The 143,184-nt window shown below is 44.2% G+C and overlaps 4 protein-coding genes across 5 annotated transcripts; 2 read left to right on the top strand and 2 right to left on the bottom strand.

Annotated features, from left to right (window-relative positions):
• The first annotated feature begins 1,932 nt into the window (after positions 1-1,932).
• Positions 1,933-15,162, top strand: TUBGCP4 (tubulin gamma complex component 4). The gene is made up of 18 exons (XM_062501300.1): positions 1,933-2,010; positions 2,108-2,236; positions 2,818-2,940; positions 3,317-3,370; positions 3,819-3,875; positions 4,423-4,502; positions 5,153-5,354; positions 7,313-7,478; positions 8,619-8,743; positions 9,415-9,465; positions 9,849-9,954; positions 10,282-10,389; positions 10,628-10,766; positions 11,253-11,430; positions 12,216-12,350; positions 13,324-13,440; positions 13,859-13,998; positions 14,302-15,162. The coding sequence occupies exons 1-18, from the start codon at positions 1,933-1,935 to the stop codon at positions 14,312-14,314; spliced, it is 2,001 nt and encodes a 666-aa protein (XP_062357284.1). The 3' UTR covers positions 14,315-15,162.
• A 1,371-nt stretch (positions 15,163-16,533) lies between these two features.
• Positions 16,534-42,869, bottom strand: TP53BP1 (tumor protein p53 binding protein 1). 2 transcript variants are annotated; one of them, XM_062501102.1, is made up of 27 exons: positions 42,705-42,869; positions 42,564-42,615; positions 42,407-42,494; positions 42,058-42,128; positions 41,271-41,428; positions 40,713-40,795; positions 39,680-39,831; positions 38,753-38,882; positions 38,328-38,419; positions 37,120-37,322; positions 34,975-36,166; positions 30,769-30,888; positions 29,940-30,176; positions 28,864-28,921; positions 27,617-27,709; positions 26,019-26,520; positions 25,169-25,321; positions 23,170-23,465; positions 22,700-22,876; positions 22,028-22,449; positions 21,705-21,896; positions 21,019-21,222; positions 20,272-20,484; positions 19,579-19,673; positions 18,400-18,599; positions 17,450-17,595; positions 16,534-16,721 (listed from the first exon to the last, which is right to left on the bottom strand). In XM_062501102.1, exons 1-27 carry the CDS (start codon positions 42,867-42,869, stop codon positions 16,534-16,536), a joined length of 5,682 nt encoding a protein of 1,893 aa, XP_062357086.1. The 2 variants fall into 2 exon arrangements, with proteins under 2 accessions (XP_062357086.1, XP_062357085.1); XM_062501101.1 differs by having other exon boundaries at positions 39,686-39,831; positions 42,407-42,615.
• Positions 42,870-49,703: 6,834 nt separating this feature from the next.
• MAP1A (microtubule associated protein 1A) lies at positions 49,704-96,806 on the top strand. The gene is made up of 7 exons (XM_062501359.1): positions 49,704-49,839; positions 54,339-54,440; positions 83,774-83,856; positions 84,244-84,384; positions 86,099-94,871; positions 95,512-95,744; positions 96,651-96,806. The coding sequence occupies exons 1-7, from the start codon at positions 49,704-49,706 to the stop codon at positions 96,804-96,806; spliced, it is 9,624 nt and encodes a 3,207-aa protein (XP_062357343.1).
• A 5,212-nt stretch (positions 96,807-102,018) lies between these two features.
• On the bottom strand, positions 102,019-140,555 carry PPIP5K1 (diphosphoinositol pentakisphosphate kinase 1). Its single transcript, XM_062501129.1, has 30 exons — positions 140,381-140,555; positions 139,680-139,875; positions 139,497-139,587; positions 138,449-138,534; positions 138,059-138,213; positions 136,979-137,080; positions 136,533-136,694; positions 135,397-135,518; positions 134,842-134,943; positions 133,999-134,085; positions 133,485-133,560; positions 132,868-132,977; positions 131,840-131,925; positions 131,324-131,452; positions 129,806-129,927; positions 128,859-129,041; positions 127,844-127,985; positions 126,993-127,216; positions 125,937-126,064; positions 125,320-125,434; positions 123,835-123,942; positions 122,604-122,720; positions 122,162-122,326; positions 120,965-121,055; positions 115,965-116,087; positions 112,323-112,385; positions 109,731-109,910; positions 104,880-105,017; positions 104,358-104,471; positions 102,019-103,746 (listed from the first exon to the last, which is right to left on the bottom strand). The coding sequence occupies exons 1-30, from the start codon at positions 140,525-140,527 to the stop codon at positions 103,055-103,057; spliced, it is 4,356 nt and encodes a 1,451-aa protein (XP_062357113.1). The 5' UTR covers positions 140,528-140,555; the 3' UTR covers positions 102,019-103,054.
• Between the last annotated feature and the right edge of the window lie 2,629 nt (positions 140,556-143,184).

Raw genomic sequence — 143,184 nt, 5'->3', positions numbered from 1 at the left:
TTCCATAAGCCCATCAAAAATTATATTTACTTATCATATATACATAGGCAACATGTATAGGACAAGAAGATACAGTCTTATGCTGTGCCAGGACAGGTTTAAGTTGGACATAAGGAAGAATTTTCTTCACAGGAAGGGTGATTAGATACTGGAATGGGCTGGGAACGTGGCGGAGACATCATCCCTGGAAGTGTTTAAGGAAAGACTGGACATAGCACTTAGTGCTTCAAGTGACAAGTGACTTAGTACACTTAGTGACAAGGTGGTGGTCAGTCATTGGTTGGACTCAACAATCTTAGAGAACATAATTGGTTAAAGGAAGACCATAATTCAATAATTTCAGAAATAACTACATTGGGGAATGGTAGACATAAATTACAAATCAAAATGTTTTAGAATGCAGTTAAGGTTCTAATTATTAACATTTGCATTCACATGTGACCACTTGGAAGTTACAAGATAAGACATTTAAAATAACATTTACATGTAAACTATGTCAGAGTGCAGAATTTATTTTGTTGCCCCTTTTTTTTTTTGCAGTGCTGCAACGTTTTTTGTAGTGCCACAATCCTCCCTCAAAAACATCTCATTCTGATAAGAAAAATAAAACATTAGTATTGCTTATCATCAAAGAACCTATCTGAACTTCTTCAAGGTTGTATTCAATGGTACATATAACAGCTCCCCTGATTTAAGAATTCTGTTGTTTGTTATTTACTCTGCAAAATGTTTTTATTAGGAGTTGTGTATTTATGTGTCTAATGTATTGCCTTTCCCGATTCTTGACTTTTTTTTCTCTTAATGTTGAATAAGCACTAGTCAGATGACCTTGCAAATATTACAGAGATACCTATTTTTCTCTCTTTTAAAAATTTGAGCAATCAATTCTGTAAAAAATTTTTTAAGTTTTTTGCCTTAATGAATAATCATGTATAATCAGAAAATGAGCACCAAAATCCTTTAAATAAACTACTGTTATCTGTTCTTTTGGAGGGGTTTCCAGACCAATTGCATACTGTGATATTCATGTCAAGATTGCATAACAAATGCCTAGACCAACTCAGTCATTATTATGACACTAGAAGTTTTGTCAACAGAAAGACAAAATACAATAGTTTTATTATACTCATACTTGATTAACACTGTTAGGACTTCCAAGTTACACATAAAGCTGTATAGCTATATAGCTACATGCCCATATTCTTCCTATATTTCAGACCTTATTGTGGCAAGGTGAACCAAAAACATATTAGATGACCCTTAACACTAAACACTAATTTCTTCTAAATTAAGAGTAAAAATGCACATAGAGAAAAACACTCTCACAAATGGGGGGCTGGAGGGAGAGAGGGGCAATGAAAGAGGCTACTGAAAACCACTTTATTAAATAAATTCATAGTTTTCAAACTAGACAGTTTTCATTAAAAGACTAGCCGGATTACGACAGGAAGTGAAGGAAAGCAATACATAATAAATGGAGAAAGATAAAACTGGCACTGATAAAACACTGACACATAACGTGAGAAACCTAGTGAGGCATACCGAAACAACCTACCTAGAAGGCTACGCATTTGCTCTTGTCCTGGATGGTACCTCCCGAACCGGCACTCGCCATCACAGCCACCACGTTACTGCATCGTCCTCTTCCTGCCAAGGCCAAAGCGCCTCTGGAGCGGTCGGGACGTGAGCGGGGGCACACGGCGCCCCTCACGCCGCGCTCCGCTAGGCCGCTCCGCTGCCTCTTCCGGCGTGCCCTCCCTCGCGCGGCCCCCGCCGCCGGCCGTTCCCCCGCCCGTGGCCATTCCCGCCGGCCGTTCCCGCTGCTGTGCTCCTGCTCCTTAGCCGTTTCCCCCGTCTCCTCCGCGCCCCTCGCTCGCCGTTTCCGGCGGTCCCCGCGTTGTCCCGGCAGCCCGTGCGGCCCCGCGCGGCAAGATGATCCACGAGCTGCTGCTGGCGCTGAGCGGGTACCCGGGGGCGGCCTTCACCTGGAGCAAGCGCGGCGGCCTCCAGGTGTGGCACGGCCCCGACCAAAGCCGCCGCCCTGCACGGCCCATCCGTCCGTCCGTCCGTCCGTCCCTCCGTCCGTTACCGCTGCTTCCTCTTCTAGGTGTCTCAGGAGCTGCCGTTTCTGCACCCCAGCGAGACCAACGTCCTGAACCGGCTGTGCCGCCTCGGCACCGACTACATCCGCTTTGCTGAATTCGTGGAGCAGTACACGGGACACGTACAGCAGCAGGTGGGGCCGCCGGGCCGTAGTATTTCCCGGGAATAGTGCGGCAGGTACCAGTAAGGCCTAGCTGCCCAGGACGCAGGAGCGGCCCGTGCCCGGTGGCCCATACCCGCGCTCGTGCTAGCACCGAGCAGAGCTCCAGAAAGCTCTCTGCGATGCATATAAGGGAGGGTAGAGAGCAGTGAAGGATGAATCAAATGTAAAATCCTGTTCTTTGGGATGTCTTGTAATAATTCCTGACCACACCAGACTGGCCAGGGTTTGTGAATTGAGTGGGATGTTCATGACTGTCTCCTCATGATTTGTGAAGAGCCTTGAGATCCAAGAGGCGTGCTTAAGTGAAAAGCAGCACTGGTACCAGTGGCTCCCAGCACTTGCACAGGTCCCCAAAAGAGCAAAATATAAATCTGCTCAAGTAACTCTCATTGTGACAAGGATGTATTTGTTCTTCTGATCATTTTATGGTGAGCTAAGGTGCATTTCAACATGTTCAGAACACTGACTACTACTGTGACACTGCACAGATACTACGTTACTCTTCAGACTTGCACTAGGATGCTGATGAAAATTTTATTGTTTGGTTTCAGGATCACCATCCATCTCAGCAAAACCAGAGTGGATTGCATGGCATTTATTTGAGAGCCTTCTGCACAGGTCTTGATTCAGTGCTGCAGCCTTATCGACAGGCACTACTTGACCTAGAACAAGAGGTAAAGGAGAGAAATACAGAACAAGAGGCTGCAGTGCTGCTGACAGATTGTGAAAAATAGTAATTTCTGCAATAAACATACTAGTAGTAGCTTTTAAGATGAAACAAGGTATTTTCCTTTCCACATTAGAGATGCCTTCCAAATTATTCCTGTGAGATGCCATTGTAAATTACTTTTCATCGTAATAAGTGTTGTCCCCTCTTCCTTCAGTTCATCTTTGTCAGAGCCCAGTGCTGTCTCAGACCATTATGGCTTCTGTTTTCAGTTTTAGAGGTTTTGATTAATCTCTGTTAGACTAGTAGCTGTCTTATCTTGGGTAGTGTCACTATCCAGTGGTTGTGGTAATTAATCTTCATTATTTGCTTTATCTTTATAGTTTCTGGCTGACCCACATCTTTCCATCTCACATGTTAATTACTCCTTGGACCAGGTATGTCATGTTATTAAAGAGATAGTGTCATTTGCTTGCACTTATCCCTCATTGAGTCTAATAACAAAGTGGTGGGATAAACAAGGCTTACTCTATCATGTCATGCCATTTCTATTTAATGGCTCTACATCTATAGTCCCTTAATCATGCTCGGAGAATCACCTGCACTTTAACACAAAGCTAAGGTCCTCCACCTTGACCCTCACACATTCCTCACTGACAGTTCTAGCCTGAGCTAGAACATAGTAACTTTGTGCATCTTGGTCCAGTGGAGGGAAGACATACTTCTAGAGATTTGCATGTCATGTTTCTAATTTGTGGGGAAAGACATAATAGTTTTATTAAATTATTGTGTTCAGCTGCTGTCCACAGTTACTCAAGTATAGGGTTTTTTTTTTCTCTTCCTTACATAACAACCTAAATCAATATTTCACTTCCTGTTCTGCAGTTTCAGTTACTCTTCCCCTCTGTGATGGTCATGGTGGAACAGATCAAAACTCAGAAGGTACAGTAAAATTGCATCTAGTTTCTCTTAACAGGTTTTCTCTTTAGCTGATAAAGTAATTTCTGCCCCCATCTCAGACTTTCTAATACTAGAAGATAATGTCTTTTCAGTAATGGATGTCCTATTACTAGTTCTATTGTAAGTATTGAGGCTATTTGACAAATTTATTTACACTGAATTTGACTTTTTCCCTTATCCCATAATCTTTGATGTCTTGAATTTTATAGGACAGGATGCTGGTGGTTGGAATTTTTCTTTTCTGAGTCTGTTTTCTTTACTGTTGCCTGAAAAAAGGCAGGGGCTAATGTTTTAGACTCCAAAGATGCTTACATTTTTTTAAGGGAAAGTATTGAGAGAAGCTTGAGTGTAGAGCTACACATAGAAGGCCTTTTTCATCACTACACAGAGCATGTTACACCTTTCTTTCTGTAAGACTTGCTTGGTTTGTGAAGACTTTTTTTTATAGCTGAAAGTGTAATGTTTAAATGTATGAAAAGGTCAGTACAGATCCAAATAACAGACCTAGTCTAACCTTTTCTTTCTGCAGATTCATGGATGCCAGATATTGGAGACAGTCCACAAACACAGCTGTGGGGGGTTGCCTCCTGTTCGCAGTGCTCTTGAAAAGTATGTAGAGACAGTAAAACTTCATTGTTCTGGAGTTAGTGTCGAAGTGTTTCTTACTTGTTGAAACAGTACATGCAAAACAGCCTTGCATGATATAAAAGTAGGAGTGCCATGCAGGGGAAAACTGTCACCATCCCCATTATTTATCTAAAGCAGGCGAGTGGTGGAAATTAAGACTTTCTCCATACTTTGGGTTAAAGGCTCAGGAATCTTCAGACCCAGGTATTTTTTCTTCTTTTGAAGTCTACTTGTATTGTTTTGCAAATGGTAGACTTGTTACTGATCTTTGATCGTTCAAAATTATAAATGTGATGGTGTGGGTGTTGTGATGTTTGTATGTCCTTGCGGAGAATGTCAAACTACTTAAATGTCATTTTAGTAGAAACATCAGCCCATTGCAGACTTATAGCTCTGGTATATTAGCAGATTTCCATGGAGAAGTCACACGTTCAGAGGATATATGAGCGTAGTTTTGGATCTTCTACTTTTGTCCACCTTTCTCTGTTAAAAAAAAAGCTATTAAATACTACATTAGCAATTTTATACCCGCCATACTGCCTGGATGGCCAACTGGACCGTCTGGAATGACGTACAATGAGGTTTTGATTCTTGTGTGCAAAGGCCTGACTGACTGTTTCTCTTGACCTCAGGATTCTGGCTGTGTGTCATGGAGTCATGTATAAGCAGCTCTCTGCCTGGATGCTGCATGGATTGCTACTAGACCAACATGAAGAGTTCTTTATCAAACAGGGCCCCTCTTCTGGAAATATCCCTACCCAGCCTGAAGAAGATGATGATGACTTAGGAATTGGGGGACTTACAGGAAAACAGCTACGGGAACTGCAGGACCTGGTAAGATCTACAAGTCATAACTTGGCGTCTTTGCTCCTTAGGGATCTAAAGAATAAGTGTATGTATTCTGCTTCAGCGCGAGCTATGCTAGACAAGACATACACTGAAACCTGCTAGGATGCTAAATCGAAATAATACTGTAATAGGTTGCTGGTAGGCATGAGGGACAGAAACCTATTGTTTGGATAACCCCCTGGAAGAAAGCCCTATGGATGGAATCTGTGTAGACACTGATGTCAAGTAATGGGAACTTCTGCATGCCCACTTGTCCTAGAGTAACTTTATGATGCTTGTGTCCGAAGTTGTCTGTTCTGTTTATGTTCTGTCAGTCTCTTCACTGACTGGTTTCTCATTCCTTATGGTCAACACTGATCTGTTTAACATAGACATTGGTGGTAGTGTGAACAATTGCAAGAACAGGGTGTGGGAAACTTGGTTGTTGACTTGATTTGCATGCTTTCTATGGGCAGATGGGCCAGGTGCCTTTCTTGCATAACCATTAGTTGTGCAAATGTTACCTAACAGGTTAATGCTACTGACATTACTGGTAGAAAATGTGTTATGTGAGAGTCAAGGGACTGCTAAGCAAGGGAGCAACCTGCCAGCACATTGGTGAAATGTGGTAACTCTTCCTGTAGATGCTATATCATTAGAGTGCCCTTTCACAAAGCAGCTTTCTCAATGGAGTTGTCTCCCACACTGGGCATGTGAATAGTGTCTGAATAGAGAACAGCGTGGAGCAAGTTCAACTCTACATTCACCCTCTAGTTTATGGTGAGAAAACATTTCATGGGCACTTATGGAGTTAGTGTGGTGCATGCAGCTTGGCTGTGACCACACAGAAACTGTGTTGCATACTAATTAAGTGCCCTGTGCAAACAGTCTGCTGAAAACAGACTACACCCAAAGAAAAACAGAGGAAAACTTTAAAAAGACAGTTAGTGGAGAAATCTGTTATTTCATTATATTGGATAAAGAAAGTGAAAATTTCTGAATCTTCTAAGTCCATGGTGGAAATTGTAGACTAAGTAACTTATTTCTTCAGTATTATCAACTAACAGTGTTGGCAACTCTTCAAAGAGTACAGTAAGAACTCTTGAGTCTTAGTGGGATAGACCAATAAAATACTTGGGTATTGCCTCATCTAAAAGTGTCACTAGAATCTTAAGAAGTGCCAACCTGTTAACGTCAATATACAAATCTGTACTAAACTCTTCCATTGAAATGAAGAATTTTGTAGATGGAAAACATTCTCAAAACTTTGTTCGAGTGATTTTTTCTTTTTCTGGATTATGGACCACTGAAACTAATTCTCCAGTAACAAGAAAGCCAGGTGAAATTACAAATACTGTGTTCCTGAAGGAAGATCTTGCCTCCATACTTGATTAGCATTTAGAAAAAAAAATAATTTACTGTATTGTTCTAAAAGAACTTTCACAGGAACCAAGAAAACTGCCTTATCTTTGCTAGCAAGCCTTTGGATCTTTATCCTGTTTGGTCACTAGTAGAGGTACTTATATTTGGCCTGTATCACAAGTATTCTGACAGTGTTAAAACATTGGAATGGGTCTAGGGGAGGATTATTTTTGGTAATGCTAGTTAATATTGTTACGGCAGCAAGACTGATGTAATGCATTTGCACTATAACTTTTGCTTATGTAACATAATTCTTTAATACAGCAAATCTATTGCTGTTCCACAAAGGTTTAGCTTCTTTTTCCCCTTCTCCTCCACTCTTTTTGAATGCAATATCTCTAGGGAGATCTGGTAGCTTACCAGAAGCATAAGGAAGTTTACTGCATTACTTAAATGATACAAATCAGTTCTGCTACCTTTCTGCTTACTTCCAATGCTCTTAAACACTCTCTCTCACACACATGCCCCCTTTATACACCTTCTCTATCTGGTTTTCTGACACTGTTTTGCACTTGATTTCCTTTCCCTGGTGTCTCTGGCAGCGCTTGATTGAGGAGGAGAACATGTTAGCTCCATCTCTGAAGCAGTTTTCCTTGAGAGTAGAAATGCTGCCTTCATACATTCCTGTACGGGTTGCTGAGAAAATCCTCTTTGTGGGAGAATCTGTTCAGATGTTTGAGAATCAGAATGTTAACCTGACCAGAAAAGGTAAGGAAAATCTTTCTTGCAACCTTTTCTCAGTTATGAGTGACTGACACGTAGTTTCCAAAATGCCACATTAACAACTTCCTCAACAGTCACTGATGATTGGCTGTTTTTCTTCAGACTGTATGGATAGTTGTGCCAGAACAGAGCAGTAGTCCCAGTGTTCTGCTGCTGATTGATTCCAAGGGAGAGGTGTAAGAACAGGATGAGTAAATAACACTTTCCAAATATAGTCTCCCAAGTTTCCAGCAGCAAGTCACCATGTGATTTGCTCTGGATAAAGCAATTGCAAAGGCCTTGTTTTCTTTTCAGTTTGCATCCCTCTCCCTAAAGGCTGCATATAGACACAAAGGCACATTTGCTCTGAGCCTATATATTACAGAATGGTGTCATGGGATTAATTTGCATCCACAAATATGAGATTCACTTGCAAGGTGGTCCCAAAGTTGCTATGAAAGACAAATTACATGGAGCCTTAAAGACAGCAAGGGAGAGAAAATTCTAGGTGATGGTTTACTTTGAGAGCTTAAAAAGTTTACATTAGGGGTCGTGTGGGAGATATATTCCTGGACCAATGGAGGAAGACTGCTGTGGTGGCTCTACCTTGAGTATATCTATGCAAAAGTACTTAAATTACTTGAGTGACATTACGGAGAACAAAGGACAAATTCATTTGGACTGTTTTCTTGCAGTAGCAGAAGCAAGGGGAAAAGAAATCTAGCTCAGTTGGTTAAAGAAAAACAAAGTCCCCAAGTTCAAGCAGTAGGATAGATTTGAAAGGGGCAGGGGTATGGGGAGACCTAAACCAAGTGGTTAATGTAGCAGGAAAGTTTGTGGGTTCAAAGATCTAGCTCAGTCCTAGAAAAAGGGCTTTTAGCAGCAACCATTTATGTAGAAAATATTTGGGGGTTTTACTGATAGTATAGCACTGCCATGGCAAGTGTCCACACTGCATCTGTACATGCAATAGTAATCTTATACCTTGGTACTTGTACTTTGAAGCCTTCTTTTCATGTTCCTTGCCAGACCTGAGACAGTGCAGTCTTCCTGTTCTACTATGCTGGAAGGGGTCCTTCATTGTGCTGCATGTCTCCAAATAGCATCCCCTTTTACTCTCTGGAATTCTCTCTCATTGCTGCACAGGCTCCATCCTAAAAAACCAGGAGGACACTTTTGCAGCAGAGCTACATCGACTCAAGCAGCAACCACTTTTTAGTTTGGTGGACTTTGAATCAGTGGTTGACTGGATACGGAGCACTGTTGCTGAGGTGAGCATCCTAGGAAGGGTGTCTACTGTGCAGGCTGAGGAGCTAAGTTTTGTGAATTATGTGGAAGAAGGGGGCTCGTCAGTGCCAGTGATTGAACAAACATGTCACAGTGTAGTTGTTCTAACTGGTCTCAGAGCTTCACATAAACGCAACTTCTAATGACAAAAGGACATTAACAAATACTATGCTCTTTCTTGAGGGAAAGAAGGGAATTTTTGTTGGTTTTTTTTCACATGAAATTACTTCAGAACTTTTCATTTGCTTTCAGCATAATAGATGGCATCTGGCTGAGCACATGCTTTGGCAGTTTTCAATCTTTTTTTCACTTGGGGCAGGGAGGAGAACCTAAGAATATCGGGAGGTTAGAGAAGCAAGAACAAAGCTGGGGAAGAACTGATTTCATAGGAATTTGCACTTTTTTTGTCACACGTCTTCAGGTTTCTTAGGCAGAGCTTTTTGCTCGTATATATCAAGAATTTTAACTGGTAGCATGGGCTGCTACACAGGACTCTCACTGTCTTCTGTTGTACTTCAGATAGCCTTTTGTATAGGTGCTCTTTTTGTATGCATCACAAGTGTCTTAAGACAGCAGCTACTCTTCTCTCTGAATGGGTGAGATAATTCTGAGGGGAGGTTTCTGTTGTTTTGTTTGATTTTTGTTTCTTTACTAGCATCTTTGGAAACTGATGGTGGAGGAATCGGATCTACTCGGACAACTGAAGGTAATGCAGCTGCTAGTTTGTTTTTGTTGAAGCAGGTCTCTTTTTTCTTCCCTTCTTTCTTCCCATTAAATACTTTACTGCCTTACACTCTGGGCTTTCTTCATTTAGTAAAGATGTTTCCATTTTTCATTCTCAAGAGTGAGCATACACTGATAGAACTTGCTCAGAGACTGAGTTAGAGGGGTATGTGTATGTGGTTTTGTAGTTTGCATCTTGAAGCAAAGGCATTGTAGACTTTTTGGTCAGTGAATGAAATTCAGAGCTCTCCAACTGTGTTTAGAAACAGCAGTTGTCCAAGTAATAAAAATGGTTGCTATCAGCTAGGATGCTTAAAATTTCTGCTCAGTTTTTGCTACGTTAGGTACAAAAATATATCTCCACAGATTATAAAAGACTTTTACCTTCTGGGAAGAGGTGAGCTGTTTCAGGCCTTCATTGATACTGCACAACACATGTTAAAGACTCCACCTACGGCTGTAACTGAACATGGTGAGTGTTGTTTATTTGCTTACCAAACTGTCCTCATTGTGGTATAGCAGGAAAGTGGTAAGCCACGTCCAGTACATGGACATTTAACTCTCTACATGATGTCATTAGTTTTGAAACTACAGCACTAGTGAATTGGAATGCATCAGAGAGTGAGTGAAAACAATCCCTCAGAAACCTTCTGATGACAGGTATTTGAAACTAGAATTAAAAGAAAGGAGTGTCAGTTGTACATCACTGTTGTCTTTTAGGACCCAGTAAATAATTAAAGGGTGCAAAATTAGCACTAGCTGCATCACCTTGTGCTGATATGTATTCTCTTGTTGTCAGATGTCAACATTGCATTTCAGCAGTCTGCTCATAAGGTGCTGTTAGATGATGACAACCTTCTTCCTCTTCTTCACTTAACTATTGAGTATCATGGAAAGGAACATAAAGGTATCTACGTGCATTTTTAGAAGTTAATTAAAAGGGGAGATGATGACCTTGTTTTCAAATCAATTAATTACCCTTCTCTCAAGTAAAAGAAATACTCATTTTGTTTTCTTTACTGCCTTATGTAATGGCCTAGACTACTTTGGCTCTTCTTAATTCTGTTCTTTCCTTTTTCCCTTTTCTTTCTTGCCATGGTTGCACAGACCAAGATAACATAATTCAGCACCTTGCTTGTTTTCAGATACTTGTCAGAGTCGTGAAGGGCCTTCCCGGGAATTATCACCACGTGAAGCCCCCACATCAGGATGGGCAGCTCTGGGCCTTTCTTACAAAGTTCAGTGGCCACTGCACATTCTTTTTACTCCTGCCGTTCTTGAGAAGTAAGCACTAAGTATGGTCTTTCTATATTCATCCCTATGTTCCCTGATGTGAGGCATTCACTAGTGTTGGGGGTATTTTTCCTCTCTATGGAGAGAAAAGGTAGAGCTATTACTCCCTGAACCTTAAAATGACTCATTTCACTTACTCATATTGAAAGTATTTGTAATGGGAGTAAGACCTGCAAGATGCTTACAGATCTGCACTGATTTACAAACAGCACTACTTTAACAGTGTTTTCATTGACAGCTTCCCTCCTTACACTGAAACTAACTTTGTAATTTTTAGGTCAGTAATAAATACAAGCAGTAATCTTACTCTGCAAGATGCGCAATGGGGCACGCGGGCCGTGACTTGATTTGCCCTAACTATTGGCCCTAACTAAGGTTACCTCCTGTTCCTTTTTCCAGTCTTGCATTGTTACATTCTCCATAACTGCAGCAGAGGAAGAGTTTAGTCTTAAACAATTTTGTATTTTTTGACTGTAGGTACAATGTTGTGTTCAAATACCTGCTGAGTGTGCGACGAGTCCAGGCTGAGCTACAGCACTGCTGGGCTCTCCAGATGCAACGCAAACACCTGAAATCTAACAGAACAGATGCCATTAAGTGGCGTCTGAGGGATCACATGGCTTTCCTTGTGGACAATCTTCAATATTATCTGCAGGTGAGTATTACAGAGAAAGATAAATTGTATCAGTTAATCAGAAAGTGGCAGAAATGCATGGAGGGAACACTGAAGACCTATCTCAGGTTTTTGAATCCTTGTACCTTAATGGAATCAGGATTTCCTTCACAAGTCTAGAGCTTCCTCCAAGTTCCCAGACTACAGCTACAATTACAGGGTTTTTGGACTTGTGAATCAGTGAAATGGAGGAGTTCTTTAGCAGCTATCTTATGCTACTAAATGTTTGTGAGAAACTACTCATCTCTGAAGGACCATCATTAAGATACCATCCTGGTTCCTTCTCTGGCCTCTTTAAGTGAACTCTATTTTGAGTTAAGTTTTGGGCTTTTTTGTTTGTTTGGTTTGGTTTTTAAAGAATTGAGAGGGGGCCTGGATTTTTAAATTCTCCACGGTAATCTGCCTGAGCTTTTGTACTGCTGCCTTCTCCCTAAGATTCCAAATAGTATCTCCCAGTATAAAATTCAGAAATTACTACAATCAAATACCTTTGTTTACATGCTAGCTATATACCTTTTCATAGTTAAATAAAATGACCATTTCCCTTTCTACTTAGATACTTAGGCATCAAAAATTGTTGTGTACCCCACATTGTGTACTGCTCTTGTATATAATTCCCCATTCATCAGCCAGAGAGAAGGGAATCCTCAGCCTCTAACATAGGAGTAGCAATAAGGAAAGCAAGTTTCTTACTCAAAACTTCTGGCTGGTCTGAAGCACTCTCAGTTCCTCCAATCACTAATGAGGTATCTTCACATATTCATCAGGTAGATGTACTGGAGTCTCAGTTCTCACAGCTTCTGCAGCAGATAAATGCCACAAGAGATTTTGAGAGTATACGACTGGCTCATGATCACTTCCTAAGCAATTTGTTGGCTCAGTCTTTCATCCTCCTAAAACCTGTAAGTAGGTCTTGTTTTCACCTTATTCTACCCATTCTCCAAGTGCCCTAAGAAACACACCTTTTTTAAAACAGATCAGTGATAAACCGCAGACTACAAGGTATAAACTATAACTGATAATTCAATTAAGATAATCTAATTTACAGTTCGTGAATGTGAATGCTGTATTCCTGTCAATTCTAAGTGAAGCTTATTTCAGTGTTCAGTTAATCTTAGTAACTTGTGTTTTATCACTGTTTTTATTACAGCTATTTTATTAAAGAACTAATGAGCATAGTGTTGGCAACTGTATTCCTGTGGGACTCATACTGATATGCATTAGACTAGGAAAAATTCCCTCTTCTACTTAAAAGAAAAAAAATAGTTGAGATGTTCCCAAGTGGACTTAGGGTCTTTTTAATTTCATTAATTAAAAAAAAAAATTAGAAGCATTTTTATAAACAACCTCACACAAACATTTGCAGAGTAGGTTAGTTTCAATGAAACACAATATCTCTGGGCTCCTCTACAAGGTTACTGTAGAATAAAGGTGTGAGAATAGTAATTACCCAGTCAGATCAACTGATACAAAATAAATTCCAAGTTTAGTGAGCAGTGAAACCAAAGCCTTCAACCACACCTCTTGTTGGTCTTCATCCTGCCTTCTTAATCCCAAAGCTGCAGTGATGACCTGCTGGTTGGATAGAGAAGCCAGTGTGCAAGTCCTGTGCCTATCTGGATGGTTCATGCCAATTGCTGTTTTCTCAGAATGTCTGCAGAGGTCGTGGGAGAGACAGAGGAGAGATGCAGCATAACATTTAAATCCTTTTTCTATAGAAAACCTTTTAATAAAAAGCTACATCAATATCTTCCTGACTAAAAAAATATATCAGCAACATCTTTGTTATGAATACTACAACTTTTCAGGTACCTGTTTTCTCTCTGTGTTCGAACTCTGTTTCAACTACTAATTTATACTTTTTATCCCATGTAGGTTTTCCACTGCTTAAATGAAATCCTGGATCTTTGTCATAGCTTTTGTTCTCTGGTCAGTCAGAATCTGGGCCCACTAGATGAACGGGGAGCAGCACAACTCAGTATTTTGGTGAAGGTGAATCTCTGTTTCTGTGGCTCTGTTCTCCCATGCAAACATTTGCCTAAGCAGTTATCTTGGCTTTAACAGCTGTAGAACAAGAGTGAGTGTAAGCCAAGACCTTCCATGTAAGTGCTTGTAATTATTTTAACTAATCAACTCGAGTTGGAAACTCTATGTGCACAGAAAGGCAGATTGGGGGCAGATACTGGAATAGAAAGGAGTCGGAGGTTGGTACCTCTGTCCCTCATTTTGGATAACTAACATCTAGGAGTTCGTGTGGCTCACACCGTACCTTATCCTAGACTAATCACATCTTTTGCAGTGATTCTTTTCTTCAGGCTGTTCAAGGACTGGGTAGGCAGAAACAAGAGATGATATGCTTGCTTTCCTTCTCTTCTGAGAAGGCCCAGAACTGACATCTTCAAATTTGCAGGGATTCAGTCGTCAGTCATCACTTCTCTTCAAGATTCTCTCTAGTGTTCGCAATCACCAAATAAACTCTGACTTAGCTCAACTGCTGCTACGCTTGGATTATAACAAATACTACACCCAGGCTGGAGGAACTCTGGGCAGGTAGGAATATCTTGAGGGTTGCTCGTAGCATTATCCTGAGGTACTTGAAGTACAAAACCATTTTTTTGATTTCTTCTAATTATTTTGGTTTACACTAAGTATTGATAAATACTGTGACAGAAAAATAACAAGTCAGCACACGGTAATTTTTGGGTTTCATATGCTTTCTCCTCACTGAGTTTCTTTTGGCAAAAAGTTGAACAAGCTGCAAGCTGCAGCATTTATTGGCCAAAAAATGCTGGTGTGGGTTGGTAAAGGGAGTTACTTTCAACAGGTGGTTAATACTGTACCTTTCTCTTGCAGTTTTGGCGTTTAAGTACTAAAGGCCTTTTCTTCAGGCTGTGACTAGTGATGCATCAAGCACTGGAGACTGGTGCTCTTGGACAACTGGAGAGTTTGCACTCAAATGCATTTTTCTTTGTGGCTGGCTTTTGCGTGATGAACTACTGTTTCAGAGCAAATTGGCAGGAATTGCCACTTACGTGAGGCTGCCCAGCAATTGCAGAAAGCTATTCTATATCTTCTGAACTCATAAAAATATGCTTTCTGCAGCTCTGCATATACTTATAAGTGCTTCCAGGGAGGCAACCTGAACCTCTTCAGAAGGTGAAAAAACAGAATTATGATGTCTGGACTCTTCAGCTGGACTGCAGTGTCTTTTCTCTTCAGCTGGACTATGTTTCACTTCAAGTTTGAGTATGGAGGAAGTAATCTTTTCTTGACTATGAATGAAGTTTTGGCTGTATTCTGAAGTTCCACTTGTGTAATAAGCTGATTTATAGTACACAGTGTCTGCTAATCAAATACCACTAGGTAAATGAAGCAGCAGTAGCAATTTTCAATTAAGGTGAAGGGGGAGGGAAGAAGAAATAGATTTTTTTAAATCTCTTCTCACACAGTGTACTAATCTAGTATACTTGTATAAGCCATGGAGACACTATTGTTATCACATGCTTTGTCTATACAATTTAATACAGTTTATGTGCTAAAATTACACTTGCCAAGACAGGAGCTTTGCCTATTCGAGTAGAAAGTGCCCTCTACCAGCAGAAAAATGGTAAGGAGATGATTACCTGGGATGTTCATGTTCACCTGTGCTGTTCTCATTCCAGACTATGTAGAATGCTACTAGTGATTACCCTACTGAACCCAAATAAAAAAATATCTTGTCATGCAATTATATGGAGTATTGTCACGTCTGCACCCCGGTGCAAAGGGAATAGCATGGCACAGCCTTGTCTATCATTAAAAAGCAGTATCTGGCAGGAACTTCTTGCCTGTTTCTAAGATTTCCTACCCTTGCTAAAACAAACAGACCATCTTGATGCAAGTCCATTTTGAATGACTGCCAAAGAGAACCAGTCCATTTTGAATGACTGCCAAAGAGAACCCTCCAGTCCACCACTGGGGTGTTCAGGATTCCCAGTTTGAACACAAATGCTGCCAGGAAAGCAGCCTTCCCTTCAAAGGGTTGGTATTTGCACACACCTGCAGCTCTCACTAAAGTTACAAGTCCTTGGGGGAAAAAATCCTCTCTGCTCACTCAGACATAGTAACAACAACCAACAAGTATAAGACCTGGCACCTTCCACAGATTACAAGGTTTTATGGTAGGACTGCACCTGACGAAAAGTTTAAAATTAGCCCTTGACCTTGGAAAAAGCTAGAAAGCATTGAAGTTTGAATATGAGATTTACAGACCAATACAGTCAAATGTCTGAGCCATTAAATGACAGAGGAAAAAAAAACACACTGAGAAAAACTTTACACTTTTGAAGCAAGGAACTAAAGACTGCATGAGAATGGAGGGAAGTCTTCAACCTATAGCACAATTTGAGTGAAGAGCTTTTGCCTTTATGCCGGCTGACCACTAAGATGTGAATGCAGAAGCTCAAAAGCAGATGATTCATCCCATTACCATTTAAAGATACACAGCACTTACATAATCTTTGTACCTCAGTCTCCCAGCAATTTACTTGTCCAAGGTTCTTGTGTCTGTCTCTAGTTAGGTAAAGCCCATCTCCACTAAGACAGGTTAATACCTATGCAATCATGATGCAGAAGAAAAAAGGGAGCCAAAACAAAGTTATACTTGTCCAAGAAATTCTTAGCACTCGCTTCAGCAGCATCTTAATGAAATTAATGGAAAATAACAACAGCAAACTGGAGGAATACACAACATGGTATTCTTCCAACAAACAGAAATGCCACTGCCCTGAACTTCTGCCAATGGAAAACATGTCTTCCTCTCTAATTGACTTTGTGTTGAGCTCATGCTTTACTCAAAGCAGAATATTAGTGATGTAAGCATTTCTTTTTTCTCTGCACTCCTTTCCTGAAGGCATTGCCCTGGTATAAGTTTAGATAAATGAGGAGTACCAGCAGATACCACAAGAGATCAAACATTTATTTAATCAAAAAGTCCAGCAGATAAAACTATATACAATAATCCATGCATACTGGCCCAATTCACAAACATTTAAAACCTGTTTAAAACACAGTCTGCACAACAGTTGGACAGCAGGGCAGTTTAATTCAGTGAGGGACATAGTCATGTTTATATTTTGGATGCTGCTTGTAGCCTACTCTCTCCCCAGCAATAAGGCTCTGGATCACCCACTCTTGCGAGACAACAGGCAGCCGTAAAGCTTCTGCACACTTCAAGACACCAGCTGGGCAGGAAAAATCAGTCACCACCACATCATAAACACCCAAAGCAATATCTGTACAGGAGGAAAGACGGGTATCTGTCAGGTGAAGAAACAGGATTCTGCTCTGCAGCAGAACATCACAGAAGCATGCAATGCTAAATTACTTGGTTTGCAAAGGACCTTAAAGCTCATCTCATTCCACCCTCTGCTTCCTTCCACAGGAGCACGTTGCTTCAAGCCCCATCCAACCTGGCAGATCAGTGTGTTTCACCACTATGAATCACTCTTACATCTTCTCATTCCTAGGCAGTGAATTCTCATTTTAAAAGTCAAGACACACCTAGAGCAACCCTGCACCTCGCAAGAAAATATTCCTTTTAGTCCAGATAAAAATAAGGAGAAAATGAGTAGCCAACAGTATAGGCATGACCCTGAGTCTTGAACTCAGGCTGTGAGTACTAGGGCCTACATCACATATGGAGAGGGAGCTACAGCCAAGTTCAGAAGGACAAGGGAAGCACAATTTGAGAGAACACTAGAAGGGCCAGGAGCAACTCTTGCCTATTTCCCCCTTTCAACATAGGCTGGAAGCTGATGGCTTGTGTTCTGAACTGCTACAGCATCTCCTCTGCAAGACAAGTCTCCTAGGCATAATCTATATACAGATTACATTCAAGCAGCAAGCATCCGCCCTTTGCCTTCCTTTCTGCTTACAGACAACCTTGCAAACCATCCCACATGATTTTAAGCCATACTAAAGACCACAGTGGCATTTCCTTGAGAAACTGGCCAATGAGTACCTTTGTTGTGAGCATTTGAGTAATGCTGTTTAACTGATGCTGCTCCCCCTGTCATGAGAATTTCAGACCACAGATCCAGGAAGTTCTCTTGCTGGTCTGATACCAGGAGAACCTTCAGGTTATGGAATGGGTTTTCTCGTGGGTGCCTGTCAAGAGAAATGCAAACTGGTAAAAATATCCATTAGTCTAGTTACCTGATTTGCTCCCACAGATGTTTTTTAATTTCTTGCATATAATGACCCACTCTCTTAGCATCCTTCCTAAGTACTTGGAGTGCCTATCCTTTGTTTATAGAGAGTAACACAGAGCTAGACAGTGTTGGTGGGGGTGTGTGTGCAGCAGCCTATATCCAAAATTAAGCTGAACTCTTCCCTAATCTTGAACCACCTTTATTTTGTGCATATCCAAATTGCTCCCACTTTGACAGGGCTGAGCAGGAAGACATCACTCTCCTGCCCAAAAGCCTACAGCTATCTACAAATTTGTGTCTGCCCCTCAGCTTGCCTAAGGAGTCTGACCTCCTCTGTCACCTCAGAACACATCTTCTGGATTAGACTCCACAGAAAATGCAGAAGCTAGCTTCAAAATGTATCAAGGGTAAAGGAAATTAACATAGGAAACATCTTCTTTATGCATTTCTGAGCAATTAGAGAAATTAGCCAAGGGTGTGGGAAGCCTTGTCTGAATTCTGTCTTCCTCATGAGAAGACTGATGCCTTCCTTACTTCCAAGGAAACTGGTTTTTGTGTATATGGCACCCAAATGTACTTTGGCATTAGAGGTCATTGAATATCCAAGGAAAGAGATGGAAATGCTGTTCCTATATGGAACGGAAGTATAAGGAACAGTACTCGGGTCACTTTCAGTATTTGTAGCTATTCAAGAGCCTCCCAAGTGTAACAGGTCTCTCCAAGATTCTGTAGACTCAGGTCATGGTTATTTGGCACTCACCATTCTAGCAATTTTTGCTCCTGGAGGCTATATCCAGCTGGCAAAAGGTAATTCCGATAATTTTGAAGCTGGTTTGCATGACAGCTATCATGGACCCAGATATGAGACACACAAGGGATCCCTCTGGCAAGGCACAGCAAGTATTTCCGAGTTCGACAGTGCTGGTCCGCAATTAAAAGACACTTGTATGCTGCATTACACTTCAGGGGAGAAAAGAAGGCATGTAAACAGGAGACAGTGCTTGCAAAAAAAACCCCTAAAATTATCCTGCCGCTAAACAGTTTAAAGAAGAAAACAACTGGAACCCTGATTTTCACAGCCATATTATGTGAGAGGTGAATTAGATAAAGGTAGTACTAATCTGTTTAATAATATCCTATCCCAAGCTCTGCAGTTCACAGGCAAAAACTCTGCCTAGTAGTTTTTGTATCATAGCTCTCTTCCAGTTCAGACAAAAAGAGATGATGTACCTCTTAGTCTGAGACTCAGTAGGTCACTAGACAAGATTGCTTCCTCAAGCAAGATGTTCCAAAAAACAATTTGCCATCTTAAAAAAAAAAAAAAAAAAGTGAAAGCTACACTAAATTACTGTAGTTGTCCAAGTAGATCTGGTAAGTGAAGAGCTCTACCTCTAGTTGCTCCAAGGCACACACCTGTGGTGGGACCACATCTGGAGTACTTCATCCACTCTCAGGTTCTGCAGTATACCAAAAACACCAGATATACTGGAGCAGGTCCAGCCAAGGACCACTATGGGGCATGGGCATTGAAACACCTGACATACCAGAAGAGGCTGAGAGAGCTGAACTTGTTAAAAATCAAAAAGGGAGGGCTTGGGTGGACTTCTTAATGCATGTTCATGCCTGATAGGAGGTGTACAAAAGATGCAGCCAGACCCCTGTCAGTGTTATTCACTCCAAGGACAGAAGCAACAGTTACAAACTGAAATACAAGAAATTCCTTTTTTTTTTTTTTTTTTTCCTAACTGGTTCAAGCTGCCCAGACAGGCTCTGGTGTTTCCATCCCTGACGGTACTCAAAACACAACTGGACAAGGACCTAATCAGTCTGCTCTATTTGAACCCACTTTCAGCAGAGCAGTTGGACAAGATGAGCTATAGAAATTCCTTCTAAACTCAACCATTCTGTTGTTGTTCTAGATTAGTAAGTGAACCCTTACCTGGGTTTCATTGAAGTCTTCCAGGATATAGCCAGCGCCTGCTCGCAGCTGTTGTGCTATGTAATGTTTATCATATGGAGTCATCTCTAAAAAATCTACAGCAGAAAGTTCAATTTTTAACTATCATCTATCTGCTTATGTTCCTACACCTCAGTCTACAAAGCTCTCATCCATTCCAGTAAGAGATCCCAGCCATTCTCTCAAGAATATAAAGAGAAAATCATTGAAAGAGTAAAAAAAAAATAAGGGGGGGGGGGGGGGGCGGCAGCAGAAAAGGCAGCACACCACTAGCCAGGTGAGCACCCTGTTACTTCTTTGACTGCATGAAACATGACACCAGCAAAGGCTAACTGAAACAATCCATACATGCTTTCAAGTTCTATGCTTGCCAGCACTATCCCTTATGTATCAAGAACTTCCTTCCTATATTGTACTATTCTCACACTGCTGATTTCACCAATTTTCACACCTTTCTTGGCTTGCTGAACAGGCCTATGATCATCACTGATGTTGTCACATCTTAGGCCACAAGTTGGCTAAGTCAGAGACTGAGTCTTAGGTCCTTTCAGCAATGGATTAAAGAGCAAAATGGTAAATTAGTACTCACACAAATGTCTGATCAGCCAGTATCCAGCATTTTTCCTAAAGACAAAGCATTTCACTTGAAAATGCAACGAGTAAGATTTGCCTCACCTTCTTCCTCCTCACTGCTTCCAGTGGGACCATCTGATGGCTTCTGATGATTGAGCAATTTGTCACTTTGTGTTGACATGGTGAGAAGAAAGGCATAGCCCAAAAAGAGGGTCTTATTGTGGGGCAAGGGTCCATGGTCGCCCTCCAGTACTGGGGGATCTGCAGCATCTACACCTTCACAGGTGCTTGCCAACTCTCCACCTCTCATGGCCCCTGTAGAGAGACAGAAGCACAGTAAGTGCTTCATCTTCAAAGATATGTCTTACCTGGAGAATCTGTTCAACTCAGATACTGCAGAAGACAGAAAGGCAGGCTTGGGCTATGACTGCATTAGCCTAGGTAGGGATCTTTTACTCTTCTGGCTGCAAAGAATCTTCAAATCAAAACATGAAGGCCTAATGGGACAAGTTTTCAAGTCTTATCAATATCCTGAAACAACACTGACTGCTGCGAGGGGTCCCTTTAACAGCTTTCAAGGACTGACTAAAGAGAGAAGAGAGGGAGAAATCACAATATTAAAGTCAAAACATTTCTAAAAGGCAGAACTGAAAAGATGGCAAGCAAATACTCAGACTACGCTAAAAATATCTCTGGATGCTGAATGCATCCAGGGAGAATCCATCTTAAACTGTGCAGAGCAAAAAAAAAAAAAAAAAAAGGCAATTTAATCTACTTTTTAGTTATGGAAAGTGAAAAGATCAATTACAGAAAAAGCAGTGAGGAAAAAACTAGAATCCAAGTTCTCACCAGGCTTTGTCATTGCTGACTTGCGGCCACGTTTAGCTGGGGATCGTTCATCTTCAGAAGCCATAAGTTTTCTTTTCCCAGACAGTGAGACCGGTGGGGCACGTGGACTCTCCTGCCCTTTACGAGTGGGAGTTGTGCTGCTGCTGGAAGTGCTGGGAGAACCAAGGTTACTACGTCGCTTCCTCTTCCCCTCCACCAGATTATCTGCAATACAGTATGCAGGAATTAGTTGTGGGCTGTCACCAAACTCCACAAGCTCTCACTCTACCTATCTGTACAGAAGTGGCTGAACTCAATAATACCTAATATATACATCCCACCACCCTCTGACAGAAGAAAGCAAGAAAAAAAAAATACACCTTTCTTCTCAAGCCCTGTATCGTGCTTGTCTATTTTCCTCCCAGCACTGCTGGGACTTCGTATCAAAATAGCCATCCACCAAGTGTATATAAGTATGGCAAGCAACACTGTCCTTGAAGCAACCACATTCCACAATCTAGTCAATACCACTAAGTCTCTGATGCTGAACAATAAAAGGATCTAAAAGATATCATTATAAAGTACCAAAAGTATCACTGAATACCCAGAAACATTTAAACATTAGCAATTCAGATCAGGTACTAGAGTTACCTCAAAGGCACAAGACACAGAACAGCAGTCAGCAGCTCAACAGCACCTTTCCTTACCAAGACTGATGTCAGCTGCTTTGGTTAGGGGGGTGACAGGTTCATAAGGACCTAGCCCAAACTGCTCCCGGAGCTTATTTCCTTGTTCCAGAGAAAGGATAACAGCCATTCGTTTGTACCACTTCCTCTGGCCTTCCTTTTCAATGCAGTAGTACAGCTCTCCAGACTCCTTCCGGTGTCCCTTTACCACACCTGACAAGACAGCAAGTAACAGCTGTTAGCCAACCATATCCACACTTCTCATCCTCCTGGAACAAGCACCCATTTCTCACTACATTCAGCAACTCAGAAAATCAATGATGAAACTCAAGCACTGCTCTTACCTGCACTGAAGTACTCATCCTCAGAGAGTGCGGTCACCTCTGTCTCTAGTGGGATAGGATCACAGAGCAAAATATCTTTTCCTAGCACATCACACTCATATCCATCATCAAAGAGCAGCTTGTATTTTCCAGCTCCAACATCTCGGGTAATCGTCCCAGAATAAAAGTACCCATTTGAGGACCACTTTGCTACAACCCTGAGGCCCACAAAGCTGCTCCCAGTGGATGAGTCTGCACAGTCCAAAGGACCAGTGACCACTTGTAATGGGATTTCTGGAGAGTCACTTCGACGTAAGACACAGAAGCCAGAAGTGTCAGATTTCTCTCCTCCATCTGACAGGCGAACTGAACGAGTAAATGATTTCTCCTCAGGTGATGCTGTAGTTGAGAGATCCTCCATACCTGGAAGTCCAGCTAAATCTCTGTAGAAAAAAGTCCCAGATAGGGGAGGAAAAAAAAAAAAAACAAAAAGACAAAAGCATTCCCAGAAGGATCTGAAAAAACAATAACTAAGTATAAAATACTTGGCTGAGGTGCTTGCAGCTGCTACATGATATAAAAACTAACTTCTGAAATACTCAGTACTCCTTTTCCTCTAGGATGTTAAGACAGAAGTTCCCCATTCTCTTTCTTGCAATAAATTAAAGTTACAGTCTCCTTTTTCCAGGATACCTTGTTCCTGTTGTTCGAGATGGTGGCCGTCCTCTTCTTCCTCGTCCACGAAGTACCACAGGCGCTCTGCCAGCCGGACGAGTGCCAGGCATAGAGTCCTCATCTTCCTCACAAGGCAGTGCTCCTGTCTGGCTAACTCTGAGTGGTGATGCAGGCTGCCCAGCTCCTTTCCTAGGGCTAGAGAATTTATGAGTTAACTGTTTTGAGAATAGAAGCCAGCTCACTAGGATCCTCCCATTTTCTTGATCATCCCACAACATATCCAGAAGTTTGCCTCTTTGCTGCTAACGTGCAAAGCAATGCCTCACAAGGAAACAAACAACTCCTTCAGGAAGAATAGATACAAAAGCATCTATTTCTGTTCATCAAGCCAGATCCTTTGATTTAGGTCTACCCTGTTTCATACTCACAAGCCAGATGTTCGTTTCTGCAAAATATCTCTTCCTCTTTTCCCAAGACTCTGCACTTACCTCAGTTTTCCTAAGATGCCTCTGCCAATGGGTAAAGCAAACTCTCTGGTTTCTGTTCCACACACTTTCCCTTTGACAGCTCCAGTTCCTTGCCCAGAGCTGCTGCTGCTGCTACTGTGCATGGCAGAATGACCACTGCTTCCTCCACTGGATGTACGGTGGAGACTTGAGGCCTTAGATGAGAAGGAGCTGACATCACCAAGGTCCCCTGAGGTCAGTGACGAGCCCCCTGCAGTTCTAGAGGAGGACATGTCAGTCTCACATTCCTGGCACTCCACTACGGGGTCCTCAGTTTCCTTAAAAGAAACAAAAAGAGGTTTGTCAAAGATGATGCAAGTGCTAGATGCTTTACAATCACCAGTCCAAAGTGCAGATAAGCTGTGACCACATTCATGAAGCTGATGACAGCCACACAGACTTCAGTCTGAGCTAATCCACAGTAGACAGTGCATCTCTCACTACAGGCCTGCAGCTGCTCTGTATCAAGAAGTCACATTAAGAACACAGTCAGCAGTGCAGTGGAATACATTCAGTGCAGGTAGTGCAGGGCTGCAAGTGCGAGCTGCATGTTGAGCTCTGGGGGGCGAGAGCACCAGGTAAAGGGCCATGGGATCTGGACACTCGGAGGCACAGCAGGAACAGAGGACCCCCAGAGCTTCCCACATTTTTCCAGCTTAGACTGTAAGGGTTTTTGTAAAAGCCCAGGGTGCCCTTTGCTCAAGGTCTCTCCTTGGAGGTACCAGCTCAAGCTGGGATTTTGTTATTTAGTTATTGCAACAAGATTAAATTGAGGAAATCTGATCGGACTGTGTGAGTGTGGGGTGTGTAGGGACTCAAGCAGGCCACCCATCAGCTCACTGGAGATGTCCACTGTGCAGGGGCCCCAGTCCCAGCTCAGGTGGTGTAGGTGTGACTGCTGGAGTGGCTCCTGATTGACTGGACAAGGAAGTTTCCTTAGCAACAGGGCAGAGCTTGGCTTGGAATCCAATTGGTCTGGTTTTGAGTAATTCCCACCCTTTGAGAGTGTGAGACTGCAACAAATACATGAGACAACAGGAGCCTTTGGTTGCATATAATCCAAAATCAGTTTTAGACAGCTTGTCATCTGGAGTTATTAAAGTTTTATGGATATAAAAACATGCATCTATAAAACAGTGATATCCACTGTTGGTAGATAAAGCAGAAATGGTTATATGATTGTGATTACACAAACTCTGTAAGCATATTTCAGGACACTTAATTCTCCATTTTTATGTTACAATAAGGAATTTAGTGTGTAGTATCAGTTTTAAAAGTACTGAACTACTTTATCCTTTTGTGTCATTACTCACTGTGACTACACAACACAAGACTCTCAGGTTATTTACCTATATAGAATAGGGTAACATTTTATTGCCAGCAGGCTAATGTGATTACTATGCCCATCAAATCAGCATTTCTCGCTATTTTTCATGATTCTTCAAAGACTTTATGATCAATGAATATACATACTACAACACAACTGTACTATTAAAAGGCTGGTTTGTTCCTCAGTTTTAAGTTGATTTTTGAAGACGTCTTACAGAATCTGGTACACAGGACTCAAAAGACTGTGGTTACAAATGAAACAAGCTAAACTATCTTACATAGTTCAATTTTACAGGAAGAAGTGATTTTTGCTTACTAATGTAATTTCTGCTCATTCTGAAATATCTCTATTCTGCCAAAACTCCAAGACTTTTAAAAAAATTGGATGCACATAGTTAAGTCTCTTGTTGAGTCCTTTGAGACCTGAATGAGTCTTCAGAACATATGGCATGAAATATACCAGCACCAAAATCACAGCTTTTGCCATTCACTAAAAGGCCTGCAAGTTTGCTCATGAAGAAAACCTTGTCATCATAGCACAGGGATTTGCTCATTTAACTTGTTTTCTGCAGCCACAACACATTCTCACTTTAACTACTTCTATTTTTCAGCCAATATCTCATTCAATTTAACCATGAAAACAGGAACTTGCCTCAACTACCTTTCGTTCCACCTCTGCACCATTGACGTAGTAAACATCTGTTATAACACGCGTAACAACAGTGCGCACTTCTCGAATGGTTCGCATGTGACGACGCTGAACTCGGCCTTTGGGTGGATGAAGAAGGTTAAATTCTTCCTCTCGCTGTAATAAAGAGGATAGAGTAAAAAAAAAAAACAGACCACAACAAAAACTAAACTATTTCTGAGTAGGGCTACCTCTGCAGTAAGCATAAACCTACATACCCATACCATGTTAAAAATACAGGAATAGGGAACCTTTAAGCATCTTTTTACAAATTAATGCAACAACACAAGAGACCCTACACAAAGGAGAACTGAACTCATTTTGCAGACAAGTAGAGGAAGGGAAATAACAACAGTCCAAGAAGAAAACAGCAAACTTGTTTAGCATGGCTTCTGATACTCTTTGATTGAGTAGACTCCCAGACATATGACATCAATCTTGCACTGTCTTTTTATGGCCACGTTAATCTCCTATTTCCCACAAGACATATAAGTCTTCAAACAGGTTTAGTAAAAAGCAATTTTGCTAGTCTTACTGTTGATAAAAAACCCAACCCCAAACAAATACAATCAACCAAACAATCAAAACTTGTCACATTTTTCCAGAAAATATATATGGACATATTTACTTCCCAAATTCATGCCACCCAGTGAGTATTGCTACCTTAGCAGTTGATTCAGGACAGCTTGTGACATTAACATTTTAAAGGTCCTTGGCCTTTTTTTCAATAGAGAGCCAACTGTTAATGAATTTACTACCTGAAGGGATACTTTTCTGTCCTAAAGTAGTAAAATACAGGCAGCCCTCATCCCACCTGACTGCGCAAAGAGTCCGTGTCATCTCCAGAGGTGTTGACAAGCTTTTCCCCACTCTCGTCAGTTTGAATGTTCACATCTTGCTGCCCAGGTCTTTGCCCAGACATACTGGTTCCCACTTCCACCTGTCTACAGATTTCTTCTGATGTTTGTGTTGCTGTTGTAACAGTTGTTGGGATAAAAAGACAGTCTGCTGTAGTTTGGATCCCTTTATTCTTGATGTTCTCCCACCTCTCTTGACTTTCATCAGTTTTAACAGCCTGTCTTTGTTTTCTCTGCATTCTTCTCCCATCTTCTGCCTGAGTTCTTACAACATCAGTTTCCATAGACTCTCCAGTCCCTGCATCAGAAGACTGTTGATGACTGTCCTGCTGAATCCTCAGAGGAATTGGGATCTGTCCAGCACTGCCATCTGCCTTCTGTTGATGGTACTGCAAACCACCGGGATTTGTATGTAATTCAGCATCTTCTTGCGTGCCAGGAAAAATGGACAGATCCCCCCTGCAAACCAGTTACACACAGATCAAAACAATTGATTAAAATAAAAACAAGACAACCAATATGATACCACTCAAGTCAAAGCAGCATTTAAAAAACCCCACCTTGGCAGTCACTCAATTGCTTCTTACAACTGTACAGAATTCAGAGAATCAAAATAATAAAAAAAAAGTTTCAATACTTCTCAAGTGATACACAGGGTAGTAAAATATGTGGCTGACAATGTACAGGACAAAGTGCTTTTCAAAACATAAAAGTTCTTGCTACACTCCACACATTAGGCACCAACTCTGCAACTTTCTGGAAACATGTCATCTTGCAGTTACTTCAGGCTGCTCCAGTGCTTGATTGGCTTGAAACTGATAATCTTACGTAGCAAGAAGACCCAGCAGCATAAACACAAATGCTTTCTAATGTTTTCATTAGAATTTGTCTGCTCCGCCAAAAGTAATGCCTCTGCCAGGTACTATAGGGGACACTCTACTGAGCCCAGCTACAAGTATGTATTTGGCTTCCTTCGGGTACTTGAGGATTTTGAGGAGTGACTGTCTTCCCTTCTGGCTGTACCTCACACAGTGCTGGAACTCCCTATTCATTATGGTCTTCAATGTAAGTGTTGAAATTCATGTTACTCTTTCTACACAGACCAAGACCTCACTGTTCCATCAAAAGACAGAATGGAAAACACTGAAGAAGCAGATTTCTAGTTCTCCAGGCAGCACCCTCGTCACCATAACATATGCAGCCATACAGTCCTTTGGAAGGGTCAACAGCAGCAGCAACAACAAACAAACAAAGCTGGTCAGAAGATCTTAGGAGACAGAAAAGGTATTTAAACAGCCTTAAATATGATCTCAATTTTCTCAAACCAAAGACTTCAGAGAAGCATATCAGTCTTCTGGAATAACATGGATGCTCAATCAAAAAGTAAGCCTGATAACCATGTGAGACATAAACACACAGATTTAGTATACTTACCTCATTGTCCCCAACCTTCTAAGTCATCCAAAGAAAATGGCTTAATGCAATTTCTTTGATGTAGAAAATGCATGGATATAAATCCAACCAGAACTGGCAGGCAAAGACTGTGAGGAGTTACCTAAATGTAGAAGTGGAAAGACCATGACCTCTGGCCTCATCCTCCCGACGAACTTCACAGACACGATTAAACACAGATGATGCTTTCTGAGAGCTAGCAGTACAGATTTCAAACAAACAAACAAAAAAAATGCATCAGGAAATGAGAAAAACCCTCATACAGCAAAACAAGAATTCTCTAGCTCCTTGTGAGAACAACAAAGAGCATTGAGTTTGCTGACCTAGACAGCCTCAGAATGAGTGAGATGATCTGTCTCAAAGATCAAGAAAGAAGCTGCAATTGCACAAGCATTTCTGTCATTTCTGCATACACCCTAACAGCCAAGAGCAATGGAACAATTCTGGGAAACATTGTGTGGAAAACTGCAGCATCATCAGGAGTTTCAGCATCTATTGCTTCTGGCACCCACAAGGAGACACAATTAGACCCTTTATGGCTTACTTCTCCGGAATTTCGTAACATTTCAAAAGTACTGGGAATGACAGTCATAAAGTAGACCCTGGGAGTTCATGTTCATTCCATACCTACAAAGATAACCCATCCTAAACCAGCAAGAAATGACTATCACTGGTTCTCAGCATTGAGGTATGATAACTATCTAGCCACCAATCCTATAACAAGAGATACTGAGTTTACTCCTAAGTTTTCTCGCTACTTCAAACCACTGTTCTTCACTTGGATGACTACAGGTCACTGTCCTCCTACTGGGATTCCTGTTACATACAAACTTTACTTCCTGTAAGCTAAACCAAGCAACACGTGAGGTAAGATAGATATATACAAAACAAAAGACCAGAAGGGAATAACTCAATGTTTTGGTCAACATGTTTTAACCTGTGATTATACCAAAAAGGCAATTCTCTTTCAGAACTTCTCAGAGACTATTTGCAGAAAAGTGCACCATAAAAGAAAGCAGAAACCCACATACTTGAAATTTAAGAGATAAGTAAGGCAGACATGCATTCTGGACTGCACAAGACATGAATTTCTGGCTTTGACTACAATCAGACAGAGGCAAAATGTTGACATTAGTAGGAACCACAGAGCCCATAATGAACAAATGGGGTTCCTACTCTGCCTATGGAACTAAAACCTGCTGCAAGAGCCAAAAAGTCAACATCATGTCTACTGCTAGAATGCTCCTTGCTTCTCTGCCTAATTTTTTTTTTCCCTGAGGCTGACAGTGTGTGGAAAAATAATCTGCCCAGACCTTTGTATAAACTCTGCCCAGCAAGAAGCCCAGTTACCTGGCAGCAGCCTCAGCAGCAGCAGCAGATCCATCTTTCCTGTCACTGGCTGCAGGCTCTGAAACAAGAAGGAAGGGAAGGATGATCTGGGTATCATCCAGAAAGATTCTCCTGACCTTTCCCAGCTCCATACACTCAGTGAAGAGAGGCCGAGTAATACTGGACAAAGGGTACCCAGGCTTCCCCATCCAACTTCTCAGAACAGACCTACATTTCTGCAAGTTTCAGACTATTAGACTGAATGCCACTGTTCTGATTAAAACCCTGTTGATCTTTTTTTTGGTCCAGATTATGGATAAGTCCAGAGAAAGAAACAAAGATGGTAAGAGGATTGAACAATCCCTCCTACAGAGACAGGCTAAGAAAGCTGGGCTTCTTCAGCCTGGAGAAGGCTCCAGAGACACCTCACTGAAGCCTTTTTGTACTTAAAAGGGGGCTTATTAAAAAAAAAAAAAAGGGAGAGAGACTTTTTCTATGGGCAGATAGTAATAGGACAAAGCAAAACAGTTTCAAATTAAAAGACAAGATAATTGTATTAGATGTTAGGAAGAAATTCTTCCATGTGAGGGTGGTGATGCATTTTGACATGCTGCCTGGAGAAGCTGTGGCTGCCCCAAGTCTGGAAGTGTCCAAAGCCAGGTTGGATAGGGCTTGGAGCAACCTCATCCAGTGGAAGGTGTCCCTGCCAATGGCAGGGGGTATTGGGACTAGATGATCTCTAAGGTCCCTTCCAACCCAAACAATTCTATGATCATACTTTCTTTTATATATATATATATGTTTTCCCTCCCAGCACAATCAAACTTCACTTCTTGTACTGTGTACCACTGCCACTATATATCACAATTTGTAGTCTGCTGGAAATACCTTTCCTCACAACAGAGACCTCTCCTCTCACTTCATTCTTGCTTAGAGCATTGCAGAAACAGAGAAACAAATTTAAGTGACACTGCCCAAAAAGAAAAATGAGAAAAATTACAGGGACTCAGAGACTGTCTTGGGGAATGCCACAGAGAGGTTTTGAGTTAGGGCTGAGATCCAGTAGGACCCATACACTTCAGGTTTCATCCTCTTACTTTCCAAGCTGAATGGCAAGGACTCCTCGCTCCCATCATTCACAGGCGTAGCAGGGTTCATTCGCAGAGAAAGTTTTGCATCCAACTCAGGAACCACACCAGACTCTCCTTTCTCACACATTTCTGACACATCTGCTGATACCACTGCACTTTCCACAGTGACATTGCTGGTCCCCATTGTGCCCTCTGCTGTAACATCACTGGTTGCTATAGTGCTGTCTGGGCAAGTATCATCCACTGAAAACAGAAAAACAAAAACAAGAAACAAGAAGTAGCTACTATCATTCACATTGCTGAGGTTGAAGTCCTATTTTGAGTTTGAAGACACTTCAGTACATGCATTATTAGCAATGCTGCAGTAGTAGAAATTCTGTAGCACAGGTATTATCCTTTGCTTGTGATAGAATAATTTACTACTAACCAAGCAGATCAGACTTCTTTTCATCCAGCATTTGCAGGGTGCTGTTTTGTGAACCTAGCAAAGTCCTGATAAAAGATGATGAATACTGGAAACAATCTTCTTGTAGTGCTCTCTTTTGCAACTCAAAAGGCTCTTTTACATTCTTTAATGGAGTTGTATGCAGGACCACATAGTAAGTGCAAGGAAGACATGCTCCATACTACCCTGTACTCAGGAAGCAAACAGTTCCACCAGAGACTGAGAAAACAAGACAAGGAAACTGTGGGGAAGGCATAAGCCCTCCCCATAGGATGGGAGTGCAGCAGTGTTTTTTGACAAGGTAGGTTTGAGTTATCCTATTAGATCCTGTACCAAGAATCAAAAGCTTCCAGGCTTTCATTGCAGAACAGTCATTTGGGTCAAACTCACCAATTGGTGTGCTGTGTCTCCTGGGTCCCATTTTGAGATGGCCAGTAAGAGGTGGTGTTATGCTAGTTAAGGACTGAATGACATCACCCTCCTTTGGCAAAGTAAAATGAAACAGGGTTCCTAAAAGACACAGAGCACGACAATTAGTAATTTCAAGGGTCTACTTCAGTTCAAATATCAAAAGCACAGGTTCGCCGTGCTGTGGAAATAGGGAAAAGCATAACGCTGGTACTGTACAAAACATCCCTGAATAGCTGCTCTAACTGATATTCCTCACATTTTATGTGGAAAATCTCTCAGTGAAAATCTGGACGGTGGTCAACTTGATGCAGCTGTTCCCAGGTGCCAGATAAAAGGCAGACTAAATCTCCTGACAGAAATTGCTCTACAGAACGCAGCTTCAGCATTCAGAGATGTTCAGGATTTTCTAGAGAAAAGGGAAATGAGGTCAAAAACAGAAATGAAGGTTAGGACAGAAATTAACTGGCAGAGCTACATGTTGCCTGAATTGATAACCTCACACAGAATGATGGCTGAGGTGGCCTATCCCATCAGGGAAACCATACCTTGATGGATTTACTATGTATGGATGTTGCAGAATTTAACAAATAAAATACATAAAAAACCTAGTAAAATGCTCTTTCCTTTCGCCTCATCCCATGCATTTATTTGCAAACTTTCAACATCATAGAGAAGTAATTCACGTAATCTTCTTGTAGAAAAATGCCCAATCAGCAAACAGCTATGTATCATCTGTTTGAAAACTCAGAAAACCACCATCTCTCCAGCTATCACAAGCTTTAAAGACATGGCTGAGCAATTGCAACATCCTGAAGACCAACACAAGAATTTCAGTGTATTTTTGTAGTGGGTAGGTAACTTCTAGCACTATATTCACATACTGGAAGGCAAACCACCCCTTCCTCATGAACTGCTCATGAACGCCTGTGGTATCATGGTCTAGAGTATGCCTCCATTTAAGAAGTGTTTTATTTAAAACTGAAGCAACTCCATTGAATACTGATTGATTTAGCTACCATAATCCCCTCTAACCTGTAAGTCCACATTTGGCAGGCTAGTAAAAAATGATCAAAAGAATTTATTAAATGATCACCAGTACAGGTGATGACCAACAACATAAACTAATTACTACACCAAGGGATACCATGAGAGAGAATAAAAACTTTCACAAGAACTGAAAAAAATATGAATGGCTCACCTCAAAGTTTAAACGCTTTCATTCACATTACAGTCTCAACTGTTCTATCAATGAAAACAGCTAATCAAAAGTAATAAACTTTCCTTATGTTCTTATGACCATCAACCTGTAATAGATTTAGATCCACCTGGAATTGAATATGGCAAGGGATGTCAAAGACAGCAAGAAGGGCTTCTTCCAAGAACAGCAGTAGCAAAAGGAAGCCTAAGGAAAAGGTGGATTCACGGCTGAATGTGGCGGGTGCCATGCTCATGAAGAATACAGAGAAGGCAGAGTTACTGAATACCTGTTTTGCTTCAGTCTTTACCAATAAGGCCAGTGCCCCAGAAACACAGATCCTGAAAACAAGAGAGAATGTATAGAGAAAGGAAGGCTCCCCCTCAATCAAGGAGGTAATTTCATCCTGAAATGACAAATCTGACACCCACAATATATATGAGCCCTGACAGGATGCACCCAGGAGTGCTATGGGAGCTGGCAGATGTTACTGCTAAGCCACGCTCCCTCATCTTTGAAATGTCAGGGAGTACAGGAGAGATGCCTCAGGATAGAAAGATAGCCAGTGTCGCTCCAGTCTTCAAAAAGAGCAGGAAGGAGGACTCGATGAACTACAGGCCACCGTTACATCTCTGTCCATAGAAATATGATGGAATAACTCATCCTGGTTGTCATCATTAAGCAAATGGAGGAGAAGGTTATCAGGAGTAGTCAGCATGTACTGACCAAGGGGCAGGCAATAAAGCTTGACCAATCAGATTGCCTTCAGTAATGGAATGACTAGCTGGGCAGATGAGAAGAGAACAGTGCATCATGTCTACACCACCTTCAGAAGACTTTTGACATTGTCTCCTGAAACATCCACACAGGTAAGCCCAGGAAGTGTGGTTTGGATGAATGGACAGCAAAGTTAATTGAGATCCGGCTGAATGGCAAGCCAGGGGGCTGAGACTTCATAGCCTGGGGCTGTGGTTGAATAACTGAACCCAATACGTAGATGAACCAAAACTTATAGAAGTGTAAAAACTCATAACCGGGATCCATCTTGGATTTGATTCAGTGTAGCCCCAGCCGGGCTCTTGCACTGCCAAAACTGTATCTTTTCAATAAATAACTATTTTATTCCTTTTGCTCTGTCTAGTCGCTGTTCCAAGTCAGCCTTTCCAGGCAACACAGAGGGCTGTGATCAGTGGTGCAGAATCTAGCTAGGGGTCTGTAGCTAGTGGTGACCCCAGGGGTCACTGCAGGGTTCAACCTCAGCTTATTTGTCAGTGACCTGGATGAAGGGACAGTGTACCCCTGACAAGCCCTCACCCAGTTTGCGCTTACTGATTTATGCTTCATAATTTGTTGACAAGGGATCACACTCCTAAAATATTTATTATGAAAATAATTATTATGGTAACAAACCTGGTTTAAGAGTAGAGGGATGCTCTACAACTCTTCATACCTTAAGGACTGAGAGCAAATACCACTCTACATACTTTTCTGCCACACTTCACGAATCTGAAGGCAATTATGTAGAAAATCTCAAAAGCCTGAACTCACTCCTAACACCAATCAGCCTTTTAGTGTAATACAAATGCATAAAACACAAACAAGCATTCATTTCCAAATTCATTTTCTTTAAACAATGGCTTATAGTTCTCCTTCAAAAGTAAACCCAGCCAACTGTGATGCATGCAAATTGCACTTGGATTTGTGCAAGAAAAAAAATTAAAATATTTTGAGAACAGTATGAGAGGCGTAATATTATCTGAAGTCAAACACAATTTCACAATTTTGTTTACACTCTCTTAAAAACAAGTTTTGGATTGTGAATATTGTAAAAGACCATACAGAAGTGGAACCTGATATTTAACCTTGTTACATAACTGCAGCTATTTATCTTAATCATAATTTCAGCAGTGTACTGCCAAATTTATTGTTGTATTTAATACAACCCATACTGTCCTTAAGTTCAAAGACAGTACTCTTCTCCTGACTATGCCAAACTGTCCCAAAAAAGATGCAGTCCCAAATGCCGTGGACTTGTTCACAGAAAAGTTCATCTTGGATCTCAGAATGCAATGGAGTTAAAACACCTTTGAACTTCCTCACCAGTATTTTGACTCGGTCCCCTCAAAGCATTATTGTCTGTACAGTAAAGCTATTTTCCCTTCTTTCAGTTAAAGGAAATTAAGAATATTGTAGCAAAAACTTCATAATTCAAGTTAACATTAAATAACATTTGAGGTCCTACAGTCTTTCCCTTTCCCTAACAGGGTTCATAGAAGGGAAATACATATTCTGACACTAAAATCATTCTTTGTTGATTCTCATTTAAGGACTAGAGAAGCATGTTTAAAAATGAAGCCAGCTAAGAGGCACAAGCTCCATGAAACAGGTGTAGTATCCCACAGCTTGTGTAATAACACACAGCATGTTAGATTATTTCAATGGGTCATGACAATATCTGATGAGCCTCAGCTTGTGTGCAAGTGAAAACACATTTTACTTCAAAAAAATCACAAGAAAAACTTGCTATATTGGTTTCTACCTCGAAGTTGCTCTGTACACCCCCAGAAAGAAAATCTTCCTCTGAGAATGAAGAAAACAAAAAAGAAAATACGGAGACCTACAAGAGGGAAAAGTGCTGACTACCACACACCTTATTCCTTTCAAGGACCCTGCTGTTGTTGCTTCTTGAGTGGGGGAGAAATCACTAAAATCCCTGAACATTGCCAAGGTCATAACGTTTTAAGTTCTTCAAGCTGTCCTGCATTTCTACCATAAAGTAGTGAGTCAGGAACAAGAATTACACCACATGGGAAAATAGCAAAATCATGTTCTGCATATAAGACAGTAAAGTGTAGTGCTGCTCTCAAGAGAGAAACTGCTCAACTTGTATCAAACAGCAATGCTCCTTGAAAACATTGAGGATTGTATACAGCTGTCCTTGACATTATTCAAGATATACACCTGTGAACTACTAACCTAAATTCACTTACCACTGGACGGACTGGGGAATTCAGAAGTTGCCTTCTGTGGCTGCATTTGCTCTTGTTGCTCCAGATTCCTTGTCATAACGGTATCCTCCACATTCTTTGGGACCTGATTCTCCTGCTGAACTGCTTGTGTTTCAAGCCCTCTCTCTTGAAGCGATGGCTGATTGCTTATTATCATTACCTGTCCCAATTCTGAACAATCAGGATGGCTTTTGGCACACAATGCCCCTTCTGACTGGACATTACTCTTTAACCTTGGAAGCAAATTGTGCTGCTCCAGTAACTCCCCTACTGAAGGTTTAGCTAAAACTTCATTGAGCTTTGCCATGTTTTCTGCAACAGCCTTAAAAGACAGTTTATCCGTGTTCTTTGCCTCCCCAGCAACAGAAGTACCCTTCAAAGCTCCTTTTCCCTGACATTCTGGTGCAATCTTTTCTAATTCCTGGGCTACATTATTGCTATTTTTACAAGAATCATCCACTTCTGTATCTTCGTGACACTGTCCTTCCCTTTCAAGAATAAACCCACGAGAAAATGTTATATTAACAAGAGACCTATCTTCCTTTATATGCTTCTCCTTTTCTTGCAGTTTTTCTTCTCGTTCTTCACACTGAGTCTCAGGAACTGCCATAGGTTTGGAAGTCTCTTGAGCATATGACAAAATTTCAGGCAGACAAGACTGATCTGCAGCAGCCTGACTTCCAGAAATACACTCAATCTCTTGATGAACTGTAGGGGCAAATGGCTCAACTCCTGCAACACCTGCACTAACAAACTGTCCTACAGGCATCCCTGTAGTCTTTAAATCCTCATTTTTTGCTTTTTCACAGTTTTCAGAGGGTGCTTGATCACCTGCATTCACTTTCAGTTTTATTTTATCATTCTCCACAGAACAGAGTCTTGAGTCTGAGGCCTTGCATTCAGAAATCCTCTCTACCTGTGTGGTCTCACTGTCTTGGCCTATATTCAGACAGCCCGAATTGACATCTGTATTCGTGGGCTGGCTACATGCACTTGCAGAAAGCATCAGTTTACAGGACTCAGGAGGCTGTGACACAGAGTCATCTGTAGACATTTTTGACAAAGCATTTGTGGATCCAGAGAGATCTCCTGGTAAGCATAAAGGGGTTAAAGCAACAGATTTTTCTTCTCCTTCATGCTTCCTCTCCGGACTCTGAGTCGGAACAAAGATATCCTAAAACAAAAAAAGTGGGACATGAAGTATTAGGGCATCCCAAGTAGGACTGCATGTTCATTATTCCTAAAAAATTACACTGGATTATGGATCAGAGCAGGTTTAGCACAAAACTAAAAACAAACATCCAGAACCTTTTCCCACACATTTATATGAGCCATGATTGACCTGTTTTTGCTGAGAAAAATTATCACCACACATTACTATTTAGTACATCCGTAGCAAAGTGAGACACAATCCTTGGTATCTTCCACTACCAAATCACAAAATACAGGGCAAATAATGGCAAATTAGTAGCTATTTTTACTCAAACAAACAAGGTTTCTGGGAAGATTCTCTATGATAACTGTTATATTAACACGACTGCTGCTTTCAGCTAAGGAGAAACACTGCTTCAACTAGTGATGTTTCTAGCAAGTTCATGAGATTCATAATATTTAGGTATAAACGCAAAACCTGTCTGTTAAATCCTTTTGAACAGTTATAATTTCCAGAATCAAAATGCATAAAGGAAACAATGGATAGCAAGAATAAGCAGCTTGGAAAATGCAGTAAACAAATTCTGGCCTTGTAGGAGAATAAAAATGCTTTATTGTGGAACAGCTTCCCTTTCTCCACGAAAAATGATGCTAAGGTCCGGCCCAATAAAGAACTAATTTATGATGCAGTTTGAGATGCAGGATGCCCAGTTCAGCATAAGAAGGCAGAAGAGTCTAAGACAACAGCCTCTCTGTTCCGTAACTCCCTATGCCCTCTTAAGCTGTTCTGCATTTTCTCTGCAGTAAAATTTGCCACACAATATGACTAATATATAACTGCAACTGGTAGGAATAGGGAGGTTCACGAGAACCAGCTTAGTAGGCAAGCTCAACACATAAGAACAGAGGTTGCTCAAACATCTTCTGCATCAGCTGTATAAAAATCTCAGAAAAGCTATATACATGAATCCTTACATGAGAGAATTCTGGTTGTGATGGTATAGGTAAAGATCCAGGAAAGAAGGTGGGGGCACTCTGGGACACTGGAGTTGAAGCCTGTGGCTGAACGAGAGGTCTTGGAGGGATACAAGTGAGGGCCATCTCCACCAGCATATCTCCTCTCTGCTTTTGCATCAGTTCTCTTTCTTCTGCAGGGATAGATATATCCATCTGTTCATCTGGTTTGAAAGAGCAGAAAAAATACTAGCACTAAATTCTTGTGTTCTACTTAAGTTTCCAGCATTCTACTAAAACATTTGTCTTCAGTGGTGCATCCAACTTTGTAAAATCTTGTCTCCAGGGACATTATTTTTGTAGGGGGAAAAAAGAGAACAATAAAAGCATCTGTATTCCTGCTTTTAAAGGGGGAAGTAAGTGTTTTGTTACAAATTCATATGACTATTTTGCTATAGGTCTAGAACTGCTACAATTAGAAAAAAGTGTCAGAAATTTATAAAAAAAATATTTTTCTGAGGTATTTATTTTCCTTCTGCTATTTTTATTAAAATGCAACTAAATTCAGACCCCAAAATAACAAAATATCTGTTCTAACAGTATTTCACATTCTGTGACAGGAATCTCTCAGAAAGGAATATTTGATTTTGTATCATACTAAAAGCCGGCACAGATGGATATCTTGTACCTGATGGTAAATGCATGCTTAGAGAAAATATTTAACAACCAACATATCATATCGAGTAATTTCTTTTTAGGCATCACAATTCAGGATACACACTTACAGCATATGAAAGGTTTTACAAATATTGTGGAAGTTGTCTGTAGTAAGGTAAAACAAATTATATGATGTAATTCTTATCTGTCCTTCCTACTGCCCTAACAGTACGGTCTTAATACAGGTTTCTGCCTGTAGCAAAGAAGGAAGATAATTGCCAGCAGAAATCTGTAAGCCATACAAAGCATTTGCCATCTTTCAAGTGAAGGGGCACTATCAACAGTACTTATTTTATTATGACAGCTATGCAGGAAGTATCAATAGCAGATAGAGAATACAGAGAATCATAAACAGAGCCACAAATATAGATCTCCCTTCATCTACCCCATTACTGTTCTCATTCCTGTTTTACTCTTTAAATATAATGTTAACAGATTTTGCAAAGGCTGCAAGCTCTAACTAAACCAGTGCATAGAAACATGACCACAGACAGTATGCAGTAAAATGTTACCTTCTACTTGCTTCTGTTCAGTAGGACTGCTGGGGACAAGGGCACTCGGTCCAAAGGAAACAGAAGGAGGAATAACTAGGCCTGAAGAGACACTGCAGACCAAAAGGAAACATGGAAATGAAAACCACACCTCACTAAAAAATGCATTAAGTTCTCCTCCTATCAAGATCCAGCTTGTCACAATACAACTCTTCTCACGACAGGCAAGTGTCAGGTGTTCATCAGTAAGAGACTAGTGACAGTCAGGGATCACAAGGCCACCATTATCTCATTTCATTGCAAAATAATGCCATGCCCCTCTCATAGTGCAAAATTAAAACACTGATTACTTAAAATCAAGCACAAGTTCTTGAATAATGAAGAGGCTAGGGGGAATGCACTACTGCAATGAAATTCTTGAAAGAGTTTGGCAAATTTTTGCTTACGTGGAATGACCCTCCTGTACAAGGAATGCCTGTCCAGAGAGCTGCAGGACCTGCAGACTGCGGGCAGGGGTGCACGCCAGAGAACTTCCCTCTTCAGTCCTGGTTATCAGACAGCCGCTCCCTGCAGTGGCTTTGAACAAAAGGAAATAAAGATAGAAAGATAGTCAAAAACCACAGTGATCAGAAAATTCTGAGGAATTAAACTCGTGCTATTGCACAGCTCCTTCTCAGATAGGCAATGATGAGCTGATTTTCAGACCTGGTGAAGGACTGCACATAACAGTTTAGTATGTGAAATATGAGCACAAAATAGTTCAGATGAAAAAGAAAAATCTGGATGAATTTTAGACTGTACAAGTCTTCCTACCTGGGAATTAAAAAAAATCCCCAATGGCTCCAATATCAGCACACCTGATCCAGCGCTAGAATGCAAATATAGGCAAAGTTCTTGTAAGAAAAGATACCTTGCACTGACAACTGACACAGTGTGAGAAGAGGGTTGTTACTGAATGTTCTGGATACAGAAGGTTCATTCACATGAACAGACCAGAATAGACAACACTGGACAGAAGTTTGTCTACACTAGTTATCCACATTGGTGCGCCATTAAAAAGACACAGCATTATTAGTTTCAGAAGAGGATAAAAGTTGGGTTTTCATTTTGCTCAAGGGGCACAGAAAGGAAGGAAATTAAATGTATTTAACAAGCCAATAACCATTCTAACAGGAAGTGACACTTAGACATTGTTCCATACTTTAGTGAATGAGGCTGTGGCCTTTCATTTCCAAAGTGTTCTCAATTTTAGCAGAAATCATATGAAGAATACTCACGATGCTATACACCCCAAAACACTACATGTCTATAAAGATCAAGTAGGTATGCTTATAACCATCTCTGGGATGGACATTTTGGTTCTGCTTGTTTACTGTTACCTGTTGCATGATTTTCAGGAAACATCTCTTCCTGAGTTGACAAGATATCTGACTCCTCATGACCAGAACCAAGGGATTCCTCAGGTTTACTAGCATCACTGACAGCTGTTCTCTTTCTGGTATGCTCTTCTGCTTCCTGCAGAGTTCTGGAAATGCAAGACACAGTCTTTGACATGAGAAATTCAAAATATGAAGTAAGGCCACAACATTGTAAAGAAAATCAATCAGTAACAGATAGAAGGCATTCACTCATGTATAACACAGGAAAAAAAAAGGAGAGAAGAAGGAAGACCAACTTCTCCTTACAAAGTAACATTTTCATCCTTGGTAAGTTATACTTTCAGAATTGTTTTTTATGGCTTCTACCAGTCTAAGCGATGGTTAAATGGAATGCAGATTTTTCTACTGACTTTTATTCAATGCAGATTCTAGGAACTCAGTTTCAGCTCTTTAATGTGATTTTGCAGCAGAATACAACAATACAAGATGAGCTTAGTATTATATAAATTGTATAGATAAATACTATTCAACAAACCGAAGTTTCACACTCAAAAACAGTTAAAACCACAAAGCTTACAATAGCAAATACTGAAAAGCATCCTGGAATACCCACCACTTAGCCTCCAGACTTCTCCTGTGAAGCCAAAGCCCATGCTACAGTGATTAAGTTATTTCAAGATAACTTCTGTGACTTAAAATGAATTATCACTTCTAGTATATTCCAGCCATGCCGCTTTAGGAAAATTACTGGCATATTTTATTACGCAATGAACTTCCCCTTAGAAACAAACCTATTGATATCTTTGTGTTTAGGAGTTTGACATCACATCTTTTCTCACCAAAGAATGCTGAGAGCACTCCTTAGTCAGCACTGCTGTAAAACATCTCAGTAGTACATCATCTTTCCCTTTACCTTTCTCTTTTGCCTTAAACCCTCTCCCACATCTAAAAATCTAGTAAAAAAAGATACACAAATCAGCTTCTAGAATGTCCACAGAAGACCTACAGAGAAAACAGATTGTTTTACCTTTCAGACCTCTCTGCCTGGCTTTCCAAAGTAGCATGTGCTTCTGTGCTGGAGTCAGTTTCTGTGTTGTCCCCACAAAGTTCCAGGAAGAGAGATATAAAAGAAAAATATTTGTTACTCACATCACCTGGATTAATATACAAATAAGAAAATGTAGGTCTGTAATTTACACAAACACCAAGGCAAGTCTTATAAGAAAAAAAAAAAAAATTAACTATCTACGATAAGGAAAAAAAAAAAAAATACATGAAAAAAAAAAAAGGATGAGGTTTCTACCTGGGAGGGAATTCAGTATTGCCTAAATATTCTGGAAACACATTACGAAAGAAAAGTGAAAGAATCAACAATAGCCCTTGGACAGGTATAAGAAAACAAATTAATTATCCCAGAGGAAAGAGGTGGCAAAATTCTTTGCAACTACCAGTGAGCTGTGAACTCATTTTTGAAAACTACTAATACTGTATTTCCTGTCAAAAAAAATATAACATTTTTAATTTAAAGAAAACAGATTGTATGTACACAGCAGCAAGAAGACATCTATGATCATTTTCACTTACCATATTTAGACTCATTCGTCACAAGTCTGGAAGAAAGGACAGCAGGTCCAGAGTGAAGTTGATGCCTAGCATCTCCCTCATTGGGCACGAAGTCACCCTCAAAGTCCTGGCTCTGCGACAGCTCTAGAACTCCAAACTGCACCTGTGACATGCCTGTATCTAACACCAGACATCCATTACAAACGTGTATTTAAAAAAAAAAAATATTCAAGAGCCATCTATCACTTTTACAAGGGCAAAAGACATACCCTCTAACATTCAAAGTATTTAGGCTATTGCTGAAACTCTGAATAAACTAATCGATCCGATCCCAGTTGTACTAATTAAAATATGGTAATGGAATATGGACAGTGGCCATTAACTCAGGAATCTGTATTAATCAGCAAGGGCTTATGTAATGCCATTAGGAACTGCAGTAGACTTTCATTCCATGAAAAGAAAATAATCTTGGTAATACACAGCCTGGGTTTGAAAATCCTCTGATGACAACGACCATTACACCAGCTGATAATAAAGCTCCCTTTCCTAACGATCACAATGCATCCCTGCCTCTTCTAAACCACCTTCACACTCAAAGATCCCTTCTAACCATAATAAATCAACCATTTTCTTTTTTTTTTTTTCAAGCAGCAAGGCATACAAATCAACTTCCAGAAAAGGATGCCCATTTCTGACCTATTACTACCGGAGCAATTACCAGGTGAGACAAGTGAGTCGGCTCAATAAAACTGCACAGACGGTTGATCTGATTCAAAATCCAAAAAACCGACCTGAAATGAGTAAGTTACCTTCTACACACGGCGAAGAAACACAGTCCTCAACATCACCTTCACTTCGTTCCACGGCCTTTCCAAGGGCACTGCAACACAGAGACTCGCTAATGTCGCGCAGGGGTTCCTGCAGGGCGCCTTCCCGCGGCTCGTGCTCCACAAAGAGGGGTCACTTCACACCAACCAGGCGCTCCAAGCCCTCCCTCCGCACTGCACGTCCCGGCCGGGGCTGAGCACGGCCGCTACAGCACCGAGTCCGCCTTCGGCCTGCCCTCCTCACGAGAGAGATTTCAGCAGGCCAGAGAGGAGGCGGCCGAGAGCCTCCCGATGGCGGCTCCCGCGGCCCAGCCCGGCCCACCGCACGTACCTGCTCTCCCCGTCGGGCGGCGGAGACTCCTCCACTGCGCAGCCCCGCGGTCCAGAGGCGCTCGGGCGGGGCGCGCTCTCCATGGGCTCTGCAAGCAGAGCGCCGTCAGCGCGCCCGCGGCACCCGGACCCGCCGTGACCCCGCGCCCCACCCTTACCTGCAAGTCGCTCACGGGGCGCCCGGCTGTCGGCAGGACCGCAGATGATGTCCTGCAAGACAGAGGCGGGGGAGACGTCAGAGCCGGGCCGAGCCGAGCCGGGAAAGGCCGGGTGGTGCTGCCACCACGCCGAGCGCTCACCAGCACGGGGCTCGGGCTCCGCCGGGCCGGCAGCCGGCGGGCCGGCACCCCGAGCCAAGCTCGCTCCGCCTCCGCGCCCTGGGGCTGCGAGTCCTCCACGATGAGAAGGGGAGTGTTCTGCTGCGAGAAGCCAGGGTCCAGCTGGCTGCTCCCGCCGCGCTCCATGCAGGGCGCCACAGGCTGCGGAGCCCGGCCGGGTCCTACGCCAAGCGCCCGTCGCCCAGCCCAGCCGCACTTCCCGCCGCCGCCATCTTGCCGCGCGCCTATTGGCGCGCGCGACCCGTCCGCCCCGCGCTGTTACCGGGGGGAGGGGGGGGGGGTGGGCACCGGCACCGGGACCCAGGAGGGTGGGGACCGGGACCGCCCCGGAGCGACAACGGCGGCGGGCTGGGAGCTGCGCCGCCCGCTCGGCCTCTCCGTCAGAGACCAGGAGAGACAAAGAGCCTCGCGTCTTCGTCCGCGGAGCTCGCTCGAGGGCGAATGCAGCGACCTGGCGCACATGGCGGGCCAGGGGGTGGCGGAGGTCCGGACCGGGCGCCGGGTTCGGCCCGGGAAGTGTCCGCGCGGTGCCCTCCCGGTCTTTTTTTCATCAGAGGTACACAACAGCCCCGTGCTCGGGCACCGAGCACGGACCGAGCACTGCGTACCCCGGATAGCCACCATCGGGTGCGTCTTTTCTTGAATATCACAGGAGAGTGAAATCTGATTAATTTCCCTGTGTTTACATGATTAAACGGTTATCGAAGAAGCCTTGCGCGTAATTCTACAGTATTGTTGTCTTTCCAGCATTCACCTTCTTGCCTGAAAATAGTTAGTTTGAATAGCCTAATTTAAATCTACTTTTGCAAGTTCCCTTTTTTTAATTTCTGCACTTCTCTGTATTTTATAGATGAGAATTCTGTATATTTTGTTTTAAAATCTGTTGTAGAAGCAAAATCACTGAACCTGAAAAAAATGGTACCTGGCCTGGAAGAAACTCTTATTATGCAACGTTATATATAAAAGGTTGCACATAGTGGAACGCTGTAAATATGTTACAAGTTTTGTGTGTAATGTGAAATCCAAGTTTGCGCATGCATGTTGAAAGCATTAAACAGGCTACAGATATTTGCAGTTGGTACACAGGAGGGATGCTTTAGCAGCTAGTTGTTCAAATCCTAGAAGATGCTCCTTGGCATGTATATTAAGCTGTATTATTGAAACGTTATTTTAGAAGCGTTAACAGTTACCTTACAAAATTCGCAGTGGATAATGAAGACTAAAAATGGCAATGTTGCAGTCACTTTCTCAAAATTCCTTTCAAATTCTTGAAAACTTTGATAACAAAGTTGAAATGAATTCAACTCAGATGAATTAGGTTTGTATCCGGAAGCCAAGGAGAGGAATAACAGCTGACATAGATCTCTAAAGACAAGGTGCCTAACATCAGTCAATACCTTATATCAAAGCAACAACTTTACTATAGTAAGACTTAGCAGTATCTATATGGGATTCTCAAAAGCAAACTAGAGAAGTATAGCACTGACGAAGTTTCAATAAGGTAAGTAAAAAACTTGTTTGGTATTCATCCTCAGAAAGTAATAATTCTCAGTTCAAAACAAGTACATTTGAGTGAGGGGTTCAAACGTCAGCGTGCTGTTCCTAGTCCACTGTTGTGTTTAATCACTTTTTTCACAAAATAAGTACAGTTATTAATACACAAGCAATCTGAAATTGAGAGGGACTAGAAGTAGTAGAAGAAAGTGTTTTCTTTTAAATGTTCTGAAAAATTGACAAATGAAGTACAATGCAGGTAAGAATAATATTATATAAAATCAAAGAACTGATTAAATAACTGCACAAATTCTGGAGGGGACTGTTGGGCTGTATGTTACTTCGGCAAAATAAATCAATGGGCGCCATAGTGCCTCACAAACTGAGTCAGTGTCATTCTGCTGCCACAGGAAAAGGAGCAAACAGTGTCTATCTTAAATGCATTAAGTAATTCTAGCACTCTACTCTGGCACGGCCTAAGATAAGCCCTGCATCTCGTGAGAAGATGGCAAAGGATTTGGCTATTATAATATTCTCCAGATAGAAAAAAAGTTGATGGCAAATAATTTGTTTCTCAATAATATTCACAGTTTAGAGGACAACTGAATTTGTTTGCAAGAACTGCAAGTAATTAAACAGAAATAAGCAAAAATATTTGAAAAGTAAGCCTAAAGAAGTTCTAAAAAATAAGCCATTTCTAACATCTAAGGGTTTGTTGTTTGTTTTTTGGGTTTTGGTTGGTTGGTTGGTTTTTTGGGTTTTTTTAATAGTAACAAATGGGTATGGTCGATCTTGGTCTGAAATAGGAAGTTAGACTAGATTATCTCCAGAATCTCCTCCAGTCTTTTTTTTTTTTTTTCAAAATTCAGTAGTTTTGCATGAACCAGAATAGGACAAAACTGAAAGCTCAATCCAGGTGGTCAAATTTGCAAGTGCCAAATCTGTGTGTGTTTTAAAGCTGGCTGCCCTCTTTTTGTGTTAAATTTGTAATCTTACTTTTACCAGCTTTTTTATTACGCTAAGAAAAGAAACTACCTGCTTTCTTTGTAATATACATGTCTTCATTTAAGCATTTCTCCTCAGCTGGCAGACTGCCATTTTTTTAGTCTAATTATAAACTACAAACAGGACTTGGCTACCTTTGTCTAAGAAAGAAAAATAAAAGAGCAACATTAATGTTTGCTTCCTTTTTCTTCAAACAAAACATGTCCAACACCAGACTTCCAATGAATGTATGGTGACGGATTTTTCATATTTGGAGGATTTTTCCAAATTTCTTGTATCTTACAGAATTTGCAATAGTGAGCTGATGCTATCATTTTATTTTCGTCCAAATACTCCTTTCCAATGCAGACCACTAACTACAGGAACCAAGAAGCAGGACTGCAATCCCTCATTCTCATTTCTTGCATTCTGAATCTGGTTCTCCATGTCTCAATGCAGCCCCAAGCACCATCTTCAAAACTGCACTGTATTCTTAGAAAAAGGACCGAATTCTAGATCCTGATTTCAAATGGGAATTAGTTAAAACAAATGAAGATACCCAACAAGACAGTTAAGCTTACTCAAAGAGTAACTGACCCGCACCGCCCCGGCACAGTCCCAGAACAGTCCCGGTACAGTCCGGGCACTGCTGTTGGCATGCCTCTGCTCCCTCAGGCAACGGCTCTTAGTAGTTTGTCTGCACCTTTTTCTGGAGAAATTTTGAAATCACTGCTTGACCTTATGGAGCAGGAGAAATTGTGAAGGACATATGCACAATTATGGTGGGAAGTGTGGCATTATCATTCCTTTACACTGCTCAGTAAGGCTGCCGGCAATCTTAGTCTGAAAAAAATCTCAGTAATGTTCGACTTTTTAGTCTTGTACTTTGCCCAACTACTTCAGCTGTATTATTTTGACTGATTTTAGTTATTTGGAAAGATGAAACAAAGAGGTATAGATTCTGGCCCTTTCATATTTAATATTTAATTGATTAAAAATACCTCAGCTTCAAAGAAGGACTGCCATAAAGGTACAAATTAGTACCTTTCAAAGTCTCATAAAAATGTCTTTCGTTCCAACACTCTGTGTCACTTGACACAGTAAATATACCTGATAATATCATGGACCCTTATATCCTGGCCTTGATCAGAGCTTTGTTTCACAGGCAATAGTATCTTGCCACATTTTCTGTAAGACAAAAATGGGAGGAATAGGAGTACTGATAAATCTGATAAATCCATGTACTCTGATAAATCCAGGTACTCTGATAAATCCATGGGATTAAATAGAAGCAAAAATGTGGTTTGGTCAAACTGAAAGGCTTAGCCCTCTGTTTCTGTATCTTACAATACACTCTGGAAGTGTCAGTACAAACAACCATAAGACTCCATCTGTACATAAAAGCATTATGAATGGTGGGTCCTTCTGCTCCACATAGGGATGGCTGTGTTCACCGCAAGAGAGATCAAGGCCTGAATAAAGTCCCTTTAGGCAGTCACCTATTTTTCTCTGCTTCTTAGAAATGTCACACCCAAAATGATACCGTATTTCACCACTGTTAAAAGTCATTATTTTCACTTGGGTATTATCACAGGTCTCTGATGCCATGAAATACTTGGAAATTTTTAGCTGGGAAGGACAGGAAGTAATTGCTTCATGCTAAAAGACTGAGGACTTGTAGTTTGTTATTCTCACAATATTATGAAAATCCTTTTTACACTATTTCGATCCTACTTTCTAAATCTCTTTTTATAAATGTCATTTACTTGTGACTCGTCCTTCAGTATGATGTAATCCTTTAGTCTGCTTTTACTACTCTCCTTCTCTGTTGTTTGTCAGGACCTCTAATATCTGCATTCAGCCCAGTCAGCTTTTGATTTTCATGAGGGTGCCAGCTACTGCTGCAGTGCATGAAAGCAGAAGCTTAGATCATAATCGCTATACGGGTCTATTATATGGTTCTGGAGTGTGAATTTACAGAGAAAAGGAGGAACTCAGGAAGCTGGAAATACCTAATTTCACTGTCTCAAGCAGTGCACACATGCTTAGGACTCAAGCCTTTTCTACTACAATTCTACCATGACCACAGACATCTCTGATTTATATTAGAAAGCAACAGAAATACCATCATTCTATGAAATGATAGTACAGTAGAAGAATGCAAATTAATCACATCACCAGAATTAGTGTTTTAATTATAAAGTCTTCCCCGGAGCTTATAGTCTCTGTGTTTGGATGTTCCTTTTAAGCTTTCACTGCAGTTTGCATGTCTCCTGTTTCATTTCTCCTTGGCAGAAAGCCAGCTGGAAGAGCATCTCTGCACTGCAGTGAAAAGCTGCAGCTCTGGAAAGCTACCATGTCAAAAACAAGCAGCAAGTACTAAGATTGAAACACCTGAAAATAGAAGGTACTTCTATCAGCTGGTATGAAAATACCTGAATATTTTTCACCTTCATGTATTGTTGTCATGTTTTCCCTCCATGATGTACAATCCTACTTTCATGATAGAATTTAATGTGCACTGGCATTTTTTTTCAGGTGTACTGCTTTATTCACTTATTTACCTGTTCAGTGCAATCTTCCAAAACTAAATTATTACTGCTATGCAGGTTACAACACACAGGAATGAATTTAACCCTTTTGATACACTAATTCTCCCTGCTTATAAGATTTTGTTCATATGCATAGGCAGTTGTGCCACCATAATTTAATGTGAAAAAGACCTATTGCATCATCTCTTAATTTATCTGTGGAGAGCTAGACCCTTTGATTTAAGACCTTAGTTTGAGAAAACTCCACAAGCTAGTAACATTATCTGTAGCCTTCAGAGATAATTATTTTGTATTTTTCTCCCTTTCTGTGGTTGTTTTTTTTTTCCTATCTTTTGTCAGAGTCCTGTGATACTATAGATTCACATATGCTTGCCAAAATGCCAACTTTCTGAACTTTCTGAGGTTTCAACTGCAGTCTTGGTGGGTACAAAAGAATGAAAGAGGGGAGGATGCTGACTTATCTGCCCATCAAATTTCTAAACTATAGCTCGCCTGTGGAAGTCCTGTGCACTGCAGGGACAGAGCTTGACACTGTTTTAGCACACACTGCGCATTATTGCTGACTTGTGTCATTTAATAATAGCTGGGTTGCTTTTCCACCCAACTGCATCAGCACAGGGAGGTCCTTCCTTTTCTGTCAGAAAAGACACAGATGTTTCCACCTGAAACTACTTCTTGGTGGCTCTCCCTTGTTCAGCCTGTAGAAGTCTCATACTTTGGGGTTGCTCAGCTTTTGCACATAGAATCACAGGATCACCAAGTCCAGCAGAGATCTTCAAGATCATCCAGTCCAACCATTCACTCAGCATTAACACTGTAACCCCCAAAACACTAAACCATTCCCCAGAAACAGATCTTAAACAGATCCACACATCTCTTAAACACCACCAGAGGTGGTGACTCCGCCACTTCCCTGGGCAACCTGTTCCAATGCTTGGCCACTCTGACAGTGGAAACAATTTTTCTAATATCTAATCCAGATCTCTTCTGTCTCAGTTTAAGGCCATCTGCATGGAACTGCTTTCAGAACCGTGAGCAACAACGACTTGTGCCCAAAGTTAGGGCCTCTCTGGTCACCCCAGATAGTAAGAACTCCTGCATACACCCCAGCCTGCCAGTACAGCCATGGACAGCTCACATCAGCTTTGTACTGGCAGCTAGTGTAACTCAGATTGTTCTTGTAGCTCATGGGTCTTGAAATCCAGGAAATCCCATGATTTACCCCTGGAGACCACTACGCTTGCTTTTAATTGAACAGAAGGAAGAGCCACCAGGAAAGCACCTGCTTATTGCCAAGCAATGGAGAAGAGATAAGGAAGGCGAATGGCAGTACCAAGTCCTGAAGTCTTTAGAACTGCTGTCTTCTGGCTTTATTGTGGGTATTGCAACAACTCAACACCAAGCATTTAAAAATCTCCGGGGATTCCGGTATTTAAGTAACTAAATTCTAAACTAAACTATAAACCAACATTCCTTCGCCCTTGAATTGTTCTTTCCACTGACGGTTTTGAGCATCCGAGCTGGTCGCTGTACCTCTCTGCCCATCTTGACCAAAGGAACTAACATCCCGCGCCACAGAGCCGGCGGGAGCTCTCCGGCAGCCGCCGTGCCGGCACGACCGGCCTCGGACGAGTAGCCTGGGTACGGACCGGGCAGGGCCGGACCGAGGCAGCGGCAGGCTGCCCGCGGCCCCTGCGGGGTGGGCCGGGGCTAGGGGCGGGAGAACCTGAGGGCGGGCCGGGGCGGGGCTCGGGGCGGGACGGGAGGACCTAGGGGCGGGGCTGGAGGGGCGGGGCGCGGGGGTCAGGCCACGCCCTCCCCGCAGTAGCGCGGGCCCACGTGCCAGCTGGGCCAATCAGGCGGGGACTCAGGGCGCTTTAAGAGCCGCGCGCCAGTGACCGCGCGCTGCTGCAGCGGCCGCGGTGTTGCCATGGAGACGGCGGTTGGGCCTGTCGCCATGGACACGGCGGCGCCGCCGGGCGGTCGGCGGCACGCGCTGCTCGCCGTGATCGGGGAGATCGGGACGGAGCCGGAGCGGGGCGCGCTGCGCGGAGCCCTGGAGCGCGGTGAGGAGTAGGGTGTCGCGGAGGAGGGGTCGGGGCGAAACGGACGCGATCCTTGCCCCTGAAAGCCGCGGGGCTGCGCGGCCGTCGTCTCGTCCCTGATGCCTCCTGGGGCGAGGCGGAGCTGCCGATGCCCTCCCCGCCCTGCGGCGCCGCCGTAGGGCTTTATCCCGCTCGTCCCGGAGAGATGGCGGCGGGGGTCGGGGCCGGGGCCGCGGGGCGGAGGCCGAGGCTGAAGCCGTAGGCCCCAGTAGGGGACCGGGAGGAGGGCGAGTCCGGGCGGGGCTCGAATCCCCGGCGCAGTGCGGGGCCGGTCTCTGCGGCGTCAGACGGCATCTATTGTTTTTTTTTTTTTTCTTCCCTGATCATTGCTTTATATGCATTAGTGACATGTAGCAACGCAGTTTTTGAATGTCTTAAAGATTAAAGACGTTCAATGGTTCCCTTTGCCCTCAGTCTTTATTTTATTAGTGGTCTGGTAAATTACGTCTTATTTCTATTTTGCCCCAAAATTCTGTCTCGTTGGAGGAATTGTCTTGCTGGACTGTTAACCGTAGTTCTAGCGACGGCTGTGAACAGGGGTATGTCTTCTCCCTATCTGTAGAGCAACTGCGTGGAGCAGAGTGAGGGAGGACAAGCCACACAGTGAAGTGCTTCAGGAATGACCCAGTGCAAGATAGACCTGCCATAAGATTTTCCTCTCTCTTATCCATGTTTTAGTAACACCCAGAGGCCTTGGCAATGAATTAGTCTTTGTACATTCGATGCAGTGTTGTTTAGAAGTAAGGGGGAAGGAGATAGTGAGATGATAGTTCTTCCCTTGTTTCAGTTTCTGATAGTTTCTGACAAAAATACAAATGAGAGCTGATCAATTACATCAGGATCTGAAGGGAATCCTTGTTCTAATAAGCAGTTAGTAAATCTTTGAGAAATAAAGTAACAACCTTTTGACTCACCTTCACTCCTCCCTCTCAGCTCCCCATTTCCAAAGCGTATTGGTTTGAAATATGCTAGGGCTAACTGTCATAACTATTGGCCAAACTGTTATTCAGAGAGAATTCCATGGCTGTTTTCTTCCCAAGCATCAGCAGTACTGAAGTACAGATGGACAGTGTGATTTAGGAAAAAGCTGGGTGCAAAAATGTCAAATATTGTCCCATTTCTTCACTTCAGCATCTTTTCCAGCTATCTCTGTTGGCAGGCCACTTTGTTCATGAGTTATGTTTCGTTCTCTTTTTCAAGGGATAGCTTTAGTCAGGAGTAGCAGATCTGATTATGACCATCTGGCCTCTAAAAGACCTTCTTTGAAGGGGCCACTCCTACTTCCTGCACAGCAGGGTGGTCATCTTCACGTGGCACTTCACTGAACTGGTGTGCCAACATCCTTATCCACTCTCTGAATCTTTGAAATGGTGACAGATCAGATTGTGAACTGAAGGATTTCACTCTGATTCTGCAGTCATAAGCCAGTAACCTGAGAATTCTCACTGCAGAGGAAAAACGTGCTGTTTGCAACATAAATTTTAACTGCCACAGTAGAAATTGAAATAAGTTCTGCAGCTGGCCTTCTCTGACTAGAAACCTGCTGAAATTCTGCCAGTTGTAAACACTCCTTTCATCTGCCTGAGAGGGAGCTGTTTCAGCCATATTAATAAGTTACTGGCAGTAGAAGTGAATTACTCAGGGAGCTACAAACCTGGATTTCAATCTTTCCTCTGTCACTTACTTGGAGTAGGACCCCCCAGCAAGTTAGAGTTGTCCCCATTACAAAATGGGAGCAATATCCCCATTTAAAATGGACCAATATTTGCAAACTGAAAGGTATGAAAAAGGAAAATAGTTACAATGACAGAGATCTTGACACATGTCAATAATCAGCATATTATGATGCAGACAGCTGCATTCTTGATTTAGGGAGTTCAAGAAATGTGGAAATTATTATTCCCACTTAAGTGTTAGCTGCTGTAGAGAGCTCATGTGAAGGTAGAACAGGCTGCTGAGCAGTGAATATACAAAGGATGAAAAAGCTAGGGTTTGTTTTGTCTGTTCTGTTGGCTGTGGCACCCTCTCTGCACAAAAAAACCCAAACCCAAGCAAAGAACAAAATCAACAAAAAACCCCAAAACACACACAAAAAAGCCCCTAACAAAACAAAAAACAACCAATGATATTTTTTTTTTTCAGTTGATAAATATTTTGCCCTGACTGATATAAAAAGTATATTTTTCTAGACTTCTTTCTATACCTTGGTTCAGGAGAATGCAATAGTGGCTTCAAGGCATTATAGGAACCTGCTCATTTCCAGATGTAGAGCTTTGTAGGCTGTGACATTGTGAATCTGTAGGATATCAGAACAACATTTTTTCCAAAATGTTGTCTAATAAATGCTAGTCTTATTTTTCTTTTATTTTCATTTTATTGTTCAATTTTGAAACAATATCCAGAAGATTAGGTCTGGTACTGGTGAGAAATGCCAAATCTTTTAAGCCAATTACCTCAGCAGGAAATAAAGCATTCACAAGGGCATAAAGAATAAGATGGAAAACTGATGAGTCACATGGTCCCTTACCCAGTCTTTGAATTTGCAAAGTGCTTGAATATTTACCCTTATTGTGGTGCAGTCTGCACTCTCTTGGTAGAGGATTCTAATCAGGAAGGACAATGTTCTGGCTCATGTGCCATGGAGTGATAAATTGGAATTGAGGCAAATGGGGAGAGATTACAAATAAACTCAGACTACCTGTAGGAAAGAAAATCTCGAATAAATTCTTACACGTATGAGAAACAGTGAGATAATTCCACTCTTCCCTTTCTTGCTCTGAAAGAGCATCTATTATTTCTGCATCCTAGAGGATGTAGCCGTGCCTCAAATAGCACTCATTGCTGCAGAAGGACACGATGACCATGACACAGCAGCTAGTCAGCAGGATTTGCCCTGCAGAGTGCCACCTTGTTCCTGTCCAGGTTAGAATGCTCGTAAGTACTGCATTATGATTCTCTTATACTGGACATTTGGTTAAACAATTATGCTCTCTTGGAGTGTAGCATAGGAAAAGAGATGGATTTTGTCTATCTTCTTGCTCCATGTCTTTTTAGTGTGTGTTTTGTTTGTTCATATCCCCTGTCCAAATTGAAAGGCACTGTGCTGGTAAGTTGTTTAGTTTTCTGGTTTTTTGGGTTTTTTTTTTCCTTTTTTCCCCTGTAGCTCAGATGATTTACTGAGGGGTTTTTGTGCAGTCTGAAGTGCAGACTGTCAGCACATAAATAAGCTTTGTTACTCCACTGTGTCAGCTGTCACCAGAAGAATAAACTAAGCACAAAGGTTTTTTTTAGCTGCTGTAGATTCTACAGGCCTTGAGACTACTGACCTGTGTGATGCAATGATTACTGTGTCTTGATATGTGTAGAGAGCTGGATTGTGTATCCTTGAGGATCCTCTCCCACCAGTAGCCAGCAAAAGCTGTTGCACAACATGGAGAGCTAAAACTACAGTAAGTGGGAATAATATCTCCATGAAAAAATTAACATGGTTCCCTTGAATGAAAGTAGATAATAGAGGCAATAAAACTTTGTATTTTATGCAAGAGATAGTGAAAGAGCTCTCAGTGAGGATTCCATCAATAAATATGGGAGCTGAAATTCTTGTACCAGTTAAACTTAGAAGTCTGTGGCATTGGCCTTCAATATCTGAACACTGGCAGGCATCAGCACCAGATGCTGGAATAGAGATTCATAGTGATATCCTGTTTTTTTTTTTTTTTTTTCATTGTGGCACAGTGTAGAGTCATACCATCTAGGAAAGGCTACTCCCTACTGCGATGTGAAAATCTGTGGTCTGTAGTGTTTGATTTCCTTCAGAATGTATACCTGCTCACACTGAGGTCTGAAGGTGACTTCCCCAGTATGGCTTGGTGCCACTTGCTCTGTGAGCAGAAGCACCTTCCTATTGTGATATGAAGGCAATTATCTGACAATGATTATAAAGATTAAAGAATAGACTCAAATGGTCTCAGTGGGATCAGTGTCTTTGAAGGAGTGATTAGGCAGAGTGAGTTGGATGGGTGGGGGGGCTTTTGTTACTTGGAGGATGCATAGGCTGTAAGAGTGAAAAAGCTGGTATCTGAGCTTTTTAGTAGCCATTAACCACACAGTAGCCCATCCCTACTGGTGACTAGTGCTGGAGAGTGCAGACGTAAAACTAACATAATGTATTTGTTTGGTTAAGTGGTAGTGTAATTCATTTGGCCTCATCTCTTGTTGGTTTCCCTTGCATGAAGTTCAAGTTGAATGGAGACTTGCTCACTGCATGTCCTTCAGGAAGAAATGTTTTATGGAAGGTAAGTGTCTTGTGGTCCTCTGCTTCTGAAGACTTCCTCCATCCTAAGTACACTCATCTAGAAGAGCATCCCTGGTCCTTGTGTATCTTGCTCACTTTTCTTTCTCCACTTCTGTTTCAGGAGTAGATGTAATGACAATGACAATCACTTTTTTTTTTTTGACAGGAATTCGTTCCTGGAACATTAATACTCTTTACTGTGATCTGAATCATCAACTGCGGCTCTTTGTAACCCGACATCTGGCTCAGTTTTCTTCTGAAGTCCAAGGTCAGCTTTTTGATTTACATGCATTAACTTTTACCTCTTGTTTTGGGTCTGGAAAAAACCCCCAAACCAGCAACAAAGAATAAAACTGATTGTGATTCAATCAGTGACTTGTTTGCCCAGGATTCTGCAGAGCTGGATATGAAAGAAAAACAATCTTAACAGTGTGTTGGATGCAATGAATTTACCTTAAAGTTATAGATCTTGCTACTGACAATAGAGTTGAATAGAAATATGTCCTGCTTTAAAGCCTATTAAACCACTGAGAAGTTAGTATCTATCTATCTTCAGTATCTTATTCAGGTGGCACAAAATAATTTACTTTGTAAGCTATTTATTATGGATCTCTCCCTGTTAGGTTTTAGAATATATGTCCATATGCACAAAAGATGTTGCAAGTAGTGTGTAAGAGTAGCGAAATGACTTTTTGGATTCTTCTTTTTGAAGCTCCTTTACCTGAGAACAATGAATAAGAACATTAAGAAATGGCACTAACGATTAGAAATTCTGCTTGCTTAGCTTGTGAAAACCTTGAACTCTGTTTATAATACTTTTATGTAACACATGTCATCTGTGCTTATTATAGTATCTTAACATTTGCAAAACCTGGTTTATATAAGAGCATCTTATAGCTCACTGTATGTTTTACACTCTTGTCAAAGCTTCTGATTTTTTTCCCATTGGGGAAGCTGTTCTCCTAATGGACAGGTGTGAAAGAAAGTACCTGGGCTCTTCTCAAATGTCCCTCCAACTGAGAGGTCTTACCGTCTCTGTGACTTTTTAACATGGGGATGCACGTTCTCCCTCCTTGTAAGATGGTGTGTGTGTGTATACACTTGTGGGATTAAAATAATGTGTATGAAACATATAATTTGGAACAGTCAGCAGATCTGTCTCAATTTGAAGTAGCTGTAACAGGGCCTATAGTACAAATAGACTAGAGCACTAATAAGTTCCCATGAGTATAACGATTGCCCAAGAGTTCTTCTAAGTCAGAGTTGAAATATCTGGATTAATGTCAGCAAAATGTATCCCACTCACTTCCCTAGCATTATCCCTTAGGAGCAAGGGGTGATTAATGTGCCCTAGCTTTGTTCCTAAGGAGCAAAGGGTGATGAATGTGCTGTCAGTCTATGAAGAGGTTTCTGTGATAGATCTGAGGAACTGTAAGTCTGTTAACCAACTGTCAGGCCTATTGAGCAAAACAGCAGCAACTACAATATAAGGCAGGATTAGTGTCTGTCTGGGAAGAGTCACCATTGGTTCTGCAAAGGGAAGTTCTGCTTCTCAAACATCTTGTAGCTCTTCAAAGAGATCAGCAAACATGTAGATGAGTGATTTAGTCTACTAAGCAAAAATATTTGGGGCCTCTAAGTCTATGAAGTCTGTTAAAGAAAGCCTATTGGCTACAGAATTAGGGGCCAGGCTTTGGTATGCAGAAGTTACTGAGAGAAGGTTGGGTAAACAGAAGTTCTGATATAAACTGTGGAGACTTGGTTCTGAACTTGCAGAGGAGGCTTGCAGCTTAACCTGCTGTTATCTTAACCTGGTTTTAGTCATGCTGCCACTCTTCTTTAGAGCCATCATTACACACCTGCAGTTTCCTGTGGGACTGTACATTCCAGCTAGCTCTGCAGAGTATCTTTTTGCTCTAGTACATTTTTTGAGAAAGGAAAACCGTAGCTGCCTTTCAGCAGCTTCTGCTTCTGATGTGCTTAGCAGTAGAGATGTGAGAGATTCTGGTCTGGGGATTTAACAGATGTGGATTGGCCTTTGGACCAGAGGTATTACTATAGGGGCTCCTTGGTTTGTGGCAAGTGTGTACAGCTGGCACACACAATTTCTCTAATAAATCTCCCTGGCAGCACTTAAGGCCAGAACAGCCAGACAGAGAAAGCCTTGGAATTATGGGGGTCTAGAGAGCAGCTTTGCCTAAAGTTAGATGCTTGCACATTTCCTGTCTGGACCCGTGCTTATTCAGTAAGCATGGATCTTGAAATGCAACAAGATGATCTGTCAGAGGCAAAAGGAGTGTGTGTGAGAATGACTAGTGTTAAGCAGCTCTGTGGGACTGCAGAAAATGACAGTCTGTACAGAAAGATTGTGCAAGAGATATACTATCTTGAACATTGAAAGTCTTAAATTGAGCAGTTATGCTATCCCAGGATTTACTTGATAGTGGTAGATCTTGCATGCAGACTCGTTTCTCTCAGTGACAGCAGTAAGCTATGGTTATGGCAGGGTTTGTGGGGAGGAAGTGGGGAAGACTGCTGCAAGAGAAATTTCAGGTCACAACTTATAATACAATCTAGAACTGTGAACAATCTCGTCTGCATTCCATATATGCTATCAGATAATACCCTTTGGAATATAGCTGCAGTTTTAAACACTCTTTTAGCTTTGCAGTTTCTGCTTGAGCAGCTATGTCTTACAGACTATTTTGATGGTGAAGAATCTTTATATTTTTTTTTAAGCTTTTACTGCAACTTGCTGCAAATTCAGTGCTGTGTATCCCATTATAGACCTGTGAAGATGTTGTTCATCACTATTTTCCAGATGAACGTACATAAAACTAGAGCTTTTTTATTGTGTTCAGCTCTGCACTTTACTTACCCTCTTGCTCCTACTGTGGGCAAAGGGAAGAGTGCCTGCAACTGATTTTCCTCTCAACATTCATAGCTTGGTGCTAGCTTCTCTGAGCAGAAGGCTGTACTAGAGCTCTTCTGGAATCTCTTCCAGCTAATGTTTTGATTCCATGCTACTTGAAAGATCCTAGTCTGGCTTGTGGGGGGGGACATGTACCTCCACTCTGGTATGCTGAGTGGGGTATCTGAAGGATAAAACTATTATTTTCAGAGGTGCATTAATTGGAGATTATCATTCCCTTGGAGGCTGATGTTTGCATTCTGATAGGGAGAAGTCAGCTGGAGCACATCAGTTACTGTAAAGCCAGAGTAGCTCATTGACCTTCTGTTTAATGCAGAATTTTTCTCACTTGACAGACTTGTAACAATGTTTGTTACTTGTAAAAATGTTCGTTCACTGGCAAGAAACAAAAGATGGAGACGGGTAATTCAATATGACTAAGTAAAGCAGTCTACCAGAGTATTCTGACTTTCCTGTTTGCAATTTCTCACTCAGTTAAAATGGTTATTTCCAGCTTGTATTTGTAGGATGTTAATGCATAGTGTTTGCAGCTGAAGTTACAATGTAACTGCAGTGTTCTGTGGAAATGGAGATGGCACAGTTATCCCTCAGACAAGCTTTTAGTCTGCTTAAAGAGGATGAGGAATAAGTGAGTCTCAAATGCAGAACAATCAAGAAGATAAAAGCTCAGGGCGGAGCTTGTAATAGTAAAGCAAGACTGAATGCGTCTTATGGAAGTAAATTTGTTGTTGTAGTTTTGAGTTTTTCTTCCCACACTGGCTTACTGGCTGTCCTCTGAGTACCACAGATACCATAGCCCTTTCTGTAGGAGTTATCTCACAGCATAGTTCACAGGTTATGCATGGGAGGCACAGCAAGAAATCAAGCGTGGGTGTATTTGGAGATTCTTGAAGCTAGTAAATTGTCTGAAGGAAGAGTGTGATGTGAGGAGAAAAAATGAACGCAAGTGTGCCTTCCTGTATGCTAAGGGCAGCCCCAGTTGTACTTCTGCACAACTCTCAGTTGCCATTGTCTACCAAAGTAGTTTAAGATCATGGGGAGTGTCTCCTTGCACTGGATGTTGAGAGTTCTTTAAAACCAGGAGGGAATGTCACTTTCAAATATAAAGTGATGTGGTTTGAGGTGAGGTGCTCAAAAGAATTCTTTCTCAGCACAAGGGGAGTATGTTTTCTGATATTTGCTGGTTTTGATGTTCAGATGAAAACCACTTCTGAAAACAGTTAACTCCATGAATATTAGCAGATGTTTTCAATCTGACTAGGGGGTTTTAAATACCTCAACAACCATCCCAGTGGTCTTTTCTCTTTTCTCTCAAGCTGTACTTTGTGTTTGCCTTCAAAAAACTTTTTAAAAATAACTAATGACAATTGAAAATGAAGCTGTTAAAAACACCATGCAGATTGAATTTGAGGGAACAAATTTTTTAAATAATCAAACATGGATGGTATACTTTTCTTTCCTCTGTAAAACAAATATGAGAAATACTAAAAACTTTCAATTATTAACTTCCATTTGCCTTTGCAAACAATGTTTTACACTGAAAGCCATCTGTAACAGTTGAATAACTATCTGCCTTGTCAGCAGATGGCCTTCAGGCTCTGAAGCCTTTAATATTCAGCTTAACTCTCATTCTTCGCATCCTACTGATACCTTTGTTTTACACTTTGTGCCAATTGAGGATACAGATGTATCTGCCGCAGCTCCCTGAGAATGTGGCAAAGTTGTGTTACAGTTCCTGAAGGCAATTGTCCTTTGGATGAGCACTCCAGAAGGCTTTTAACTCAGACTAGGAGAAGAATTTGGTTTTACTGCCTCTCCGGAACATACAGGCAGCTACAAAGAGGATGGAGACCTTCCCTTCACAAGGGGCAGTGAGTACAAGTTGCATTGGGAGAATATTGAAATCAGGTAAGAATTTTATATTTTTTTAGTGTGAGAAAAATCAGTTACAAGGAAAAACCTCCCAGGGACATGATAGAGTCCCATCATTGAAGGTTTTCAAGTTGTAATTGGACAGGGTGCTAGATGTATAATCTCTGTTTAATTTCCCATGAAGTTGAATCATATGATCTTTTGAGGCCCCTTCAAACTTTGGCTGTTCTGTGCTTTGATGTATTCAGCTTTGCAACAGTGAAAGGACAGGGACTTTTAGTCCCGGCGCAAACCAGGCTGTTAAGTTACACAAAATCTAGTAAGAAGAAAAGGCAAATGCACAAGCCTACCAAGCATGTCTTTCTCTCAAAGTCTAGATTTGATCTTCCTTTTGCATTAATATTTCATAGGTCAATGTTTTTACTTGTGCAAGTGATTAGATTTCTATGCTGGACTTGGAAAGACTTGGAGTGTCAGCTTGTGCCATATGCTTTTTCCTACTGCACTGCTTAGTTGGTCTTCAGTGGTGAGTGAAAGAAGCTGCCTTGTTTATTCAAATTATAGCTTCTAGATAATACAGATAAGTTTCTGTATTCAAGCTAAAGCTGTTCTAGACAGGAAGGGGGCAAAATACCAATTGCTTGTGAAAATTAGATTACAGTGAAAATGTATGTTCTCCACAGCTGTAGCCTCTTGCTGGAGAGATTTCTGTAACATACATCGAGTGATGGATTTTGTTCAGCTCTTGGCTGTTTTAATAACAGTACTGCTATACCCTAAATTTGCATGTTCAGGTAGAAAAAAAGGCAGTGGCTAACACTACTTTTTTTTTCCTACAGATGCAACAATGATTCTTTGGACTTTTGATGCAATTTCTAGTCCTTGAGCAATTAATTGTCCTGTACCATTTGTCTGCCAACTATACTTTTGAACAGAGAAATACAAAAGCAAGCACTTGTCATTTTGTGCTTCTTCCTTGTGTGCTTGAAAGCTGTATTTACTTCCATAGTAACCACACTGAGCATGACCTCAAAGATCCCATGAATTGCAGCCTACTAAAATAGCTTCCCAGGCTGTAAGTGTAGCCCATGCTTCTTGCTGGTACCTGTGGCTGCAATAGTCCTAAGCATTGCTCTTTCCACCTGTTTCCTGTCACAAACATCCTTATCATTTCTCCCAGATAACTGGTGAAGCATATCTATGTGGGACTTGCAAGCACCACCAGGATCTGCCAATTAGACATGCTTTAATCAGTTAGTCATGTTTTCTGTAGGAGTACATCTTCTCTAAGGCTGCTGTATGTTAGGGTGGGTAGTGGTTCAAACCAAAGGTACATGCAGCACAGCGACAAAAAAAATGGATGCATGGGCAGGAGTGTAAGATGAGTGCATAAAATAACTCTTCCTTGTACTATCCTGGCTCATATCTCCTTCCAGCTCATGGAGGTATATGTTTTCTGTATGTTTAGTAACAGCACTTTTCAACTTCTGCAAAGCTTTTCAGTTTTTCCCCTGCAAGTAGAGGAAGCAAGGAGTAGAACAGTTCATTGACCTATAACAGGAAGAAACCTGCAACTGTATCTTATTTGCTTGGATTCTTATTCTTCCCTTGTCTCATTTTGATATACCTTCCTATATTGGACAATCCTGTCCAATCTGATTGCGTTGTAGGTCTCTTTGCCTGCTCATGATTTCTCCAGATTGCAGAGGCCAGACTTATTTAATCGTTTCTTATAGGGAAACTATCCCAGACCTTTTATTTTATATTTTGTATTAATGCCTTCCAGTTCTATGTCTTTGGGATGCTGGGAATAGAAGTGTGTAGTGTTCAAAGTGGGGTAGAGCTATGCATTTACACAGTGGCACAGGTTTGGTTTTTTTTTTCTTCCTTTCCTGGTTTCTGACATATCTATTGCTTTCTGACTGCTGCTGAGCAGTGAGCTGACTCATGAATGGAACTGAGGTTATCATAACCTCAAGATACCCCCGTGGTAAAAGTTAGCTCTGGTTAGCAATAGTTAGTGTAATTGTCTTTGTGATTTATACTGATAAAGGGGAAAACAAAACTCAGCACTGTGAAGTTTCCCTGGCAGTTCACCTGCAGCCATGCTTGGTACTATCCATAAGCTTTGGCACTAGTCTGCTTTCCTCCTTTTCAGGTTGTCTATGAATACAGTGAGGAGCACGAGTTACGGTGTAGGCATAGATGACATGACTTACAAAATAATGACTGCACTATATCAATACAGCCTTTGAGATTTTGACAAGCTTATTTGTTTTTTATTAAGAAGGAAGGTCATATTTTCTGTAAAGCCATGCTGATTGACATTAATTCAGTATTCTGTTTGAATCTTCACTGCTGATGGCTTTCCCAGTCTCCTAGGACTTAATGCCAGAGTAGTGGAGCTTGCTCATATTGGAAGCTGAGAGCTTCTTAGTCAATCTTAGATCTTGTACAAGATATTATCTTTTGCATAGGCTTGGTCTGAGTGCTGCAATCTCCCACCACTCTTACTGTTAAGGTTTCATTGTCTCTAAAATATATTTTAATTTCTTTCAACTACAGAGCAGAAATATTTACTGAATGTTTCTGGCTCTATTTGACCTGCGGAGCTTAAAAAAAGTTTTAAAATGAGATAGCATTGAAACATCTGCTAAAGTTGGTAAAAGCAGCATTTTTTTATATGGTCTTACATGGGTTCGTTTTTGTGCTAAGAGACCTCCTCTGGACATTACACATCCTCAGAGTTCTCTTTTCTTTTAAGAACCTGAACAGAATTTTCCCCTCAATATTCAGCAGAGGATCTTAACAGAACCAGAGTAGCTGTGAAAAATTCTTTCATAGGAATGATGCTTCCCATGAGTAGATGGGAAGATGGGCTGTATTTCATGCATTTGATGCCAGTACACTGTAGTACTTATATATATATTAAAAAAATATCTCTGAACAACACAATAGGACAAGGACATATTTCTGTCTGATGACCTGGTGTCAGTGTTTCATTCATATTTTTGTAAACTGAGGCCTGTTCTGGATTTTGTCTGCCTTCACTTTGACAGTAGCTAATGTGGAACTTGACAATGACCATTTACAATATTATGTGCCTTGAGGTAAGTGAATGCTTTGACTTAATCCTACTTCTTTGCCTCTGAAATTTTAGTGAGTACTAATGAGAGTAGAAAAACCTGCAGTAGACAGATGTCTATAAAGAAAATTCTCCTGGGATCACTGTTCTAAAATGGCATTTGCTTGCATTTTTATTCCTATTTCATGGGTATGAATAATTCAAAGTGATTATTGATTTCCCTTCTTCCCCTCACCATACCCCCACCTCATATTTATTTTCCCTCTCTGGTTTCATCTGAGCTAGATCTTTGCAGGAAAGCATGTGCTGCAGTGCTGATCTCATCATACAGGAGAGTATAAGCCCAGGAGGGAATAGTGCCTGAAATAGATGTCCTGTTTGATCCATATCTGAAGAGTATTTATGCATTTCTCATTTTTCCTTTTTCTTGACTAAGCAGATTACAAACAGAAAATGTCTAGAAACGATAACAGCCTAAACATGCACACAATTTACTAGCACTAGTTTGGAGGGACTAATGTTTTATCTCTTTAAATTTAAAATATGCCCGGAAGAGCAATTTCTGTTCTGTAATCATACCATATGGTTATTTCTGTTGTATCTCTGCATGTAGTAGCAACTAGATCCTGTCACTGTTAGTTTTTCCTAGAATTTTTGGCTTATCTTCAAACCTGGATTCATTGTGAGAGAAGCCTCCAAACAATGCCTGTTAAATCTGCCCAAACCTGACAGGTAATGGGTTCTGCAGCCTCACAAAATGTATCAGAGTTGTTTTATATTGCTTACATTAAAATATCTGCATATCAACATCTTGGTTTCCAATTCTAAATGCTACACACAAAAAATGAAGCATCTCTGGTGGTTCTATGGACCCCTGGTATGGGTTAATAAAAAGTGTACCTCTTTTTTAAGCAAGTCATCTCCAGTCAATGTCATAGCCTTGTAAACATGGAATTGTACAACAGAGTGTTGTCAACCTTCCCAGCTGTGTGTTGTCTTGGCAATTTTATTTGTGCCACTGCCAATTCCAAATTCTACTCTACGCTCTCCACAGCCTTCCTTGTGGTTTCTCTGCCAGACTTAGCTCCTGCCTGCCATCTGCAACATCTTCATTGTTGCCACTGATGCCTGTTGCCTCTCTCTTAAGATCCTGCTGTGATTTTTGTCAGAGCTGTCCTACCAGCTCCTTGTCTATAGAGCATCTTGGCATTTGCTGCCTGAATAACAGGCAGGGCACCTGCTATTATTGGTGCCTCTGGACTGACGAGTCCATAAGGGTGTTAGAAGCCTTTGCACCCCTGTTCAGGCCTTGAAGACAGAGTTAAAAGAGCACGTTCCCAGGAATCCATTTTTGGGGCAGCTGGTACCTTTTCCAAGAGGTTGCTGTCTGGTTCAGAGCAAGAATGTGATCTGAGGCAGTTAAACATGTCTGGAAGGAAAATACCCTCTGCATGAAGAGGAATCTTGCAGAAGGATTTGGCTCATGTAGCTTCTCTCATACTGCCTTGGCTGCATTTCTTTCTTACTTTCAGTGATAGACCTGGCTTTTGCTCTGTGTTTGAGGGCAAGTGTGGGAAGCTTTGCTGTATCTAGAGGTGGCTTCATGTTGGCTGAGAAGTACAGCCAGCTCCAGCACTGGCAAAAGGCATGATAGGTGCATGCTTTTTCTGGGAAATGCTCTTGGACAAGTCTATCCTTGAACTCAGTGTAATTAGGCAAACACAAGGGTTTTATCCCAGTGTCACTAAGAAATCTCTGGGATTTGATCCTGGTCCCTCTCTGCCACCCTTCTGGGTGCTCAGGAGCCATGTGGCACTCATTCAGGAGCACACTGCTGTTCTCACTGTGCTCTGGTATTTGCCTCAGTCCCTCTTCTCATGTTCCTTCTGGCCTTTTAGTACTGCTTGTGTTTGCTCCAGTTTTACAGCCTTGATTTATAAACCTCTTTATCCTTTCCACTGAGAGTTCTAGACAGGTCATCTTGCATTGTTTTCCCTAAAGGTTTGCAGTTGCTGAGTTAAATTAAGATCACCATTTTTAAAACCATATTTTCTGGGGCAAGAAGGACCAGAATGTTGCCACTAAAAACTCACAGGGTTCATGAATTTGTTTAAAGTGGCAACTGGAAAAGGAGCTGGTGGCAGCTGCTGGCAGTCTCTCTGGGCCTGCAGGGGGATGCTATTACCACAAAAGTAAAACCTTTCTAGAAGAAGAAAATGATACAAATCTAAATTGAATTAATGACTTGGGGTCTCTACCTTTTAAACTTGTAAAATTCCACATTGCTAACTCTCAATAGCTCAGATAATGATCACTCCTTGGGCCCTGAAGCATCACAAAGATGAAAACCTCATTCTCAAATTAAGGAAGAGAAACCTAAATATGTAACTTTATTTTTATCTATAACAATAATAATAATAGTATTGTACCTGCAAAGCCTACCTGAAAGAATAAAATACTTTAGGGATCAAAGGTTACTTTAAATAGAACTATACCAACAACCAAAGGGTTGTCACTATATTTCAGAAATAGTTATTTAAAAATAAGGAAACTTGACAAACATGGCAAATGCCTCTTTATTATTCAGAATTTAAGCTAACATGCAGATTTAAAAGATACAAATACCTGTAAATAAGAAAGGCAGTAGGAAGACTCCTTAAAAATTGCAGAGAAAGATGCAGTACTCAGCAAAAATGAGTGTCCTTTAAATACATCCTAATAAAGCCTGTAGAAGAGTAAAAATTGCTGTACCTAGACAGAAATTAAGATAGCCAAGAGGATTTTAAAGTGATTTGCCAAAGACTTGAGCAAATTGTTTCATTTTTTGGATTGAAAGAGAGAGCCTGTGGAAGTCAGTGGATAGTCAAAGCAAAGAAATCTTCCAAGAAGACAAATGCAAATAAATCCTTGTGTTTCTTGGCAGTTTTTTTTCTGTCCAGTGTGCTATGGTGAGAGCTTAATGTCTCTGCTCTTTTATGTGCTCTGATAGCCTTGTGCAGTAAGAGCTTGAAAGCTGGGATGCAGACTAATGGAGGGATAAGAGTTCTGTGCACCCAGAACTCTGCATTTCACACAAAGGTGTAAGGAAATAAATATATTTTACTCAATTAATATCTGGGTTATGTCTGGATCAGACCATGGTTATTCTTTGTCCCAACATTTTCAGAGTATAGTATATTCTTGATCCGAATATCTTTTCTTCTAAAAGCTTTGGCCTAGAGTCTTTAAGAAAATCAAATGTTTTTGAGCTTAAGATGGTATACAGCTTGGAGCTTTTGTTCAGAGAAGCATGACCTTTAGACTCATTGTAAGACTTATTATTTAGCTGTAGTTTCTGGAATCTCATATTCATAAAAACATACTGCCTTCATTTATATAAAACTGTTTTAAACCTCATTGTAGAGAAAGACATGGACATGTGACCCTGGCTACACCCCACAATTTGAAAATAGCAGAAAAACTTCTTAAGAACTGTCTTTTAATATTTATGCTGGCCTATGAGAAGACTCTCTATAGCTTCTTATTATCTATGATCCAGGACATTCCTGTCAGTGTGATACTGGCTCAGGTGTGTAGTGATGAAATAAACATTCACATTTTTAACAGTTTAATTGAATTCCATATCCTAGTCAGAAAGGAACTGCACTTAACATCCCAGGAAGCTTTGTAGCCTTTTCCAAGCCATGAGGACAGGGAACAGCCCAAAGATAGGATCTGTGTTTCAAACCATAGTTGTCAGCTTGACTAAATGGAAAAAAGTGGTTTGAGTTTTTTAGTATAAATCTCTTTTCTAATTCAATACCTGAAATAAATTTATCCTTGCATCAGGGAATAATAGTGTCTTTAAACTTTAATGTTTGAGTGGTTGCTGGAATTGAACCTCAATGAGCCTCATCTCAGTACTGGTCCTGGTGCCTGGTCTGTGAGGTTGCCTAACCTTCAGATGGATCTCCCGAAGGACTGAAGAAATGGAAATTACCTTGATCACAGCTCTAGGTCTTCCTGGTAGAAGCTCAGTTCCCTTTTTTTTAGGAACTGGAAAAGCCTTAAAGATTGGTGAGTGCTTTCCTTACTAGTTCCCTTTTGGTTTTGATGACTATTTTTTTAGGCATATTGCTAAAAGTTGTTTTCTTTAGAAGCTAAAATGAAGAGATTAATTGTTACCTGATCATATGAAGGCAGGAGGGCTGCCTCAAAGACTATGTGTGCAGGAGGCTTCCTAGGCCATTTAAATAACAGGTGCATGGTAGAAGTAGCAGCTGCTTTAAGAACCTCTTCAGTTTTTTTAAGAACACTTCAGAGAAGTGTTTTGCCAGTCAAACAGTACTCATGTGCTGACAACTTTGCTTTGTGAAAACCACTATACCTTGTAAATTTTGCTTTGTAAAAAAACACTAGCAAATTATAAAAATATGTATTCCAGCTTGCTGGGGCGTGAACATATAACTAAGAGTGGAAAGCAAGAGGGAAACTAGAGACAGCAGATGCACCAACTTTCAGGTGTTAATTTCATAGAGATAGCTGTTTCTGGTGTAAATTCTCAATAGCAACTGAAGGATACAAAATTTTTGTGACTTATAAAGAAGTATTTTGAGGCAAAAGAGAAAAGAGCATGACACATTGTTAAAACAATATTGTTTCCTTTTAAAATAAGATCATGGGTGGAAGAAAACAAATTGGTCTGTTTATATATTAGAAATGTTTTAATGCACTTAAGGATATCCAGGTAGTTCATGCTTTAAAGTGTATTTGCATGAGTGTTAATAGGAAGGAATTTTGAAACAATTACTAATATAAGGAAATGTCCTGATTAGACAGTAAAATCTAATTTTACTGCTTGAAATAGAATACATCAATATTTAAAAAAAAATCAATACAGAAGGTGATTGTGCTGCTCTAAATATCCTGCTGGGGCTAAATGTGATCACTCTTATAGTAGGTGTAGAAAAGGCTTGCAGAGTTGTGTCACTGTATGAAATAGCCCAGGGTGTATGCCCTTCCTGGGTGGGCAGTGGGAGCTGCCATTCTGGAGTGCTCTGAAAAATCTGCTGATGGCAGTGCAATTTCCAGCATGGATCAGTTCTAGACCCAGACTATGTAGCCCACTCCCTTCCCTCCTGCACCATTGGCACTGCTCTCTGAAGAGACAGACAAGTCTCAGTCATGTGGGTTTATTAGGAAAGACCCAAAGACCTGCCCAAGGGATGAAATTGTCCCTGGGGTACCCACCTGGGCAGTTCTTGCACTAAAGTGGATGATGTTAACTCAAATATTAAGAAGCCTAGTTTATATGAAGCAGTAATAGCAGATACATCCTCCTGCTTTGTCTTCAGCGCTGCTGCATAGCAGCACCTTTAAGGTAATATCCTTTGCTCACCTTGTGCATCTTTAAGCTGAAAAGGGGACTGCCCATTTGATTTGCAGGGGGGCTGGCAGGACATCTCCAGCTATCACAGTTAATTCTGGAATTTAGAAGTAAGCCAGCATCATGTGTAAGACAAGGAGGGAAGTGAGAATGGTTTCAGTTTTTGAGAGTAAACAAAACAAAAACGGTCACTATTGCCAACTAGCACACCATGGCATATATTCCAGTGCTGGACTGGGATGCCTGAGCCCAGCAAAGTAGAAACAAGGAGTACAATTACTTGCAAGTGCCTTGGAGCTGATGCTGGTTATGAAACAAGTTGCAAGGTTCTCAGAAAACAGTGTAAACATCTCTCTGAAAACATGCTGGAAATAGGTCTCTAGAGGTCGAATATCTGCTATTCTTGCCTCACTCATTTGCGTTTATTGTCTGTCCAATGTGGTCCAAGCTCACCGCTGACTCGTGTCTGTGCATGAGCAGCCGGGTGCTGGTGTGTGGTTGTGTGCATGTTTGTCCCCGACTAGGTGGCTGGGGCTGCATGGGGTGGTTCGTGTCTCTTTTCTTTAACTGAAGGAGCAGCTCTGCAGTGGAGTCCGATGTAAGGTTTCAGTTTGAGACACTTAAGCCGAAGGCGCCCAAGGTGGGATGGGGAGCACCCCTCCGGGAACCCGTGAAGAGCAGCCCGAGAGTGATGGGAAAAGTGTTCAGATGGCAGCGGAACCCGTGTTGGCTGGGGTTTGACCCGTGTCGAGTGTTTCGGAGCGCGGGACAGGGTCTCGGTCCTTGCCGTTGCCCGGAGATCGGGAGCGGCAGCCGCTGCGGGCACCGGAGCAGGCAAGGCCGCCCGTGGGGACGGCCGGGGCCGCCGCTGCGGGCTCTCGGCGGTGCGCAGAGGGTTAAAGCGGCCGTGGGGGCGCGGCCGCTCCTCCCCGCTCCGTGCCACGGCAGCCGCTCGCCGCAGCCCCGGCCGTGCCGCCGCATCCTCCGCGCTCAGGGCAGCCGAGCGGCGTCGCTTTCCGGTCAGGATGGTAGGTGCATCTTCCTTCCCCACCGGCCTGGGGCGAGCAGCGGAAGGTGCCGGGGCGGTCGGGAGTGAGGAGTCCCGGTATCGTGCAGGTTGCGGGATGGAGGCGGCGGCGCTTTGTTCGCGCTCGGATGCTGCTCATTGCTTTGGAAGACCTTGGTCGGCCGGGGAGGACGGGCCCTTCTGGGGAGGTAACGGGGGATATCGGTGACGGCAAGCGGACCTGTCCGGGCTCTGCGCTCCTGTGCGCGGTCCCGGGGAGCTGCTGGGGCTACGCAGCCCTGGCAGAGGCGCAGGTGAGGAAACGCACCTGCGCGGAGCAGTCATAGCCGGTGCGGATTTATTTCCTTGGAATTTGGGGGGTTGAGGGGGATTAGTACCAAGCGGGGAAGGTGGCTGATGATGGAGCTTGGGGTTTCTATAATCTGTGGACCTTGCCTCTCTTCAGCTGTTTGTGCTCGAGTATAGGAACAAAACCCAAATTCCGCAGCTGCTCAGCTGTTTGCTGCACTTGTGGCCTTAGCTCAAATGCAGAGAAGGGTGTATGAAGATGGGTTTAGAGAAGAATGTGGAGAAAGTATTCTGCCTGTCAGGAACGTAAGGAGTCCTGCAGCATTATGTTTTATCCTAGCGTAGTTCTTCCCTGAAGATGGTGTGCTGCTGGAGAAGGGAGGAGGTGGTACAAGGCATCTCACAGATGCTGCCTTTGGGCAAGGCTTGTCGAAAGACAGTATTAGTGCCCGTATCATCGTTCAGCTCCGTGCTGATGCTGGAATGAGGCTAATGCCGGGCAGGAGGGGGGAGGGTTGTTAAGGTGGATTGTCACGCTATTGATTTGGTAGAAGAGAGATACGAGGCCAGTTTTCTTTTGCAATTTGTCTGTCCATTAGTGCTGCACACCCATATATGAGTAGCCTTGAAGTAGGTGAAGTCTGACTTCAAGCTTCATAACGCGATATTCTTGCAGTACAGGAAATCAAATAGCTTCCAAATGCATCCAGTGAGTGGGGGAGGAAAAAGAGAAGGTTCCCGTAAAATGTGAGTGATGCAGCCTTTCTGTGACAGCAGAGAGAGATGATGTGGCTGATCTTGGAGCTGATTTTCATCCTAGTAGGATATAAGCAGGGATTTTGTGCTCAAGAAATGAGAGTAACAAAATTATTTATTTTTCCCTAGTAGTAGTCCTTTGTCATTCCTCACCTTGCTGTACTTCCCTTGTAACACAGAGGGATAAGGGGCCAGCTGTCTCTTTATCATTAACTCTCCTGCATTGCCAGTGGTACTGTGTGATGATGACACCCCTGCAGTCATAGATATATGGGGTTCTATTTTAAATAGGGTATCTCTGGCATTTGTTATTGTTGCCCCCAGCAAGCTTCTTGTTAAGTGTTAAATTATCTTTATGTGAGAGCTGAAATATGTTGAAGTATTTCAAAAAATTGCCTTTTATCTCCAGGGTTCAGAACTGAAGGAACAAGAGCATGGTTTGGCACTTTGCACAGACTGGGTATGTGACCATGAATATCTGTCAGACGCTGTTGTCTTGGCTAAGAGGGAAAAATAGAAGAAGCAAAACCTCATTGACCAGGGAGGGAGCAATGACAATCAGTAGTGATGTCCATAAAAGCTTTCTTAATATAGAAAAGAGAGGGCTGAGAGTGATCAGACTGGGACTGTCAGTGATGTAGGGAGGGGGGAAAAGGACGAAGCTGTAATGAGTGTGTCATTGATCACACAGTGAGCTTGGAGGGGAGGAGCATGGCTGCTGCACACTCACACACGCAGAAACACACGCACACACACTGCGGCAAATTCTGCAGCTGGTTCCTGCTGGCTTGTGACTGCAGAAAAAACAAGCTCTGGTTTAAACTCTCTGATCTCAGAGACTAGGCTGTTTCTATTCCAAGTTGCTCTGGTTCTGCTGTGAAAAGCCCTGCAGGCTGGGCACTGTTCCAGAATGACAGGGATTTCTCTTTCTTCTGGTGAGGTAGGGGCCCTTTTGCTGTGTAAGGTCATTACCCTCTGTCTCCTTGATGGCTCCATACTGATTGACTGTATTCAGCCTCCATGTCTGTCCTTATAATCTCTCCAGCAAATAGTTACTGAATTGGGACACATTTTTTCCTCCCCTCCTTTTGTTTCATGTGATCTGGCAAGGCCAGGCTGTGAGATCTTCTGCCCTACTCCCATCCTGCAGATAGTGGGATGTGTAGCTTTGCAGTAGTTTCTTTCCCGACAAAACAATCCACCTGTCATGTCTTTTTGCCACTCTTCCTCATGTCTACCTATCGTGCTGGCATACCTGAGTCACATCCTCAGCAGATGTGGTGGTAAATGGATGGTAGACTAGATCACAGGAGCATGGTGAGCAATTGCCAGCTCTTTGGTGAAAGCACAGAAGCTGCATGTGTGTGAACAAGAGCTGTAACATGTCTCCAGAGGGCATGGGTGGACACCAGGGGAAGGGCAGAACAGTGATTCCTCAGCATGAGTTTCTGTGGAATGTGGCTTGTGCTCTTTGTACACATTCAGACACAGACATTCCTAGGTAACTCCTGGGATGCATCTTGCCAAGGAAGAATAAACTCAGAAGCAGATAAAGATGCAGTAATACATTGCTGTGATAGGCATCTGAATACAGATATCTTAGTGAGTGCTGCTTCTAGCAGAGCCCAGGGTGCTTGCTATAGGCATTATCATAGACTTTCTACTACTTCTTGATAAGCAGAAGAGAGAGACTTCCAGTCCTTGGGAGGAGATGCTATGGGAGCCCAGAGAGGTTCACACAGTCTGGTTAGCACACAGAGACCCTATTAGTAGTTAAAACAGTAGTTTAAAACACAGGGAGTATCTTCTAGCCTGTTAGGCAAAAATACCTGGGGAAGAAAGGCAGGTGATAGAGACTCTTCATCAGCCCAGAAACTGTGTATGGGAGGAAAGAGAGCAAGCTATGTGTAAATGAATGCCTAGTTTACTGAGAATTTACTGAGAGGAAAAATGAAGATTTATTTTTCTTTCCTCCCCAAAAATAATGAACTTTCTGGACTCCAACACCAGCCTAACAGCTGTTGACAGTAAAGATTAGAGAAAGTATTGAGCTAGTTTGGTCTAACTTCTTAGTTTATGTTGTTTTTTTCTCCATCCCCTTAGAGGTGCTTGGGTGCACAGTATGAATTCCTCTTACAAATGTACCTTTTGTGTTTGCACTAAATATTTTCCTTCTACTAAAACATAGAAATGAACAAGCTTCTACCAGTTTTGTGAAAGTTGGTGGAGCAGGCCAGTGATCAGAATCAGTGCCTTCATGGGAACAGTGCACATCTGTTTGTCCTGCATGCCCTGCTCACACACCAGCTGTCAGCACATGGCTGTCTCTGACCTCTGAGCATGCTGCCACTTGCACAGTTGGTAGTTTTGACTCACAAGTGGAGCTGAGAGTGTGGCAGTGGACAGCAGGGAATGTGGAGAAAGCTGGCATTATGGTGGTGGAACAGAGCAGGGTGGACACACAAAAAGCAGTCTTCTGTAGTTCATGCTTTGCTGAACTTTCTGCTGAACTGTTCAAGCTTTTGCTTCACACTAAAGAAATGGAGATAAATTTCTACATGTGGAGACTTTAGAACAGTTTTCCTCCTCTCACAGCTTCCTCTCCAGGATCTCAAAAGTTGGTACAAATGGCAAAATTAGTTATGCATCTGGCTCTTCAGGAAATTTCTGTCCTTCTGATGCTTTATTCACAGATGAATGTGAGCACTAATTTTCTTGGCCAGCAGGTTCTTAGCTCTCCTGAGCCAGCCCTTGAAGTCTTGCTTGACTGATCTCTCAAATGCATAGGATAGTACTGGGTTGGCTTGTTTATTGGTTTTATTTTTTAACAATACAATTTTGATTATACAGTAGTACAATTTTGATTAATTTCTGCTTTTCTGAAAATCAGTATTATCCCAATATCAGTATTTGGAAAGAAACTAGTGAACCCTTTCTTTGCTTTTGAAAGTCAAGGCTTTCAAGTCAGTATTTCCTCAACGAAGTTGAAGGCTGAGAATCACCAGCTAAAGGAGACTTGCAAATCACAGAGGAGTAGGATTCAATATGCCTGTATCAATATATAGCTACTGAATAACACTTCAGTAGCTACAAAGCTACTGAATAACATTTGTGTCTTTTGCTCTTGTTACTGTCATTCATGCACCTTCTTGTGAAGAACTGAAGTCTTTGGCAATTTGCTAGAATCTGCCTCGGGCTGTAAAAGTTTAGTGCTGTTTTTCACTACATGCTATAGCTACAAATGAACTGTTAAAAAAGCATGGTAGCTTAACTGGCTTCTTCTACTGACTTTCAAGTTGAGAAATTCAGTTAATTGCTTTTGCACTTTGCTAACCTTTTATTTCACTGAGATATCATCTGTCCATTCTCTATTGAGCTCCAGTGCCAGACTCTTAAGTAATTTAGAAGAAAATCTAGAGGGAAAAGGCCATTAGTACCTCCCTTTTAAAAACTGTCTGAGGAATGTTTGTCTGTCATAGGGCACTCCAGATGTTCATAGAAAAGGGGAAGAAGACAGTGATTTACCTTCTGGGTGGCTAGATTTATGTTCTGAAAAGCTTGCTAAAAGTGGATTAAGAGAGGTATATTAAGTTACAGTATTTGGACAAAAATGCAAACTCTACTCAAGCCATGTAAGAAGTCAGGGGCCTCAATCAAAAATGACTCCTTTCCACAACTGTAAAGCATTGGTTAGGGTGGCTTTCTGTGCCTTTGACCTATGTAGCATCTTTCTAAAGAACCAGCTTGCAGGCTGACAGGTATAAGCATAACATGTTTTGGCCCAGTTCTTGGTTGGTAGATTTGTGTGAGAGTTTTATTTGTTGCAGCTTTTCTTTCTTGCTGTTGGTCCATGTTCAAAGGCAAAGACCATTGCTAAGGAAGAGGGAGGCATGGGAGCAAGGAAGGCTCCTGTACTTGCCTGGCTCTGAGGGAACTGAACAAGTGAGAGGCCCTGAGAGAAGTGTTGGTGGTGATGGAAGATCACCCTGATGTTTGTGGTGATCCTGATCCTTTTTATTCTTCCTGGTTAATAAGTTCAGTCCCTGATTCCAGTGTGAAATCTGCAAACTGAAGTGCACCTGACTAGATGGGGTAACATTGAGAAGCAGGGGCTCCTGAGATTAAATGAGATTCAAGTGAGCTGGTTTCAAGCAGACTGGTGAGAAGCAGTGGCTGAGTGGACATGTCACCAGTACTGCAAGAGGAAGATGGCCTGGGCTACTCTGCTGGAAATCCCCTTGGTTGCTTCCAAATCCCTCTCCCTTCAATGCTAAATGGACAGTGTTTGCTGGCAGAAGGGACAGGAGGCCTTGAAGTTCTCAACTTCAAAATAACTTCTTTTGTATGACATTCCTTATTGCTGTACTCTATCCTGTAAATCAAATCCCAGGAACCCAGACCGTGCAGAGGATCTCTCAAGGGTGAACTAGACCCAAGAGTGCGAAGTCAAGATGCAACCAAAAAAATGCTGTTGGCAGAGGAGAGCAGCTTTTTCTCAAGGGCTGGCAGAATAGAGTCCTGTGCTTCACCAACCACTTCAGCTGCTTGGAGTTCACAACTGGTTTAATATCTGTATCTTCATGAGGGCTGACATTCAGCAGGTCATCCTAAAAACAACCAAGGGAAAGAAGAAAAGCTTCTTGAACTTAGACTGTTAACAGCACAGAATAGGAATGAGGTTTAAAGAGTCCAAAGAGTTGCTGTAAATTAGAGGCAGGACTGTCTTGCCAGAAATTTGGCATCTCAATAGTCAAATAGGAGGAAATCTCAGTTTCCCTGTGTGTGCAGCCATCCCCTCTTTTACACAATTAAGTCCTCCCCACCTCAGGCAGTTTGTCATATTGATCAGTTGAGAAAGAAAAAAAAAAAAGAGAGAGAGAAATAGAACAGAACATGAGCTATGCCTCCAAGTCAGTCAGAGACAGCATTACCAAGGTACTTCTCAGCTGGGAGAAACATGCAGTTTTCTTTAGTCTGTGCTGTGTTCTGGTTGTAAGAACATGTGTTCTGGGATACTTATTAAAATTAAGAGATAATAAAATAAGCTGTCCGACTTCATGACTTACAGGAGTCTTCATCCCTGAACCAGAGTATCTGCCTCAGTGCCAATGGCAGTGATTTTGTGGAACCTCTGTTTCAGGGGCTGAGAACAACTCCCAACTGAAGTCCAACGGACACAGGAAGGGAAAGCATTAATTTGGTTTCCAAAGGGACCATCTGTAATAAGTCTGACAGGGGTTGGTAGAGTGAGGACACCAGATAAGAGGATGTCCTAAGGTGTATTTAGGTTTTCAGCTGGAGACATTTAAGAAGTCACAGCTTCAGCTCCTTGCAGCTGGAGGCCATGTATCTGTGCAGGGCTTCATTCCTGATTCATGCAAATGCCTCATGCTATTCCTCAGCAGAAGGATGCAAGGCCAACATGAGTCAGCAAAGCTGCTGCAGGGAACAGAACATTTTTTGTGGCCCATCTAGCACCTGGCAACCTAGGTAGAAGCGTTCATGTTATCCATTACTTCAGTGGTGGTATAGCCTCCATTTGAGGGACAGTATCTTCTGGAAATACATTAAATGGTTTCCGAAGTGAGTATCTGCATCTTCAATTAGTGGCTCTAAAATGGCTGAGCTATCAAATTGCTCCTTAGCATAAAAGTGAGACAGTATGTGTAATTAGGGAGCAATGAGATGGTTGCTATGGTTGATGTGGTATAGAAATAGAGGTTGCCTGGGAGAGGAGCTGTAGATGGCATGAAAATATCACAGGGAGGAGTGAAGATGGGAAGCACAGGCAAGTGGTTAACAGGAATATCTCCTGGGATGTGGCATGTGCCACAACCTCCCACACCTTAAGGAACATTTCTTCTTCTCTTGTCCTGCTGCTGGTTCACCTATGTAGTAAATCCCCAGGAGGCAGGCAGTCATTTCACAGAGCCTGCTCTTACCTTAAAGCTCTTATCTTAGAGCCTGCTCTTACCTGGCATGCAGTAACAGTATGGTAAGGTGAGTTATGAAATATCTCCAGAATTATGCATAAAAGGAAACCTGAGAACACTTTCAGATTCCTCAGCCCTCTTCATTCTGACAGATTCAGAAATGTTTCTAGAAACTAGATCTTGTTCTCTTTCATTGCTGCCTGGTCCTCCCAGAGATATTCTTTCTACTGATTTACTGCTGTGTTTTTCCTTTCTCTGTCCCTCCTAGTATGGTTCTCAATTAATTTCAGTTTTTCACTCTGTTCCTGTTGAGAATCTTTTCTTCCTTTGTGGAGATCTCTTGCTGATGCTGTCTTCTTTCTGTAGCTTTTTAAACTAAGTTTTCTGATTGCAGAGTTCTACAGCTTTTAAGGCTTTTGCTCTGCCTCTGAGCTGTTCTGAACTTTGTGCCTTTTCTGTCCCAAATCAGATGCTCTCTTCTTTTCTGGTGTCAGCACCACACAGCTCCTTTTACACTGAAAGAGTTGGGTTGCAGCAGGGTTTTGTGGAAGTGTATCTGTGACTGGTTGTCCTGTTTGTCCTCCTGAAGACAACTGTGCAGGTGTTCTGGTTGGAAGCTCGAGATAAAGCCCTCAGAGGAGCACAGAATGCGTCACTGGCTCTGCTCTGGCTCCCCTGATGCTTCTGCATATGCTGTGTGCTTCTCTGCTCAGTCCTGTGTGCTGCACTGCGAAGCTCCCTGTCAGGGCTGGCTGTAATCCCTGACACCATTTTGTCTGGGTTCAGAGCCACGCAGCAGGAGACTCCTAGTGCCTGTGTGGTTGTATTTTGGACAGGGTGGTCCTCTACCTTCTACTCGGCTTCAATATAACTGGAGTATGAACAGTAGTGCTCTGTGTACTGTGTGTACCCCAAATTTCCCTCAGTCTGCGACTGGGATATTAGCTAAAGCCAAAGCCAGTATCTGGAGATTTACCTTTGGTAACAGGCAGAAGTTGATGTGTGTGTGCTTTAAGCCCATGTAGAATGCTTTGCTTCATAAAGATGTCTGAATATATCTGCCCTCTTTCTGCACACTGTTTTGTGCTTTCCTGTGCTTTGTTTATTCAGTTCCTCCAGATAAGGTACATCTCCTGTTGCACATCCACAGGACTTTATTTCAGTAGTGGTGTGTTTTTAACTGTGTGACTTGGTATCTCAATATGAAAAATCATCGAATGCTATTTTGAAATTTTAATAAAAAATAACTTATACATATTATACTTATTATACTTATTATTATTATTATTATTATTATTATTATTGCTACTCAAGCACCATTGACATCCCCTTCTTTTCTAGATGCAATTTAAAATCCCTCATTTTATGCCCTGGTTGCATCTGTGACCTGTTGGATGATGGTTTCCACTGCTCCACAGGCAGCACATGGCTCTGCCTTGGCCTCCCTGATAGGAGCTCAGCACTTTGCTGCAGTTTCTTGCCTCAGTTTTCAGATGATTTTCATACTTCTGTTAAACATGTTTCCTCTTTGCTGGTACAATGAGTTTCTCTGAGAAAATAACCAAACATCCCCTTTAAGGGGATAGATGTTTTGATTTAGCCATCAACAAATAAATATTTCTCTATTTCTGCAGCAAGTTTGAAGACATAAGAATAGAAAGTGTATGAAATAAATCTTTACAGTAGACTTTCAAACTGAGAGGCAGAGCACTTGCTGCTGGATCACAAAACACTGCCTGAAGCCAGTTCCTCATCATTCTCAGCTGCTGAATCACATTAGCAAGCTAAAACTGCAGCACTTTCCCAATAATCTTACAAAAATAAGTAGCTACTGCAGCTATCACATGTTGTGTCAGGAGGAAAGGAGGCAGTGAGACAGCCCTTTTGCTGTGATTCCTAGTGATCTGGCTAAGCCCTTTGCTTTGTTCATCTCTGGAAAGGCAACAAAGAGCTGGGACTGCTGCATTTCCTCAGGCTCCAGAAGGGCAGTGGTCAGACACCAGTGTGCATGGCAGCCACCCACCTAGGACTCAGAATCTCTCTTAGCCTTTTCTGGCAGGTTTCTGCCAAGTTCTAGCTGTATTCTTCACTTGGTGACTCTCTCCTTACCTTGCCTGAGAGTCTCCTCTCATCTGGCACAACTCTGCCATTGCAAATCATAAGGGGGAAGAGAGTGGGGCTTGTCATTGTGATAACCACATCCACATGCATCCCTGGGTGTGAGAAATTGTTTGAATTCCGAGCTGGACCCACCACATGAGGACCTGAATGGTGAATCCACAGTTATTGGCTGTGTACTGGCTGTGTATTGGCTGCCAAAACAAACTTTGTGTTTCTTTTTTAACTCCTGAGCCTACCTCTCTAGCTGGCAGAGCTTCTAGATCTCCTTCAGCCAGGGCTGGTTCCCATCTGCCAGCTGTACACTATTCAGGTTGCCTGCTGGAGGAAGGAGCTATGTGCTCTTCAGGTGCTGGGAGTGTGATACTGCTTCCAACAAGGGCATATTCACTCCTTTCCCTCGCTACTGGACAGCACGCAGCAGCCCTGGTCTGGCAGGGGAGTGGGTCCACAGTGCAGCTGGACACGGGACGGTGGATCTGCACAGGTAGGGTGAGAGGCAGGACGCTGCTCAGAGTTCAGTGCAGAGCCTTTTCTCCTTTTCCTCTGGCCTTTACTGTCTCCCTCCCAAGGAGCTGTGGCTTGCTGTACTTGGTACAGTCCTAGAGTGCTGGTGAATGACTGTGTTGTTTCATTCTCTGAATGGACACCATTTGGGGCTGGATCCTTTTTTCTTTCAGTGGCACTGAAGAAGCTGCAGTTGGAGACTTCACAGCCTCACAATGAGAGAGTCAGTTACTATCTCAGAGTGGAGGAAATGGCAGTCTTTCAGCTTGCACTAGCTTGTGTTAATTATGCAAAAACATGCACTCTAAGAACCCAATGCATTGTTTGACTGTCTTCTGAGGTGGACTTTGTTCAATAAACATCAGGAAGACCCAGGCTCACCTCTTTGCTGAAATGTAGCAAAAGGTACTGAGCCATAGCAAGATCTAGGATCTTCTTGTTAGAGCCTTTTCAACAGTGTCCCCTTGAAGAGGGATGTTCATGTCAGCTAAGACAGCCAGAAGTGAGGAAGGGTTGTCTTTTAATCACTGTGGTTTGTGAACCTTCATAATGATTTCACACTCTGAAACTTCTGTATTTTTTATCAATGTGATATTGGTGTTCACTTTACAGGGAGAACATGGCCTGGTATGCCTAAATAATTTTAGGGACAAAGGAGGGGAAGGGTATGGGAAATCCTAAAGGAGGTAATGAGGGAGAATGCACCCTGGGTTGGAAAGGGCTGGTTTCTATATGGTCAGACAAGCAGCCTCAGTCCTCTGGATGGTAAAGTCATGGGATATCTGCAGCCCAGATTTGCTCCTGCCATCAGACAGGTACACAGACTGGTGAGTGAGATCCTTGCCCTCAGAAAAAGTTTTCTCTTCTTTTGGCTGAACAATCCCACCTGACTTCTCCTCTCATCAAGGTGGGCCAGTCCTTTAACCATCTTCCGGCCCTTACGTTTATTCTGTTTTGTTGTGCCAGTCAGAGCATCATGACTGATTTCAGCACAGTCACTTGAAAAACAACCCAGTGTCTAAGGCATCATTTCACAAAGGCAAGAAACCATGTCCTGCTGCACTGACGCTTGGTCTCTGAATTCAGCATCGTGAGCTGTAACTGTGGTTCTTCCAGTGCTGATTAACAGAATAAGACCTCTGAGATTTGATGATCTGAAAGATTAAAGAAAATAACAAGCAGCATCTTGCATAGCTATCCTTGACAGCTCTTCAGACTAGCCCAGAATTTATTTTGCAGCTATAGGGGCTTTAGGTGTTTCCATTTAAAGTAGCAGAACACAAGGATCTGTGCTGTCAGCATGACCTCTTTTTCTGCCTCTGCAGCCATCTGTCTAACTCTCCCTCTCTCTCTCCCTCTCTCTCTCTCTCTCTCTCCCTCTCTCTCTCTCTCTCTCTCCCTCTCTCTCTCTCTCTCTCTCCCTCCCCCTCCTCCTCTCTTTCTCTCTCTCTCTCTGGCATCCTGTTTGTCACAGTTACCCCAGTGCTCTGTCCTTTCTTCCAGCCTAGCCTGACCGCTGAACACTAAACCCACAGCATCTGCTCCTCCGTTCTCTCTCCCTCTGACTCTTTGCAGGTGTGGCCCTGAACGGTTAGTTCATAACCATTCCAGAGTCAGTGTGACTTTGCTCTTCGCTTGCTATCCTCTGCCATAACCAAAGTAATTCTACACTCAAGGGGCCAAATAATCAGAATATGTTCTTTATAAGGGACCTATAGGGAATCATCAAATCAAACTCCCTCCTCACAGGTCTAGCTAAAATTAAACCATATGACTAAGTGTATCATCCAAATACCCCTTGAACTCTGATGGGCTTGGTGCTGTAGCCAACTCCCCAGGGAGCCTGTTCCCAAGGCTACCCACCGTCGTGGTGAAGAACCTTTTCTAATGTCCAATCTGAACTCTCCTGATGCAGTTTCATTCTATTTCCTCATATCCTAGTGCTGGTCACCAGAGAAAGGAGATCAGCAACTTCTCCTCTGTTGCCCTTCTTGAGAACACTGAACAGAAATGAGGGTACCCTCATCTCTTCTAGTATGTGAGCTATACATACTCTTAAAAAAAAAGAGAGAATTCTGACATTTCCTCCTTTCCCACTAGTTCAGGAGTTCAGTTACACATCCTGAAATGCCACCTCAGTGTTAGTAATGGAAATCCATCCTCTAGCCCAGATTAGCTGTTGTTCACCACCTCTGGGATGTTTTGTGTAGTGGCACCATGATCAGAATCAGCTCTGGAGATGAGCTGTGTCCAGATATTTGTTCCAGGTAAACTGAAGACTGCAGTCTTCAGGAGCCTGAGAAGGATATTCCTTGTACTGGTCAATGGAATAGAGGGATTTTCTCATTTGCAATGCTATTTCCAGGCATGCATTTCCCTGTGATAGAGCTCTAATAAGGACAAATACCTGGAAGTGACCTGAACAGCACACTTCCAGTCACCATGTCTGCAATGTCAGTCACACTGCTACGCATTTCTGGTGCATATGGTTCTTGTTAGTGAGGGGAATGATGTGCCAGGCTGTGTTTAAATCCTCTGTCTGTGCAGCTGCTACTGCAGGCTGTATAGAGAAAGTGGGCAGCCTGGTAAGTGCTTGGATTCACAGGGGCCATGGGCATGTGTGTTCCCTTAGCCAGGCACAGGCTGCTACTGCTGTGGGCTGGGAAGGCAACTGCCCCAACCTGGGGTGAATAGGGGCTGGGGCATGAGCTGTGTTATAGCACTGTGTTGCTGCCTTACTCACAGTTCACAGTTCAGCCTGGATAGAGTTCATGTGCTGTTCCATTTTGCCTCTGAATTTCATCTAAAAACAGTTTTTGGTATTAGTGTGCATGACTGTATGTAGTGAGTCCATGTTTCTGGAAATGTTCTGTACCCTTTGCTCCTGTATCCTCCTGAGAATCAACTGCTGCAACTGAAGAGAAGGAATCTGCCTCACAGCATGTCAGGAGCAAATGGAGGGCTGCAGTGCTTCACAGTGTCACAGAATTGGCAAACTGTAGGATGGAAGGGACTTCTTGGGATTGTCTAGTCCAACCACACTTTTTCAAGAGGGGTAAGCAAAAGCAGGTTTCCCAGGCCTAAATCCAGTTGTGTTTTCAGTATCGTTGCAGTTGGATGCTCCACAACCTATTCCAGTATTTGACCACACTCACAGTAAAATCGGTGTTTTCTTGTGTTCAGATGAAATTGCCTGTGTCTTAATTTGTGCCTCACATCCTGTAACAGAGCACTACTGAGAGTGCCTTTCTCACTTTTTCTCCTTCATTCCTTCTCATCAGCTCTTTATTTATTTGTATTGAAAATATCCCTCCCCCACACTCAGCCTCACCTTGTATGAAAACAGTTTAGTCCCTTAATCATCCTCACAGCCCTTCACTAGTCCTTCCCCATTCGTCTATCCCATATGCCAGCAACTGATGGCCCTGCAGACTGAGTCTTCTCTTTCTTCCCCATGTGCAGGGGACATTCCCTGTGGGGTGAGGGGCTGCCAGCAGACTGCCAACAACCAGGCTTTGTTCACACCCTCAGCAGGGACAGCTCAGCTGCCTGGGCTGGGACTGTGGGATGTCAGCGAGCAGCAGTGTTTTCATGCCTCTTAGTGCTGCAGATGGGCCCCTTGCTTCTTCAGCTGGCACTGTCATCAGTGCTGCCTGGCCAGCAACCCACAGGCTGGCCTTGCCCCACAGCACTTGGTGCTTGGAAAGATGCCCACAGGCAGCCACGGTGATGCACTGTGCCCAAGAGCCCTCCCTGGCACAAAGACAAGGCTGCTGGTGTTGGTGTTGTGCACCAGGCAGTGATCCCCCAGTGATGTGGGTAACCACTGCTAAAATGATGCCTGGTGTGTGCAGGCACCAGCGTGGCAGAGGCTGTGTCACTTTGTCCCAGTAGTAATGTTGAAAAATGGGGGCAGATCACTTCTGTTCTGGATGCCCTAAGCAGCAGGACTGGAGGTCCTGGCATGGGGGAGCTGTGTGTGAATGCTGCACAGAGGATCTGTGAGGGACCAGGGTGCTCCTTTTGAGTGCTTCTGGGACATCAGCAAAGCTTTTACAATTATCATTGTCTGAAGAATGAGTGGGGTTTTGTTTCTTCTGGCTGCACAGAGTGCCCCAGAACACCTCCTGGGCCCTCTTCACCTCCTCCCACCCTCTCATGCTGCTGCCCATGGGTCACTTGCAGCATCCCTTCTGTGCACAGAGACTTGCTTCTCAGTGTCTCCAGCCATATACCTATTCCACATCAAGTGCCAGAAATGCCACTGAATTCAGTGCCTTTTGCACAGTGATGGTTTGGTTTTAATCTGGAGGTATGATTTTTAGTCAAACTGAAAGACAAGTTCAGAAAGCAGCTAGAGATGCTGAGTACAAATAGTTCTGCTGAGAGCTTAACTCACTTTGGGCTGAAAGCTACCTTCTGGTCTTATCTGTCTGGTTAATTGTTAGTAAAATACTCCAGTAAAGTCAGTCTGTCCATCCTTCCTTTTTCCCATCCTCCCTTCCACCAGATTGATAGAGCTATTTTAGAAGGACTGAGATCTGCCTAGAAGGAGACAATGGGAGGCTGTGGAGTGTGGAAAGAACAACACTGGCAGCAAGCAACAGTTGTCTAAAAGATGCAAAATAAAAATAGGTGTTCATTTTCAGTGAAGATCTATGGACCTCCAATCTATATGAAGGATTAAAACCTATGAAAGTCTTAAACCCTATAAATTGTTCATTCCAACAGTTAAATTTTAAGTGCCTGGCTTGTTGAGTGGATGTAATGTCCAGAGGTAGATATAGCAAAGACTGTAACCAAAGCAAGACCTGCTGTCTTCAGTGACCAGGGAAGTGCTGCACGAAGGTGCTGTATGTTGTCCTGCATCCCAGAGCCATCTGATGTGGACATATAGCAGTGGCTCTGGTCCTGGCTGTCAATGTGGCAGACACTCACTACCCTACTGTCTAATAAATTAATAGGGCCCTGGAATTATGGTAGCATTTTGCCAAATATCTGTACAACGCCCATGTCAAGGTGAGCACACAAATTGCTTTTTTGCACTCCCAGGATCTTGTTTGTTCTTTGGCTTCTCCTTTTCCCCCCCAAATATATAGAGAGAGAAAGCAGAGTCCCGTCTTGGTTCCTATTTGTGCCTCTGACAGGAGAATGAGAATTCTAGTTGTCTGGGTACTTCCCATAGCAGTAGCTTAGGAGTGCACATTTGGATTAAAGAGAAATGCTTCATTAAAGAAAAAAAACTGTTACAAATGAGTGGAGACTTGTCACCAGTGCTGCACTACTCCACTGAAAGCTGAGTTGGCACCCACTGACTGGCTCACAGAGCCCTGCGGTGGCTTGGGCTTAGACAGTGCCAGAGACACCTCTCTGTGGTAGCTGTGATGAGGCAAGGAACTTCTGTCTGGAAGGGGATAATTTGTCTGCACTAGTGTTTACAGGCACAGCTATCTGGCACAGGCAGGTAACTCAAAGTGCCTGGCTCTGTGGACTTCAGAATATGTTAGATCTGAGTGTCCTGATCCAGAGGAAGAATTTCTTTCCTTGTTGTTTTAAAGTGTTTGCTCTGTTTTATGACACCTGGGTATCAAACTGTGTCTTGAGTGCAAATTGCAATCAAACCCATGCTGAAGTGTAATTTTTGAGGCTAAAACATCACTAGATGGATGCTGTCTCATTGGCTTCTCTCATCCTGTCTAATCCATTTTCTTTCCTCAGGCCAAAGAACTCTCCATCACCGGAGTGACACCCTGGATACAGTGATTCTGGTAAATCCTAATGTGGACAGCATCGTGTCTGAGGTAAGGACCAGGTGTACCATCAAGTTCTCTCCACATCAGCCCTTCTGCCCTTGCTTGACATGGAGGTCATGATCATCATACTTTGTACCTTCTGGAGAGTGCAAACCTGCTGCCTGTCTGCTGCAAGATGTGATGAAAAGGCCAAGAGATCTGGTCTTGCCAGTAACCAGGATATACACAATAACTCTGATGTGACACAGAGCTGTGTCGGGCAGACAGTAGCAGTGTCTTCCCTCTTCAATAAGCAACTTTCTTGTACGTAGAAAACACAGGGTTTGGCTGTTTGTGAATAACATGAGCTATCGCCTGTGTGTGGGACTGGGATTCTGGGTGCTGCTGTGGGGTATGGGTAAGTTCTAACAGCAGCTCTCGATCTCATGATAACAGGTCCGCTCACTCGTGTGTGATTCATCAGCCCACAAACTACTGATCCTCTGTGGTCAGAGCTCAGACCAGGAAGGAGACTTGGTCCTGCAGACGGGGACCTTCACTTACCAGAAGTTTGCCGAGATACTTTCAGACCCGGAGGTGAGTGTGAGCTGGAATCCAGCACATCCCCTCCTGTTCAGAGTGCATGCTAGAGCAATGCAGCCTGCGCTCTCCTTTAGGTGGCAGATTTGCAGACAGATGGGTTTGAAATCCAGAAAAAAAATTACATACTATATATAATTAATGTTCTTGTCTTGAGAATCTTGCTTTAACTCTGTCTCAAGTTTTCCAAGGTGCAGGCATGGGTGATTCCTTTAAGGATTCAGCTTGAAATAGCCTTCCAGACTGGCTCTTCAGGGGGCAAACACTCAAAATTTCTTAAAGTGGGTCTTAGCATAACTGCGGGCAGCTACCAAAAGCAGCCAAGAGAGGCCATCATAATCCTTAAAAATATGGGTATTTCTCTTCATGTCATGATCAGTCCACCAAGCAATTTCACAAAGTTCAGAATGTTCATTAGATGATGAGGGATTGGATAAATTCTGATTAAGTAACTACATGATGGTGACATAACTAAAAAGGTTGCTATTTAATTGCAGAATTGTTGCATCATTCAGTTTGGAAAGGCACATGAGAGGTCTGTAGCCCAACATTGTGCACAGAGCAGAGTATGCACTGAATTAAGGCAAGTTTGGTCAGGGATTTGTCCAGTGAGGCCTGGAAAACCTTACAGGGTATCTCTGAACCTCTGCTCCAATGCTGATCTTAGCTTGATATAGGATGGCTTTTCTGAGAGATTTACACTGTTGGTGCTCATTGCCAATATAGATATGCTACTCTGGTTTTTGAGAAGCTTTATTTCCACTGATTGTGTTCTTTAGAATGTCTCTGTCTGATTGAATATATAGTTGCTGCAGAAATGGCTGTATGATACCTCAACAATTGATATTGTTATTGCTCTAATTATATCAGCAAATATGCTTCATTTATTTAAAGCTGATTGTTCTGATTTATCTCTTGTATCCATTTAAATGAACAGAAACAAGTCACTTAAGGGCTGTCTAAGCAAAAAAATACAGTGTAAAGAAGTATGCAAATCTCATTTTGGATACTTAGTAAGTTGAGGTGTTATATTTCTTTGGTCCATATATACGTTCAGCATAGCTGTAAGGAGCCTTGGAAACTATATGGACCTTATTCTACATTACTAATCACATGGCATGTCCCTGTATGTGTAGCAAAGATGGAGTCATGACTTTCAAAATAGATGCCAGGAAAGCAAATTAATCTAAATAAAAAAGAAAGCCCTATGTCACTAGAACCGCACAAAATACTCTATGGTGGTTGACTAGCCTAGTGAGTGAGGCTAAGTTCAGCCAGTGACATGTAGCATTGAAAAGGTTTTCTCAGGGTTAGAATTCACAAATCACAAGAAACCACTCCCAACCTGCTACTTTTGAGCCCAAGCCAGGGACTGATTTTCCTGATTTAATAAGAAGTAAGGAAAGAGGACACAGTGGTTCCTGTTTTCATTTTCTTTCCTGAGATCTTGTCACAATACATGCCCAACAGTCAGAAGCCATAACAGCCCATCAACACTAAGAATTTCAAAAGAGAGTATGGCTCTGTGCACTGATTTTCCAAGCCCTTTCAAATTATATAATCTATCCCCAATGTTTCCCCAGTGTATCAGTGAAGTGCTCATGGTATCTTCAGTATTTCTGCATTAACTAGCTGCCTTTTTTTTTTTTTTATTGCTATATAGGTCTCAAAGCTTTATTTGACCTTTATTTGTCTGTGCTTATCCCATTAGGTCACCCAGATTCTCAGCAACTCTGATTCAGATATCAAGGCCTCTCTTACTGTGTCGTGCCTGGGAGAAGGAGCCTGGAGCAACCTTGGGCATCCTCAATTTCAGGACATTATTAATCTGAAACTGAATCCAGATCCAGTTCTGCCGGAAATGGATGGGGTGTCTGAATTTGCAGAATATGTCTCTGAGACAGTTGACGTGCCATCTCCATTTGATCTCCTGGAGCCACCCACCTCAGGGGGTTTTCTGAAGCTTTCTAAGCCCTGCTGCTACATATTCCCTGGGGGAAGAGGTGATTCTGCTCTCTTTGCTGTCAATGGGTTTAACATCCTTGTGGATGGTGGCTCTGAGAGGAAATCCTGCTTCTGGAAGCTGGTAAGGCACCTGGATAGGATTGACTCAATCCTGCTCACCCACATTGGTGCTGACAACCTGCCTGGCATCAATGGGCTGCTGCAGAGAAAAGTTGCTGAGCAAGAGGAGGAACAATCCCAGGGCTCTACCAACTATAGTGACTGGATGAAGAACCTAATTTCTCCTGAGCTAGGGGTGGTTTTTTTTAATGTTCCTGAAAAGCTGAAGATGCCTGAAGCCTCCATGAAAGTAAAGAGGAGCATCGAAGAAGCGTGCATGACGCTGCAGTATCTTAACAGACTGGGCATTAAATCAGAGCCTCTCTACAGGGTGGTGAGCAGCACCATTGAGCCCATCACACTCTTCCACAAAATGGGAGTGGGTAAGCTGGACATGTATATACTGAACCCTGTCAAAGACAGTAAAGAAATGCAGTTTCTAATGCAGAAATGGGCTGGCAATAGTAAAGCAAAGACTGGCATCATTCTTGCAAGTGGGAAAGAAGGTGAAATTTCTGTTCCCTATCTCACATCTATCACAGCCCTAGTGGTATGGCTACCAGCCAGCCCAACAGAGAAAATTGTAAGGGTTTTGTTTCCTGGAAATGCTCCTCAAAATAAAATACTGGAAGGTCTTGAGAAACTCAAGCACCTGGATTTTCTGAGGTACCCAGTGGCCACTCAGAAAGATATCACTTCTGGAATACCTCCACCTGTGCTGAAGCAGACCAAAATTAAACAAAGAACTGACAGTAAAGAGAGTCTTAAGTCTTCCCCCAAGCCATCTGTGACAAAGCAAGTCAAGAAGGAAGAAGCAGTTGAGGAGGGGATTAAGGAGGTAAAACCAGAAGTTGTAAAGGATGCTAAAATTGAGAAAAAGGTTAAAGAACACACAGAGAAAGTTCCTGAGAAACCTGTTAAACATGAAAAGATAAAGACAGAAACAAGTGATGCTCTCAAAGCTGAGAAAAGAAAATTGACAAAAGACAAGGTTGGAAAAAAGCATCTCAAAGAGAAAGTATCCAAATTAGAGGAGAAGAAAGACAAAGAAAAGAAAGATATTAAGAAGGAGAAAAAGGACTTAAAAAAAGATGATGGAAAGAAAGAGGAGAAAAAAGATTCAAAGAAAGATGATAAAAAGAAAGAAAACAAACCAGAGCTCAAAAAAATTTCTAAACCAGACTTGAAACCATTTACGCCAGAAGTAAGAAAAACATTGTACAAGGCAAAACTTCCAGGCAGACTCAAAACTGAAAAGATCAAAGTAAAACCTGAAAAAGAACCTGAAAAGGTACCTGCTGACCTCAAGACATTACCAATGGAGAAGGCACCTGTACAAGTGGACCCAGGAGAGACATCCATAGTGGAACAGAGGTTAGTCCTGTCTTCACCAGAAGATCTTACAAAGGACTTTGAGGAACTGAAGCATGAGGAGAGAGGGGCCTTGCAGGTGACTCAAGAACTGTCTGATATGGAGGCCAGTGACAAGATTATGAGAGCACCTAAAGCAGATATAAAAGACTCTGTTGATATGACTGGTCAGAGTAACCTTGAAGTGGATCTGATTTTAAAAAGAAGGACCCCTGATCAGGGAGTAACTACTACTGATATGGGAAAAGAATCATCAGCAGAGGAAATGGCAGTCCATCAGTGGGAGCTGAGGAGAGGTCCTGCTGAAGAAATAGAGGATGGAAGAAAAACATTACATGAAAACCATGATATAAGATACTGGGAGGGAAAAGCTGAGCAGGGCAAGGACATTCAGGTGTTTCCTGAGAAGGAACACCTGCTATCACATACAGACCTCTTGGCAAAGGGTGCTCGGCCACCAGTGTTCAGAGAGGAAGAAAAGGAGGAAGAGGAGAAAATCTCTTTGGACAGAAAACAAAGGGAAGCAGAAACTTGTGAAAAGTATATTGAGGGGACAGACACACAGGAAGAGAATGAGAAGGAAAAGAGAGAAGATGTGATAGAAAAGGCAGAACTGGAAGAAAAGGAAGAACAGCACATGAAAGCAGGGGAGAAAGTAGAGAAGAATAGAGAATTCCGTGGGCTGAAACAGGATGATGGGGAGGACAAGCTGTTTACCATTACAGAGAAAGAAAGAGAATTTAGTTTCATGGATGAGAAAACCAAGTTACTTGGAAAAGACATAACAAAGGAAGAGTCATATCTGAGCAGCCTGCAAGTCCCACCAGGAGCAACAGCAGAACATGTCTCCTATATCCAAGATGAAACTATCCCCGGCTACTCAGAAACAGAGCAGACCATTTCTGATGAAGAAATACATGATGAACAGGAAGAGAGGATCCCACACCTGAAGTATGATGTCAATGCCTATAACATTTCTGTTCCTGATCATCCGGGCTCTTTTGAAGCAGTACATGGAATACAGGCCATACCTCCTGCCGAACTTTCAGCCAAGGGCTATGCTGGGCAGGAGTCTGAAATCCTGGCATATCCTACAAACATTGTGGCAGCACCTCTAGCTGAGGAGGAACACATATCTTCTGCTACTTCCATTACTGAATGTGACAAGCTTTCATCTTTTGCAACGTCAGTAGCAGAGGATCAATCTGTTGCATCCATTACAGCACCACAAACAGAAGAGACTGGGAAAAGCTCTTTACTTCTGGACACAGGAAACAGTATGCCCTCCTCTAGGACTGAAGCGACCCAAGGTCTTGACTATGTTCCCTCTGCTGGCACAATTTCTCCCACATCATCCTTGGAGGAAGACAAATGTTTTAAATCTCCACCCCCTGAAGATTTCCATGCATTATCAGAAGGAGAGAGGAAACTGGAAACTCAAAAAAAGGACCTTCAGGAGGAGGTAGAAGATGAAGAAGATGAAGAAGATGAAGAAGATGGGACTCCAAATATTGAGATGCCTGAGAAACTCAGAGGGCATTACAATGCCCCCGTGTTTGCTTCTCAAGGATGCCCTGATAACGTGATAATCAGTGTTCCCACACAGGTAATGCCTTTATCCACTGAAGAAGCACCATTTTCCCAGGCTGACTCTGCAGAGGCTGAAGAACGGTGCATGAGTCCTGATGACAGCACAGTCAAAATGGCCTCTCCCACTCCATCTGGCCCCACCAGTGCAGGGCACACACCCTTCCACCAGTCTCCAGTGGAGGAAAAGCTGGAAACAGTAGATTCAGATCTATTTGAAAGACAAACAGATGTTGCTGCCAAGAAACTGGAAGGCCAAACCTCTGTTACAGTGAAGGGAGCCAAGGGTGAACCTCTCAGAGAAGATGAGGCATCTCTGGCTAAATCCAGACATGAAAGAGAAGAGCCTGGACCCGTGCAGCATGAACTAGTTTTGAGCAGTGATGTTCCAGTGTCTCCTGAGGAGGAGGTGCAGGAAGAACCCGTGAGGACGGAGGAGCTGCCCTGGCTCTCTTACCACAAGCAGGACACGGTGGTGATGGGGGAGGACAAGGAGCATCCCAGCACAAAACCAGAAAAAGAGCGAGGAACTAAAACCATGACAGAAAGTTTAATGGGATTTCCAGAACACTTGTCCTTTGAGCCATTTGCAACTACAGGAACTTCTCTAGGAAATGTGGATCTTCCACAGTTCACAAGCCAAAGCAAATCTAAAAATGAGAAATCTTTGCAATTTTCACCAGATGGCATCAAATCACCTTCTTTTACAGAAGAAAGGATTGGTAAAGAAAAATCCTCAGATATTTCTATGAGAGTTACTACTGAAGAAGGAAAGCTGCTACATTTCACAGGGGACACCTCAGAAGAGAAATCTTCTCATGTTTCCATTGAAGATATTTCCCCAGAAGAGGCCAAATCCATTTCTCTCACTGAGAGTTCCAGCAGGAAAATCTCTTCAGATGTTTTTATTAAAGGAATTTATCCAGAAGGCATCAAAGATACTAGTTTCACAGAAGAGATAACTGCAAAAGAAAAAACTATGTCCAACTGCACTGACAAATTCTCTTCAGAAGCTGTGAAATCCATGGGTTTCACAGACCAGAGCCCAGCTACATATGAAAAACCACTGGAAATTTCTGCCAAAGATCTGAAAGAAGCAGCAAAATCTTTCCCTTGCCCAGAAAGTAGTTCAGTTAAAGACACGTCACCCAGAGATTCTTCAACTGAAGAAATATCTCCAGATGACAGCAGTTTATTTTCTGCATCAGAAAAGGGCCTGTTGAGGGGAAGAAATGCAGGCTTGGACTCTCAGGAACCATGCCCAGATGCAAAGGGCTTACATTTTACAAAATCTAGCCCAAGTGAAGATAAAACATCTTCACCCATTTCTACTGAAGGCATGAAATCTTGCAGGTTCAAGGAAGCTCAAGAAGAAAAATCTCAAGAAATGGAAAAGTTTTGCATTAAAGATTTAAGTTATGAGAAAAAAGTGTGGTTTCCAGAAGAGGTAGAAGAGGTCCCTGTTCAGGGAAGGCGACAGAGATATGACAAAGAGAGGGAAAGTACATTCTTGGATGAGGTACCAGAATTTGAAACAAAATCTCTTCCAAAAATGGGAACGGAGGAGAACATGTCTCCTGCAGTGCCTGGCAGCTACACCTGGAGAGAAGCAGAAAGGGAAGCATGGGGTTCTGCCTTTGGGTATCTTCAGGAAGGGAAAGACAGTGGGAGAGGAGGACAATTACCCAATAAGGAGGATGAGGAGCTCCATGCTGAAGACAAACCCATCCTGCTGCAAGCAGAAACTGAGTGTTTGAAGATGGAGTCATTTGATTACAAAGAAGACACACAGAAGGGTGCCAAACCTACACCAGAAACAAAGAAAGTGGATGTGATTCCTACTGACATCACTGTCCCAGAAAGAACACAAAGGGAAGGTTCTCCTCTGTCTCCTCAGTATGTCCCTGGTGAGGAAAATCAGGCCAAAGCTTTTACTGAAAACAAAAAAAGGCAAGAATTGTTGTTGACCTCTAAACAAGATTGCCCCTGCTTAGATGATGAGAAGAAAGCTGTCCTAGATATCTATGCAAAGTCACTAGACCAAGTTCTGACAACATCTCCCCTGTCTGCAGTGGGAAAGGAGATTGAGGTACCACCAGGAGCAGAGAGGCCCTGCAAGTTAGATCAGAGCAAGCCACTTTTGTGGGAGGATGTCCCATCGAAGACAGCTGAGAAGAAATCAGACATCAGTGATTTGTATCAGGAAATAGATTGCAAATACAAGTCAGATAGCAGGCAAGAGGATGACTGCAAATCCACTGAGGGTCTGTATGACTCTACAGGAAGAAAAGAGCAGACATCTGCTCTGTTGCAATCTACGAGAGCAGCAGAATATATTGCAGAGCCCACAGAAGGGACTGCTGAGCTGCCAGGGCAGTGTGCACATTCCCCTTCAGGACAAGGCCCATGTCAAAAAAGCAGTGATGCTGTGGGCTGTGCTGGGGCTGTGGGTGCTACCATCCGAGAAGTGTATCATCCAGAGACCCATTCCAGGAGTTCCCCTGAGCCTTATTCCTATGAGGAAGGGAGAGATGATGACAGTTCCACAAGACAAGAGCCAGAAGAAAGAGAACCAACTCCCTACCCAGATGAAAGAAGTTTCAAGTACGCTGACATCTATGAGAAGATAATTGTGTCTGGAGTGGGACCCTCCCCCTTCACAGCCATGGGTGCACACAGCCCAGGTCATACTGACAAGGTGCCAGTGACAGCACTGAACTCTCAAAATAGTCAAAATTTTCATGTGTCTGCAAAGGAAGAAGAGTCCTGCCTTTATACCTCTGCTGAGAAGGAACTGTCATCTCCAGCATCCCCTAAGGATAAAGCAAATTCAGTCTTTGAATATAGAGACATTCATGAAAGATATTTGCCCTTGTCTGAAACAGGGAAGCCTAGGACATTGGAAGGACAAGAAAAACTGAATATGTCTTCTTCTTTGCCAGGAGAACTGGACACTGCACTGCACCCATCATCTGCGAGTGCAGCATTTGCCTCTCCCACCATCACAACAGACAGATTTTATCAAGGAAAATCATCCACCTATATTGATGCTGGTTGTCCAGATGAGAACATAATTTTGTCTAGCCAAAAGCTGGTATCTTTGTCCCTGAAATCTGAAATCCCAAATCCCAAAGATACATACTATGAGAAAGCAGGTCAAGGAGAAGAAAGTGCAAGTGACTCAGAGATAGAAAAAGGTGCTAAGGAGAAGTCTGAAAAAGAGTCTAAACTGCACAGCCCTGCTGAGGCTGCAGGCACCATCTGTGCACCTATCTCAACTATCAGCAAGTTCCCTGTCTCAGACCCCTTCCTGCAGAGCAAATGTCAGGAGCCCCTCTCACCCAGCTCCACTGCCTCTTCTCCCTCTGGTCCATGCTGGCAAGAGGAATATGAAAGTAGGACAGCTGCATCAGCTGCTGTTGTGGAAACATATGTTGCTGGTTACAGTGACATGTCAGACAGGGACAGAGATGAGCAAACTTCGGAAATGTGCCATGATTCTTTACAAAAGAGAGAAGTTGCTGAAAAATCCACAAAGGAATCCCATTTCTGGGTAGCAGATTATCCAAGTGCAGCAGTGGCCTCCAAGTGCCAAGAGCAAGCCGTATACCTGAAATCTGCTTCCAGCAAACAAACAGGGGTATACGAACAAGGCCCGAGGGTGGAGAGCAGAGGGATGGATAGCTCTTCTGGATTTGAGAGTTCCCTGCTAGGAAAGAGCGAAACAGCCAATGCATTCCGACATAAGCAAACCTCAGCAAGCCCTTTAGGGGATATTTCTCTTTCTTTAGAGTCTCCTTGTGCTTTGCTTTCAGACCAGGGAAACAAAGATGAGTATTTAGAGGTTTCTGAGAAAATCAGCAGCCTTGATTCATCTTTGCCTAAATTCTCACCACTGAGTCCATATGAAGAAGACAAGGTGTACTCCAAAGGTGTGGAGAAAGAGTCTGTGACCCAGCAGCAGCTGAAAGATGACTCTTCCAGCCTGTCGGAGGAACCTTCATCTGAAGCCACCACTCCTGTGATACTGACTACAGCAGAAAGTTTCTATTCCCATATGCTTTCCACATACACAGGTGGAGGAGTGGAAGCAGGTACTGGGAGTGCTTGGGATGTGTCTCCACAGGTTCCAGATAATGCTGTGAAAATACATACAGCTGAAACCAAAGACATTGTCTTTGCTGAAGAACATGGGTCTCCATTTCCCTGTGGCATGGGTGACCACACCTTGCCATGCAGAAAAGAATGCCAGAGCTCAGAGCCCACACCATTTTCTGCAGAGCAAGAGCAGCAGCACTGTGATAGCAGCCCAGAGCAGAAGGCAGCATTTGCAGAACAGCCATTGCCACTGACATCTCTCCCTCATATGTTGACATCATTTTCTCATTGTCAGCACGAAGATGAAACCACAGCCAATGGTCCAACAGAGGTGAGCACCAGTCTGCCAGCTTTCCAAAGCACATACCATGCAACAGAGGCAAAAGATGAAAAAAGATGTCCTGATTCTGACAGCAGTTTTTCTCCATGTGCAGGCAAAGAGGAAACAGAGAGGCAAATCCGTCCTTCTTCTCTGATGTCCCCTGAAAACAGTTTCCAGACATTTTTCCCAGATGTGCAGCGGGGTGAAAAAACAGAGGACTGTGGAGATGCTTCTCATGACCTGGAGACCCATTTAGTAGGCAGTTCTGATTATGGACAGAAATTTTCCTCATGTGAATACAAGCAGAGAAAGGGAGAACTCTCTCCCTCATTCATCAACCCGAGCCCCCATGAGCTCTCTGAAGACAGCGACCTCTCACAGGAGGAGGGTCACCCTTCAGTGCAGGGGAGACCACCCCACACTGGGAGCAGTCCCATGCAAAGTGCCACAGTGGAGGAAACCCCTCCAACATCAGTGAGTGATTCTGGAACCTCCCAGTCAGACTCCGATGTCCCGCCTGAGACTGAAGAATGTCCATCCATCACAGCAGATGCCAACATGGACTCAGATGAAGATGCTGATTTCCTCCCAGTGGACAAAGCTGTGGGGAATGTTCATCATGCCAGTTCTAGGTCCAGCCACGATCCTCAGCCTGTTCCAATGGTAGATCCCCATCCCCACTCTCCTCACCCTGATGTCTGCATGGTAGATCCTGATATATTGTTAAATGAGCAAAGCATGAGCAGAACTGATAAAATTTCCAAGAAAGACATAAAAGAAAAGAACAAAGGTGTGAGGAAGCCTTTAGGCAAACCCAAATCTTCCTCACCTGTCCGGAAATTAGATGTAAAAGGAAAAAGATCACCCACTCCTGTGAAACAGTCATCAGACAAATCTCCAAAATCTGTCACTGCCAAAAAAGAAAGAGATGGAGGAGAAAAGCCCAAACTACGTAGTGTGCTGATGCCAGAGGATGAGTTATCCCGGAGTAGTCACAGCAACCCTGGCAAGAGCCTTGTTAATGGCATCAAAACAAATCCTGGTAAGAAATCCTTCCTGAAAAATGCATTATCTCTATAGGTCCAACACAAAGAAAAGCACTGGGTTAAACACAGCAGAACAGAGAACAGGTCTTCCCAGTCAGGCATAAAAAGTTATAAGCAGCGATAAGGTTGAGATGTACAAGAGGTTGACATGAAAGAGCAATAGAGTCCTAGGAGTAGCAGCAATTCACAGGGATGGCAGGAAATGAGGATGGACCTTCCAGAAATGCTACTGTAATACCCTAGGATAGCATACAAAAGCCATCAGAATGGGGGAGGGTGTGTGTGTGAGTTTTTAAACAAATGTTGGTTATTAACAAAAATTAAATATTAATTAGGATGACAACTCTGCAAAAGTTAGTAATGGACATTTTTGATCCCCTTCCCCAGAAAAAAGCTGATCCAAAAGCTTTCCAATCCCTCCCCCCCAAAAAGCAGAACTTCCTTTCCCTCCCAAGACCTGTGACAGCACTGGCCCAGAAATGTACCCAGGTCACCTCCAAGCAGTGGAGCATGGATAAGTCTCAACTTCACTGCTGCAATGGAAAACTCTTTCTGGAATCCAAGTCCTTCTGTGTTAATCTGAGTGTTTATCTCTTACAAAAGGGTTTTGATAGCCTCGTTTCCTTTTTTCCAAAGCTTCCAATAGTCCTAAGAGCAGTTTGTCTGTGCCTATGGGTCCACCCGTCTATGTGGACTTGGCCTACATCCCCAACCACTGCAGTGGGAAGAACACAGATCCAGAGTTCTTCAAGAAGGTTCGAGCATCTTATTATGTTGTGAGTGGGAATGATGCAGCCAATGGAGAGCCAAGCCGTGCAGTGTTGGATGCACTTCTGGAAGGGAAGTCTCAGTGGGGAGAGAACCTGCAGGTAGGTCATGGATAAAAAGGGGTGTGTCACGCTTTTGATGTCACAAGTGTTCAGAAGAAGACAGGTATCACATACCCAAGGGAGTACACTGAGAGGAAGGAAATGGTACTGGGCATACCCTGTTTTGCAGTCTCAGCAGAGTAATTGCCTGTACTGATGATGAGGAGGACACCTGCAAAATGGTATCAGTGGAAGCAGATATGGCCTCTTTTCCACATCCTCCTGAAGGGAGGAAGCACTGGAAAATCATATATGCCTCCTTACCTACTGCAGGATGAGCCTATCCTTAAGCAAAATCAAGCACCAACACAAACTGAATTTTCATCAGTCCCACACCCAGTGGCATCTGTTGCTAGCCTGGCTTGAAGATTTTTTCTGACAGCAACTTATTAACAGAGCTTTTAAACAAGAATGTTCTGTAACACAGTTCTTGTGTAGGCAGGCTTGCAGGACACCCCAGGTGGGCACACCTGAAGACACGTACAGGAAGGTGTATATGTTCTTCCAGATGAAGCAGCCTTATATTTCAAGGTCCCTGAGCTGCACAATGGGCACATAGTGTCCATTAACAGTGACACTGCCAGCATTGTTCCTTTTCACACTGAAGGATCTTTCTGAGGCTATTTCTGGAGCTCCAGAGCATGATGCTCTGCCCTGCACTGCAGCCATTCTCATCATTATGGTGTCAGTGCTGCCAGTTTGCAGCCAGTTCAGAGCCCCATTGTGCTGGTACTGTATAAAATAAAGCTCTGCCTCAGAACCTGATATCTGAAAGGCATTAAATAGAACAAAGAGTACCAAGGGTACAGTGTTCCAAAATTAACAAGAAATTTTAGCCTCAGCTCCTATGAGCATTGTTTGTCACTGCAGTTGTTCTCAATCATCCCTGCTGCTTTCTTTTCCCAGGTGACATTGATCCCAACACATGATACTGAGGTAACACGAGAATGGTATCAACAGACCCATGAAAAACAGCAGGAGCTAAACATCATGGTACTGGCAAGCAGCAGCACTGTTGTGATGCAGGATGAATCCTTTCCAGCCTGTAAGATTGAATTCTAAATCTCCCACGTTTTGTGTTCATCCATTGACTCTTCAATCACCGATGCAACATGAGAGCCACCATCTAATAATCACAGTCCAGTTCTTCTCTGGTTTAGTCCTCTACATGGTTTCCATTTGTCAGGCAATCGGGTATCCATCTTGCTCAGCACTGGATGCCATGAGGAAGAAGTGCAGGGCTCTGTAATTTTCTGGACTGAGCTAAGAGTTTGTGCAAGAGCAGTTGCAGGCCAGGGGCACTTTTACCTTCCCTGCTTTATTTTACTGCCTGTACAGTTTCTGTAGACTATCTTGGCTGCCTTGCTGCTGAGAGAGCTTGTTCTACTCTCTTCCTGGCTGCCTTGCCATTTAACTTGTAGCACCATGAACCTCACCTGTCTGGTGAGGGCTGAAGTGCTGCTGCTGCATGTAGAGAGTGCATGGGACGCAGAGGGCAGAGGCAAAATCTTACAAAGAAATTGCACCAGGGAGATGAAGGAAGACAAAACCCTCTGTCTGTAATGTGACAGTGAAGGTCATTCTTCCATCTCCCTTCCTGAGCATACAAGAGGTGTTCCAAGCAAGGGGACCTGTGCTCTGACAAGGCATGACCACCACATACCAGCCTGGCAGATTGCTGTCCCAAATGCTTGCCTGTGGCATCCTGCAGAACCCGTTTGCTGTGCTCAGGGAGCTGGAATGAAGGCCATGGCGGTGGGAGGGGAGGCTTCAGCACATTCCTAACCTGCTAACTTGAGCTTCGCACACACAGCAGCCAGCTGACTCCTGCATGCCAGCTTCGTGGCAGGAGGAGGCACAGAGAGGCTGTGGCCTAAACAGTTACACAAAAAGAGCATCCAAACGCACAACTACAGCCCCCTCAACAGCACAAGGGCTGAAAAAACCTTAGCCACTGTTGGCCCAGGATGTACAAGAAACCTCCCTGTCCCTAAGCCAAAGGCTCTGGTGAACTGTGGTGAGGCAGCTGAGGAGCATGCAGGCCATGCTGGGGGAGGCTGGTACCCAGCTAGTGTCACTGCAGTGTGCCAGCTTGCACACAGCAGCCATCTCCTTGCTACCTGTGTGCCGGGGTCTAAGCCTTATAGCTGTGTTCAAGCTTTTTGTTGTCCTCCCAAGTCCCAGGACATGAGAAATAGAACTTGTGGTGTGAGGGAAGAGAAGGCCCTTCCCAAAATACTTGGGAAAAAGGAGTTTAGCAAGTGTAGTCATTCTCAGTTCCTCCACGCCATGGCAGGGATGTGTTGACAGTTCAGGTGAGGTGCAGCTCAACCACGTGGTGCCACCTTGCAGTTTGTTCCCTGTGGGCATCTGTCCTTGCTCTCTGGAGGTCGTGGCAGAAACACGAATGTGTGCCCTGAGCGCATTATGGCTACTGAACGGCCACCCAGAACCTCCTTGGCACACAGAGCTGTTTCAGCGTGGGAGACACATTCTCCCAGCAGGGAGTAGGGTGTTCAGGTGCACTTAGCCTGCAGCATCCATGAGCCTTTGCCACATCAAAGAGAATTGACAGAGGATCTTATAATATATAAGACAGCTTTTCTGTAAGACAAAGAGTGGCAGTAGGCTGTGCTCTGGGGAAGAAGGAATGAGATGGAAAGCTGTGCTGCAACTGTTGACAGTCAGCACAAAGTACTTCCATCTGCTGTGACACCCACTGTGCTTGGCCCTGAGCAGAGGACTGACTCCACCATGAGCATCCTCGGGCCGTGTGTTGCACTTGCCTGGGACACTTCAGTCTCAGTGCTAGTTTTCTGGCAGGTGACATGAAGAAAATGCTGCTTAGAAACCCGTTCTAGCACTAAAATGGAGTTTCTAGGGAAATGGTCTATTTTGCATTTTAATTTATATATTTATTTTTTTTATGTTAAGCTGCATTTTGTGTTGATTTAATACTTTAATTTATACATGTTAACATGATACCATGTGCTTTTAGTGTCTGTTCAGAGGTTTCTCAGTACAACATGTACTAACATGCTGCAATTTAAACAAAATGAGAAGACCATAGGGAACTTGTGGGCAGCAAAAAGTGTCTCTGCAAGACTGTGTCTAAAACCCAGCAGCTGTAGGACAAGGCCTGAGGCTAGCAGCCTCCCTATGGCACAGCCAGCTCTTTGGCTATGGCCCTTGTTAGGAGCATGTGAGCTTACTCAGGGCTTTAGCAAATCCCTGCCCTGTGCTGTGTTCCTTTGAACCATGGAATCACACGGTGTCTGCCAGCATAATAAATGTCATTCTCTGTACCCTCATGGGGTCAGCATTCATGAATGTTGGTTCTGGCAATTGCAGGCACTAAAACTCCTGCCCCTGCCCCTCCCTGGAATGCTGGGGGGCTTTGCTTGTAGGGCTCTGGGGAGACCCTGGCTCACCTGCCACGGCAGCAGTTGCAGGATGCCAGACAGCAGAAGCACAAGCATGGCCCTCACTGGCTCCTGGGATCCCTCTGCATAGCTAGATGTAAAAGCTAATGCACTAACTTTAGATAGACCCACACATGAATGTTTTATCAATTTTAAACTTGAAGCAATTCTGACTAAGCAGCAGTAATAGTGAGGCTTTGTTAGGTGCCTGCATCCTCCAGGCAGGAGTGTGGCCACTGGCAGATTCCAGGAGGAATGCTGCCCTCCACCCTCTGCTCCTGCCTTCTGCAGCTCTGCTGCTTGGCTACTTTTATCCTACAACAGTTTGCTTCCCTGTCCTCAAGGCCCCATATTTTTTTTTCAGTTTTTGTCGCAGTCTGCTCTGCCTTGAGCTTCTCTCACTATCTCCCTTTCCCTTCCACCCCTTTCCATCTTAAAAGAAAAAAAAAAATTGGGGAAAAAGACTTACGAAAATGCTGATTTGTAGAGTCTGACCCTGCTCAGGCCATAGGAGCCAGCAGGACCTACCCGAAGCCAGAGGTAATACAACACTATAGAGAGAAACAGTTAAACTCTGCTTTTGCTTGTTTCTGCATGTGGGCAACAACGTGTAATCTTCCTGTATGTAATAGGTAAAAAATACTATTTTAAACCTATAATTAAAAAAGTGAACGTCTTAACTGTATTGAAATGGCATCTTGTGCTCCTAGCTTCTTCTATGCTAAATGTTTTAAGAAGAGAGCCCTGATTCTTTTCTTCACCATCATATTTCTATTTGAATTTAGTTCCTTGAGTTCTGTCTTTTTGCCCATTTCCACGTGAAACACTCTGTTACTAACTGCTGTCAAGAGAGGAGCCCAACACATTAACAATAAAGCCACATTAATTGCAAACATCTCCAGTGGTTTCCAACTGTTCTTTCAGTGAGCCCATGCTTGTAGGCAGGAGCACACAGGCACGACTGCTGTGCCACCCTCCCATGCCTCCTAGCTTAGGTGAGCTCTAGCTTTTCCACCAACACCACATCTTCACCAGCAGCTGCTAAACTTTCCTATGACTCAGGAGAGGGACATGCACATAAGGCCACAGAGCTGGCCTGGGACAGCCAGCCCCCGCCCCTGGCCCCAGCAGGGTGACTAGTGGGTCCCTCCTGGGGAAATACTGGGACTCTTGCACAAATGGCTAAAGGCTGTAGGGGGAAAAGCAGCTCCTTATAATCCACTGAGGAGCATGGCATGGCCTGTCTGCCATGCAACACCATCACTCCTCACAATTCCTGAATCATGCATTCCATTGCAGCCCTCTGACTGTCCCTGCACTTCTTGGGAATGGCAACTGTGCCAGCGCCACTGGCACTCTTCGAACTGGAAGGGTCTCTGGCCCTTCTCTGGCCCTGTGGCAGCAGCACACCAGCTGGCATGGGACCAGGGATTCCATGCCACCTGACCCCATTGCAGCAGTTGGGCTTTTGTGCTTCTGCAGAACTCTGACCTGACCTCCAACAAGGGAACTCGCTTTCAGCTCTTTCAGCTACTTATCTGAAAAGTGGGACCGCTGCTGCTCTGCCTGTGCTGGAATACAGTCAGAAGAGGCTGATGCCGTTAGTTCTGTTCCTGCCTGTCTGTCCTCAGAAGGAAACAATGGCACAGGTGGATGCTGGGGAAAAAGAAAGCAGGTTCTGTGCTACAGTCCTCAGGAGAGAGGCCACCATTGCCACAGAGCACACCACAGCTTGTGCAGGGCCTGATGGAGCATACAGGGCAGCTGCCAAGCCTGGTGCTGATGGGAGGAACCATGAACTGTTACCATAAACCAGGAACTATTTCCAAACAGAGCTACTTTTCAGGTAAATGAGCACTGTCTCTGGCCATACTCCAGCTAACCAAGGTCCTGTGACTGCAGTGCATTTCCCAAAGGTGTGCAGTGACAAGCATCAGGCTCTGTAGGGGTTGGCACCTGAGACCCACACCCCCAGCCCACAGGGCCCTGCCCCATGCCCCTCTCAGCAATGACACCCTGCAGCAGGTGCTGCTGGGCCCATCATGACAACCACCCTGCCCAGGAACTGTCCCGATAGAAACACACAGGTCCTGGCAGGAATTATGGCTGGTGCTCAGCAAGGACGTGGCAGCTGGAGCCATGCTGGTGGCAGCACGTGCCACAGGCCACTGCCCGTGCAAGGGTGCAAGGCAAGGGCTGTGGGCAGTGCCCGAGGGGAAATCTCATGCTGTTCAATCACCTGTGGTCCCTCAGCCAGCACTGGGGCCAGGGTTGGCTCCAACTCCATGGTCAAGGTCTCTGTTTGTGCAGATCTGTAATGCAGGGAGAGCAGCGCAGGGCTGGCACAGCCTGCTGGGAGGGGGGCTGGGGTGCCCCCCAGCCAGTGCTGTACTCTGGGCAGCTGCATTCTGGACTGCTCCATTCCCAGTGCAAGTAAATATGAGCTTTCTTACATGCCCAAACTGGCATCTTGGGATTACTGGACATGAGGAAAAGGACATAACACCCAGGATGTCCTTGAAGTGACAGGAAGGTGTGGAGCAAGTGAAAGGAGCTGAACACACCATCCCAGCGTCTCCATTTAACCACAAACCCCCCCAGGAGCTCTTCCCCAGTATGACCAGTTCTCCCATGTAGAAAAAAAAAGGCTTTTTCCTGGCCTGGAGCCTGTGCATTTACTCCAGGTCTGACTGCAGCTACAGCTACTCTTCCAGGACAACAGAGTGTGAGCAGGGCTTACTGTTCCAGGCACCTGCAAGCTTTGGCACATGCACACTGCTGCCAAGTCAGCATCAGAGACAGAGAGACACTGGACCCACAGCATAGATTTACTGTGAACACACATTGTCACAACACAGCATAGAGATCTTTGGGCACAGCTTCACAAAAACACAGACCCTAGCTACAGACAGACACGCAGACTTGTCCATAAATACAGGAGTAGGAAGCACAGCCCTGGCCAGCACTCAGGATGCGGCAGGGACACCCGTATCAATCTTGCCCTCAGGCTTGTGCTCACAAGGCATTTACATAAATATCCATTAAATACTTTTCATTTTACACATAATAAAGATTTCTCCTTGGTTTCTAATAGTCCTGAATTGTCAAAATAGCAGTTTCTTTCAATCTGTCACCAAGACTTCAGAGCTGTACCCTGCCAGATCCTTGGGGACAAGAAAAAAACCAAACTATGTGATCTCCCTGCACACCTCTCTCAGGCTGGATCCCCAGGCTTCCGCCTGCCCCAGCCCAGCAGGGAAACATCCAACGCCACGCCAAAGGGATGTTTCCTTGCAAGTGGCAGTCAAACCTGATGACCTCACTACTCTTCCACACTCAATTCAGAATGCTTTCTGCTCCTGCGAGTTTTCCTGCCATGGACTCTCTGGACCTGATTTTGGTGGCCAGCAGTGGGAATTGAGAGAGGAAGGAAGTAACAGAGAGGAGGTTGGTGGTTGTGATGGATCTGATTAATTTGGGCCCAGAACGCCTTTGTCTGAAGGCTGTGGGCCAAGAAGTCACAAGGGAGGACCTGTCCCCTTTGGACTTACCACCCTAAAAGCCTTGGCTGTACCAATCCTCTAATGCTGCTGTCCCAGTGAGCACAAAGCCCGTGGGACATCAGCGCAGGACCATGTCCCTGCTCCATGGAGGTGCCATGGCAGTACCAAGACTGCATTGCTGTTCATTTAATGAGGCAAACATTCTTGCTGAATGGCCAAGAGCTGACTTGTGGGGGAGAAAAGCAGTCTCTTCCACACCACAGAGTCCTGTGGCCCTGGGACGTGGCTTCTTCTTTGCCATGGACCACCAGCTGTGTGAGGTGCCATGCAGGAAATTGGGCTGCTTTCAGCTAGAAGTGCTTGCAGTGTGCTGTCCAGTAAGCCACTAATTTTGCTGATCCTTCTGACACAGCAGCTGCAGTTCCTCCACATTCTTCTCAGGAGGCAGTGGTTGCACCTGGCACAGGTGTCCAGAGAGAAGCTGGTCTGACAGAGCACTGTCCCCCAGCAGCGCCTTGCCTGTATGCTCTGCATCCAACACCTCTCCCAGCAGCTCCTCTTCACAGGGCACCAGGATCTCCTTGGACAGCCCCAACTGATCCAGGCCAGTCATTGCCCTGATAGACCCCTCACCTGTCTTTGCTGACTCCCCATCCAGCCTCAGGTCAAACCCTTCCCCACGCTTTGGGTTTCCTCTGTTACTTGGCTCGAACATTTCCCCAGATGCTTTTTCTTCATCCAGCTCCCCCATGCTGTTCTCTTCTGGGTTAGCATCCTCCCCTGCCAGCTCCTTTTTGCACAGCTCCAGGATCCTGCCTGGCTCTGGGCCCTTATTCCAGACCAGGGTCTCTGGGGCACTTGGCTCTGCTACTGGCATCCCAGACATGCTCCCCTGCACATCGAGCCCTCTGCCTGGAGCTCGACTCTCCTGCTCAGGGGACTGGCTAGTCAGCTGCTCCTCACTTTTTGGGGGGCTGATGGAAAGTTTCTCATTGAAGCTGAAACGAGCACAGTTGTCCACAGAAGTTGGGGAGGATGGGCCTGCACTGGAGACGGTACTGGAGGGGCCACTGCTGTCTGCAAAGAGGAAGAAAAATCTTAAAACATGTAGCTGGTATTTTCCCACCCAAACGGTCACAGTCCCACAGTTCTACAACCAAGAGGTGAGGGACTGTTTGCATGCTGTGTGACCTGTCAGGGGCTCGCAGCTGGTCTTGGGCATTTATGGCAGTTCAGCTGATGAAAACCCAAGCACACAGAGTACAATTCCATCTTGTAATCCAGTGCTATGCTGGCATACAGCTAAGAGTGGATTCTGTTGTCACAGCGCAAAATGTGAAGTGTGGTGTTTGGCTTCAAAATGAAAAGCAATTTATTTAATTCCCTTATTATTATAGAACAATCCCAGCTTCCGTTTTCTCCTCCTGGTTCCTGACACACACAGTCCCTGAGTGCTGAGAGAGAGTCAACACTAGAGAAAGAAATATTGATTCTCTCCTAATGCTTATTCTTGTCTTATATTGCACAATAAGCAAAACTAGAAAAATACCTAGATTGTATGTAATCCAATAAAGGAAGAGAATTAAACAACTGTTTTCAGCTAGACTGGTTTCCTGACCTTGCTGGCTTCATAAACTTTCCTCCCTCCCCATCACATTTGCCCCTGACTGAGAAGGGAGCACACTCACACCAAGGGGGCTTATCCGAGCGCTGGCGCAATGGCAAGGATGATGATGACAGGATTCGCTGGGACATAAAGGGGTCTCCTGGTATCTGGCTACCAATCATTGAATCAAACAAAGCTTCAAGAAAAAAAATACACAGATCAGTAATATTCCGACAAACATCAAGGAATGCCTCGTAGCCCAGCAGTCATGAGCAGGTGCTCCAGGAAGAGCTAAAGACCAGTGCCAATTCAGAGCTGTGCCTGCCCACCAGCTCCTGGGAATCCGAGGCTAAGATTTACAAAGCTGGAGTTTGTGCCCTCATCACCATACTCATCAGCTACAGACCTGACTGATTATTTGTCAAGTAAGTGGACTAGGATGGCTCTGAGCAGGGTCCCATGGCTCATTCCTGGGCTAGAACACTCTGGAACAGGCTCAAGGGACTGCACTTATCTCCAGTCTTGTCAGGCTGATCTGTCCCGAGAATGTAAAAGACCAGGCGTGCTCCTTGCCTTGCCAGAGACAAGCCCACCTGAGCAGTACCTGCGGTGGACTGGACATGTGATTCGCTGCAACTCCTGCACACGGCTGTCAGGAACTCGTTCACCTGCCGCAAAGACAGGGAGTTGTGCAGGGTCTCCAGGGGATAAATGGTGGGAACCATGGAACAGCCTTCAAAACCTGTAAAGAGACCCAATCAGAAAATTAATAGAGGAAACAGCAGGGTAAATCCATGCAGGAGCACTCATGGCTGAAGGAGCTGGGCACTCTGGGAATCAAACAACAGGCACACTCAGGCCTCAGGTCATCTCTTTTAGCCCAAGAAAATCACCACGAAGCAATCCCATGCAGTAACAAATCTGAAAGCAAGCACCTGGGTACACATGGATGGGAAAGAAGGAAAAGTATGTGGCAGCTGCCATTTTTGCTGCTGAGCCTGGGACACTTAAAATACACAGCCATGACAGAGAACTTGGCACAGAGCTTGGCACAGTGCCCCCACTTATGGAAGCCAAACAGAATCGAAGTGGTGCCAAGATCTCCATTAAAGAGATCCCACCGCTGGTGACCCCTGCCTGGCACAGCCCCCTCTCCCCACAGCAGGGAGCACACACTGCAGCAGCCACCGGGAGCCACAGAACCTCCCTGCCACAGCAGCCCCCCGTGCACCCCTGACAGGCTGTGTCCAAAGGAAAGGCTGTGTCATGATTTAAATTATTTGTCCCCTTAACTGGATTTCACTGTCAGCAAGCCCAGAATGAGCAGAAATAGGCATCTCAGCATGTAACAGACACTTGCTCAGAGCTAAGCTACATCACGACCATAAATCCTTTGCTGCTCATGCCAGCAGAGTATCAGAGCAAAGTATCTTCCTTTTCATCCCAGCTTCCTGGAAATGCCTGGTGGAACCAAGCCACCCTGAACTGTCAGAGGAGCAAGGAAGAAACAGATGAGTCCCTGGGTATATAGAATGAGGCTGCCTCCTGCTCTGCACCTCTCAAGTTTAGTAAGCCTCTCAACTCCTCAGGGCTGGGGTTCCCATTCTGTGACACGCCCCCCCCTCCCCCAGTCTCCTCCAAGGACCTCAAAAATACTCTGGAAAGGAACTGTGTTTGTTTCTGTGTTTGTTTCTAGAGAAGGAAAAATACTTTGAAATGCAAAAAGTAAGAGAGTTCTTGATGCAATCTGAGACAGGATGTCTGCCCAGCACACTGACAGAATAAAACTGACCCCTGCAGCTTGGCAACACCACAGGAGAAACCCTGGAGCACCTGTCTGTGTAGTGCAGACAGTTGTTCCAGTCACCTCCAGGACAGGCTCTGCTCCAATACCCTAACCTAATCCAGCTCTGCAAGAGGCAAGGAGCGTGAGCCCTGAAGGTGTTCACTGCAATAAATAACAGTTGGTGGAAATAAAGAATCCTCCAGAGGTTACCTATGCCACAAAGGGCCTACAAACATAATTCAAGACAGGAAGGATAACAAATCCTCGGCCAGGATGAAGAAACGTAAAACACAGGAGAAAGACCATATTCTTCTGCCTGTTGCTGAGAAGTCCTGAGAGTGGAAGTGCTGAGCAAGGAAGAATGTACATTCTTTGTTTTCTCAGAGGCCTCCTGGGAGACAGAGCTAAAGGAAAAGGGTGAGGGCAAAACTTAAAACAGTCATGGGTGATAGTTATGGAGCAGCCCAGTTTGAGGCTAATGTCATTTCACAACAGAATCTGGTTTGAGAGGGGCCAAAGTTGGCTCAGGTACTGGGGTCTCCAAAGAAAAAAGAAAGTTTAAATACAAGTCAGTGCAAAGCAATGTTGCTACAAGATACATTAGGGGCATCAATGAGGATCTGAGTGCTTGGGCTCCCCTCTAGTAAAATGAGGAAATCAAAGGTCCAGCATTAAAAGAAACATTAGACACTGACACACAGCTGATGTGAAATGATATGCCTGTATCCCCAAAGTGCCAGGTTGTTGCTCATCCAACTCTGCACAGCGCTGTGGCACTGCTCCACTCTCACGCAAGCAGAGTAAAATGGCCAAAGCTTCCTCTTTCAAGGTGGAGGAGTACTTTGTTCATAGAATCCCTCTCATTTGTGTATTGGACTCCACTTCCCTGCACACCTCCCTAGACCTGCTGAGCTGCTGGGGAGAGGCCAACAGTGGCTCATGCCTCCACAACACAGCTAAGGTAGCAGCCACCACTACGGATGACAATCCCTACATGTCTCCAGTGAAGGCTCCAACCACTGCTGCACCATGCACAGTTAGCATAGAACCAACACATTTGGGAAGGGGCAAGAAAAATAAAATGTGAGAGAAAGCCACAGGAACCATCCCAGACTGACAGCTGCCCTGTGCTGACCATGTAGGTACTGCTGATGCTTCCTCAAGCTCTTTCCTGAGGCCCAAAGGACAGGAGTCTGTGATGCAGACAATGGCACAATAAACTGAACAGAATTCCAGCCATTTTGTACCAACATCCAACAGCAGCTCGCAGAGGAAGTTCTGTGTGCCAGTGTTCTGTATGCCAGCTCCAGAATTCTGGGGTGAAGAAGCACTTGTACAGTCTCAGCACAAACAAAAGCACTCCCCAGGCTCCTCTCTTACATGCATGATCAGTCCACCCCTATTTTCTTGGACAAACTCCCAACATGCCACATGTATATTGTATATGAAGGGTTATGAGTCTAGACAGCACATGTGACTGTCTAGTCACATATCCCAAACATCAGTCACCCACAGATCATAATTGCTCTGGACAACATGTGTCTCTTCCATATTCTTGTCTCCCCTTGAACTCAGTTAAGCTCCCAACATCCCCTGGTACTGTGGTATGGAGCTTGGAAAAAAAACCACTTTCGTCCAAAGTGTCTCAACTCACTCCATTAGAAACCTTCTATCTCCTGGAGCTACACAGAACTGTGGACCCCCACTCCTCCCTTCAGGCCACTCAGACCACCATTACAAACATCCTTCCCAGATTTCTAATTTTGCAAATTTCTACCTGTTCCACATTGTTGCAAGTGATGATGGTCAGATCAGAGCCCACTATTTTATATATAAGAGTTTAGGGCTGTTTCCCTTTGTAATTTATATTTATTTTCACTGGACATCACCACTACTTTCCTGCTCATCATCACAGGGCTGCTCTCTGTCCACAGCTGACCTTTGGCTCCAGTACCAGTGTGATTCATTACCAACATGAACTTACTTCACACTACTCTTTTTCCCAGCTGTGACCACACAGGTTCCCAGACATTCCTTCAGGGCTCCACTGTTGATCTTTCCAACTATGGATGCCAACTTCATACTTTTGACTCACCGATTCTATCTTCTAATTCATGATTCCTTTGTGTGGATAGAAGTACAGTGGAAAGCCAAGAGAGGACAGAAGAATGCAGTTTTCACAAAGAAACCTGGGCTGTCAACTATGTCTGCTCTGAGAAGAGCCTCAGCAGGAATCCCAAACACATCAGTGAACTGTGGGCTTGCTGATGGTCTGGGAAAACAGCATGAACTTGATGGTGGAGATTTGGTTTCCAGCTGGGATGGCTGCCGAGCTGGTAAGGCATTAGATAAGGAGCACCTAACACCTGTGTTCGGCTGTGTTGGGGCAGGATGCACCTCCCGGCAGCCTGCTGTGCCCAAAGCACTGAGCTCTCTTCCTCTCCCCACCCGAGCTCACCAACATGGCCAAGACTTGCAGCAGGGAAAGCTCAGCCCTGGCTCTGGAGCAGTTTGTTGTGATCCAGCATCTCTTTCCTTGAAGCAATTCTGCTTCTCTTTAGCATTTGTTGCCAGTAGACCAAGGAATTGTCCTAATTACATGTGAAAAGCAACTAACTGTCTCCAAATTGCCTGCTTGATAGAAAGGGCCTTATCAAGGAAAAACAGATAGTGTAAGAAAAGTTCTCATCTTCCAGGCTCTGAAAATGCTAGGTCCTGCTGCTTCACTACATGGAAGGCTGCACTGTCTGTGCCCCTTCCACCTGTGGGTCCGAATGGAAAAGGGGTCCATGCATCACACCACACAGTTCAGCAAGCCACATGCTCCGAGCAGCTGCCATGGTGCAGGTAAACCTCAGCAGCCAGCCCCAGCTGTCTCAGTGAGGGAGCGGCGATCTTTCCACCGTTGTGCAAAGCACCAAGGCCTCCATGCACCAGACTTCCCATCTGTGACAGAGGCTGAAAAACTCCAGAGAAACAGCAGCAAGCTTTGATTTATAACATCTGGATTCAATGCTGAAGTCGCCTACCTCTTCCCATCAGAGACAGGACACGCTGAGAGGCCCTATCAGACAGGAAAGATGCCATGCAGTGCAGCCACACAGAAGCTCAGCTCTACCCTTTCTTAACTCAGTCTCTCTAGATACAACACACCCACAAGCATTCACTTCCCCAAAATTTCCACAGCGAGTTCACTCAGCTTGTGACCAGCAGCAGCACCTCCTTCATCTCCTCCTGTACTCTCACTACTCACTTTGGTTCCTCCATTACTAAGGGGACACCCTGTGGCAGCTCACCAAGACCTGCACAGAGCATCCTGCCAGAAGGGCATCCCATGGATAGGAGCTCAGCACCTACCCTGAAGGGAGCTCAAGGGCTTACCCTGGCTAAAGGAAGGAGGCAACAAACAATTGCCAAAGATGGAAAGAGCAGTTACAGCCACACGGGCAGCAGAGGCTCTGTGTGGAAAGGCTCCTGCCTAAGGCTCCAAAACTGCTGGTACAACAGCCCACACAGCTTGATGCTGCAGCAGCCCAGAGACCTTGGGGATTCAGTGAGGGAAACACTTTCCTGTTTTTAGAAGCAAAGCATACTTTGCACTCTCAAGCAGACAATGGTCCCTGCTCAGCTACAAGAGCATGGGACAGAGGCAGCTGCAGCGTGCAGTACCGTAAAGACACTCCAAGTCATCCTGCCCTGAGATCAGCCAGCTCCTGAAGAGGCGCAGGTGGTAGGAGCACTGCTGCAGGTGATGGGCTAGGGTGGCATCCAAGCAGATGGTCCGGCTCGTGGCACAGTCAGAGGAAAAACGGCGTAGCAACTGGGCAACGTGCTGGTGCTCCAACACATCTGGAGGAAAGGGGCCATAGAGAGTGAGAGGAGAGGGACAGAGAAACTGTGGAGATGTGGGGATGGAGCTGCCAGCACCAGGGCTGCTGGGTGAGAAGGACCCACACCACACACTAAGCCAAATCCCTCCCACAGCGAACAGGTCAGGAATGCCCTTAAGAGTTATGTCCCCCCAGTGACACCAGGGCAAACCAGACTCTCACCCAGCACAGGCTTTGCCCAGCTGCAGTGCAGGGCAGTGCCTGAGTAGCAAGGGCTCATCTTTGTAAGGGAAAGTCTGACAAGTGAATCAATTTTAGGACAATGCAGTTCAGGTTTGGCTAGATGCAAAGATGAGGCTCAGGGCCAGAGTCGCCCTACCACAGCTGAGACGAGAAATCCAGACTGCCAACAGCGTTTGAGTTCTGCATCCAAGCGCAGCCAGGCACATCAGCACAGAGAGAGAGCAAAAGGACCAGCGTCAAATGGGCAGAGGCTGTGCAAGCGACTTGAGGGACAGCAGGGTCTGACTGAGAGCTGAGTGCTGAGAGTGCGGAAGAACAGAGGGAGCACAGAAGCACTGACTATCCCGGTCTTTGAGAACAGCCCTGTGCAATCTTCTGTGATATCCTGGCACGGCAGACAAGACACCAGCATGCAGGCATGTCTTCTCCTTACACACAGCTTCAGGACTCATGTCACCCACCCAACACTTGTGTGACCAAGGTATAAACCATCTGGCCTGATGCTGTGCTTGACCACTACCCTGGTTCACCCATTCCATTTCACCACACAGAGGTAGCTCTCCAGAAACAAAATCCAGACTCCGAGCTAGGAATACTTCTTGCATTCAGTTTTTAAGAGGTTCATGGGGTAAACATCCCTCCTGCTCAAAGCAGTGCCAATCCTAGGCCAAATATCCCTGACTTTGAGCTCTCACCTGTTGGACCCCTGTCTTTTTGTTCTTGATTAAGAAGCACTTTGCCATCAGAAATATTAATTGGGTTTTTGGGAGAAACACGATGCCTGGTTTCACCCTATCATATTTGGAGCAGAGGCAACTGCTCTATAGCATGTCTTAGGAAAGGCTGAAACTTGGTACAACCTTTGCAGGCAAGATAGAACAACACACCCTGCTGACATACACCATGTGAGCTCTGATGGTGTCCAGACATACAGACAAACCAATCAGCTGGCCACTCTGGTCTCTTGGAAAACCAAAACCAAGAGAATAGGCTCCATCTGGTTATTTGAAACTAGTAAAGCCACAGTGAGCTGCCCTTTCCCATTTCATCCTTCCCAAAACTTTGATTTTCAGAACAGTCTTCTGAATTTCATTCATCTTCCAGATTACACCAAACAGGATGTCTTCATATTCACAAGCTGCCTTGATCACATCAGGCACAAATACTTGGCAGTGTTCAGTGACCTCCTTTGGTTCCAACTTGTCTCAGCAGCAGGAGCCATGCAAAAAGGAGGGGTGCTGTGAAACCTTGTTAAACGCATCTGTGCAAGAGTTGGAGAGTAAACACTGGTTCAAGGCACCTGCTATAACAGAGCTAGTGGCCTATAACCTCACAGACTCACATTTTGGTTGTCAGGTAAGGAGCAACATGGAGCAGAGATAGTGAAACAGCAGAAGGTCTTTCAGACATTTGTCACCAAGTCTTTCTAGAGATATAGGCAGGATGGGATGAAACAGGTGATGCCACCCCAGGCAGCACAATGCCCATCCCCTCCCCCCAAACCAGCACCATCCACCAACAACAGACAAGTAAGAGCTCTGGAGAGCCACAATTCACAGGGTAATGTCTGCAGAAAAGGTGAGCCTACCTGTGCCAGTGTCACCATGCTTGGAGAAGCCACAGGAACCACAGGCCATAAGGCTACCAGTACTCCTGACATGAAACACCAGCTGCACTTCCTACTTTCCCACTATACACTAGGCCCTTCCAGGTGACACACAGCTGTCCTGGTGTTATTCTTGTTCCCATTCTACAAATCTGCGGTGTAGAAACTGAGGACCTAAGCTGCAGATGCTTCATGATACGGAGTGGGCATCAGCCCCCAATCCAGTGGTATTCTCCCCCTGATCCCCACCCTCCCAAAAGGGAGCACGACAAAAGGCCTTAATGTCACCAGGGAGTTAAAGGCTGCTTTAGCAAGGCACTCACAGAGCCATGGTTTTTGCCTTTTCACCTGGAACAAAAACACCTAATGGGAGAGCAGAGGCACCACTGAGTAGTAACAGGGTATGAGTGAGCACATCAGTCACAAGGACACAATGGAGGAAGGTGAAACATGGTTGAACACCAGATACACAAACACAAAAAACCACAAGAAGGTCTGAGAGGAGAACATGTGCAGAGAAAACTGAACATGAGCATGGGGTTAGAAGTGTGAGGGAACATCAAATCCAGAAAGCAAACATACCATTAGTCGGATGCTTTGCAAACGACACAGAAAATCGTTTTACGGCTGGCATAGACAAGAGCTCTGAGGAAATAAAAACAGATCATCTCAGTTAACAGCCTGCTTCAAAGGATGCCCCGACCTTCACACATCTGATTACACTTTCAGGTTCACCTTCCTGACCCCCACAACAGCTGCTCCCACTGGCACTGCTGTAGCACCGACACTCCTCCACCTGTGGGTCTGACTGAACCATTCTGCATCTCCCCAGCCTTTGCACTGCCCTGCCAGGGTCTCCCTGACACTACACACTCAGCCACACTCTCAATCCCTCAGTCAGCAACTCACACCTTCCCAACACACCAGGCTCAGTCCGGTGCAGAATGCAGCCAGGCCATGCTCACAGCCACCAGAGCACATATCCCAGCAAGTAGCAGCACCACAGGAGGATTGTTCTCAGGATTCACCTGTGCCCAAGGAAAACAAACACTGTTCTGTAGATGGACTAAAGAGTTCCAGCACAGGTACAGTTCAAAACAACCTCTTAATGCAAGCTATACAGAGCTATTAATGAATTTAAAGGTAAATCACCTGAGTAGGGAAGAAGCAAAAGATGCATGAAGACATGCCTCTACAGTTCTCTACCCCAAACATTTCAGTACAAGGGAAGCTTTGGGATACACCTGTCAAAGTGGTCCTCAGGCTTCTCCTGGCCATGCCCCAGGCCAGGCCAAGCTCTCAGGCCAAGCTCTCCCATACAAATCACATATCAGAAAGACCATGCAAGGACAAACACTGTGCATATAATGGGGTGCTAACAGATAAGCTTTAAAGGACATGGATTAGGCTCCATATGCACACACACATACACACAAACCAAAAAAAATAAAAAGGCTGAAAACATTATTTTTTTTTCCCAAACTGAAAATTCCTCAGCTACCATGAAAAAGAATTGCCTGGATCAGACCATCTGTATGTGGGATTTGATGCGAAATCCCAGCCATCATACTTTTTGCTGCTATTGGCAAACTTTCAGGAAATAGTAGAAAACCCTTTTATTTCTCTTTCATGCGTCCACTCTCCCTAGCCCACAGGGTGTGTATGTCTATCCCCCTCATCAGTGCACCAATACATGCTCCACACTCCCAATGTGCTCCTACAGCTACATACAGTGGCTTGTCCAAATAATGTATTTAAATCAACTCCCACTGAAATTTCCTCTAGTGTACCAGCCCTGAAAACTGTTTTTCTTTCTTTAAAATCCACAACAGCATGACAATCTTCTCTACACATGCAATCCCTTGGAAGTGTCTAAGCCCTGGAGCTGCAGTCAGCTGGTGACCATCTCCATCCCACCCACACCTCCCCTTGCCCTGAGGGCACATCAACTGAAATAGCACTGACCCAGTTTACTGGATCCCTGGCTTCAGGCAAGTCAACTTGAAATCACAACCATCCATGGACCTTCCCTCAGCTTGAGGTTGAGAAAACTTTCTGCTGAAGTGTTCCTTAGCCCTCCTCCAGCTCCAAGCAAAAAAGACTTCAGAAATAGGGGCCCTTGAAACTTCCCTGGAACAAGGCAAGTTAATATTTGTGAAGTGCTATATGCCACACACTGCAACTTGAAGCAGCGCAGCCATGAACAACTATCCAAGAGTCCGTGCAAAAATGTGTTGCTTTTCAATGTTATTAGTCTAAAGAGTCAGGTAAAAGTCTTGAAACAAATGTTCTCCAAGAGTCTGCTGTAGTCACAGTGCCACTGACTGCAACCAGTGTGGTGATGTTTGGATTCAATTCCATTGCTCAGCATTTCAACAGTGCTCATTTAAGCTGAAACACACAAAGGGCTCATTTCACGTTCCAAACTACCTTCCCCAGAAGCTAAATGCCCTGCTGCCTCCTTGTTTTCCCAAGCCCCTCCAAATGCCCTCACTGCAGCAAGGCATGACATCACAGGGTCCCAGTGCATGCCAAGGAACATGGAAACAGAGGTATAACATCAAGATTTATATTTATAATATATATATTATTTTTATATATTTATTTTATATATTATAAATAATATATATTATTTATAATTCTAAGCTCTGTTAGACACATGCTGGTCAACTAAGTCTGCATTTTAGGTACTCAAGGGTACAACTGCATCTCAGCACACAGAGACCTTGTCAGTGAATTTAGGCTTAAGCAGCAGGACTCCATGGCTTTGAATGCCAGTAGTCTGCTGCAGGCACATCCTGCTACACAGCCTCCAGAGACAGGCAGTCAGCACCAGGACTGAGCAGGTCTGCTCCATGCCCAACTGGGCACAGAACAATCTCTGATGCTTTTCCCTGAGAATCAGTGCTGCCTTGGGCTCCCATTCCTTGCAGTCAGGAAGAACAGCAACTAGGGCTTTTGCTGGCCTTTTCAGAGGCTCCACCATGACTCACACCCCGGTCTTGTGCCAAACACCATCAGCTTACTCTGCAACCTGTGAGTAGACAGTACTCACTGCCTCAGGCAGCTCAGACTGGTACGGTGGGTTTGAGAACGCTCCCACCTCACTGTCCCTGCCACCGTCATTCACGGCCCACTGTGTGCCGGGGAGTGCCCCGAGGAGGCGAGAACCAGCTCGATTTTCTCTCACACAAAAAAAAGAAGCACAGGCAGACAGTGTACATACTGGCACTTACAGAGTTCCAACAGGCTGAGAATTGGACAACATCTTTCCATTCTGATTTGCAAGGCCATTTCCCTTGCCTCAAAATTGGACAAAAATCCAGATGAACCAACTTCCTGTCATCCCCAAACTACTACCTTAATCCTCTTCCCACCTTGAAATCCAGCAATGTTAATGTTCCTTATGATCCAAATAAGAAAGGCACACAGATTCTGTATTGATTAAAAAGATAAGACATCCAAGACAGACAAGTTTGAATCCATGCATTCAACTGCTGAGAAACCTTCGGTGGACTTCCAACCTTTTCAGAGTATGCTGTGCAGACCCTGCCCATGGAGCTCCTCAAATCAGTGTCCCAACAAATGGTATGTGAATCAGTACTTAAGAGTCTGAGTGAGTGTCCTTCCTATTGGGATCACTGTGGACAGTTGCACTTGTGCATTACACCCTCCAGCTGTCTCAGGACATCTCAGTCTGCCCCTGCGCCTCTAACTTTCTTGCAAAAAACAACCCTCTACTGCTCCCTGCACAAGGCACCAAGAGCTGCTGGCAGGTCAGGGTACAGCTCCAGCACCTGCACCCATGGGCATAGAGCAACGTTTGTAACCTTGGCCCCAGTGCCTTCACCAGATTGTCTTGCTGACCTTCCTGGCAGTTTTTACATAGCTGCACAGAAACCAGACTTTCCCTGCCAGGACAAACCTATTGGACAACCTGGACCAATAAATCACCCTTCACAACAAGTACTATTAAAACATCAGACCAAAATCAGACCACAGCAATACCACACATCAGCCTGAAACTCCTCTCACAATGCCAGACCCTTTCTGTCCTAGAAAGGATCATGATTTCTTGGGATACAGCAAAATTTATCCTCGTAGAGGTGGTGAATACACACATTCACCTGTCACTGTTTTCAGTAGTCTAAGTCTGTGCCACAGGCACATCTTGAGACACCAATGGCCACGAAGTACCACGTTGCTGCCAGGGAACACACATACCGTCTTTGTATGTCAGGCTGCTGGCAAACTTTTTGCCATGGCTGCGTGCGTAGTCCTGGAGGTTGGGGGCACTGGAGGAGCCTCCCAGCACAGTGGTGCTAAACAGCCCGGTGCACTGTGACCCTGGAAAGGCAGGGAAGGTGTTAGTAACACATATCCACTGCATGCAACTACAGAAAAGCAGGGTTAGTCAAAGGATGAAGAATGAACTGGCCACTTCACAAGCAATTTCAGGAAAAAACACCATGCCTGGAAGCACAGGGAGGCTGTGTTCTCCATTCTAAATTCCACAGTGCCAAATGCAGAGCAGGTAGCCCAAACCTCAGCACCAGGAAAGTTCCTAACTCCATCCAGGGGTTTACTTCCATTTGGCTTTCTTGCCCTGACCTGGGAGAAATACCTTCACCCCTTCCAGCCAGCAAAGCTACACACCGATGTCAGAACAGTGAGGATGCCAAACTACTGATGTTCATGTCATGGAGGTTCATTGCTCTGCTCTTCCGCCCTTTCTCTTTGGAAGGCTCATTTTTGTGTAGGACACTGAGGAGAGGAAAGAACTGTCTGATCTGTGGATTAGCCAGTGAGGATTTATCTCCAGTCAAACAAGCAGAGAAAGTGCTGTGATCAGAGGGTTTGTCGTCACAAGCTCATACTTCACAGACAGACATTACTGGACCATGTCTCACTGCTCCAGCACAGGAGCAATTGGTCCCTGGACAAGCCTTGCAAAGCACCAGGTGTGCACATAGCATGGAACTTTGCCTACCCAGTGTCAAGGAACATGGCATGCAAGGTGGAGAGCAGCCTCATTCCTGGGGTTTTGGCTTTGCTTCTCCAAGGCACAGTGCTCTGAAGACTGACTTGACTTTGTGTGACATTTAGGGAACACCAGGCACTTGAAGAAGGATTCTTTCAACTGACAGAGGAAAGCAATTGTGAGTCGAGACAAAACCTTATTATGGGCCAGACACAGCCACTGATCAGCTGTAAATTCTCTGCTAAACGGTCTTGCTGCTGCATTCTGTAGTAAGAATATGGACTGCTCAAACCAACATTACACCTAAGTAAAAAAGGTTTCCAGAAACAAGCAGATGGATCTGGTTCCACCTTGTCTGCCAAGGCAAAAAATCTGCAACACTGTCTAATAGTATTTATATGGAACAGTGCAGCTGTTACTGCTGTGAAAGAAATCCTGCCTACACTGGAAGCAGCTCTTGATTCTAAAATACTGCACCATAGCATGATTTAGGTAGGAAGAAGCCTGAAGCTTTTCTCAACACCCCAAGAGGACCAACTCAGATCAGCTTACTAGGGTTTGTCCAATCAAGTGGTCAATACCTCCGAGAGAGGAAATTTCACAACCTCTCTGGGTCCCTGCTCTAACATCTGGCACATTCATGGTGGGTGAAAAAATGTTTTCCTCCTATCTAATTGGAACCTCTTGTGCTGCAACTTGTGTTCGTTGATTCTCCACCAACCAGCACAGGGCTCTGGGGATATTTTGTCTCTGTCCCCTCTGCAACCTCCTATTCAGGTGCTGATAGAGCACCAAGGTCTCCAGTTCCCACAAGTTCTAATCTGAGAAAGCATGGCTCTCAGTTTCTCCTCCAACACCATGTGCTCCAGGTTTCCCATCCATTTCCAGTGCCCCCCTGTGGGTTCACAATCCTGACACACACCCTCCATGCCCCAGGGAGCCCAGGGCAGGAAAGCGGAGCATCAGGCACTCACAAGAGGTGAACAGATGGAAAGATCCAAACACCTCAGCTGGACAGTTGTACTCCAGCTGATGCAGCCTAACATTCTGCCAGCCTTCCCTTGTGTGAAGAGACATTGCTGCTTCATGTCCACTCATTGCTCTTTGGGACCCCAGCTCTGTTTCTGCAAAGATCCTTAAGTCAGAGCTTCTTTGGAGAAAATACAGAGAACCTGAGCACTGAAATGTTCTTGTATAAGTTCAGACCGAGTTTCTATCTGAGTTTATCTGCTCCTGGGGTGACCAAAAGGGTCCGTGTAGCACTGAACTGCAGCTGTTCCCCCACTGCGATACTACTGGTGGCTTTCCACAGCACAAACTAGCACATACGTGTCCTTGGATACAAAAGAACTCTTGCCTGCAGGGTCACTGGTACACAAGCCTTAGAAAGTTTCCTCCTAATGCTTTAAATCAATGCAAAGTGCTGACTTAGCATGAACCGGAATCTGTCGGAGTGCAAGTGAAATTTCGTCATGCATCAGACAGGATGATTCTCCTAACTGCTCTTCCATGGTTTAAAAACAAACAACAAAAACCACCCAACAGATTCATTTACTGGCAGGTAAAAATGGAACATCAGACTTTTAGGATTGCAGATCTTGACCAACCTTGTGCTGTTAGTCATTAAGCTAAGGATACCCCAGTGTTTCTGCTCTCCTGCTGCAGACAGAGGCATTTTGCTAGTACCCTTAAGTCAGAAGAGAATTTACACAGATGACTTTATGAATAACAGCAATTGTCTACAGTGAAATCCAGAAGACCACTGTATCCAAAGTAACCACACACACATATCCTAAAGAACACAATGGCCATTTGGATTTAAATGTAGCAACACGTGCTAGAAATTACTGTATGTGATGGATATTCACTGTGCATTTGTCATATGTTCATTCAATGTGTCAGATGTTTAAAAACAGCAATTCTTGGTTTTCCCCTGGGAATCTCAGCACAAAGCTTTGTGCCACTGGCAGCGTACCACCTCTACTGCTCAGACAGCCAGCAGTGATTTTACTCCATTTTGAAGGGTTCTTGTAAGCAAAGAAAGGTACTGAAACATCCCTAGTCTTCTCAAGGTAGAAGCACATACACTATGGCAAACAATCCACAGCAATGCACTTGATGCTGCCCAGAAAAATGTGCCACACCCCAAAGCACAGAGAAAGCAAGCTGAAGCCACCTATTTTCAAAGGAGGAATTTCATTTTTTAAATTACAGTAAAGGCACCATTCTGGAAAGTATGGCAGCAGGATACAGCTATGGCAGGAGCTCTCTCGTGCTCTCTGTTCCTGTATGCCTACACATATGAGGTTACACCAGGACAGGTATTCCATTTTTCAGAGATAATGACAGCCAGGCACTGACAAGATCAGGCAACAGGAGGCACACTCAGCTTCAGAAAACTCAGAAACAGCAGGTAGTGCCTGAATGAACCCTCTCATAAGACAGCTGCTGAGACAAGTATTAAAGCCAAAGTTCAAGCTTCCAGAATTCTGTATTATCTCTTAAGAGAGAGAGAGAACACATTTCAAATCCTAAGGGGGCAAGAAATTGGATTCCTAAAAAACAAGCAGGAAAGGAATCAGGAAGATTCCTCAAAGAGCTTGACTTGTACAGGTAAAGAGGCATGGTTCTTCATAGCAGGCCACAGGTGAAAAATAACCTCACAGAAACACAGATATCCTAATCATCAAGTGTTGTGCAAGCTGGTGTGGTACAATTGGTTATCTCCTGCTCAATCCTTCCATACCTGCAAGACTCTACAGAGAACGATGGCTGGGCTGGAGGTCTATGTCACAGATCAGATCTACCAGTTTCTACTCAAGGTTTTGTCCTGGCAGAACTTCACAGGTGGGAGAGCAACCAGCACAAGATTCCCAGCAGGGTGCATGAAGCAAGATTCTGAAATTAAACCTGCCAGGATAGTATTTCAGATTTTGTTGTGAAGAAAAGGTAGTAGTGTACAAACATATAGAAAAGTAGCAGTCTTCTCTATTGCCAAAACAGGCATTCTTTAGAAACCTGGAAAAGGCTGTAGTCCAAGGGCTGTAATATGTGCTTTCCAAGCACAGGCCTTCTGGTAGTCACCCATCCCAACAGTGAAACCAGTTTGCAGCACCATTTCATGTACTCAGTAATTCTCCAGGCAGATGCACCTCCTTGACTATGTGCCATTTCAGAAATTCCCATATTCATCCATATGGACTCACAGAATAGCCACAGGTTTCTTCAAGTCTAAGCACAGCAATTTGTCACAGCTCACTGAATCTTGCAGTGGCACTGGGAAAGGCAGAAATAAGTGAAATAACACAATCAAAAATTACCATGGCCAAGGCTACTGTCCCTTTGTGAAAAAATACACATCAGCTATTCCTATTTAGAATTCTCCAGCTGGCTGGAAGCATAGCTGGCAGACTCCAGGGATACTTTCTAATCACTCAGAAGAAAATTCTCTTTTCTTGGTAAGTATCAGATTCCAAAGAAGCTGCTCATTCAAACGTGGAAAAGAAATGAGCAGGCCTTTCAGAAGTCTCTTGGCTGCAGGTTGCCCATATAACAGAATGATGAGTCAGAACTGCTGCAATTCTGCCTTTGCAAAAATATTTCAGGAAGCATTTCAACTATTCAGATATAGTTTAGGTTAGGATTACATGGAATGGAATAACCAAGGACAGAGAATGTCAAGTGCCCTGAAATATTCTCTTCTACTGGCTACCACAAGAAGAATGGCTTACCAGGGATTTCAGCTCCATTGAGAGCTACCAAACATTCCATATGTGACACATCCATTCCATACAACAGATCTTCATCAAGCAAAGGTAGAAACAGAACAGTCTCATACAAAGAACAGCTTTGCATGCAAACAGATGTTTTGCAGAATGGAAAGCACTCTAGCTCTCACCTAAAATCATCTCTTCCTACTATGTTGAGAAACAGTGTAACAAATGAGAGTAACAGAGAAACAGAGGCAAGCCTGAAGGTAGGCAGTTGGCCCTGCTGTTCCTGTACTGGAAAGGATGAAAAGCGCAGCATCTTCTGTTGCTAGCAGCTGAAGAAGAAGTTTGTACCTAAAAGGTACTGACTAAGACAGACTCTACAGTATTCTCAACAGTAACACTGAGAGAAGACACAAAATACACAGAGACATAAACAGAACTCAAGCCAGATGTGTACATGGAGACAGACTAATGCCCATGGAAATAGAGACGTACAAGTCAGTAGGCTGGTTACAGGTCAGGTACAGTACCTAATCCACTTTGCTTCATCTCAGAAGACTGCCTCGAATAAGTGCTGAAGAGGCGATAACCTCCTGATTTAGAAGAAGACTCAGACAGCACCTGCAAAGACACAGTGTAATTAATCAGCATCATGCTCCAAGTTACCCACTGCTATCAAAAGCCTTTATGCATCAACTGAAGGTAAAGAAAAGCATATCTCTTCCTTAAAATCACCATTTTCAAGAAGCACAAAGGTAGTCATATGCTAGCATTGTGACAGTGAATGCTCAATTTTAATTTCAAGATTTTGTTGGAATGTGAACAGTGGATATTTGAAAAGTATGATGGGATTTGTGTAGTGAACATCTATTCTCCCAAGACTATTGCTGAGATCCCTAGGACACAGACTTCCTTCTTTGGCAGCAAGAAATCATATTCCCTTTAACTTAGCCATGTACCTATCACAAAGAGCCTCTGAGTGCTGCACACAGAGGTGACATTGTGAGTAACACACAGCGATGGAAGACAGCTGACAAATACCTCAAACCTTAACTCTGCTGTTTTCTGGTTCAGAAAACCAACAGCAGAAATGCCTATGAAATCCCTCTGAAAGGAAGGACAGTTCCAGAGTACTCTGAAAGTAATAGTCACCTGCTGACTGTAACATTGTCCTTGTTACACAGAACAGCCTGGGAAGGAGAGAGGTTAGAACAGTAAAATCAATTTTGTTACTTCACCAGATCAGCGAATGGGACAGTTCTAAGCCCTGACAGTTTAAACATCCTGCATGAATACCCCCAGTGAACCCCTGGCCAGTGTGAGATCTTAGATGGGATGGAGGAATGAGACATGGAGCTACCTCTGTGAAAGGCAAAGGCTGGAGCCTAACAGAAGGCAAAGATGTCACCACAGCAAGGTGGTGAGGTTGCATGTAATCTCACACTGGCTACACCAATGTCTCTTTAGGGCATGTAATACAAATAATGCTTGTGTTTCTCAAGCATTTCCTTACTAGCTCTTCATCATCAGTTCCTCTGGCCTGTGTTCCTGTCCTTCCTCAATGAGGAAGAGTTTCAGAGGTCTCTTGACAACATCCCTCTTTACTTTACCTTTTGCAGATCCTTTCCCAGAATCAACTCAGACCCTGGCACGTTAAAAAATAAATGCCAGGAAACCAAAATGAAGCAAAAGGCCTTTGCAAGAACAAGGAAGGGCACCATGGTTACCTCCATGGATCCTGTCTTCCGGCTCCTGACCAGTGGTGACCTTCGCTGGATGCTGACTGGCTCAGAGGGCTGTGGGGACTTCTGCTGAGCACGGTCTGGCTCATCGCTGCCCTTCTCGCTCGAGAGGTCCTCCAGGCTGCCTTGGTCTGCCTTCTTGTCCTCGTTCTGCCGTAAGGAAACATTCCACTAAGTTCTACAGCCACGTGGCCTTTGCCCATGCTGCCCCACACCACTCCAGGCTTGCATCTCCTGCTCTGCCAAGTTCAGGAGACACCCCCAGTTTCAGCAACCACCCTGACAAACCCAAATGGGACACAGACACTCCCTGCCAGCTCCCCATGGGCACGGCCAGCAAGGAAGCTTCTGCAGCAGGGCCAGACAGAGGAGGACAGTGCCCAAGTGTCCCCTGGGGCTGGCAGCTCCTGCCCAGGTGTCTGCTTACCTCTGCTGAGGCTGGCCGGAAGCCAAACCCCGTGGGTATGTTCCTGTCCTCCTCACAGCCTTTGACACCGGGGCTGAAATGCAGCTCCACGTGGAAACGCTCCTCTGAAGAGGGGTCCTGTGAATACATGTCACAGAGAATAGGTAAAGAAACAAACCCAGTTAATCCTACCATCAGTCCAGGCCAAGATCCCGCCATGCTATGCTGGCCAGCACACATCCCAGGCCCATCCCTTGGAAGGAAAGCAGAAGCAACAAGCATGAACAGAATGGCTCCAGGTTTGTCCCATCCAAAAGGACAGCACACAGCTGAGGCATTCTGACTGTTGCTATTTTGGGACAACAGCCACAGAAGAGTACAACAGAATGGGGTTCTATTTATATATACATACACACACCCCTAAACCCCAGCCCCTTCTAACCTGCTGCAAACCCAGCACATGCCAGGACAGGGGGAGACTGTGTCCCTCCTGGACCTTCAGTCAGGCTGTTCCAAGATTTAAGTAACTTTCTGTAATAATAATTTTTCATTGACCTTTTTTTTAAGGAAGCCAGAGATTTTACGGTATCTGGCAGTAATGATGTAAACCCATATAAACCCATCTTGACTGACTGACACATCCACACTACTCATGAGAGCTCTAGTCACATGTTTTTTTGACAAGCATCACTTCTAACATTAGAAGCTCACACCAGTTCTGTGAATACAAGGCTCTAACTCCATAAGGTGTGGGGTAAGGGACTGCTTCCCTCACCACTACAACCTCCTGCAGCACAGACTCAAGTCACAAAGTCTGATCATCAGGACATGCAGTTTGGTTTTAGAACAAAACATGCATTAAGGATGTGCAATTTCTGGATACTTTCCAGATATATTACAAAAGTACAAATCAAGTATCACTCAGTTTTATCTATTTTTTCCTGCTGTTCACTTGCAATTAATACTTAAAAATAGCAAATAATTTTGCACTAGGAAATGCTTTACAATAGTCATACTAATTACATAAGTTTGGTATTACTGCTTAGAGTGACATTCTGCTCACACATAAAAAGCATTAACTGGGTCACTGCCTCCCACGTAAACTAAAAACTAGCAGTTGTGTTAATGATCCATGGGTCTTTGTTCACAAGCAGCAACAGCTCAAGTCAGAGACTTCCAACTGAACTTGTCTCTGAGGACTATGCCTTGCAAAGGGGCAGGAAGCATTGTGTCCTACTGCTCTGTCCCTCACCTTGTTGTTGTCCTCGTAGAGCATGATAACAATCTGGGTCATGTAGTTCAGCTCTGAGATAGCACTCAAATAGTCCATGGCTCTCTTCCACTGCTGGTCTTTGTTTTCCTGATACATACACATAAACAGTCGCATGGGATAAGCAACAGCAGACACCTTGCAGCATTCAGTGAAATGGGACTGAGAGAGTTCCTCTCTCCACAAGGTAACATTGTCAGGACAAAAGCACCTTGCTTAACTTGCATGAAGGAATGACCTTGCAATGTGGTGGGGTGCTTGCAGTGAGAAGCAGCTGCACAGAGGGGTGATACAGCTGCCCACACCACCCATGTGCAGATCTGAGCTGCAAGCTTCTGTGCCACGCTGACTGGAGACAAGCAGAGCCCACAGCAGGTTCCAAACACAGCCATTCTCAAACTACACGAAGGAGCACAAGGGATGAACCTGTGCTAAATAAGGGACCAAGTGAAATGCTTTTACCTGATGCTGAATGAAAAATCTGAGACATGCTGAACTCTTGGGCTCTGCACAGCAGGGCAACCCACCCTTCACTGCCCCCTAACACTGCCAGGAAATCGTCACACCTGAAGTGCCACCCATGATGCTGTGGAGTGAATCACCACATTGACGGACATGAACTGAACCCTCCACTACAAAGAACTCAGATGCAGCCCAATATCCCTGTGCTAGCAACACAGCATCCTTGGGCATTTGAGTCAGGGAATGAGGGAGCATCTTACTATTATATAGTGAGCTTCTGAGTGACTTTTCTGATCACTGTCTGTAGATATGCTAAGCTGCCACAGACACCAGAAATCATGCCTGCTAAGCAAACTCAAACTTTCGAAGCATTTCAGACCATGCTTAAAAATGTGAAGGTAAATCAGAGAGCCTCCTGAGAAGAGTAAAGCAGAGCTTTTCTCAGGGTCTGCATGCCAATTCATTCAGGAAGCAGGTGAAAGAGAGGGCAAGTGAAGGGTGAGTTGGATGAATTAATCCCTAAAAACGAGTCATCTGCCTCTCTAGTAGAGAGCACATCCTGTGAATTTGCAACATCAAGTCACTTCCTCTGTAGAAAAACTGATTTTATTGACTTATAGAAAAAGGACCAAGCTCTTAAAATAAAGAGTTGAAGGAAGCAGGAAGGAAGAAATTCACTCCTCCCCATTGCCTCATACTGCTATTCTCCTAGACAGGTAAGTGGTCTGCTCACCTGAAACTAGCAGGACAGATCCTGGAGAAAACACATCTCTGTGCAAGCAAGGGAGGCACCGAGGAAGAACAATCCTCCTACATGCCAGACAGGCAGAAACCGGCAGCATGCAAACACAGCAGAGATGGAGCTGGCCAGATGCCACCGATGCACAGAACTAGTGGGAGAGCTGGCTTAAGGGGCAACCTACAAACATACACTGTCCACCTTGGAAAAGGCTACTGGAAAAAAAGTACGGAGGCTTACTCTGTGAGCATTGCTGGGACACTTACATCCAGTAACCCCCCATAGCGGAAGATACTGAGCAGGGAGTGCACATGGCTCTCACTGGTGAAGTACAACCGTGTTCGAACATGGCGACCTGGTGACAGAACTCCTCTTGAGTACCTAAACCAAAATCAGCCCACAGTTACTGTCTGCCAGTGAACTGCCATCTAGCACACATTATCATTTCTGTACATTTAATGGAATGACACAGTCCCACACTGGGAAATGTCAAAGGCAGCAGGACAGAACAAACAATGAGAGCACTAGGCACAGGAGCAACAAATCTTGTGGAATCCTAATGGAGACACATAGTAGGTGGCAGGGACTATACAGGACTACACAGGACTCTGTACTGGTCCTGTGCAGGGAAAGGGATGAGGTATCACCATCCAGCTACAATGGGTACAACCTTTGTGGCCCTGTGCTTCTGGTCAGCAGTCTCAATGTGTCTTCTCCATCTGCCTTCTAGTTCTGGGAACACCAACATGCCTTCCTCCTTAGAGGGTCCTTCAGCGTATGCTTAGTACCTCCTTCCACAACAGTACACCCCTCTGGCATGGGAACCACCCTCTGCTCCATAGCTGCCCTCCCCACTGCCAGCAGCATGCAGCACAAGCCTTACAATGGATGCAGTTTGTTGACAGACTCATCTTCATGAGTTCTCTGTAGGTCCAGCTGGATCTTTTTAATGAGAGGAAGACAAAAGCCAATAGCAATCTCCAGTTTCTCCTCCTTATTAATCCCATATTCCTGCAGGAACAAAACAACAGATACCCTGAGCCCTGGTTCTTTGCCACAACTTCACACAAAAGGCCACTTAACTTCAACAGCCCAGTCTGCAGCAGCACTGGTTAAGCAAGGACAGGAACAGAAATGTCCCTCAACACTTTTCACTTTTTTTCCCACAGGGGAAAAAATACCTTTCCCACAGGTATTGCAGGGGGTAATAGGGGACTGAGACACTTCCAAGAACCCCAGTTATGTCTGAACATGACTGTCAGTATCCTTCCAACAGCTGAGAGGTGCAACTACAACAAGTGAATCTCAGATCTCATGACATGCAAACTTATACCCTGAGTTAGCATGAGCATTAAAGCAACAACTGCTATTGGCAAAGATAAAAACTGCAGTGATATGCTGAAAGCAGACATACTGCATCTCACCAGCAACACTGAAAAAGTTTAGACCACTTCTGCGCTACAGGGTCAGCTGGACCTTGCTGGTAGAAACTCATCCCATATAAATTAAACTTTGCCAGAAGCAACTCAACATTGCAAACTGAACGAGTCCTAATTTGACAAGAATAACTAACTTGTCAGAACTTTAACACAGAAATCTCCCTTCCCTTCCACAACCCTACATGTAGAGGAGGATGGAGTGTTGCTGTAGCACACACACGCAGCTTGGAGCTGTGCTGCGATGCACTACAACAAACGTGGAAAAGCTGCTGCATCAGCTGCTTATTACTCTGACCCTGCCAGAATCCTCAACCAGAAGCCCAGCCCTGCTACATTTCAAGTCATAAATAGTTCCGGCCTTATACAAACACTAAGACAGACCTAACAAACACCCTACTGTGACATGCTGCCTTGGGAGTTAATGTGCAAGAGAATTGAGACAAAACACAAAAGCAAAGGGTCAGAAACTGGTGCCACAGGCATCGTCATACAGGCTATACCTGGGGTATGATCACATCTGCCAGGGCTTTGGAGAGCTTGAAGAGTTCAGTTGTGCCTTCCAGCTTCAGGGCACAGTTGTGCTGTACATCATACTTGATGCAGTCATATATATCAGGGATCTTGCTGATGTCATAGCGCCCATTCTTCATGCGGAAATCTCGCTCCAGCTTACTCCAGCGTTGCAGCATCAGTTCCAAAGTCTCACTGTGGTACAGCTGCAGGTCTAAAAAGCAGAGAACACCAAAGCACATTCACATCCTAGAACCACAGAATCACAGAACCCTGTTTATTGCTGCAGAGATCGCAAGTGACAGCTGTGACTGACTTATCCCAGCACGAAAGGGCTCCAGTTCTTGCGTCACCCACAGGAATCCCAGTCTGGAAAAGCCACCGGACCTGCAGCAACAGGTTACTTCTGAAATGCTTGAGAAAAGTGAAACCGTTTGTCTGGTTAATTAGGTCTGCCATAAATCCCATGGCAGGGCCCCAGGATGCCTTTGTAAAACTTCTGCACTTGTTACTAGGAAAGTTGAGATGAGAAAATTATGACTGAAAAGCTTGCTGCTTACAGTCTCCAGAAAAGGCCTGAAAAAACACAGGCATACCCCTCCAGGCTATACTGCTGCTTTTTACATTTACTCTAAACCAAAATGCACATACCATTTCCTTTACATTACAGCACTCTTCAACTGTAATTAAAAGTGGAGCCCTCCACATCAATAGCATATGCAGAATTACACTTTACAGTTTCTTTGCTACAGACAAATATAAGCCCTAGTGGTGTTTGGGAGCTCTGAAGATGTAACAATAAATTAATCTCTTCCAGACTCTGTCCAGTTCTGTTGCTCACCTGCAGATTTTGGGTCTTCCAGACGTTTTCGTATCTGTGAGGTGAGATTCTCAATTAGGGTGAACACCTGGTTACAGACCTCAACTGGGTTCTGGATAAAGGTCATGGAGTTGAGTAGAGAAGCACTGCCTGTAGGTGCTAGCTGAAAGAAGATTCCAGCAGAGATTAGTTAGTCTTCACAAACAGGGAACACAAAATGTCTGCCTTTTGCAGCCACACTGCTTTCTGACTTCAGACAAAAGATGTGCTCCCAGCTGAGCAAAGCTGGCCTATTCCTAGAAGGAGCCATGTCTTAAAGGCATGTCTTAAAATCCTCCTCAGGATCAAACTCAGAGGGAGCAAACAACTGCTCCCATCAGATTGGACATCCCTCCACCTACAATGTCCACTCTTGTCTCACTTTGCTTCTGTGCTTGAGCAGAAGGGCTTAATTTTAAGTAGTTCTTTGAGATGATAAATATGTTCCTTGGAGGATTTCAGTCCAGTAATCACACTTCAGAGCCTGGGAAAAACAGTATTTTGGGGACTTGCTGGAAAAGCAGCAACAGTGCTTTCAGTGGTTACTGTGCTGGATGCAGCCCATGCTGCATACTCTGCAGCTATCAGAACCTTGCAGGACACACAATGACTTGGAACCCAAAGGTCTGCTGACATGTGCATAGAGCACGGATCTAGAATCCACTGAGGCACACTCCCTGCCCACAGCAGCTGGCACTGATCTGAGCAGCATGCAGAAGCTTTTTTAGCATACTCACAAGAAAAAAATGAACTGGGAATTCTGAAGGAAGAGGAAGGCACCATGATCAGTCTTGAAGGGGACAGCAGGGGACATTGAGGACTGTCACTCAAAGAAGGACGAGGGCTATTAACCTGCACACTTCCCTACATACCCTGTCATTTTGATCTCAAACTAACCAAACCACTATCCACATACCACACATTTAACATCAAACCACTGAAGAATGCTATTCTCCTTCTAGATACAGAAAGCAGTGAAGCCACACTGGTGCTTTACCTTTTCATAATCCTCTTCACAGAACTCAGCATCCTTCTGCATGATTTCATGCAATCGCGCCTTCACTCTGTGCTGACAGCTGCTAAGGGAATCACTGTCACTGTCCAGCAGACCATTCATGTTGGCACTTTTCACCATCTGCACCAGGATGGGGGTCAGTTCTCCTTCCAGGGCCAGCAGACCCTAAAGCCACAGCACACAGGACAAGATTTCAGGTCTGTGCAACCCAAGCTACAAAAATTCTGGGAGTTTCATGGCCAGAACTCAGGCAACTTAAGTGAAATCTCAACTGTCTTTGAAGGGCAGTTTTACAGCAACATCCCCTCCAGTCAAAGATGACTCTGGCATGCTTCTAGATCTGTTCAAGCAAAGGACAGCTCTCCCCGCAGCAGCCCCAGATTTCTCCATGCACCTGTTGAACAGGCTCAACTTTCAAGCAACTCAGTTTGCTTGAAAATGTTAATATAGTGAAGGCTCCAAAGACCACCTAAGGCCACTGCAGGATTCGCCTTGGTGTCAGCTGCAAATGAACCTGTCTTCTCCCCAGTCCCCACCTCACACTGCACTAAAAGACATTTCACTCCCCTTTTAAATCCAGCAGGCAAGGAATAACCCCTCTGGCTGGGCAGCCACCTAGAAACATTCATTCTATAGTCAATCAATCCTCAGCAGCACAGCTGGTGTGCTCTAACATCAAGCACCAGCAATAATCCATACATAACTTCTTCTTGAGTCAGAGTTCTATCCTGGACAAGACATTAAAGGTGACAGAATACCCCAGTTCAGTACTGCCCCATACACCTGCTATCAGCACAGTGTACCCCAGTCCATCCAACAGAGAGGGGGAAGATCCTTGGAAAGCTACTTCCTCATCACAGAGGTTTTCCTTTAGAACCAGCATATTTTAATGAAGCAGAACAAACAGATGCCCAAAAGAGAAGTAAGACCTTTGCAAAAGCTGCTGCAGTCATCTGAACTCTCCCCTCGTCTGAGGCGTAGATCTTGAGATCATGGCGGTAAGTGCTGTGCAGCCTGAGCAAGCCACAGCCAGGGAAACCAGCATAATCACCTGGAACCAAGGACAACTCAAAATTCATATTCTCACACCTGCAAAATTATCAGCTGAATATACTGGTTTAGACAAACAAATTTTATTGTAGCAACAAACTTATGTAGAGAATTAGTCACTTGCATAGGCAGGACTTATGCTGCTCCAAAATAGACTGTTCTAGCTATACACAAGGACTAGAAATGTAACAAAAGTTTTGCTTAACTTGGGGAAGTTAATTTTAAGGAAAAAAGTGAGCATTCACCAGTCAAGTCTGATGCTGCCCAAATTCTGCAGCAAACTCTACTCAACAGCCTGTAGTAGTTCTGCTAGCCTGAATACCTTGGTGCAGAATGAAGATGCACACAAAAAATCACTACCTTCTGCTTCTTTTCTGCATGAGAGCAGGTCCTGCAGCCCTCAGAGCTGAAGGGAGGTCAGTTCAACAGGGAAGTTTCCCAAGCAGACTCTGTACAGCTACAGTTACCTCATGGCACAAATTGCCAGTTTATTTCTCATGGCTGAGTCAATCACAGGAGTCAGATCAGTAATGGAGGAATGCAACTCATGCAGCTCTCAAGTCTGACCTCCAAAGATACAGCAGTGATCACTATTTGCTGCTCCCTGGAATCCCAGGGCAATTCTGCACAGTACTCAGTCACACTGCGTGATAAGACAGGAACACCACTCCCAGTTCTGAGCTCACAACTCAGGGAAACACCCTGACAGAGACAGGCACCAGCCAGAAGTCAGATGTATGTCTTGGGAAAGCTGCCAGGCACCAAATGCTACCCAGGAACATAGCACTTCCCTGCAAAATGAGATCTCTCCCTCTCCATGAATGAGAACATGGAGCAGAAGTCCACAAAGCAGCTGTTCAGAATGACTTTCATCTAGGCACAGGGGTCACTTCCCTGTAGAAGGTTATCAGGTTGGTTAAGCATGACTTCTTGTGAATCCATGCTGACTACTCAGAGTCACCTGCCTATCCTTCATGCACCCAGGAATAATCTCCCTATTCTCCTGTGTCAGGGCAGAATTATCTGTGTTCCAAGACAGATCTCCTCTGTTCTCTACATCTGACCTAAATTCTTTGTTAACCACTCAAATTTTGTATTTGCTGCATCAGAATGTACCTTGTAAAAAATACCTGTCTTTTCTGAATCCTGGTACATTATATAAAGAAAGCTGTTGTACTTCAAGACACACTGAAGATTAACAGCACACCTCTCTGGTCGTCTTAGGGATCTTTGGGTGCAAAAACCACCTGAATTATTTACCACTACCATGCCAGCTTAAAAGAACAAAAAGCAAATCCCACAGGCTGTATACAGCCACAGATGCCTGAGCAACCCTCACTTGGGCCGGGCAGCCTGGCAGCCATGGGGCAGGATGAAAGGCACCTGGACAAACTCACCTTGGCCTCCAGGATACATGCAGCGAAAGGCCCGCCCCAGCTCCTCAGCCTGGACTCTTCCTGCTGGGGTCAGCTCTCCACCCCACTTAAGCACCAGGAGAAGGGAGGGGGAGGACTCTCGGCGAGCTTCTAGGAGACAAACAGGTATTCACCACATCAGATATCATATCTGAGCTTGCACAGGGACAGGATGGGAGGAAGAGGCTGTCATCAGCCCCTTGCAGACTGTTCTCAACACAATCTTGACCCAAAATCCCCAGGAAACAAATCAGCAAGTAGGAAATTCAGAGTCACTTTTGAAGGTATAGGCTGACATTCACAAAATTGGAAGTGCAAGCCCCTGTAGAGGCATCAGGGTGTACTGGCATCCCTGCAATCCTTCCTTTGATGTAAGCAAAGATAAGATATGGGTCACCAATTCTGTCTGCATGTCAGAGGCCTATACTGGTAGGGTAGCTGCACTTACACCTCAACTCTGGGCTTAAAGATCAGGGTAGCACCATCAGGTTTCTTTACCTTCATCTTCACTCGCAGCTTTTGGATGGCCATGAGGCAGATAGGTCAACTGAACCTTACGGTTAATGCCAGAAAAATGTCCATACCTGTCAGAAGGGATGGAGGAAAAAAACCTGAAACAAATCAACTCCACCCAACCTTTGCCGAGAGGCCCTCAGTCAGTACCCAACAGAATTACAGTACAGGCAAGAGACTTTCTGCCCATAGCTATGGACATAAACAACATCCATAGCCATGGAACATGACTTTTGTCCTCTCCCTGTAACCCAGCACACACCTCACAAAAAGCCAAACAGCTCTCTCAAAAAAAAATCAAAGATCCATTCCCTTGCTCTTCTATCATGAGCACTCTGCACTGTCATTCCTCACTAGGGCTTTAAAGTCTATCTACATCTTTAACGGTGAATTAATGAGATCACAAAAACAACACTCTGGTAGATGCTTTGAGGATAACCATGTCTCTGATGAGCAGAAAGAGCAGAGGAGGGAATCACTGCAGAAAGTCCTCCTGTGTGCTCCAGAGACATGGCCTCAACACAGATGCTGGCTGTGTGTGCCATAGCTAGCTGCAGTCCTGAGAGGAACCCTGGTTTTCTTTATTTTTATTGCAACTGTACAAAACCTCTGAGGACACAAACATCTTCTCATGTTTTCCAAGCTCCTTTTTCCTAAACGTTTGGCACCAGGACAACTTTATTTAAAACTAGTTTTATTCCAATTATATCAAAATGCTTCATATCCTCATGGTCCCTCAAGGACCCCAGATCCTCTCCTGCAGCAAAGAAAACTCAGCTTTGTCTCAAATTGTTCAGCCAAACACCAGACACACTTGGGACAAGGATCAGCAGAGTTTTGATGTCAAGAAGAAAAGTTGAGGAGCATGGTGCCTTTCACAGACAGTTACTAACTGTGGACAGAGAAGACCCCAATCTCTGGACACCAGCTGGCAAGGACACCAGCAGCACAGCTTGTTTCTGTATCACATGCTCTCAGGCAAACCCACAGTGCCCTGAGATAGGAATGCTTACATCTCCAAGACACTCTTCAGCTGTTCCAGTTTGGATTTCCTCTCCTCGATTTCACAATCACTGTGGGTTCCCAGCTCCACCACAAGCTGCCGTGCAATGTCCAGCACTTCCTGTTGGAAAGCAGAGAGCAATTCTGCCTCAGACTCACCAGTACACTCCTGCAAGGCCTCCTGACAGCTTCACCCAGCATCAGGTCCACACAGACACTCCCCAGAGCCAAGTAATTTCATAAGACACAGCTCAGGCAGGACAAACTTTCACACTGCAGTTTGCTTCATCCCCATGCTGTGCTACAGCCCTGTTGAGAGCCAAGCAGGTACCTCCAATTGCCCTACTCCCTAGTGTGCCATCTGTCACCAGAGGCAATCACAGCTGGTGGGCAGGCTGCATCAGGTCATATGCGTCCTATAGTGTGTGCATCAGGCAGCAGAAGTTTCCGTTCTGCTCTCCTGCTGTCACTCAGCTGAGTGTGCACAGGGTGCAGAATGAGACAAGGGAGCATCTGTGTGACAGACTGTTGCCCTTTTGGAGGTTAGCACCCTCCCGAAGAAATGCCTCACACAAGGATCTGTATTACCTGCATATCCCACACAATACCCCAGAACGTACTTCCTCACCTGTAGCTGCTCTGGTTTCTTCAGCTTCAACTTCCCTGTCTTGTAACCATCATATTTCTCAAATAATTCAAAGAACCTGAACAGACAAGAAAGAATGCTGATCCATTTTCTGCCGTTTCAATAATACAAAGGAGGGTCATCTCTACATGAGCATTCAGTCTCTGTTCTTCAGGGAGAACCAGCAGGCTGCTGGCTCTCCCCTGTGCTTCAGAAATTCTGAAAAAACGAGTGTTTTTCAAAATACAACCAGCAAGCAGATACTAGCTTCCCATTTAGTGGGACACTGCCCTTTTCAGCACTTACCACACCTTCAGTCTCCCAGAGTTCACAGAGAAGGTGTCAAGATCCTTGTGGGGAAAGGGGGCTCTCTCAACTGGTCAGAAAGCATTTGCTTGGATGGGCCAGGAAAAAGTACTGCCTCCTATGCAGTCAGTCCCCTGCTCCTGCTCCTGGTTTACAGAATAGGCCCTTGTCCCTCCCCAGCAGCACAGCACCTTCTTCCTTTGGCTCTTACCGGGGATGTTTCACTTCCATCTTCATCTTCTGCTTTGGGGTGCGATCTCCATGACGGATGACTGCAATAACACAGCGAAGCTCCATCCTGGGGAAACACAAGATAGAGATGACAAATGTGCCCCTACACTCCAGAGCTGAGACCAGGAAGTAGCTTCCCATTTTTCTTTCAGTTCCACTCTTCTGACAGCTGCTTTCCTCAGCAGGGGTAGAATTTCTCCCAGACTAAACCAGACGCCAGTGCCACAGCTGCAGGCGGAATCAAAGCTCTGCAGACACTACCAAGTTAGGTGGTTTCACACCAGTGTACAGGTAAGTTGAGGATCACAAAGAAATTTGCCTTTGGTCTTTTAGCCCTATGTTCTAAAAAACTAGTAAGGCCAAAGGTATCAGACGAGAGGCTGCCAAGCAAATGGGTAATATGAATATTTCAGCTAATTACATAACATTATTTCAGCTACGAAATAATATTCCACCTATTTCACTGGTAGGTCAACACGCACTTTCTCCATGTAGCAGCCAGCTACAGCATCTGTCCTGATCTGTTTTCTGTCCTGATGAAGAATTTGGACTCTCTGAAAGCCATGTGAAGCAGTGAGCAATTTCTGTAATTTCTTCAGTTACTGCTCATCTGCATTCATCAAACCTACAACTAATCTCCAACCTGTCACAACTCCCATGTTCATAGCTAAGCCTTTCCACAGGCATCCCAGGGTTGCAAACAGCACAGCAGCTGGAGGATGCCATGCTGCTAGTGGTGTCAGGCCCTTGGGCAGGGATTTTCACACCTTGTCCCTCATGTAGCCACCACCGGTATCCTTTTGAGAAGATGGCAGGTACTCACATGGTTCCTGAAGTTGTGGGGACAATGGGGATGTCTTCTGCCTCTGTTGGGATGGACCAGGGAATGTGAAACTGGGGAGCCAACTCCCTCATGATTATATTTCTGGAAGAAATCAAAATACAACACTCACAAGGAAATCCATTCCCTTGGTTCTCCACCTCCTCCTTAGCAGTCCTGCTGAAAGATGTGAAGAGAGCCACAGAATTTTCCCTTGCTTTCATTGCAAAGACACCTACCACACCGTGGTCTAGTTAGGGCACCTCAAAGGGATACCAGTTTCCCCCACATCACTAATACCACAACTGGGCTTAGCATGCAATGAAAAGTCCTGGAAGACACATCTAACTGTAGACAAAGACAGCTAATGCCAATGCAGGCAGGAGTTCCAGGGGTTGAAAATAACTCCTTCCTCCAAGAGCCAAGCTTTCACCTGCTGAACAAATGAATCACATGAACCACCTGCAGACTTCTCTGAATACTGACCAGGACTCCACACTTCATTTTACTTTGCCATGAGTTACCTTTCCACCTTATCAAAACTTGGATTATTCATACCCAAGGATTTTGGCACAGTCATCATAATACTTCATGGAGTTCTTCACAAAGCTGAAGCCGTTCACATCACAAACAAAAGAGTGGCCATTAGCCCGCAGGAGGTCAAACCCACACACGGTTTGCTGCAGGAGGAAGCAGAGAGTATGGGACTTAGACACACAGCAAGGAAGCAGTGAGGGACAACAGCTACCCTTCCAGCAGGGCATACACAGACCCAGCCAACGCTGCCCAGTTCAACCCTGCTGATGCTACAGCCATCCTCCACTCCATGCCCACCTCACAGGCCTAGAACAAGTGTGAAGACATGACATTAGTCAGACCTTCACACCCTCACTGCTGTACCAAAGGCCCCAACCACAAGTCCCCAAATGAAGCCATCAGGGTCAATCCCCGACTTGCCAGAGCTCTAAAAGACTGAAACAGAGCAGCTCCTGGATATCCTGCTCTTCCTTTCAAATCCAATAATTTTGAACCAGACTGATAAGCATGGATAAGAAGTGCTGTAGGCAAAGACACCCATCACTAAATGGAAAAGGCTACAAGGTAAGAAAGAGACCAAATCTGCATCAGCCCAAATGCACGGGGTGCCAGCTGCAGTGGGGCATGAAAAAGGAGTCCAGTGCTTCTTCTGCTGACACTGCTGAACATGTCATGGAACCATACCTAGACTCATACTCTACCCAGATGTAAAATAAAACATCAATTTGCACCAGAGCCATATTATTAAAAAAAAAAACAGACAAACAAAAAGCCCAAACAAACAAAAGAAGCAAACACAAGTATCAAAATGCAAAAAGAAAACCAAGGAAATAAGACCAAATTTTCCACATAAACAAAAGCAGGAAATAGTCAAGACAGAATAAGCACAGGTCAGATGGAGAGCAGCATGCTCAGGATGCAGTATTAAATGCTCAGGTGTATGTGGGACACCAGGCACCTGCCAGCCCAGAGAGCATTTGCTGCAGGCCCTCTCGCCTTCCCAGTCACCTCTGCCCAGCAGACTGCCACAGCCAGCAGGACTAACAATGGAGGACTGCCATGCCTGAGACATGCCAGGATGACAAGTTTTAGCACCAGCCCTGACAAACATCAGACATTTGTGAAGTCCTGATTTGCACAGCAAAGAAAATACAGACCTTAAAGGCTACACAGACTTTACGGGCAACGAGCTTCTCCATGGCAGTCAGCATGACTGGGTATCGAATTTCCTTCCCTTCACTGTCCCTTTCCACCTTCCCGTCCAAAGCAGGGGATTTACGAGCCTCTGCATGGGCATAGTCTGGCCCAACAGTGTACACCTGGAAACACAGTGAGTTACACCTGACATAGCCACCTAGACTAACTGCAGCTTCCAGAAGGTATTTCTGCTGCAGACATAGAAAAGGAGATGAGATGGTCTCACACATTCCTCCTGGTGTAATCTACAGACCACCTGCTCCCCACTTTAGGGCCGAAACTACACAGTCAGCACCTCAAAACTTAAACACACATTCCAGAGCCTAAGTAGGACTAAGCAGAACTGCTGAACCTTCAGCTCCTCTGGGCCTGACAAAGGAAGGCACCATTCCAGGCTTTTCCTTACCTTTACATCAGTGCCATCTGTAGGCATGAACTCCTCATAAATGTAGGAGCCTGTCTTCCTCACACTGCTCTCTGGGGAGTATACACTGCTCCGGCTGCCAATCTAAGAGCACAGAAAAAAAACCTCAGGGAAGAGCACAAGGATCCTTGTCTTAGATGGAAGCAGAAAAACGGAAGTTTCATCCCATATGTAGAGAATTTACCAGACTTAACTGATTAGCATCTCAGGCCCCCCAGCCATTATGGCACACTTATTTATGGAGGACAAGAGACTAAAATGCAGACAGCAGGTATCTCATTTTCCATTCTTTAAAGAGGAGAAAAGTTACTATAGACCATCAGTTTGTTTCCAATCACTTCAAGGATATGCAACAAAAAAAAGTGAACAAAGACCTACAGAGTAGGGAGCCTAATTAGTATGCAAATGAAAATAAATTATGACAGGTGATGATCCAACCAATTTAACTTCCTTCTAGGACTATGACTGATTTTATCAACATTGAGGATGACGTTATTTTCATTTTTAGCAAGGCTTTGGATACAACCTCAAGAGTCATATCTGTATCTTACCTAAGAGAACAATCATTTTAGCTTTATTAATTGCAGATGTGTAACTGCCTAGAAAAAAAGATACATCACAACTATAACTGTTCACTGGCAAAGTGGGGGAAGTGAGTAAGGGCAGATTTCCTGTGGAATCTAGGAATAAATACTGCTTTTATCATGTGCACAAGCTACACTGAATGGGAAGGGCAAGAATGATATTATATGATAGGAACATAGGATTTTTGAAAAATTCATCTTGACAAACCCAGGAGAAATCAGCATGCAATTCAGAACGGGACACAGTGCTCCATGACTACAGGATGAGGGTCACCAAGAGGATGGGGAAGGTGAAGTCAGCACTACCACTAAAACATGTCCTTCCGTGGTTCCCAGGCTGATGGGGCAGAACTAAAAGTTCTAAGAAGGTCTAAACTTCCCCAACACAAAACCTTCCTTTCCCATTCACCTGCCCGAATACTCCTTCCTGAAGCCACATAGGTGGGTTTCAACACCAGCTCTGGAGACCCCTCCTCACCTTACGGAAGAGCCGCTGGCTGCCCCCACCTGCCGACGTGGGGTAGTAAATATACACATTGTGGTCTTCAGCACTGACTGGCTTCTCGACAAATGGCTTTGGGAAAACAGCTCCATTTACCTCCACATGGTCCTCTCCTTCCACCAAGTTGCACTCTGAAGACAGAGCAAAGCAGCAGCACATCAGGAAAGGTAAGCCAGTCCTAGTACAGAGCCACAGCCCCTTCCAGGCCCATCAGCCAGTTTTGCTGTTGGGACCTTTGCCCACAAAAAAACCCAAAAGACTTATGAGTCAGGCCTCTTTAAGGTGACTGCCAGTACCTCTCCTCTGCAGACTACCTTAAATAGCAGAGCCTGGGGAAATGGCTTTCAATAGAGGTTGGACACCGACCTTCTGGTCTGTCAGGATCTCTATTGAGCACAGCATAGCGGGGCAGGTCTATTCCCTCTTCTTGAAGGATCCGATACACTTCACGCCTGTAGAGGACAGAAGCAGTGTCAAGAAGAGTTTAGAAGGTCCTCAGTACACATCAAGGGAAAGACTTCACTCCCATTGATGAAGAACACAGTCAGATGAACACAAAAAAGCATCAAGACAGACTGCAGGTACTTCTCAGCATATGTTCTCAGGATGAGTCCTACAGGCTATGGGGCTTGCCTCAGTCCTGCTCTGGACACAGATGCCCCAGAGTAAATCTCTACCTGGCCTAAACGTGGATGCTCAATTATTAGCATGTGCCCAAAGCACAGCAGCACACCCAGTACACACCACCTACCCAGACCTGCCCTGTGGAGAATGCCCTGTCATGCCAAGCTGTCCAGTGTCCAGGCCTGGCAGAAACAGCAGGAGCCTTCTTTCATGCTGTGTCAAGGGGAAAACCCCAGTTCTTTTACTAATTATACCTTGGGATGCCTGCCAGCATCCACATAACACTGCTCACCATCCCAAAGACAGGGCAGGAGGTTTAGGCTCTGTCAGGAGCCCTGTTCACACACAGCCAAAGCAGCCTGGGTATAAGAGCTGAAGTACGTGGCTGCTGGTATCCTCCACCAAACAGGTGACTGAGAAACCTCACGTCTGACCAGCACACGCTCCATAGATTCTGACCCAGAGCTCCGTCTCACCACTTGGCTCTCCTGCTTAGAGACTAGTCTTTTTTGCTTTAGTCATGGCAGCCTTGTTCTGTGAGAACTCTTCCACTCCCTACATCCCAGCCATTTACAAGACATTTACACCAGAAAACAAAGCATGGTTTTACATGGTCTCAATGGTTTTACCCTCAAAGCCATTCCCCTCCATGTTTTGGAGAAACCCCAAAAAGCCACTGCTAAGGTCCCCTTCCTCCTCATCTCAGTCCTTTGTGACCAGAAAAATGAAGTTTCCGCAGCATGCTGAGAAGAATCAGAGGAAGAGGCTTTAGTGGCTCACAGACACCCACCTGTCCTGGATGTAATACTGCATATCAAGGTCGTTGATCAGAAATGGCTTGCACAGCTTGGCATAAGCAACTGCCTTATCCAGGGGGAATCCTGAAATACAGGGTGAGGACAGAGGGGAAGGCTGAAAGGAAACTCCCTTGCTCACAGCTCAAGCAGACTAAGGACTGCTACAGATGTGTTACCTTTGGAGTGGAAGGATATCAAGCAGTCACAAGAGGGCCAGTTCTCCACTGGTTCATTCAGAATAACATCTTCCCCCATGATCACCACTGTGATGTACTCAAACTTGCACAGACGTTCCAGAATCTGTGTCATGGGCTTTGACTTGGACTTTTTGGTCATGGCACAGATTCCTACTACGATCTGCCGTTCTGGTGGCTGAGAGAGGGGAAGACAGAGATCAGTTTAGTAGCATTTAATATAACACTGAATAGGGGCCAAAAGCAGTTGGGAGCTGGAGATCATTTTTTTTTGCATCCTGTTCCTGGAGGTTACAGAAAAAAAATGAATGTTTTCTTTCTGCAGAGACAACTTTGTCCTTTTCACAGGTGCCAGAGTTTCCCTCAAAAATTTCCCTGGTGAAACAGAAAGGTTTACAGGAGCGTCAGGTTAAGTCTCCAGAACAAAGAAATCCACTAGTTTTCCCCAATCAGACCTGCAAGCAAAAAAAGCTGGATTTCCTGAGGCAGTGAGCACGGCAGCATGATGTAATGTGTCCTGTCATAAATGCCACTGCCATGTACCATGGCTGTGCCACACAGCCAGGTGCTGCATCCCCTGCAGTCCCAACTACCTGCAGCCCCAGCAGTAACCACGCAAAACCTGGCTGAGACCCAGGGATTCTGCACAGGTGCTCCAGCCCAGAATGCTGGGATATCCTTACCGACTCCTCCTCTTCATCATCTTCAAAGAAATCAGTTTCATCTGTCTTCATGTTTGATCCCAGAAATTCAGTCTCATCATCTCTAGAACCGACAACAAACCTGGGAGCGGAGTTCTCTCCCTCACTGGAGGTCGTCAGGGACGACATTGCAGCTTCGGTAGCCGACCATCCCGCTCTGGAATTACAGTGTGCAAAAGGGAGAGAGAGGTCAGACGCAGGTCAATCCCAGGGCCAGCTGCATGATGGAAGCAAGTGATGGTGGGGAGGGCAGGGACTGATCCGGCATGAGGGAGCCCAGGGACAGTGCTGCCCAGCACAAGAGGGAATAGGAAGACACTCTCAGGGTGAGAAGGGATCTGGAATTCTAGATCATTTTGAATAAGCAGCTCCATTTTTCAATTACCCCCTTGCACTGGGACAGTATCACTACCAGCACTGAAATAGTGTAACTCTTACAGTGATGCATGTCCAGCCACTGCCTAAATCATGGACAGGGAACACTCTTGCAGACTCATACGCCCAACGACATCAACTCCAGAAGTCAGGATAAAGTTCAGGTCAGTGACAGTGATTTTCCAACTGTCAATTTTCATCCTTTCAGCTCAAGAAGACCTACAGTAACAGAGAGAGAACAGTTTGAGAGATGCAGGAGTTTGCAGGGAGGAGGAAAAACAAGTGAAAACTCTATGGCAGTGTAAGAGGACACAGAGGAAGCATCAGTAACAGCTTGAGTTGCAGGTCAGGGTGTCTGGGTTTGCAAGCTGGCATAGAATCACTGAATTCACCAAGTTGGAAGGGATCCATCATGACTGAGTCCAGCTCCTGGACCTGTACAGACATCCCAAGAGAGCATTGTCCACACGTTTCTTGAACTTAGGCTTAGTGCTGTGACCAGTGCAGAGTAGAGTGGAAAAATCACCTGCTTTGACCAGCTGCTGAATATATGCTATGAGTTAGAAACACCAGGAAAGGAGCATGTCCTCCACTGTCACCTACAAGAGCTGCACTGCCTGCCCCAGAAGGGACAGAGTCTGAACACACCATCCAACTGACTTGTACATGCCAAGGACACAGCTGTTCACCACTGACTTAAGCTCCACCCAGTGTCAAGCAGGTATCTTTCACTGTGTTTTTCCTAATAATAAAGTATCCAAAAACATTCCTCCTGCCTAAGAGGAGTGTTGGATTCACTGGTGGAGCAGATATTGACCCAAAAAAAAAAACCACACAGGAAACACAGCAAGCCTGGACTTTGTACATACCACACCAAGGATGATTTCTTCCATCTTAGTCCCATGCACCGAGCCCAGTGCTGCTGCTCCCACAAAATCCTCAAAGCACAGCACACATCTGGCACTGAAATGTCTTGACCAGCAAGAGTCAGAGCTGACACCATCAGTGCTTGCTGCTAGTGGGAGGAACAGTGTTGGCAGACCAGGCTATAGAGGCATTTACTGTGCATTCCACATAGCCCTGCTACCTCCAGAGGAGCACAAGAGTAGGATTCCCGACATACTCAGGAACCATTTCCATGCTAGTGTCCTGCTGCCTCAGCACATCAGTGCAGAATGAGTCCTTAGCAGGTATGCTATCAGCTTGATGACTGCTGCCTTAATGAAGTGAAGCAAACAATGCAAAAGGAAGAGGAGGGTTATTTTCTCCAATCCCTTACTCTCCCCTCCCTTCTGGGGAAAAAAAAAAAAAACAAAAAAAAAAACAGATAAAGCAGCAGGAAGACCTTTGCCCTAAGAACTCATAAAGCAACTTCTCTATATTCCTCCTTCTGTCCCAAGGGGGATATAGTTCTGTTTCAAGGTCATGGCACACCATACTCACATCAGGTAAAAACTCAGGGCCTCACTGAAGCCAACAGCCACTGATAGTACAGGCATGCCCATGGTGTTAATAAAGAAAGCCTCATGATTTCAGGTGTGGGGAGAGGGTTAACCAGAACCTTTTCCTAGTTTTTCTTAAAAGCAGATCCCTTACCATACACTTATAACCAAGCAACTACAGACTATTGATGAAACAGAAATTTAAGCTACAGGCATCAAAAACTCAGACTGTTGCTCTTAAATGGACATAGGCAAGTGGAGTTCTATTCTGGTATTTAAGGACAGTGACAGAAGTTTGCCCACCACACCTGAGCCAGCTCTAGTGTTAAACTGGCACGGGGCTCATACGCCAGGAGGGTGGCAATTGCCATTATGAAAACCCTTGCACGTTCCTGCACAGCACACAGCCCACACTCTTCACACCAACCACAGCATGCTGATGGTTCTGTACCTGTTGACTGCTGAGCTAACTGCTCATGGAAGCCATACATTTCACCCAGTTCCCAATTGCTGGGAGTGCTATGGGCCTCACCTCCCACTAACCACAGCAAGAAAATTCAGTGTTAATGCTGCCAACTGTGCTGTCCAAGGGAGACGAGCACTAATGCGGCTCTGGCACATGCACACAAAAGGTAAGGATGATTCTGGCTTTGAGTCAGAATATTCAGGCTTGGTAGTCCTGTCACACATACACGAGGAAGTACACGCCAGCCGCTGCAGCTAAAGACTTTCCTGCTGCATTTCCAAGAAGGGCATCTGTGATCTGCTGCACAGTCATACCAAAGGTTACTGTAATTACCCAATCAGCAAACTTAATCTGCTGACACACAACCCTAAATGGAGCCACAGACCTTGCCTCTGATGGCCTGGGACTGATTTAGCTCTTTAGATTGCCATGTATCAGTGATAAGAAACGATAATTGTTTTCCGGCTCCCCAGCAGATCATTCCAGTGCTGTTCAGGTAAGGG

Source organism: Cinclus cinclus, chromosome 13 (assembly GCF_963662255.1).
Source record: "Cinclus cinclus chromosome 13, bCinCin1.1, whole genome shotgun sequence".
In the NCBI taxonomy this organism is placed as follows: Eukaryota; Metazoa; Chordata; class Aves; order Passeriformes; family Cinclidae; genus Cinclus; species Cinclus cinclus.
Note: the sequence above shows the minus strand (reverse complement) of the source record. Positions and strands in the feature narration are given on the sequence as shown.

What these genes read in the sequence shown, in the direction of transcription:
- TUBGCP4 (XM_062501300.1), top strand. Translation starts at nt 1,933, where the DNA reads ATGATCCACGAGCTGCTGCTGGCGCTGAGCGGGTACCCGGGGGCGGCC. An exon ending in TGTTAACCTGACCAGAAAAG is followed by an intron (nt 7,479 to 8,618) that starts GTAAGGAAAATC and finishes ATTGCTGCACAG; the next exon opens with GCTCCATCCTAAAAAACCAG. An exon ending in ACTCCTGCCGTTCTTGAGAA is followed by an intron (nt 10,767 to 11,252) that starts GTAAGCACTAAG and finishes TTTTGACTGTAG; the next exon opens with GTACAATGTTGTGTTCAAAT.
- PPIP5K1 (XM_062501129.1), bottom strand. Translation starts at nt 140,527, where the DNA reads ATGTCGTCCCTGACGACCTCCAGTGAGGGAGAGAACTCCGCTCCCAGG. An exon ending in GACTGTGCCAAAATCCTTGG is followed by an intron (nt 134,944 to 135,396) that starts GTATGAATAATC and finishes GATTTCTTCCAG; the next exon opens with AAATATAATCATGAGGGAGT. An exon ending in CAGCCTGACATACAAAGACG is followed by an intron (nt 112,386 to 115,964) that starts GTATGTGTGTTC and finishes TTATTTCCTCAG; the next exon opens with AGCTCTTGTCTATGCCAGCC.
- TP53BP1 (XM_062501101.1), bottom strand. Translation starts at nt 42,869, where the DNA reads ATGGAGCGCGGCGGGAGCAGCCAGCTGGACCCTGGCTTCTCGCAGCAG. An exon ending in CCGCCCGACGGGGAGAGCAG is followed by an intron (nt 42,129 to 42,406) that starts GTACGTGCGGTG and finishes TCTGTGTTGCAG; the next exon opens with TGCCCTTGGAAAGGCCGTGG. An exon ending in CGGACTCTTTGCGCAGTCAG is followed by an intron (nt 25,322 to 26,018) that starts GTGGGATGAGGG and finishes TCTTTATTACAG; the next exon opens with CGAGAGGAAGAATTTAACCT.
- MAP1A (XM_062501359.1), top strand. Translation starts at nt 49,704, where the DNA reads ATGGAGACGGCGGTTGGGCCTGTCGCCATGGACACGGCGGCGCCGCCG. An exon ending in GTTTTCTTCTGAAGTCCAAG is followed by an intron (nt 54,441 to 83,773) that starts GTCAGCTTTTTG and finishes TTCTTTCCTCAG; the next exon opens with GCCAAAGAACTCTCCATCAC. An exon ending in AGATACTTTCAGACCCGGAG is followed by an intron (nt 84,385 to 86,098) that starts GTGAGTGTGAGC and finishes TTATCCCATTAG; the next exon opens with GTCACCCAGATTCTCAGCAA.